The 121,896-nt window shown below is 42.6% G+C and overlaps 1 protein-coding gene and 1 long non-coding RNA gene across 2 annotated transcripts; one reads left to right on the top strand and one right to left on the bottom strand.

The window, feature by feature from the left end:
• Positions 1–5,083: 5,083 nt before the first annotated feature.
• On the bottom strand, positions 5,084–121,236 carry LOC130707604 (potassium channel subfamily K member 13). Its single transcript, XM_057543063.1, has 2 exons — positions 120,897–121,236; positions 5,084–5,976 (listed from the first exon to the last, which is right to left on the bottom strand). The coding sequence occupies exons 1-2, from the start codon at positions 121,234–121,236 to the stop codon at positions 5,084–5,086; spliced, it is 1,233 nt and encodes a 410-aa protein (XP_057399046.1).
• Positions 70,715–71,667, top strand: LOC130707606 (uncharacterized). Its single transcript, XR_009007522.1, has 2 exons — positions 70,715–70,904; positions 71,130–71,667. It is a non-coding gene; the product is annotated as an uncharacterized LOC130707606 (long non-coding RNA).
• Positions 121,237–121,896: the final 660 nt, after the last annotated feature.

Raw genomic sequence — 121,896 nt, forward strand, 5'->3', positions numbered from 1 at the left:
AAAGTCTTATAGTTTTCAGTGTACAGATCTTTCAACTTCTTGGTTAAATTTATTCCTAAATATTTTATTGTTTTTGATGTTAATATAAATGGGATTCTTTTACTTCTTTTTCAGATATTTCATTGTTAGTGTATAGAAATACAACTGATTTTGTATCCTGCAACTTTACTGAATTCATTGATTAATTCTAACAACATTTTTTGTGGAGTCTTTTGGATTTTCCATATGTAAGATCATACCATCTGCAGAGAGAATTTTTACTTCTTCCTTTCTGATTTAGATACCTTTTATTTTTTTTCTTGCCTAATTTCTCTGGCTAGGATTTCCAGTACTATGTTCAATAGGAATGATGAGAGTGGGCATCCTTGTCTTGTTCCTGACCTTAAAAGATTTCAGCCTTTCACTGTTGAGTATGATGTTAGCTGTGGGCTTGTCATCTATGGCCTTTATTATGCTGTGGTACATTCCTTCTATACCCAATTTGTTGAGAGTTTTTTTTTTATCATGAAAGGATGCTGTATTTTGTCAAATGCTTTTTCTACATCTATTGAGATGACTCTATGATTTTTATCTTCAGCCTATTGGTGGTGTATCACATTTATTGCTTTGTGAATGTTAAACCATCCTTGCATCCTAGGGATAAATCTCACTTGGTCATAAAAGAATGTATTACATTATGTCATATAAGAAGGAGGAAACTTCCTTTCTTTCCAAATCTTGGAATAAAATGGGCTCTTCTAGAAGCTGGTCTTGTTTTTCCTTTGGCTTCTGAAATGCTGTGACTTATCATCCTTCACTTCCAAGGGCTTAGGGACCATAGTCCTGATGATGAGAGCCTAGACCCAGATCACTTCATTTACCTGGTGCAGTGATGCTGCAATGCAGATACAACTGTTCCCACATTAACAATGAGGAAACCAGGCTTTAAAACATTAAGTAATTTTCCCATGTTCATATAGCCAGAAGGTGACAAAGCCAAACTTCAAACCCAGTCTGTATAATTTTAACTTACTTATTCTCTAACTTACTTCAATCTGAACCCCAGTTAATTTTTATGTGAAGTGTGATTATTTCTCTCTCTTATTTCAGAAAAGATTAAAGGCAGTTTGAAGATAAGTACCCTACCTACTTCGCAATGTGGTTATGAAAGTCAAAATATTACAACTGTGAATGGATAAGCCTTAAAAGCTATAAAATTCTAGCAATATCCAAGATATTACAGCTTTCCCAGAACATTCTACTGTGCCAAATCATTCAATTGGCTCAGCTAATACTAAAATAAAAGGACTCAGTGGAACAGAAACAAAGGCATTGGGGTCTTTTGGTTTAGTATATAACCATCACCAAGAGTGACACCATTTAATAAATGAGAACAGTTAATGAAGCGCAGTGTGGCAAGTGCTGGGTGGCAGGTGCAAGAAGAGAACAAAATCTTTCCCTGTTGGATATAACGTCCCCCCACCCCCGTAGCACGTGGACCACCAGCGCCCACTGCATTTGCAGCTCCTCAGAGGCCACAAAGCCCTGCCCTGAGCATCTCCTCATTTGATCTGGTGTTGCTACTGTTTCCACATCACAGGTACAGAGGGAATGGGACACAGTGAGGTTGAGAGACCTGCCCACTGTCTCTCACATTAGAACTACTGGGCCTGGTGTTCAAATCCAAGAACTGTTCTTTACCACGTGGTGGGCATGACCTCAGAAACTGTGCTGTATTTTGTTACTTTTATGTAGCCCCCCCCCAATGTGGGATGTGCACCAATGATTTGGGTGGAACATGAGATGATTTTCGGGGCCCGCAGGCTTGGAATGAATTAACACTGAATCGTACGGTGAGAAAGTTACTCCCTTCCCAATTCTCTTCCAGTCCTTTCATTACATCATGAAGAGAGTCTCTGTTTGGTGCTAATGAGTCTTTATAACAACTCCCCCCCACATTTGCCAATCTCCGTTTTTAACCGAGAGAGAAAAGATCTCGGGATTAAAGCCTTTACTAGGATACGGGATCTTGTTAGAATTTTATAACATAGTTTTATCTTCATTTTATTGGTGTTTGCAATGACTCTATTTTCTGTTTATGGCAAGTGACGAGTCTTCTGTTTAGGTAGTGAGAAAAGGTTTCTTTTTAAAACAAAACTAATTAAAACTGAGCTGATTAAAATATCAAGAAGATACTATTTCAGGTAGGATGGAGATATAACAAAACTTGTGCAAGTGCGTGGGATGATGGTCACTTGAGAAACTTGATGGTCACTTGGGTCTTAGCTTTGAGGTCCCTGCATTCAAGGCCAGTTCACATTTATAGCGTCACAGAGAGCTCAAGATGGCCAGCTGTGAGCCCAGCCATAGATGAAGCCTGACCACCTCATGATGCTGAGTCAAAAGGTCCTTTATCACTCCGGGGAGTCTCTGGGTTCCTAAACAGAAGAACCTGGGCCAACCAAAAGGTCACACAGTGACAGTTCAGAGAGAACAGAATAGAGAGAACTGGTCAGGAGGGCTAGAGACATGCTGAGTGGGGACAAAGGTAACAAGAGAAAATAGCAGTAAACGTTCTTACTCTAGTGAAGATGTGAGGACCCCTTTGGAAACATGATGAAAACCATGAAGCTCGTTACCTAGGAAATTGCACATGTGTGTTTCTGCTCACGTTCATGTACGCATACATAACAATATTAGGGGATTTGTGGGCTCCAGGTTTTGAACTCCAGCTTTGATATTACTATCTAGAAATTCTCTTATTGACCAACTCACGCCTAAGGGTAAGTATAAAGAGGTTTATCTAAACAAAGTTTCCTAGTTTTGTAATTTTTTTGGCATGTTACTCCCATCCATCTATCCATCCATCTTAAATGCACTGCACTTTTCTCTCCTTACACTGGTTCTCAAGTGTTTCCACCAGGGAACCCCCAACCTAGAGGAGAACAAACTCATCCTCTGAGACTCTGAGAAGACTTAGAAAGCTCATCATAAGATCACAAATGTTTTTCATGTTTAGCTTAAAAGTTTATGCCAATTTTGGGACCTACTTAAATAGATGTGTTTTGACATAACATCTCTCTGCAAAAATCATTTAGTAAAACTGACCCTCCAGAAAGATGAGGCTTGCTTATACTGATGCTTCTTGGCCTCTTGGTACACCTGCGAGATCTCTAGGGACCCAGGTTAGAGAAGCAAGGCCTTGCTTCGTGCCAGTCCCTGTACCAGGAATGTGGAGATCAAGAAATCCCCTAGGGACAGGGACCCAGATGCTCTCCCCATCCCCACAGTGCCTCGTGCAGGGCAGAGCCCCCAGGGAGCTCAGTTTATGATCAGAAGTTCCTAACAAGGGTTTTGCAGTAGCTCCAGGCTGCTGCCCTGTAAGCGTGATACAAGGTAATGGTTGAAGATCTCTGACTTTGGAGCTTCACAGCCCTAAGTTCAAAGCCCAGCACTGCTGCTTATCACACTTTGGCTCTAGGGCACTCCTGGTACCGTAAAGAAAATATCTGGGTTTGCCAGCTGGAAGAAAAGTCAACTCAGCCTGGAGAGGGAGCTGTTGGGGGTGTTCTGAGGCTGGGTAGAGCATGGGTGAAGAGCCCAGACTTCATCAGAGACCTGGGCGCTTCTCCTAGCTGTGCCCCATCAGCCCTGAGCATTCAGACAAGGAGCAATCCCTGCGTGCCTCTGTTTCCTTGTGTCAAAAACAAGGGGGTTGGATGGGATGGTTCCTAAGGGTCCTCCCAGCCTGATGCTTTCTGCTCAACAATTCAGTTTCACTGGGCAGAGCTTTTCTGCTTTATCTTCTTTATGGCGCCCATCTTTCTTCCTCATTTCTGAAAGTGCCTTTTGGACACCATTCTCATCTTATAAAAACTGCAGCTATCTCTTATGAACTCTGCTCTCATCCCCCCAAATCTTCTCTCCTGCGTAGATGAAGAAGATCAACAGCTCTTGTTCCTAGCATGGACTGCTTTAACAACATGGGAGGTTATGTAATTAGACTTGTTACAATACCACAAGGCAGAAATGAAATGGATTAGACAAGAGAAGCCAAGTTTCATTATGTGGTCTAGAATGTTTCTCCAGCCAAGAATCCAAGATGATGTTCACATTCTTAAAATTAACTTCCTATTTCCTTTTTCTCTGAGTGCAGTAAGTGCCTGTTTAATTAGGCACCCTCCCCCCAATGTCCTTAATGAGCAATCATGTAATCTTCGTTAATAAAATGAGGATTTATTAAACTTTCGATTCTAATAAATAGTCAGCCATTATCTTTGCAATGGGCCCCAAGCCCTGGTAAAAATGAAGTGGTCTCTGGGACCATTCAAAGGGTCCATTCAGTAGAGCTTAACGTGTTAAGAACAGAGCATAACGTGTTAAGAACAGAGCTTAACGTGTTAAGAATAGAGCTTAGTGACAAGAGTGAGTCTTCCCACCACCACGCCTCAGTTTAAAGGCCTGAAGCTGAATTTTGTTTTCTTACCACACTGAGGTCCCACAGACACCTTAGTCAAGCGTTAAGAGCTTAAAAATAAAAGAAAGGAAAAACAAAAATAGAGAGGCAGGTATAAAGAGGAACAGATGCTTTCCCTAGCCATGGCCCCATGGATGAATCTGCCCAGAAGGAAGCCCAGCAAAAAGAAAGCCCAGTCACATTCTCAAACAGTTCCCACCCTCCCTTTGTTGAAGGGACTAAGAGAGGCAGTTAATTCAGCTGTTCAGAGTTCCAGGGGAAAATCAGGATCTTCAGGATTTTTATTTCCAAATGAAAAATAGAGCAGCAGGATATCAAGGCTTAAGGAAGCCCTCCCTCTCTTAGGCAGTTAAAACCCTGCAGCAAGGTGGGTAAAGAAGACAACGTGATGTCTTAGACTGCTTTTGTGGTTCATTTTTAAAAGACTGAATTTAGACTTAAAGAATAAAGATAAGGAGAAAGGCATGGAGGCTGCAGGTTCCCGCAGCCCTGGGAAGTGGCTGTTTGCTGGAGACAAGAAGATATTTCTCAAGCTGGGCTCCAGGCTAGAAGGAGCAGAATGAACCCAGCCAGGGCACAGAGCTGAGCTGGGTGACAGTATCCTCGTTGTCCATTCTCTCCTTGCCCCTACCTGTCCCCGCTGGTCTCTGCCAGCCTGTTGTTCATTATTGCAAAGGCTCCTACCCCCCCTGAGAATTCATCGTCCAGTGACAGAGTGCTGGTCTGGTGGGGGCAGCCATTGGCCATTTCGGACAGCTGCTTCTGGAGGATGGCTAGTGAGACCTTGTTGGCCGCCAAGAAGTCCTTCATGGAGATCATCTCACCCGAGAGACGCCGCCCATCCGTGTCACTCTCTCTGACTCCATCCGTTTCTATGGAGATGTTGCACCGGTTCTGGACAGTGCCTGGCATCACCACGTTCCTCCGGGACTGCAAGAGTCGTCTTTGGCATTGTTGGCAGCACCCGCCATCCATCTTCCTCAGGATCCAGTTCATGGACTGTTTAATGAGGATGGAGATGACATTGAACAAGGAGTAGATGCAGCAGACGCCCATGAGGATGAAGACGAAGTTGGCGAAGCGGTAGAGGCCCTGGCTGGCATACCGGGCGTTCTGGCTGCTGACGAGGTCCCCAAAGCCAATGGTGCTGAAAGCCACAAAGCAGAAGTAGAGTGCGTCGAAGTAGCTCCATCCTTCCACGGAGGTGTACATGGCGGACGCGCAGCAGGAGATGAGGAGGGAGGCCATGCACAGGATCAGCATGACATAGTACACGGAGGGCTTCCAGCCAGCCGAGCGGTCCACCTCACCTTTCCCCGGGTTATTCAGGCTCTGCTGGGGCAAGGCCCCCCGCCTCCGGAGCTGCCGCTGGTGGCACGATTTCATGATGCAGGCGATGACGGTGATCAGGCGCTCCAGGAAGAGGTTGAAGAACAGGATGGTGCTGGAGCACCCGAGGAGGCCATAGAAGATCAGAAAGATTTTTCCTTCTACTGTGGCTGGAGTCGTCATCCCAAACCCTGCAGGAGACACAAATCAGAGGAGAGTGAGGGAGATCTTTGCCGTGAATGGGGTCAGTCTTGGCTTTGATGGCTGGCAAAGGACCTGAAGAAACAGTTTGGTAAAAGCACTCTGTCCTAGCCTTTCTAGGAACGAGAGGGAGAATTCTGACTTGCTGTTGAAGACACTAAGCGTTGTTCAGAGCTGGGCTGCTCAAAGCGCACATGGTGCCACAGTGCAAATCAGAGAAAGGTACCTCTTCCTCTGAGTGGATACCACCAGTGACAGTGGCTTGGTGATGAGAACGTGGGCTGGACTTCAGCCTCCCCTCCCGATTCTGCTAGATGTCCTCATACAGTAGATGACCTGAACAACCATACTTAACAGACGTTGTTCAGAGAGATAAACAAAGGCTCATACAAAGAAAAGTCTTACAGAGTTCATTTATTCTATAAACACTTATTGGCTGCCATTCCAGGAATGGGGACTAGAACTGTGGAAAAAGATAGATCTGGCCCCTGCCTTCATGGAGCTCTAATGGAGTGAAGTGATTACTATATTTTGTGATAAGTGTTGTGATAAGCGTGGTGCTGGAGAATGTTCAGGGTCTTATGGGAGCTATTAAGAGGGAAACCCATCTCAGACTTGGGGTCTAGGAAGACTAAACAGGGAGAACCTAAAGCTAAAGAGGAGTTAGGCAAGGCAAGGAGGGTGCATGTGTGTGTGTGCGTGTGTATATGTGTGTGTGTGTGTGCGTGTGTATTTGTGTGTGTGTGTGTGCGTGCGTGGTGGTGGTGATGTTTCAGGCAGAGAAACAGTACATGCCAGCATATATGGAAATGAACAATTTGCTCAAGATTTTCCGATCTTTAAACAAAACTCTCATGCTTTGGGAGTGGTAACTGAGGTGTTAGTTGTTATAGTTTGATAACATATAAAAAGTCTCTCTTGCCTTTGTCTCTTACTGTTCACAGTTTTGACTTCCTTGACCTTTCTACCCCTACACACAGATATGTTAGTAAGAATACCAACTGTAGGACAGTGGACATCACTGAGAAAAAGGAGAAACGGAAGAAAAATACACTCAGTATTTCTCACTCAGGGGCACTAATCTTCAGCCCACTGTGAGGGACACGAATTTCTTCCAAGCAAATGATTCAGTAAACATGAGCAGTCTGATTTGTTTGAGGGGATGGGCATCAAAGTCCTTCTGAAAATAAACACCATCTGAAAAATAAGTACTCATCATGCCACCCTGGGTTCAGTTTTTTTATTCAAGTCAAACCTCCTTGTTTGTATTTTTTCTTTTTTCTTTTTTTTTTTTTTTTTAAGGATAACTTTAATTAATTTATTTATTTTTGGCTGTGTCGGGTCTTCGTTTCTGTGCCAGGGCTTTCTCTAGTTGCGGCAAGCGGGGCCCACTCTTCATCGCGGTGTGCGGGCCTCTCACTATCGCGGCCTCTCTTGTTGCGGAGCACAGGCTCCAGACGCGCAGGCTCAGTAGTTGTGGCTCACGGGCCCAGTAGCTCTGTGGCATGTGGGATCTTCCCAGAGCAGGGCTCGAACCCGTGTCCCCTGCATTAGCAGGCAGATTCTCAACCACTGCGCCACCAGGGAAGCCCTGTATTTTTTCTTTATTATCAAGCTCAGTTTCCTAACCGGGGCCACATCATTGGGATCTCTAGGATTCACCCATTATCCTCTTTCCTGATAACACCCTGCTATCATCTAGCCAACACTTTTCTTTGCTGCCACAGCTCAGCCCATGGCTGCCTCCCAGTGCATCCTGGGACGTGGTCAGATCGGACCTCGCGATTTGTGAGCTTCTGGGATTATGACCTCCTGCTCCCTCTTGTGGAGCCAACGGGCCACCTTTCCCAAACACCTAGGTGTGCATACTGTGTTACCATTTAGTTTTCCAAGTAAATTCAATTTTCCTTTCTCAGCATACAAGGGTCTATCTAGGGTAGGAAATTAACAATGTATAGCCAAGAGCCTGCAGGAAGATACTGATTGCTTTTTAGTGGGATGGCGTGGAGTGGAATGGGCGATCAGGTAAGGAAGGAGCAAGGGACAGGGAATAATTCCACTGGGAGTTACAGCCCTGGCCCTTAATGGTAGAGAGAAAGTCAGACCACCATCTCTTCTCTGGGAACTCTTGTTCTGAAAATTAAAGGCCTTTAGTGACTCTTGGCAGTGTAGGTTTCATTTATTAGATATCTTCATTATGATGTAAGGAAATTCTCTCTTTGCTGTCTTTTCTCTTGTTAGTAACTTTAATTCTTATCCCCAAGCTTGAGTTGCAAGGAGGCAGTTGAAGTAGTGGAGAATTAAGAAAAAACTTAGTGAGTTTAAGGACTGAGCTGAGAGCAGTGTCTTCTTCTACCCAGTCTAAAGAACATGGAGGCGTGACCAAGGTGTGGAGTGATTAGTTCCTGATTACTTAGGGCTGCGGGGGGAACCTCCTCTGGCTCAGTGAATTCCTGAAACCAGTAAAGCTTGTGAATGCTTCTGCACTAAGAAGATATAAAAATGAAAGCTGGAGCCCTTGCCCCAAAGCTGTAAGGCTAGCAGAGTATTGCAGCTCTCTTCATTGAAACAGAACTGAGGCAACACACAGGAAAAAGGAGAAACGTTTATCTGCAGCCATTTACTGACCCAACAACATTCCAAAAAAAGGATAAAGTTATTGAAAATAGGGAAGGCCCAAGATACCCTGAGAAAACCATAATTCAAAAAGACACATGCACCCCAATGTTCACTGCAGCACTATTTACAGTAGTCAGGACATGGAAGCAGCCTAAATGTCCATCAACAGAGGAATGGATAAAGAAGATGTGGTACATATATACAATGGAATATTATTCAGCCATAAAAAGGAATGAAATTGGGTCATTTGTAGAGACGTGGATGGACCTGGAGTCTGTCATACAGAGTGACATAAGTCAGAAAGAGAAAAACAAATATTGTATATTAACGCATATATGTGGAATCTAGGAAAATGGTACATATGAACCTATTTGCAGGACAGGAATAGACACAGACATAGAGAATGAACATGTGGACACGGTGGGGAAGAGGGGATGGAGATTGAGATTGACATATATACACTACCATGAGTGAAACAGGTAGCTAGTGGGAACCTGCTATATAGCACAGGGAGCTCAGCTGGGTGCTCTGCAGTGACCTAGTTGGGTGAGATGGGGGGTGGGGTGGGAGGGAGGTCCAAGAGGGAGGGGATATGTGTATACGTATAGCTGATTCACTTTGTTGTGCAGTGGAAACTAACACAACATTGTAAAGGAACTATACCCCAATAAAAAACAACAATAACAACAAAAAACAATTCAACAGGGCAGCTCATTTTTTGAGCTGTATTTGTTAAATTAAAAAAATATATTAAAAAAAGGGAAGGCCCAGAGGTAACAACAGGTGTATATGTGGAGGAGTGAGGGGAGGCATTTGCCAACAGAGAGCTTTCTTGTGTAACACAAGACTCAAGTGGGCAAATGTTTTCTTTTACAAAATGTTCCTCTGATCCCAGAAGGAACTTAATGATTTTCCTCTTGGACAGCAGAGAAGCAGGAGTAATGAGTAGCTCTCAGTCAAAGGTAAGAACAATTATTTATTGAGCATCTGTTAAGGTCAGGGGCAGCACTAGTTGTCTGGGCCACACAATGATGGCCTGGACAAAGTCCTTGGCCTCCAGGAGCCCATCATACAGGCTGGGACAGATAAACTGCTGTCTACAAAACAAGGCAGAGTGAGTCAAGGGCCAAAGTAAAGGCACAGTGGTGCTATCCTGGCTTCAGGGTCCCGAATGCAGCCTCACTTGGGATGAATGACTGAGATCCATATAGGTTTGTTGCTGAAGCCAGCTGACAAGCTTGATAAGCTGATTTTTTTCCAATGACTGAGACTTCTAGTGATTTTGCAACATGTTCCAGGGATTTAAAATCTCTATATTCTATCTTGTTTGTTTGGTTTTAAAACATTCAATTTTATGAAAGAAAGGATAACTTGTGACTTTTGATTACCTACACTATTTGCTTGATCACGACCATCTTTTCAATCAGCAAAAATGACAGATGGCACAAGTGGTGTTATTCATAGAAGCAACGGGAGACAGCTTCCTAATATTTGCAGTTAGAGGTGTTGCCATAGCTTTTACTACTCTCAGAGCTTAACAGTGTGTCAGCTAATAATGCAGGCTTTTTCATAGAAAGTCTCCCACTTTTTTGAGTCCCATAATACTGAGCATTACGGATCCCTTGGACTGGGAATAATAAGCCTCAGGGTCCTCCTTAGTGGAGGAAAAGGACACAGGCATTATCAAAGGCCTGCCCTCTGCCAGGTATCACTGACTCCTAATACCCAGGCCCGCTCCCGGGTGTACAGGTGTAAAGCCAGAGTTAGAACCGAGATTTATCTTGTCTCCCAGGCCTGTGATCTTTCCACCTGCCTAAGCTAAGTGAGTGAAACCACTGTCAGGTGTACACACTGTAAGTAGAACTGAGAGAGGGAAATTAACCAAGCGGCTAAGTTCCATGCTTTACCTAGACACCCAGACTGCAGTAGCTGCCAGATCTGGTACCCAAATCAGGGGATCGGCTGAATCAGAAGCTGAAACCCTACAGTCTTCACTTACATTTCTGAATGTACGTGTGCCTCTCCCGACCAGTGATGCCATTAAATCGGTTTTAAAAACCTGTTACATCCCATGCATTCGGTCTCTTTGTATTTCATAGGCACACAAATGAATCTGATTGTCACAGGTGGTGCTTTTCAATATACAGTTTCTTTCCTGTGCTTCAAGCCTGAAGTCATCCGATTTGTGTCCAGCCCCTGAGTCTGGGAGCAGATGAGCTAGCTGACTGGGGATCAAGGGCACATGAGTTTGGTTTGGAGGCCAAGGGAGCTCGCCTGGCAGTCTTCTTCGGCCGAGCTCCCTTGGCCATTTCAGATCGGGTTTTTTTGTTTTTGTTTTTTAAATGAAGGTTTGTGGCATCCCTGCATTGATCAAGTCTGTTTATTTATTTATTTATTTATTTATGGCTGTGTTGGGTCTTCGTTTCTGTGCGAGGGCTTTCTCTAGTTGTGGCAAGCAGGCGCCACTCTTCATCGCGGTGCGCAGGCCTCTCACTATCGCGGCCTCTCTTGTTGCGGAGCACAGGCTCCAGACGCGCAGGCTCAGTAATTGTGGCTCACGGGTCTAGTTGCTCCGCGGCATGTGGGATCTTCCCAGACCAGGGCTCGAACCCATATCCCCTGCATTGGCAGGCAGATTCTCAACCGCTGCGCCACCAGGGAAGCCCTCAGATCTGTTTTAATGTGCTCCTGGGACCAAACCAGGCTCCCTGGTGTCCTTGGGGCCAGGAATGAAGCAATTAGGCACTGCCAGCGTCCCGGTCAACCCCAAAAGAGCCCTTCACTTAGACCATGAAGAGAGGAGAATAGGTCTGCCGTCTCCCACCCTTTTATGCGTATAGTGTCAACTACATATTCTTTCAAAAAATTAGTCAAGGTGAAAAATCAAAAAGCTTTGCATTATATTTTTCAAATATACACAGAGGTAGAGAGACTACTATAATAAGCCCTCATTTCCCAGTTTCAGCAATTGTCAAAATCTTGCCAATCATGTTTCTCCTATCCCACCCTACCCCCTTTATTTGCTGGAATTTTTAAAAGTAAATCCCAGACAGCATGCCATTTCATCCATTAATAATGATGCATCTGTAACTGATAAGGACTTTTTTTTCCCAGTATAACCACTATGTCGTTATCACACCTAACGAAATTAACACTAACTCTTTAACATCAATACCCAGTCCACATTTCAGTCTCTCAAAAATATATTTTTACAGACCATCTGTATGAATCAGGATCCTAACGAGGTCCACGCAGTATATCTTTTAAGTCTCTTTCATTTGTTAACAGTCTCCCTTTCCATTTTTTTTTATGCCATTGACTTGTTGGGCAAATGTGTCCTGTAGACTTAAATCATAATTTTTTCCAGAAACATTTGGAGAAAAATGTATATTATGAGAGTGACTTCAGATGCAGCAGCAAATCTCAAACATTGCATGGGGACATACAAATTGGCATAAACTGTCTAGAAAGCAATTTGGGAATATGCATGAGACATCTTAAAAATATTTATATCTTTCTCTCTGTTTTTTTTTTTTGTTTTTAGGAATATATCCTCCAAAGTATTAGAAATGTGACTAATTATGTACAGTGATGTCACCCTGTCTTTACTTTTAATAATGAAAATCTTAGCAACCTAAGTGTCAGATAACAGGGCAAAGACTAAATAAAAGTAGCCATTAAAATTACACATACATAACAGAACTAAAACAAATAATCCTAAAATCTATATGGAAACATAAGAGGCCCAGAATTGCCAAAGCAATCCTGAGGAAAAAGAACAAAGCAGGAGGCAAAACCCTCCCAGACTTCAGACAATACTGCAAAGCTACAGTAATCAAACAGCATGGTACTGGCACAAAAACAGACATAGGGATCAATGGAACAGAATAGTGAGCCCAGAAATAAACTCACACACCTACAGTCAATTAATCTTTGGCAAAGGAGGCAAGAATATAAAGAAAAGACAGTCTGTTCAGCAAGTGGTGCTGGGAAAGTTGGAAACCCACATGTAAATCAATGAAGTTAGAACACACTCTCACACCCTACACAAAAATAAACTCAAAATGGCTTAAAGATTTAAATATAAGACATGACACCATAAAACTCTTAGAAGAGAACACAGGCAAAATATTCTCTGACATAAACCATACCAATGTTTTCTTAGGTCAGTCTCCCAAGGCAATAAAAATAAAAGCAAAAATAAACAAATGTGACCTAATCAAACTCATAAGCTTTTGCACAGCAATGGTAAACAAAATGAAAAGACAACTTGCGGACTGGGAGAAAATATTGCAAATGATGCGACCAATAAGGGCTTAATTTCCAAAATGTAGCAGCTCATACTCAGTAATAAAAAACCAAAAAACCCAGTCGAAAAAATGGGGAGAAGACCTAAATAGACATTTCTCCAAAGAAGATATACAGATCGCCAATAGACACATGAAAAGATGCTCATCGTTGCTAATTATTAGAGAAATGCAAATCAAAACTACAATGAGGTACCACCTCACACCAGTCAGAATGGCCATCATTAAAAGTCTACAAGTAATAAGTGCTGGAGAGGGTGTGAAGAAAAAGGAACCCTCCTGCACTGTTGGTGGTAATGTAAATTGGTGCAACCACTACAGAAAACAGTATGGAGGTTCCTCAGAAAACTAAAAATAGAGGTGCCATATGATCCAGCAATCCCACTCTTGGGCATATATCTGGACAAAACTGTAATTCGAAAAGATACCTGCATCCCTATGTTCATAGCAGCATTATTTACAATAGCCAAGACATGGAAACAACCTAAGTGTCCACTGACAGACGAATGGATAAAGAAGATGTGGTCCATATAAATAATGGAAAACTACTCAGCCATCAGAAAGAATGAAATAATGCCACTTGCAGCAACGTGGATGGACCTAGAGATTATCATACTAAGTGAAGTAAGTCAGAAAGAGAAAGACAAATACCATATGATATCACTTATATGTGAAACCTAAAATATGACACAAATGCATTTATCTACAAAACAGAAACAGACTCACAGATAATAGAGAACAGACTTGTGGTTGCCAAGGGGGAGGGGGATGTGGGAGGGATGTAGTGGGAGGTTGGGGTCAGCAGATGTAAGCTTTTATATATAAAATGGATAAACATCAATGACCTACTGTATAGCACAGGTAACTATATTCAATATCCTGTAATAAACCATAATGGAAAAGAATATGAAAAAGAATATATACATATACATATATATGTATAACTGAATCACCTTGCTGTACAGCAGAAATTAACACAACATTGTAAATCAACTATACTTCAATAAAATAAATTTTTAAAAATTCTGTATACATAAGATATATATATTATGTACAAAATAAGCTATAAGGACATATAAACAGGGAATATAGCTAATATTCTATAATAACTATAAATGGAGTAGAACCTTTAAAAATTGTGAATCACTATATTGTACACCTGTAGCTTATATAATATTGTACATCAACTATGCTTCAATTTAAAAATTACATATACAAATAATTTTTAATGACTAGAGAAAATGTTAAGTGGAAAAAAGCAGAGCCAAAGTGTGTCTGCAGAATGACTCAAGCCTGGGACATCCTCATTAAATATTTGTTGGATGAAAGAATAAACTTTACAAAATATATTTATACAGCTATATATATTGTAGCAGTTAGGGTGCTTTTGGATGCCAGTAACAGCAAATCATAAGTAGGGGTGGCTTAAACATGAAGGGGATATATTATCTCATAGAACATGAAATTTGGAGATAGGGCAGCTCCAGGAACGGTTAATCAGGTGGCTTTCGAACATCATCTATGAACCAAGATCATTTCACCTTTCTGGCTCTGGCTCCATCAACATGTCGGCTAGTTCCCCCTCCACGCCAAAAGCTTCAGGAGTTACCTCCTCACACATCAGTGTCCAGAGTCAGAACATGTTGTGTTCCTGCCTTGTTTATGTCTTTATTGGAGAAGAGAATCCTTTCCAGAAACCCCCTGGCAAAATTCCCATTGTATACCATTAAGCAGCACCAAGTCACACATCCACTTCTCAAACCAGTTATCTACAGGAGGAATGGATTTCCTCTTAGACTGGTCAGGGTTTACCAGCGCCCCTGAGGAAGAGACGGACCCCAAAACAGGCAATGTCTGCCACAAACATACACAGAAAAAAACAAAATAAAGGGAAAGACACAAAAGTCTTAATCGGTTATTTCAGGGTGGTGATAATATGGGTGATGTAATTCTTTCTTAATGATTTATATCGTTTATTACCTTTAAACTGAGAAAAATATGTTATACTATTCTGGAACGTTTCCTTAGATTGCAGGTAAACACCTGCCCAGAAGAAGCATTCCTCTTGATTCATCTCCTTAATACACCGAGAAATCAAACTTTGACTTGAATAAATGTTTTCATAATCTTTTTTTAAAATTTTTATTGGAGTAGAGTTGATTTACAATGTTGTGTTAGTTTCAGGTGTACAGCAAAGTGAATCAGTTATACATATACATATACCCACTCTGTTTTTTTTGGGGGGGGGTTGGTTTTTTTAAAAACTATTATTTATTTATTTATTTGGCTGCGTTGGGTCTCTTGCTGCACGTGGGCTTTCTCTAGTTGCAGCGAGCGGGGGCTACTCTTCGTTGTGGTGCGCGGGCTTCTCACTGCGATGGCTTCTTTTGTTGCGGAGCACGGGCTCTAGGAGCACGCGCTTCAGTAGTTGTGGCACACGGGCTCAGTAGTTGTGACTCACAGGCTCTAGAGCACAGGCTCAGTAGTTGTAGCACACGGGATTAGTTGCTCCGCAGCATGTGGGATCTTCTTGGACCAGGGCTCGAACCCGTGTCCCCTGCATTGGTAGGTGGATTCTTAACCACTGCGCCACCAGTAAAGTTCTTTTTTTTGGTGTTTGATTCAGAAATGTTAAGCCTCTTTGTGTGGGATGAAAGAGGTTTCATAGGGGTTTGTGGGTGTTTTTTTCAAAAGACCCTCCAATTTCAATTGGGAAGGAAAAAGGGGGCAAGAGCAGACCCCATGGATTATTCTTGGGGGGGAGGTTGGGGGGTGGGGAGTGGGTTCCAATGATGGAAGAGTCAAGGGTCTCACCAGGCACACTATCTCTACACAGCCTTCACGTCCAAGTTTTTGCGTTACAGGTGAGGAAACTGAGGCACCAGTAAGCCAGGTAACCTTCATGAGTGGTGCTTGGCCTGAACCCAGGTTCTCCATCCAGACTGCCCTCCTTTACTCTTGTTGCCTGTGGTCAACTATTTCCAGAGATGATTTTGAGCTAACTGCTCCCATCCCTGTAAGCACTTACTGGTCCTCCCATCAACAGGGGAAGCCTACTTCGCTTCCCCGTGAATCTTGGGTGACCTTGAGACTTGCTCTGATCACCAGAATGTGGTAGAAGTGAGGCTGTACCAGTTCCAGGCTTAAATGGTAAGAAGCCCAGCAGTTCTGTCTTTCTGTCTCTGGATCCATGAGTTGCCGTGTAAGAAGCGTGACCCCTCAGCTGGAGAAAGAGGCCCGGCTCTCCCCAGCCATTCCAGCCTCCCCAGATATTGAGTAAAGCTATCTTGGACATTCCAGCCCCAGTCGAACTCCAAGTTGAATGCAGTTGTATGAGTTATACCAGCTGATACCTGATGGAACCAAAGAACCACCAGCTGAGCCCAACAGATCCACAGAATTATGAGAAATGTCCATGGTTGTTGTTTAAGCCACTACTTTGGAGCAGTTTGCTACATAGCAAGCAATGGATAATGAAATGACTTTTCTCTGGGACTTGCAGTTTTTTCACCAGGCATCTTCTCTATTTCCCTGCCCCTCCAGCTCCTCCCTCCATTTTTTTTTTTTTTTTGGCCGCACTGTGCGGCCCGGTTCCTAATAGGCCATGGACCGGTACCCCTCCTCGGCCCGGGGGTTGGGGACCCCAGCCCTATGGCATAGATTTTCATAACAATATTCATAGTGCTAAACAGCCACCTCTTTTTAAAATTTTAATTAATTAATTAATTAATTAATTGATCTATTTTTTGGCCACATAGCATCTTAGTTGCAGCACGCAGGGTCTTCGTTGAGGCATATGGGATCTTTCGTTGCAGCGTGGGCTCTTCGTTGTAGCGCACGGGCTTCTCCCTGGTTATGGTGCATGGGCTTTTCTCTAGTTGTGGCCTGTACGGGTTCTCTCTCTCTAGTTGTGGCGTGCAGGCTCCAGGGTGCGTCGGCTCTGTAGTTTGCGGCACGTGGCGTGCGAGCTCAGTAGTTGTGGCGCTCAGGCTTAATTGCCCCGCAGCATGTGGGATCTAGTTCCCGGACCAGGGATTGAAGCCTCGCCCCCTGCATTGGCAGGTGGATTCTTTACCCCTGGACCACCAGGGAAGTCCCAACAGCCACGTCTTGAGAATGGATTCCAGAAGAGATGCTTCCATTGATGGCTAACTGCTGCTAGGGTATAAACTGAAGTTAACGTACACAACACACACTTACCTGTTTATAGTGAAGTGTTTAATGGTAAATGACCACTCAAACAACACAATAACACCAGAAACTGCTTGTGTTAACACCCTGTCAGGATTTTTATATGATAAGCCAGGGTTTGAACCCTCTAATGGAAAGCTGTGGTTGTGTACCAAATGTTGACACGCCCTGCAGGAGAGAAACAACTTTCGTTCACCTCACACTTGAGGCACCCCTGTACTAAGGCAAAGGAACAAGAGGATGACTCATCCTTTTTGAAGACCTTCTAAAACTTTTAAAAAGTCACTCCTTTCCCATCCTAAACACTTTGTTGAGTTCTGTAAGAAAGAATTCTGCCAATAAACAGAACATCCCTTTGGCTCTTTGGCTTGATGGGATTTCACATGGCACCATGTTTGTGGTCACCCTAATCTTCCTTATACAAACTAAAAAGACAGTCCCTATTAATTAGTAAAATCAAGCTAAGAATGTCTCTCCTTTGACACGGTTCTTTCTTCACAACCAAACACTGGAAAATTACCAAGAAGGAACGATGGGGTGCGAAACTGGCTTTCTCTGGCCTCTTTCAGTTTTCCTTCCTGGTCCAGCATTGTGCCCTGTGGCTCCCATGTGCATAATAAATCAGGGCTGCTCAGCAGAGCCTCGGTCCTGCAGGGGAAGAGCCGCCCCAGGAGGGATGGCGCAGGCCCTTCAATTCCACCCAGGTCCTGGCGTCCAAGCCCTGTCTCTTCCCTCACATGTTTGGAAACGAGCTGGAGGGATGGGTGACAAGTTTAAGTAAGTGAACTGCTATTTACTGAATAGTTAGATGGGTAAAACCTTGTCTTAGCTACTTATATTAAATGTTTAGAAGATCGGACCCTGTCCCTTCAGAGAAAGAAAGTAGAGTGTGTTAGTAATTTAAAAAAAAAAGCACTCTGGAGTGCCAGAATGGTGATGAGGGTCCCTTAAAAGAAACTTGGGATAATGAGAAACTGGGAGGATACCTTAGGACGCTAGTACAGGAGGTGAGCGGGGAGAGGCGTGCAGGTACATGAAGGGGTGGAGAGGTCACCCGTGCTTCCCAGGCTCTTGAAAGTGTGGATAGGGCTTCCCTGGTGGCACAGTGGTTGAGAATCCACCTGCCGATGCAGGCGACACGGGTTCAATCCCTGGTCCGGGAAGATCTCACATGCCGTGGAGCAACTAAGCCCACGTGTCACAACTACTGAAGCCCATAAGCCTGGAGCTCGTGCTCCGCAACAAGAGAAGCCACAGCAATGAGAAGCCTGTGCACCGCAACGAAGAGTAGCCCCCAGTCGCCGCAATTAGAGAAAGCCCGTGCACAGCAACGAAGACCCAATGCAGCCAAAAATAAATAATTTTTTTAAAAAAGTGTGGATAAAGTTTTACGTATCTTCTAAAGAGCATGCTTAAAGACAGAGGTTTAAAACATGAGGGTCAAATGTTCACAGTCAAAAGTTACTTCCTCTTGGATAGGTTCTAGATGTTGAGGAGAGAGCCACTGCAAGGTCAGTGTTGATGTGACAGTCAAGTGAGGCAACATTTCAGTATTTGTTAGGTTCCAAACACTGTGCTAAGAGCAGGGGCAGGGTGGGGGGTAATTAGAGGATAGAACATCAAACCTGGTCCAGGAGATCAAGTACTAGAAACAACACACAAGAAGGAAACCTGTACCAGGTTGTGTATCAAGTAGACTCCTTTACCGAGTCACCTGCAGACGACATAAAACCTGGATGGAAAACTTCTGTCAAGCTTCAGGAAGGATGGAAGGTCTGATCACACCTTTATTTACAGTCTGAAAAATAACCGAGAAGTGAATAAGGTAGAAGGAAACTACGGTCACTTAGGACAGAAGTCTTGAACTTAAGTACACATGAAAATTCCCTGAGGAACTGGTTAAAAACTGGGGATTTCCAGGCCTCACCCCCAGAGATTCTGATTCAGGAGGTTGAATGGGGCCAGAAAACCTACGTTTAAACCAGCACCCATAGTGATTCTGATAAAAGGGCTGCAGACCCCACTCAGGAAAACACCACCAGCTGGGTTCAGAGCACAGGGGGCAGGAGGGTTGGAAACAAAAGTCATGTCTGCCTGGGAAGATTCTAAAGTAGGGCCCCCCATTTTCCCTGCCAAAACCCAGTAAAGGACTGATACCTCTGGGGTCCTAAAGGCAAAAGCAACCCATTTTCTTTTGTATATTAATATACAATGCAGAAAACACTGCAGATGGTGCATTATATCAAAATGAGCTGTCTTCAGAAGTTCTGGATTAGCTGTGGGACCATGGCAGCTGCAGACATGATGGCAGCTGCTCCCCTTCCTTTGGATTGAAATGACTTCCAAAGTAATCCAGGATATTTTTAGAATGTGCTATTTTTTAGGATTATGACACACCTCTCTCATTTTGTTAACAGTAGAGCATCCTTGACAAAAGATTATGATATCATATGTAGTAAAGATTAAACTATTTTCCAGGTAACTCTGAACTAAGGGATGTTTCTAAACTCTTTAGCAATAAGTAGTTTATAAGTCAAAAATAAGTGACTGGGCTTCCCTGGTGGCGCAGTGGTTAAGAATCCGCCTGCCAATGCAGGGGACACGGGTTCGAGCCCTGGTCCGGGAAGATCCCACATGCCGCAGAGCAACTAAGCTCGTGCGCCACAGCTACTGAGCCTGCGCTCTAGAGCCTGTGAGCCACAACTACTGAGCCCAAGTGCCACAACTACTGAAGCCCATGCGCCTAGAGCCCGTGCTCCACAACAAGAGAAGCCACTGCAATGAGAAGCCTGCGCACCGCAATGAAGAGTAGCCCCTGCTCGCCGCAACTAGAGAAAGCCCGCACACAGCAACGAAGACCCAACACAACCAAAAATAAATAAATAAAATAAATAAATTTATAAAAAAAAAAATAAATAAATAAATAAATAAATAAATAAATAAATGACTGATGTCCTAACTATAAAAGCAGAAAACGGGGGTGTGACCAAAAAAGGATTCTTTAAATCATTTGCATTACTTTAAGTCACAGTAAGTTTTGTACTCAGAAGGTAACAAAATTGGCCTCGTGGGAATCAGACTACGTCAGCTCCCGAAGAGGAATTTTACAAATTTCATTTCCCTGAGAGATCCACGGAGTCATGGGGGCGTCAGCTCTGTGTTTAGTGCTGTCTCAAGCTCTCTGCCTCCTCACAAACATTTAGCTAGTGTGACAGCTGGAATAAATGCTATCATTATTTCTGACTTTACCCTCATTTTCAAGGGGGAAAATCATTTGATTTACTTATCTCAAGTGGGTGTCCCAATTCCAGGGCTTCTTAATTTTTAAGTAGTGAAACTACTCCTTAAAAACAAGCACCTAGGGCTTCCCTGGTGGCGCAGTGGTTGAGAATCTGCCTGCTAATGCAGGGGACACGGGTTCGAGCCCTGGTCTGGGAAGATCCCACATGCCACGGAGCAGCTGGGCCCGTGAGCCACAATTGCTGAGCCTGCGCGTCTGGAGCCTGTGCCCCGCAACGGGAGGGGCCGCGATAGAGAAAGGCCCGCGCACCGCGATGAAGAGCGGTCCCCGCACCGCGATGAAGAGTGGCCCCCGCTTGCCGCAACTGGAGAAAGCCCTCGCACGAACCGAAGACCCAACACAGCCAAAAATAAATAAATAAATAAAAATAAATAAATAAAAAAAAAAAAAAAAAAAAAAAACAAGCACCTAGGGGCTTCCCTGGTGGCGCAGTGGTTGAGAGTCTGCCTGCCAATGCAGGGGACACGGGTTCGAGCCCTGGTCTGGGAAGATCCCACATGCCACGGAGCAACTAGGCCCGTGAGCCACAACTACTGAGCCTGCGCGTCTGGAGCCTGTGCTCCGCAACAAGAGAGACCAAGATAATGAGAGGCCCGCGTACTGCAATGAAGAGTGGCCCCCGCTTGCCACAACTAGAGAAAGCCCTCACACAGAAACGAAGTCCCAACACAGCCAAAAATAAAAATAAAACAAAAAAAACAAAAAAAACCCCCAAGCACCTAGGGACTTACCTGCTGGCGCAGTGGTTAAGAATCTGCATGCCAATGCAGGAGACACCGGTTCGAGCCCTGGTCGGGGAAGATCCCACATGCTGCAGATCAACTAAGCCTGTGTGCCACAACTACTGAGCCTGCACTCTAGAGCCCGTGAGCCACAACTACTGAGCCCGCGAGCCACAACTACTGAAGCCTGTGCACCTAGAGCCCGTGCTCTGCAACAAGAGAAGCCACTGCACTGAGAAGCACGCGCACTGCAACGAAGAGTAGCCCCCGCTCGCCGCAGCTAGAGAAAGCCCGTGCGTGGCAACAAAGACCCAATGCAGCCAAAAATAAATAAATAAATAAATAAATTTATTTAAAAAAAAAAACAAGCACCTGTAATTATGTTCTCTGTTGAACAAAATTGCCCTCCCCAAGACTACAAAGAAATGGTTCAATTAAGTAGTATGTTAGCACAACACAGGTGGCAACTGATGAAAGGTGCCTTTTCTTCAACATGAGTGAGAGGATCTGGCTGCAAGACATTATGAAAATGATACCTTTATTTTAATGGATATCCAGATAAAGCACAAGCAAATCCACCTGCCTTTTTGAATTTCTTGCTGCTGCGGAGAGGGATGTAAGATTCTCCTGGAGTGGTGGTAGCTGGTGTACACAACAGTGATGCCCACCTGTTCTGCTTGACCTGGGATGACTCCCAGCCCACCTTCTCCACACCTCGCTCCTCCCACAGCAGCAGCCTTTTAGCTCCTTTGTGGGATCCTAGTGCTTCTAGAAATCTGGTGTGAAAGTCAAAGACCTACAGAATATTGATGTTTCTCTCGCTTTTAGGGTTTTACTTAGATGTATGATGTAACAAGGATGAAAGAAGCATGGCCCAGGCAAGCTAAATGACAGAATCATATAAGACTGAAGAAATCAATGTGTTATTTATACTATCATAATATATGTTCCTCCCCAGTCTGTACCGCTTCCCTAGAGACTCATGAAATTTCCTACATGTTACGGACTGAATGTTTGTGTCCTCTGCAAATTTATATGTTGAAACCCTACCCCCTCAACGGGATGCATTAGGAGGTGGAACCTTTGGGAAGTAAACAGGATTAGATGAGGTCATGAGGGTGGAGCCCTCATGATGGATTACTGCCCTTATAAGATTCACCAGAGAGAGCTAGTTTCTTCTTCTCTGCTTTACCACGTGAGGATACAAGGTGAAGACAGCAGTCTGAAACACCTAAGGGGGCTGTCACACCCAAGAACCCAACCAAGCTGGCACCCTGATCTTGTAATTCCAGCCTCCAGAACTGAGAGAAAGAAATCTCTGTGGTTTATTAGTCACCCAGTCTATGGTATTCATTATAGCAGCCTGAGCTAAGACAGTATGTTACTACTGTACCCATACCTACCCTGCATTACCTACAATTTCCTAGAAACATTTGGCAAACATCCTCATGTTTGCAAAGAAAAGTAGCTCTAGGGAATCAAAGCTCCCTACAGCAAATCAAGTGTTTTTTTCCTTTTTTTCCCTTCCTTCCTTTGCTTCTAGTCTCCTACCTTCCATTTCTTTGAAAAAGTCTTTAGAGACTCAAACCTCATTCTTTGTAGAGGCACCTTCTGGGCTGTACCTAAATGAGTCACTGCTCTGTAATAAACTGTGCTTTGAGGGGCTCTGTTGGGGCCTTTTCTTAAAAACATTTAATTTTGATATTATTAGTTCCAGAAAGCAATTATAACTTTCTTTTGCCCAAAGCCAGTCGAGAACCCATTTCAGAAAGCACCATGACACTTGTGGCACAAATGGAATTGGTATAATAACTGCCAGTGGAGCTGTTTGAAAATAGTATAACAAAATGGTATTTTAGCTAGTCATGGGGAAAGAAAGGGCTAATTCATTAAGACTGATTTTTCCACTGAGGGAAAAAACACTGAAGACAATCACTTCCTGTGAACTCAGGCTATTAACCCAAATGCGAGGGTCTCTGGTAAGTTACTTCAGAAAATGGAAATGTGAACTTAAAACTTGGAGAACAAGTCTGAGGTGCCCAGTGCAAACCAGAATTCAGGTGCACCCTGAATCTGATGTGCATCTCGTCAATCACACTGTTTATGCTGAGCGGCGTCAGATATGATGGCAAAATCATAGGGCTGGAAAAGGGCAAAGGCACTGGTTACCCACTGGGGGATGGGAAGAGGAGTGAGCAGCTGCACATTCAGACAATAGGCCTTGAAGAGAATGATTTAAACCCTAAACTTGATTTCAGGGACTCTCCTATCTGAGTGTACTTTCACTGGAGGCTTTCTGGAGTTGACACAAAGAGATTTTCTTCTGATGACATCATTTCTGGTTTAACTGGCAAAACAGGCTCTACGATCAAAGTCCACCTAATTTGCCCATTTCTCCCTTAAAATTATGCTACACTTCTACCTTTCTCTTCTCTCCCATGTGCATGTGAAGTATTCCTTCTCCTTGACAGGTCACCTGGGTTCTTCTCTTTGCTTACTCATCCATGCAACAAACATTTACTGAGTGTGTACTATGTGCCAGATACTGAGCTAATTGGTATCAGTAAATAAGATATCACCTCTCAGCTTCCTTCAACTATATTTCTTCCAGAATTTATACTTTCTTTCTCTACCAATTTCTGCTTCATTGCCTACATTTTTCATGTTCATTGGCCTTTTGTTTCTCTTCTTTTGTGAATTCCTATTCATGCCTAGTCCATTTTCCAATTAGGGTATCTATTGTTTTTCTTATTGATTTGTGAGAGCACTTCATAGATTTTTAAGAAATTAACTTGTCATCTTTTACATATGTTGAAATAGTTTTCCCAATTTATGTCTGTCGTTTATTTTTACATGTTTTGTTGCTATGCCAAACTTTAACTTTTATGTAGGAAGATCTATCAGTTTCCATCAATCTTCTTTTGTGGCATTTGGCTTTAGGAGTCCTGGAGAGAGAAGTCCTTCCTTACCCCAAGAATATACTGGTATTCACTTACAGTTTGAATTTTAAAACTTGATAATCATTCCTCTTTATCTGTAGGGATCTAACATTTAAAAAATACTAGTTCGTTTTTCTCAGTACTATTTTTAGTTAAAATTTTTATTGAGATATTGCAAACTGATAAGCAATCATAAGAAATAATAGTGTGTTTATACTTTACCCAGTTTTTTGCTAACACTTTGCAAAACTACAGTGTAATATCATGACCAGGATATTAACATTGCTATAACCTACCATCTTATATTTACATGTTGCCTTTTTTACTTGTACTCGTGTGTGTGTGTGTATGTGTACTTAGTTCTAACACAACTTTGTCACATGTGTAGGCTCTTCAGCATCATTTTTAAATAGTCCATTCTTTTTCCACTCTCTTGAAATTTCATTTTTATCAGAGGCACCTTTCTTAAATTTGTTTCTGGATTATGTATTTTGTTCCATTGATCTGTCTATGCTGGGACTGGTACCCCAAACCCAAACAGTTCTCCTTTTTTAATATCCGTGAAGACTCTTCCCTCCTCCTTGTCCCCTCTTCTCTTCCTCCTTTCTCCTTTTTCTTTTCAAAAATGCCCAGCTTATTTCATGTCCAATTTCCCTGATGAGCTTTAGAATTATTTGGTTAAGTTCCAGAAAAGATATTTGGATTTTTGATTAGAGTTGCCTTATGTTTAGAGATTCATTTGTAGAGAAATGACATCCTTACTAAATTGAGTTTTCCCACCAGGAAAACTATCCGTTCATAGAAATCTTTAAAAAATAAGCCTTAGTAGAATTTTGTAATTTCCTCATATAAATCCATCACAAATATTGTCGCACTGAATTCTGTTTCTTAGCTTTTGTAGGTGATGTGAATGGAGTCTTTCCCTCTACCATATATATTTTTTTGGTTGTCTGTTTTCTTATTGACTGTTTTTATTGACGCATAGTTGATTTACAATATTATATTAGTTTCAGGTATACAACTTCCTGATTCAATACTTATTATAAAAATTATACTCCATTTAAAGTTATTATAAAATATTGGCTGTATTCCCTGTGTTGTACAATATATCCGTGTAGCTTATTTATTTTATACATATTAGTTTGTACCTCTTAATCCCCTACTCCTATCTTCCCCCTCTCCCCCGCCCTTCCAACTGGTAACCACTAGTCTGCTCTCTATATCTGTGAGCCTTTATTTTTGCTATATTCACTAGTTTGCTTTATTTTTTAGATTCCACATATAAGTGCTATTATACAGTATTTGTCTTTCTCTGTCTGACTTATGTCACTAACCATAAGACCCTCCAAGTCCATCCATGTTGCTGCATATGGCAAAATTTCATTCTTTTTTAAGGCTGAGTACTATTCCATTGTGTATATATACCATATCTTCTTTATCCATTCATCTGTTGATGGACACTTTGGTTGCTTCCATATCTTGGCTACTGTAAATAGTGCTGCTATGAACAGGGGGATGCATGCATCTTTTCAAATTAGCATTTTCATTTCTTTGGATATGTACCCAGGAGTGGAATTGCTGGATCATATGGTAGTTCTATTTCTAGATTTTTTTATGAGCCTCCCCCTCCCCTCCACAAGAAAAACCCCCAAACAAAACCAAAACATATGTCCTCATCCTTCAAGGCCCTTGCCAACTGCCTTTCCTGCTTCTCTCAGGCCCTGACCTCACCGTGTTAGTTATTGATGAACTCTTGCCCATTCCTAGTCTGTGAGCTCAGCACAGACCAGATACTCTAAGCTTTAAAGTTTAACTTTTAATTAAAAAACCAGCTCTCTCTTTGTGCTTTTGAATCTTCTGGATGAGTTTCTCTGCAAAGGCAAAAGAGAATGGTTGGTGTAGGTTCAACAGAGAGATTTCTTCAACCTGGCTGAAGTGACTTGAGGCCCAAAAGGCAGCAGAATTTATCTAAAGGGGCAATTTGTCCCATCAACGTCCAGATTTTTGTGGTTGCCTGATAGCTCCCTTGGAATATACTTCTCTTCTGCTCTCCACACAAACAATTTCTCTCTTTCTTCTTCTTTTTTTTTTTTCTTTTTTCTTTTGGCTGCACTGCGCAGCTTGTGGGATCTTAGTTCCCTGCCCAGGGATCAAACCCAGGCCTTGGCAATGAAAGCACCGAGCCCTAACCACTGGACGTCCAGGGAACTCCCACAATTTCTCTTGCTAATCTGGGTGTTCTTATTTTGCTGTGGCCTGAAGGCCTGGATTGAGTTCCTGATCAGCACTTCTTTGTATTCTGTTAGACTTTAAGCTCCTTAAAAGCAGAGTCTTGTCCTTCAGCCTTCCCCCTCCGGGGACCACCCCGCCACACACACACAATGGCTAAGAACTCGAAGCCTGAAGTCAGTCTGTCTGGGCTCAGATCTGAGCCCCATCACTTCCCCAAGGACACTCAGCTAGAAAGGGATGCAGAGAGGGTTTGATCATTATCTTAACCTTGAGCAAATTATTTAAACTATGCCTTGGTTCCTTCATCTGCAAAAGCAGGTAGTAACAACACCTTCCTCATAGGGTTTTTGTGGGGATTAAATGACCTAATACAGGCAAAATGCTCGAGTGGTGCCCTCAAGTTTGAAGAGTTAGTCCTCTAGAGGGGCCGCTGTTACTGACATATGGGGCCAAGCATCGTGCCTTGCACAGTGTTTGCTAAGTGATGCTTTCTGTAAACTTCAGTGTTCATCGTGCGCCTTGGGAAAACTCCTTACATAATCCCAATGGCCTAATCCCACGGTACACTTGACACCCACCATCCTGCCCTCACCATGGCACCTGGAATAGCATTTCCACTCATATTTGACTGGAGCCAGCCACCAGTAACAGACAGCGTACAGTGGCCGCACTGCCCGCTGACTGGCCGTGCACATGGCCCTGAGAGCGGCGGGCACCTGGAAGGAGAGGAGGGCCAGATGCTGAGTCTGTGGGCCCCATTTCTGATTTCTAACCTGCGCAGAAAGGCTGTGGCTGTGCCGGTTGAGGGGTCCAGGAGTTCTCACAGGTGCACTCCTCCAACCCGGGCCCCAAAGACTCCCTCAAGCCCAGCTGGAACGGCTCCAGTGTCAAGTGCTCAGAGAGGCCTTCCTTGGATGGCCTGTGCCCTCTGTGGTTATCTTGCATGTTAGGCTCTTTACACATCTCCCCCAGTAAAACGTAAGCTTTGTGAGGGCTGGGACCTTGTCTGTCATGTTCCCTTACCCATTCTCAGCACCAAGCAGGCATGAGGTAGATGTTTGCCCAATACTTGGAAAGAAGGCAGGTAGATCACAACCTCCCTCCTCCCCCCCGACCCACTCACCCACTCCTGCCTCAAACACTGTGCTCCAAGACGCCTTCCCTAAACTATTATATGTAAGATGGATAAACAACAAGGTCCTACTGTAGAGCACAGGGAACTATATTCAATATCCTGGGATAAACCACAATGGAAAATAATATATAAAAAAAGAATGTCTATATGTACATAACTGACTACTTTGCTGTACAGCAGAGATTGGTACAACATTGTAAATCAACTATACTTCAATAAAACAAAACAAAACAAAACAACAACAACAACAAAAGAAGCCTTCCCTGATTCTCCAGCTCCCAGAGCGGCACTACCACTGCACACAGCTCGGTCTGCTGCCATATCCCTACAGAGCAAATAGCCTGAGCTTCTCCATGGACGGAGCCTTTCCTTACCGTGGTCGGTCTTACTCATTTTTCTCTAGTTGTTGGGAGCCAAGAAAAACAGACGTGAAAGCAAGAGTGTGAACTATTCAAAATTGGGCCTGTGCCCATCTTTATGTCACACCCTTGTCCCTCTGGCCCCCAGGGGCTGGCCCAGCACTGGCCACATGCACGGGTCAAGGCGTTACGTCAAATTGTGAATGCTTTCTTTTAGGAACTTTGACTTAGCCCACCTTCCCCCTTCTATCAGGGATAGAAAATAAACAGTCTTCGCTCTCCCACCTCTTTCCCTGATGGACACAGGCTGGGAGGGCACGTTAGTGGGGACAGACAGAACACGGCCAGCCTCGCTCTGGTATCTTCCCACAGCTTTTCATTGGAGGTCCCTGGTGCTCTGGGCACCCTTCTCTCTGGGCCAATGACAGGTCTGCTCTGGCTGTGGTCACCTCCCTTCCGATTCAAAGGCTTGTTCAGCTCAGTCAAGGGCATGGGACCCAACCTCATCAGAACGATTTCCCAGGGATGGGGGGTATCTATCGCCATTGCCATCTGATCCATAGCAAAATAAATAAGGTATTTTTTCTTGGTTACAGTATGCCTGACTACTAAAACAGGACAACTTTAATGGGATAGAAGCACAAGTAAAGGAGACTGTTTATCCAGAATGAGTCTTGGTTCAATCAATATTTTGGTTAACTGAGGGTTACAATAGATAGCAGACACACGTGCAATTATCAAAGTTCATCAAAATGTGTTTATCACACAAATTCTGCCAGATTATATTTAAAACTATCTTCGATGGCTCAGATGGCATTTCAGATTCTTGCAGTAAATCAGAATCGTCAAAACGATCATAAATTCTTTTGAAACAGCACTGATGGGAGTGTCTGATTATATGAGATTTCTTGTTGCTCGATATCCAGTAAATGCATTTCCTACATTTATTTGTAGGTAGAATAAAATCTAGTTTATCCAGAATCCAAATATACACATTTATGCAACATGAAAAGGCACAACCACTGGACTGGGGCCAAATACAGTCAACTGGAAAGATGCCCTTGAGAGACAGTCAGGACTGAAAGGATCCCACATGGGAAGAGGAGAGGGGAAACCTCCCGCACTGGGAGGCAGTGGAGAGCCATGGTGAAGAGCATGGACTCGCCTTCTGCTTCTGCCACTAATGCTCGGGGTGACCTTGGACATGGCATTTAACCTCTCTGTGCCTCAGTCTCTTCATCTGTAAAATGGGATGATAATAATAATACCCCACAGGACTGTTGGTCAGTGTAAGCGAAATGAATATATAATGCACCCACCTCTCCCCTTGTTGTAGATCCTCATGTGCCTCCCCCATATTCCTTGAATATTTTAGTCCCTGGCTTATAGTTGTCAACCTTTTCAGTACTACTCCTGTCACAATTATAGATGGTTTCAGTATACCTATGGAAGAGATGAACACCCTGGCACGGCCTCTCACTTCTAGGACCTCCTTCTTTGGCGTACTGAATCACTCCCTTCATTTGCCTTCCATGACAAAAGGCTCTTCTGGTTTTCTTCCTAACTCATTGGCTTCTCCTTTTCAATCTCCTTTGCTAGCTCTCCTTTATCTGTCTGTCTTTTAAGTGTCAGGGAGCCCCAGCCCTTGGTCCTTGGGCTTCTTCCCTACTCTATATTGATTCCCTTGATGATTTCATCCAGTGTCATTGATTTTGAATGCCATCTAAATGCTAATGTCTCCTAGATTTCGCCTCTAGTTTGAACCTGTTCCCTGAACTCCAGACTTATATATCCAGCTGCCTATTTTCCTTTTCCACTTGGACATGTAACAGTGATGTCCCCAGTGAGGTCCCAAATCGAATTTCCGACCGTGCCTTCCAACCTGATCCACCCACAGTCTTTCCTCTTTCAATAAATAGTAACTCTATCCTTCCAGTTACTCGGGCCCAAAACAGTCATCCTGGATCCCCCTCTTTCTCTGACACTTCACAGGCAATCTGTCAAGAAATCCTGTTGACTCTGTTTCCAAAATATAGTCAGAACCCAATTCCTTACTAACACCTTCCCTGCCACCATGCTGGCCCAAGATTTTCTTATGTCTTCTCTGGATACTTACAGTAGCCTCTTGACTGGTCTCCCTGCTGCTGTCCTTGAAACATCCTACAGCAGCCAGAGGTACCCTTCTGAAATATGTGAGCTCACACACTCCTTGGTCCCAAACCCTCCAGTGACCCCCATTCACCAAAGTCCTTACAAGAACCTACAAAGTGGACCCAATCTGCCCCCTCCTTAATTCACCTCCGACTTCTCCAGCCCCTCTACTCTTCCAGCCCCAATGGCCTCCTTGCTTCTTCTACATCCCAGGCCCACTCATGCACCTTTTACTCTCTCTGCTTTTCCCCTGGATAGCTGCAAGATTCACCCCTTCACCTCTTTTCAGGGCTTTATTCAAATGGGTAGGGGAGCAGGCACTGTGGGTAGGAGAACACAGCACTGTGGTAGGAAAGCCCATTGCAGGCTTGGTAGAGATCACTCAGGATTGTTGGCAAGGGCAGAAAATTCCAGTGGTTTCAGGTCAAACCAAAGAGAACATGAGCTACCTAATTATAGCCAGGTAGAAGCAAAGTACAAGAATCCGGACAGAGGTCAAGGCACAGGGACACATCAGAGATGAGGGACCAGGTAGAGGTCAGAATCCAAATGGAACTAACCACATGAGGTGGCAGGTCCATGCCAGGACCCGCTCACCATCACCTGGAGCCCCCAGGACAGAGGCTGTTTGCCCTTGCTCTAAGCACCTTTCTTGGTGGGTACATAAAGCCTGCCAGGTGTCACTGCTCTTGGGAGAAAGGCTGGGAGCACAGGCCATGTGGCTGCAGCTGCCACACCTGAAGAGGGCTCCCTGCCTCTGAATCTTCTTCACGGCTAGGAGGCCTGCAGGTTGCAGCCCGTGTTTCCTCCCACAGTTCCCCTTCCAGTTCTCATGACATCAGATGGAGGACCTTGAGCAAACAGGAAATCTATTCGTACCACAATATTCACGGACTACCCACTGCATGCCAGGCTATGGGCTGTGCACTGAGATCATGAAGAAATAGTAAACCCAGTTCCCACCTGCAAGTGCAGTGGTGAAGACAGAAACATACCAAGTATAAGTGAATGATAATAATAATAATAGCAACAGTTTACTGGGTGCCAGGCTCTGTGCTCTGAGCTTTACATGGATTATTTTATTTTAGGAGTCCATGAGGTAGGTACTACTGGTATTATTATTCCCATTTTACACATGAGACTTATGGGGGGTAAAATAAATTGCCCAGAGTCACATAACCGATAAGACGCAGAAGCAGTAAGAGAAATACAGTCTTTTGGACTCCAAAGCTGTTTCCTAATCAGTAAACCCTGCTGACTTTTGGGGTGCTAGGTGGTACTGCGGGGAGACCCCTAACTCTGACTGGGTTTAGGGAAAGGCCAGGGGAGGAGTGTCGGGGACATCAGAGAAGGCTTCCCCTGGGAGGCGGATGCAGGATGCCTGAGCTGAGCGGTCTAGGTGAAGAATGATGGGAGCAATGTTCCAGGCCAGGGAACTTCCAGTGCCTAGGAAGGGGCTCAGAAAGAGCATGGTGTGCCCAGGAAAGTGCCAGCAGGATGGGGATGGAGACAGAATGTCAAGGTCCAGATCAGGCCCTTACGATGATGTAGTCCAGCAAGGCCATGAGCTACAGATTTCTCAAGCCTCAGAAATCTCCAGAATGAAGCCCCCTGAACAGGAGTCCCTGTGTCAGTTAAAATGGGTTACCTGTGGGCTCTGTTAGCCATAGGCTTCCTTAAAGAAGTTTCCTTAGCATGTACACTTGAAAGTGGAAATCTGCTTCCTTGTACATGAGACAGACCTTCCCTGATGTAGCTAGCTCCAAATATTTTTCTGGACTTTGCGGGTTGGAGTGTCTCGTTCATGAAGGCTTTTGAGGGTTGAATTGGGGATCCCACCTTTAACAGGAGATCAGAGTAGTTAAGTGCATGGACTCTACGGCCAGACTCCCTGGGTTCAAAACCTGGCTCTGCAACGTGTTAGCTGTGGAAACTTGGGCAAGCTACTTAACCTCTGTTCCTCAACGTTCCCATGGAAGAGCCACAAAAGTTCCATCTATCAACCTGCCTACTGTACCCAGAGCAGCCGGTGAGGAGAGCAGACTAGCCCCTGACAAGCCCCGCCCCCAACAAGCCGTGTCCCTGACAAGCTCCGCCTCCAGCCCGAGCTCCAAATCACACTAGATGAACATCTGCTCCACAGAGCCACGCCACCCGCAGGGAGAGAATGGCAGGACCACAGGGGAAAAACAACCTTACCCTGAACTGCCCTTAGATGAATTTCTTTTACCTCTTTCCATTTACCACTCAATCTTTTTAAAGTTTAGGAGTTGTCTACACTTGCTGTCTCCAGATGACTTTCCTAATAGTTCTGTCAGTTTGACTTGTGCCTCATTGTTCTTGGATTTGCCTAATCCAGCAGTTCATTTTAGTTCTCAATTGTTCTGCTATGTTGACCTGCTTCCTCCTTATTGAAACTCTCCCCTTGGCTTTAGGGAACTGCTTGGTTCTTCCCGTTTCTCTGGTCATCCCTTCATTGGTTCCTCCTTCTCCATCCACCCCATAGAATTGATGCTCCCCAAGGAATGCCAACACTTCACTCTTTTCTTTGTCTTCTCGTCTTTGTGTGAATTCAACTAACCAGCCACCTCCCAGAGAAAATAGAAGCCATTAGCACAGAACTTCTCAAGAAACCTACACACATCCCTGCTTCCACACCCTTCTAGCTTTCTCTTCTGCACCACGGATGAGGTGGCCCTCCCCCAACTAAGGTTAATCCTGCCATGTGTGCCTGTCTCCCACCTGTCTCCCAAGGGGTCCTGCTCCATTACTTACCTCCTCTTTATCCTATATCTTTCATTGTCCTTCTCTAGACCCATCCTATCAGCATTTACACTTTTCAGGTCTCTCCTATTTCCTCCTATGATCACTACCTCTCTTCCTTCTCCTCTACTTCCCTGCCAAATGTCTTCAAACAGCTGAGAGAATCAGTTGTTTCCATTCCGTATCTCCAGTTCACTCCTCTGGAACCTTTGGAATATGGGCTTAATTTCCCACCTCCAGAAAACTGTTCTCAGACAAGTCACTGAAACTTCTTGTTGGGAAGGCCAATGGATATGCTTTAGTCCTCATCTTCCGTGGTCTCTCTGCAGCATTTGACACAACTGACCCCTCTTTTGTTGGAACTCGCTGTAGCTTTAGTTTCCATGACACCACACTCCTTTGCTTTTCCACAGGCCTCTGGTAGGTCCTTCTTGTTCTCCTGAATGGTCTCTTGTTGTACTCCCCTTCAATGTCCGTTTTCCTCACGACTCCCTGTGTTCTGTCCTTTTCCCATTTTCAACACACTCTGACAGCGCTAACACATTCTCTGAGCTTTCACTACTATCTATATCCTGATGTCATTAAAGTTATATCTCAACCCAGATTTCTCCAGTAAGCTAGACATCTGCATTTACATGTCCCATAAACACTTCAAACTCAACCTGCTCCAAACTGAAGTCATCATCCTTAAGCCCCAAATCTTTCCCTCCCTTTTGGGTGAAGAGTATCACCATTACCCCAACGCAGAACACTTGGGGTTAGCTTGACTGCCCTACATCTTTTATCTGGTTAAACTTCATGTCCCATTGATTCCAGCACTGGAATAGTTATCTGATCCATCACTGCCATATCCCTGGTCCAGGCCATCATCTCTCTTGCCTGGGTACCACCAGACTTGTCCCACTCCTACCCATTCTTCATTTTGCAACTAGAACTTCAGTTAAAATGCAAAATTGACATTCCTGCTTCAAACCCTATAGTACTCCTTGGAATAAAGTACAAATTCCTCAGATAAGCTGGCCTCTCTCTGCTTCTCCAATATCATCTCTTGCTATACCCCTCTCATACTACACCCCTGCCACGTTCTCCCCAACTTCTGGACCTAAGCCTAGAACTCTCTTTTATTATCCACTCACCTCTTTGGCTGGATAATTTCTACAGTGTATCTCAAGTTTTGGATTAGACATCATGAGTTCACCAAATCTTTGAGGACTGACCAGGTTGTGTGTCCCTTCTGTGAACTCCTATGTACATTCCTGTGAGCAACATTACATATCCCTATGGTAGGCCTAACTTAGTGCTGTAATTGTTGGTTTGCTTGTCTGTTTCACCTTCTAGGTTCCAAGCAGTTGGAGGGCTGGGAATTACTTGATTGCTGATATGTCACCAGTGCCTAGCACAAAGCCTGGCACACAGTAGCTGCTCTGTGTGCATTTGTGAATACAGTTAGAAACCTCAGTCATCCTTTGTCCTCTTCCATCTCCCTGAATCCAAAGTGTACCTAAGTTCTTTCTCAGAAATGCCTCCTGAATTCTTTCCATCACCATGGTCCTCATGACCTTAGTTTAGGCCTTCCTCTAGTCTTACCAGGCCTGTTCTGATCTCCTTATTGCTCTTCTTCCTGCTGAGCAATAAACCCTGCAAAACCTTTCCTGGGGCTTCCCTGGTGGCGCAGTGGTTAAGAATCCGCCTGCCAATGCAGGGGACACAGGTTCGAGCCCTGGTCCCGGAAGATCCCACATGCCGCGGAGCAGCTGGGCCCGTGAGCCACAATTACTGAGCCTGCTCGTCTGGAGCCTGTGCTCCGCAACAAGAGAGGCCGCGATACTGAGAGGCCCACGCACTGTGATGAAGAGTGGCCCCCACTTGCCACAACTGGAGAAAGCCCTCGCACAGAAATGAAGACCCAAACACAGCCATAAATAAATTAATTAATTAAAAACAAACAAACAAAAAAACCTTTCCTGACCTCGTCTCTCAGTGGGGCACAGCTGTAACACATCGCTATTAGTTTTTACAGTGTATTCACAATTAAATGCAAAGTGTGGTCTTCTCCCAGAGAGCAAGGACTGTCTGTTGTTACTTGTTCATTCGTGCATCGCCAGCATCTTTCGCTGAGTGATGGCTACAAAAGCAAGTATGATTTATGGATTGCTCCCTTTTGAAAAAACCTCTATGAGCTTCCTGTTGCTCATAGGAGAAAATATAAATTCCTTAGCAGGACCCCAGAATCTGGCCTCCTGAAGCTTTTCCCACCACGTCCTGTCCTCCCCGGCACATGGCAGAGCTTGGGTGCTCTCCAAAGGCACCATGCCACTCTGCACCTCTGGAGTGCTACCTGTATGTGTCCTTGGCCTGCTGTGCCCCTTTTCTTGCCATTCAAGACCTAGTTCAAAGGCCACCTTCTTTGTGGGTTTGCTCAGCTTCCCTGACAGAGTTTCTTTTCCTTTCTTGCCTCTGGCAGCATTTGTTATCTGTGTGAAATGATCTGTTTTACAGGTTATTCCTCCATCCCTGGACATGATGGGTCTTAAGGCCCTGGGATGAAGGGAGAGGATCTCATTCACGGCCTCACGGCTTGAGTAGTACCTATGATGGATCAGGTGTCCTAGACTTATTTGTGTTTTATGGATTAGTAGCATGGTACTAGGGCAGGGATGGGTAGGCACACTAAACAGCCAACAGATGATGAACCAGGAGACAGCCAATAACATGATGTTGGTGAAGAGTTTTTCATTATTTAAGAAAATGTCCGGGCTTCCCTGGTGGCGCAGTGGTTGAGAATCTGCCTGCTAATGCAGGGGACACGGGTTCGAGCCCTGGTCTGGGAAGATCCCACATGCCACGGAGCAGCTGGGCCCGTGAGCCACAATTGCTGAGCCTGCGCGTCTGGAGCCTGTGCCCCGTGACGGGAGGGGCCGCGATAGAGAAAGGCCCGCGCACCGCGATGAAGAGCGGTCCCCGCACCGCGATGAAGAGTGGCCCCCGCTTGCCGCAACTGGAGAAAGCCCTCGCACGAACCGAAGACCCAACACAGCCAAAAATAAATAAATAAATAAATAAATAAATAAGAAAAAATCCTTAAAAAAAAAAAAAAAAAAAGAAAATGTCCTTCTTCCCCTTAAATTATAAGACTATATATAGGTTCAATTGTGTGAGAATGTAAAAAAAAAAAGGTAAGGGAAATACGGTAAAATATTAATAGGGGTTATTTCTAGGTGATAATCTTATGGGCAATATTTTCTTTTTAGTACTGCCTAACATTTTCTAAAATTTTTGTAATGAACAGAGATGAAAAACTTTTACTTAAAAATTAAAAAGATGTGGCTAAAAAACTCAGGATTTCTCTTCTGAATATCATGGAATAACAAGAGCTAAATCTACCCTCTTGCCTTAAATGACTAAAAATATTGGACAAAATACATGAAATAACAGTTTTCAGACACTGAACAGCAGGCAGCACATATGTTGAAGTAAAATGTATGACAACAATAGAACAAAGGCCGGGAGGGGAGAAATAGAAATACACTATTTTAAGGTACTTATACTATATGTGAAGAGGCATAATAATGCTCGAATATAGACTGGGTTAAATACGGATATTATAAACCTTTAGCAACCATTAAAATAACACATCAGAGAGTTTTAGCTAATGAGGCAGCAGGGAAGATAAAATGGAATAATAAAAAATACTCAGTTACTCCAAAAGAAGGCAGAAAATGAAAAAAAAAAAGAGAACAAAAATAGATGGAACAAACAGAAAAAATAGTAAAATAGTAGATTTAAACCCAATCATACTAATCATCAAATCACATTAACTGTAAATGTTTAAACACCTAATTAGCCAGCACTGATTTTCAGACTGGGGGAAGAAAAAGCAAGATCCAACTATATGCTGTCTACAAGAGACCCACTTTAAATATAAAGGCACAGAGAGGTTAGAAGTAAAAGGATGGAAAATATATTCCACATTAACACTAAGCAAAAGAAGGGTGGAGTGTTTATATTCATTAAAGATAAAGCATAGGTTAGAGCAAGGAACACTGCTGGAGGATAGAGGATCATTTCTAAGGGGATCTTCTACCATGGATAAAGGGACCAATTCATCCAGAGGACAAAAAACCCCTAAATGTTTAAGCAACTAATAACAGAGCTTTGAAATATATGAAGCAAAAACTGCTAGAACGGTAAGTAGAAATAAACAAAACCATGATTACCACTGAAGATTTCAACACGTCTCACAATAAATGACAGAACGAGCAGATAGAAAATCAGTAAGGATATGGAAGACTCGAACAAAAGTGTTGACCAACCAAACCTCATTAAACTTGTAGAAAACTCCACCCACCAAGAGCAGAACACACATTCTTCTCAAGTGCAATGGAACCTTTACCAAGATAGATAATATTCTCGGCCATAAGACAAAACTCAATAAATCTAAAAGCATTCAAATAATAAGTACGTGGAGGACCACAATGGGCCTAAGTTAGAAAATAATAAGAAAAAGATTGGCACAAAATCCCCAATTACTTGAAAATTAAACAACACACTTAAATAACTCATGAGTCAAAGAAGAAATAAATAGAAATTGGAAAGTACTTTGAAAGGAATGAAAATCAAAATATGAAAGATTAAAGGTTATGGATGCATTTAAAACAGTTCTTAGAAGGAAAGAAAGAAGTCTTCATTTACAGGAGACATGATTGTCTATATAAAAAATCCAACTGAATCTCACAAAAAATTAAGAACTAACATATGTTTAGCAAAATTGCAGGATACAAATACAATTGTATTTCTACATATGAGCAGTATATACGACAATAAAAATTGAACTAAAATATCATTTACAATAGCATCAAAACTGTAAAATACTTGGGAGAAAATATTTGCAAACGAAGCAACTGACAAAGGATTAATCTCCAAAATAGACAAGCAGCTCATGCAGCTCAATATCAAAAAAACAAACAACCCCATCGAGAAATGGGCAGAAGACCTAAATAGACATTTCTCCAAAGAAGATATACAGATTGCCAACAAACACATGAAAGGATGCTCAACATCACTAATCATTAGAGAAATGCAAATCAAAACTACAATGAGGTATCACCTCACACCAGTCAGAATGGCCATCATCAAAAAAATCTACAAACAATAAATGCTGGAGAGGATGTGGAGAAAAGGGAAACCTCCTGCACTGTTGGTGGGAATGTAAATTGATACAGCCACTATGGAGAACAGTATGGAGGTTCCTTAAAAAACTAAAAATAGAACTACCATACGACCCAGCAGTCCCACTACTGGGCATATACCCTGAGAAAACCATAATTCAAAAAGAGTCATGTACCACAATGTTCATTGCAGCTCTATTTACAATAGACAGGACATGGAAGCAACCTAAGTGTCCATCGACAGATGAATGGATAAAGAAGATGTGGCATATATATACAATGGAAGATTACACAGCCATAAAAAGAAACGAAATTGAGTTATTTGTAGTGAGGTGGATGGACCTAGAATCTGTCATACAGAGTGAAGTAAGTCAGAAAGAGAAAAACAAATACCGTATGCTAACACGTATATATGGAATAAAAAAAAAATAAAAGGTTCTGAAGAACCTAGGGGTAGGACAGGAATAAAGATGCAGATGTAGCGAATGGACCTAAGGACATGGAGAGGGGGAAGGGTAAGCTGGGACGAAGTGAGAGAGTGGTATGGACATATATACACTACCAAATGTAAAATAGATAGCTAGTAGGAAGAAGCCACATAGCACAGGGAAATCAGCTCGGTGCTTTGTGACCATGTAGAGGGGTGGGATAGGGAGGGTGGGAGGGAGACGCAAGAGGGAGATATGGGGATATATGTATACGTATAGCTGATTCACTTTGTTATACAGCAGAAACTAACACACCATTGTAAAGCAATTATACTCCAATAAAGGTGTTTAAAAAAAAAAAAAAAAAGTAGAGAATATTTAAGGAATATTTGACAAAAGACATGCAAGACCTGTACACTGAAAACTATAAAACATTACTGAGAAAAATTAAAGACCTAAGTAAATGGAGAGAGATGCCATGCTTATGGATCAGAAGACTTCATATCGGTTTTTTTGTTTGTTTGTTTTTAATTAATTTTTATTGGAGTATAGTTGCTTTACAATGTTGTTGGTTTCTACTGTACAGCAAAATGAATAGAAGACTTCATATTGTTAAGATGTCAATTCTCCCCAAATTGGTCTATACACTCAAGGTGATCCTAATCAAAATCCCAGCAGCATTTTTTTTGGTAGCAAACGACAAGTTAATTTTAAAATTTATATAGAAGTGCAAAGGACCTGAAATAGCCAAAGCAACTTAAAAAAGCACAATGCTAGAGACTTATACTACCTGATTTCAAGGCTATTATATAGTTAAAACAATCTAGACAATGAGGTATTAGTGTAAAGATAGACACACAGATGAATGAAACTCAATAGAGAGTCTAGAAATAGACCCACATCACACACACACAGTCAATTGATATTTTACAAAGGTGCCTAGGCAATTCAACTGAGAATTGAAAATGTTTTTAACATCAAAACAAATGATGCTAGAAATAATGGACAGCCAATAATAAGGAACGAATTATTGATACATGCAACAAGATGAATAAATCTCAGAGTGATTATGCTAAGTGAAAGAAGCCAGTTTAAAAACTGTATAATCCCAATTACATACAAATTCTAGAAAATGCAAACTAATTCATAGTGACAGAGTAGCAGTGGTTACCTGGGGATGGGGAAGGGAGGGATGGATTACAACAGGGCACAGGAAACTTCTGGAAATGATGGGTGTGTCCATTATCTTAATTTTTTAGCTGGCTTCCTGGATGCATACGTATGTCAAAACTCATCAAACTGCACACCTTAAATAGGCACAGATTATTGTATGTCAATTATATTTCAATAAAGTTGTAAAAGACAAAATCTATGGTTTAAAGCAAATAGCTCTCTGGTTATGCTACTAAGCCTTGAAGCGATGCCACATCCTTGTTTGTGTTTGCACTGGGGAAAATGCTCCTTGAAATGTGGTCAATTTTAGAGTCTCTTCCTGGAGAAGAGCCAAGAACTGGGAAGGAGGGTCCCAGCTGGGTTGCCAGCAGGGGCCAGCTCTCTTGGTTTTGACCTGGAGAAGCTAAGACGTGCAGGAGGACCCCCATCTCTGGGGGAGGGGATGGTGGGTGGTGGAGAGAAGTCTTTCCTCTCATTCACTCTTTTTTTTTTTTTTTTAATTTTTTTTTTTATAGCTACTTTATTTATTTATTTATTTTTTTTTTTGGCTGTGTTGGGTCTTCGGTTCGTGCGAGGGCTTTCTCCAGCTGCGGCGAGCGGGGGCCACTCTTCATCGCGGTGCGGGGACCGCTCTTCATCGCGGTGCGCAGGCCTCTCACTATCGCGGCCCCTCCCGTTGCGGGGCACAGGCTCCAGACGCGCAGGCTCAGCAGTTGTGGCTCACGGGCCCAGCCGCTCCGCGGCATGTGGGATCTTCCCAGACCAGGGCTCGAACCCGTGTCCCCTGCATTAGCAGGCAGACTCTCAACCACTGCGCCACCAGGGAAGCCCTCATTCACTCTTGGTAAGAGCGTAAATTGGTCTGACGAGAAAAGTATGACTTCCCCTAACGGAGGAGGTAGGTGGCTGAGGCTCAAGCCCCCTCCACCACATGCTGCTTTTAAGTTACTTGCTTATTCCCCAGGATATGTGAGAGCTCTGCCAGAAGTGGCTGGAGGAATGATCATAATAAATTCACTGCCCCGGGGAGAGAATGAACCTTTGCTGATTTATTTCTCACCACGGAACCTAAAACCTACAAAAGTCACTGGCACATTTATCTTCAGCTCCTTTCTACTACCCTTAACCCTCAAACTCTACTGGACATAATTCATCTTCCTCAGATAATTCAGAGGGTACATCGGGATCTTACAGGGGATCCTGTGGGATTTTCAAAGCAGCAACATTAACATGAAATGGGTTTCAAATTATTTCTGTGCTTTTCCAGCTTTAGTACCAGATTTATTTCTTTGGAGAGAGGGGGCTGGGATGGAAGGGGCGATGACTCATGATCTCAGCCCTGCATCAATGTTTAACAATTAATAGCACCATTCCTTGTCTCCATTTCCCCAGATCTAATTGACTGCTTTGTCGTATGGTATGTTTAAAATGTTTAAGTTCATTGCTTCTTAATGGGCCTTCAAGAACCAGAATGTTCTTAATGAGGGGGAGGTCTTCAAGAACCAGAAGAAACGAACACATTTCTCAAGTCTTTTATCCTGTAGTTGAGACCAGGCACTGGGAGAATCTAACCTTTATTTAGGAGCCTACATGATGGCTCAGAGGCTCTGGGGTGTGGTTTCCTACTGGTTATTATAACCACCCTCTAACCTCACACCCCAGTCAGGGGGCCTGTCTCAACCTTTACTATCCTAGTGGCTCTCATGATAGCCATCCTGGCTCCCCTGAGACCGTGGTTCCTGTATCCCTGACATCACGAATCTGACCACTCCCCATCTGCATGGCCACCCACAGTCGAAGACCTCACTGCTCGCCTGGACCACTGCAGATGCTCCTAAAGGACGTTTCCGCTTCTGTTCCTGCTCACCTACAACACCGGCTCCTCCCAGCACGCAGAGTTAATCATTAAGTTAATTTTTCATTCTGAGAACGATTGTTTGAAAATATAACTCTGATCTTGACACTCGTGCTTAAAACCCTTCAGTGGCCTCCCACTGCAGGGAAGTACACAGCGCCCGTTTCTCCCCGTGGCTTCCAGGGCCCCGCATGCTCTACATCTCACCTCGTCTCCCATCTCATTTAGTTATTTTGTCCCCCTAGCTCACCGTGCTTTGGCCATGCTGGCCTGCCACAGGGCCTTGGTACCTGCTATGCTCTCTGCCTGGGATGCTCTTCTCCAGCTCTTCATTCACACTGCTGACTGCAGACCTCAGATTCAGTATCCCCAGGCCCTTGGCCACCTCTGCCCAGCTGCATGCTATAATCTCAGTCTGCTTTATTTTTTTTACGGCACTTGCCCCTATCTCAAATCACCTCCGTATGTACTTATTATAACAGAATGAAAGCTCCATGAGACGGTGGACCTCATCCTCTTACTCTGCTGTCTCTCCAGGGCCAAGCAGATGCCTGGACCACACTGGCTCCCATGTGGTTTTCTCCTTCCAGAGTCCCCTGAGCCACACTCTGTGTGATTAACAGAACCAATCCTTTATACCTTGTTGGGCCTTGTCTGGAGCCCCACTATTGCCTTCTAAGCACCACGTGCGTGGATGTGCAGGGTAGGCCCTCCCTACCTCCTTCCCCTGCTTCTGGGGCGTGTCTGGAATCCAGGAGCCCTGGTCCTCCAAGTGTCACACCAGCTGCCTGTGCAAGTCCACCTTGCAGATGTTGCCCGGTGCACTCTGGGAGGCCTGCTGGAGTCAGCAGCAGCCCATTTAGGGGAGCTCAATATTCCAGACCAACTTCTTCAGGGTGATGCTGTGCTAGGTCTTAGGGTGTAACAGAAAATTACCCGATAAGAAGCAACCTCTTACTAGTAGTCAAAGGGGTGCCACTTAGCTGGTGTGGGAATTTGTGTGAAAATCAGAAAGAGGCTCCCCTCTGGGCAGGTGTAGCCCCCTCGGTGCAGAGCGTGGAGTGCATGCAGGCTGGGTTTGAGCTCTCCGCTCGACTCCTCTTGTGCAGTGCACACATCACCCAGCTGTACACAGCACCTCTGAGTGGTCACCTCAGAGATACCAGGTCAAGCCCCATAGGCTAGATTTTTCGCTTCCTCACGGTAAGCCTCAGTTTTCTGGTATTTTATATGAACTCTCAATTATCCATGATAAATAGAGAATGAAGATCTGAAAGCCAAAGGCAACCCCCAAACCTTACTTTAGTAAATCTCACTACTTACCAAGTCCTAACTATGTGCCAGGTGCTGGGCTAGACACTTGAAGCACATTGTCACATTTCATCAACCACATGACATTAGCACTTTGTAAAACGAAAAAATAAGTTACAGAATTCAGTAGATACATGATCGCATTAGAAAATCAAAATGAATTATGTAAGTATGGATAGACAGGACCGTAGATAGTAGTAGTTATTTGGGGGAGTAGGATTTGCAATGGGACTTTATAGTTGATACATTTCTGAATGGTCTAATTTTTTTAAATGAGCTTATCATTACTTTTATAAACAGAAAATAATAATATTGCTGTTTTGGAAAAAACAGCATGAACTAAAAAACTGTAAGTAAAAAGTAAAATTAATTGCTTTGAATTTTAGTTTCTTTCATAAATAAAAAAGTAAATATAAATAAAATTTAAAAATTTTTAAAAAGATACATGCACCCCAATGTTCACAGCAGCACTATTTACAATTGTCGAGACATGCAAACAACCCAAGTGAATATCAACAGATTATTGGCTTAAGAATATGTGGTATATATACACAAAGGAAAATTAGTCATAAAAAAGAGTGAAATATGGCCATTTGCAGCAACATGGATGAACCTAGAGAATATCACACTTAATGAAGTAAGTCAGACAGAGAAAGACAAATATTATATATCACTCATATGTGGAATCTAAAAAATAATAATCTATATACAAAACAGAAACAGACTCACAGACATAGAAAACAAACTTATGGTTACCAAAGGGGAGAGGAAGGGCAGAAAGGATAAGTTAGGAGTATGGGATTAACAGATACACGCTATTATACATAAAGCAGATAAGCAACAAGGATTTACTGTATAGCAAAGGGAACTATATTCAGTATCTTATAATAACCTATAATGGAAAATAATATGAAAAAAATATATATGTGTATAACTATCACTTTACTGTACACCTGAAACTAACACAATATTGTAAATCAACTACACTTTAATTTAAAATTTTTTTATTTTACTTCCTGTTATGGGTGCTGGTAAGCAGGGAAATGACCCCAAATGACTCGGGTCAGAGGAGGAGATTCTGCCCAAGGGCTGAATAATCAGGCAGGGGACATCACCCCACTCCACACGATGACAGCAACTCAGAGGCGGAACAATCCTGCCTTCACGCTAACAGTTAAACCGCTTGCCAGGCTAACAGTGAAATCAATCTCTAATTATAAGAAACTACAGGCTTTTAAAACACACAATCGTGTGTGTAAGCCGCTCATTACCATTGTGTCAAGCCACTGGGTGGGAAAATGAATTCTGGCACTTGCAATTCTAATACGGTAAACACTCAGCTGAGAGTCAGTTACATGGTTCACATTTTTACAGCTCATTTCTTTCCTCCATTTTTAGGAATAACTTCACAATTAATAGCCTTCTTTCATTTGTTCCTGATGTGTCCTTTTAAAACAAGAATAGGGGGCTTCCCTGGTGGTGCAGTGGTTGAGAGTCTGCCTGCCAATGCAGGGGACACGGGTTCGAGCCCTGGTCTGGGAAGATCCCACATGCCGCGGAGCAACTGGGCCCGTGAGCCACAACTACTGAGCCTGCGCGTCTGGAGCCTGTGCTCCGCAACAGGAGAGGCCGCGATAGTGAGAGGCCCACGCACCGCGATGAAGAGTGGCCCCCGCTCGCCGCAACTAGAGAAAGCCCTCGCACAGAAACGAAGACCCAACGCAGCCATAAATAAATAAATTTAAAAAAAAAAAAAAGTGTTGCATTAAAAACTGACACCCAGTAGGGACCAACTTCATCTGATTAAAAAAAAAAAAAAAAAAAAAAACAAGAATAGGATCACTGGCCACAAAGCAGCAAAGTGGGGGGGAAAAGGTCACACCGTTGAGTGTATACCTTATTACTGGCAGGAAAATGCAAGTGGAATTAAGTAGCCAGCGACCCCAGTGCAGCAAGGAGAAAGAAAACCAAAGGTCAAGAAGTCAGAAGAAAGTTGGCCACGTTTTTGTGTGTTTACTTTGGCTCTTTTTATTTATTTTTTTAATGTGCACTCCCATGTTTATTGCAGCATTATTCATAGTAGTCAAGATATGGAAACAACCTAAGTGTCCATGAATAGATGAATGGATAAAGAAGGTATGGTATAAATGTATACACACACACACAATGGAATATTATTCAGTCACGAGAAAGACAAAATCCTGCCATTGTGACAACCTGGATGGAATTTGAGAGTATTATGCTAAATGAGAGAAGTTAGACAAGAGAAAGACAAATACTGTATGATATCACTTATATGTGGAATCTGAAAAAGCTGAACTCGGAGAAACAGAGCATTGAATGGTGGTTACCAGGGGCTTGGTGTGAGGGAATTGGGAAGATGTTGTTCAAGGGGTACAAAGGTGAAAAAATTCTGGAAATCTAATGCATAGTATTGTGATTACAGCTAACCATACTGTATTATGTACTTCAAAGTTGCTAAGAGATTAGATCTTAAATGTTCTCACCATAAAAAAGGAATGATAACTATGTGACATGATAGAGGTGTTAGCTAACACTGTGATGGTGATCATATTGTAATATAAATGTATCAAATCAACATGTTGTATACCTTAAACTCACACAATGTTATATGTCAGTTATATGTCAATTTAAAAATAAGATATACTTTTGGGTGATGCTGAAAGATGCTGAAGGAAGATGATAAATTTCACTCATGTGGATTAATCTTAGCAGTCTAAAAACAACATGTCCACAATGAATTTTCTGGGCATGCCTCACAAAAGCTGATTCTACTCAAGAAGATAACAATAGCATCAAAGGACATAAGCTCATGAGAAGGGAAATGTTTAACAGCTTGTGCTGGTTATTCTTCGTAATAATGATAACACATGGCGTTGGAACAGAGCTTTACACTTCTCAAACTGCTAGCACAGCCACTGACCCATTTGATCCTCACAACAGCCAAATGAGAGTGGTCAGGGAAGTGACATTATCACCTCCCTAAAAATGAGGAAACTGAGGCTCTAAAGATTTAAGAGATTTCCCCAAGTTCACAGCAGTATCTTCCTGGGAACTCCAAGTTCAGTGTTCTTCCTACTACTCCATACTTGCGTACTTCCTCTGAACCTGAAAGGGAATGGAACTACTTATGCTGAATTGTACAGACTAATTAACTTAAAAAAATGATGTAGAGGATGTACAGTGGCAGGAAATATCAGAACTGATTTCTGTGCTTGTTTAGATGAGCCTACTTTGTAGTACATAGGTTTAGCAAGCTCATGTGTAAACAAGTGTTTTAACCAACAGAATGCAGTCCAATAGTTAATAACTTGTCTGCATTCCCACACAGGGGATTTTGGTTGGAGAGGAGAGTGAGGTGAGAGAGGGTGGAAATTGTATAGTTTGTTTTTTTTTTAACATCTTTATTGGAGTATAATTGCTTTACATTGTTGTGTTAGTTTCTGCTGTATAACAAGGTGAATCAGCTATACGTATACTTATATCCCCATATCCCCTCCCTCTCGCATCTTACTCCCACCCTCCCTATCCCACTGCTCTTGGTGGTCACAAAGCACCGAGCTGATCTCCCTGTGCTATGCAGCTGCTTCCCACTAGCTATCTATTTTACATTTGGTAGTGTATATATGTCCATGTCACTCTCTCACTTCGTCCCAGCTTACCCTTCTCCCTCTCCGTGTCCTTAGGTCCATTCTCTACATCTGCATCTTTATTCCTGTCCTGCCCCTCTGTTCTTCAGAACCTTTTTTTTTTTTTTTGATTCCATATATACATGTTAGCATACGGTATTTGTTTTTCTCTTTCTGACTTACTTCACTCTGTATGACAGATTCTAGGTCCATCCACCTCACTACCAATAACTCAATTTCATTTCTTTTTATGGCTGAGTAATATTCCATTGTATATATGTGCCACATCTTCTTTATCCATTCATCTGTCAATGGACACTTAGGTTGCTTCCATGTCCTGGCTATTGTAAATAGTGTTGCAATGAACATTGTGGTACATGACTCTTTCTGAGTTATGGTTTCCTCAGGGTACATGCTCAGTAGTGGGACTGCTGGGTCGTATGGTAGTTCTATTTTTAGTTTTTTAAGGAACCTCCATACTGTTCTCCATAGTGGCTGTATCAATTTACATTCCCAGCAACAGTGTAGGAGGGTTCCCTTTTCTCCACACCCTCTCCAGCATTTATTGTTTGTAGATTTTTTGATGATGGCCATTCTGACCAGTGTGAGGTGATACCTCATTGTAGTTTTGATTTGCATTTCTCTAATGATTAATGATGTTGAGCATCCTTTCATGTGTTTGTTGGCAATCTGTATATCTTCTTTGGAGAAATGTCTATTTAGGTCTTCTGCCCATTTTTGGATTGGGTTGTTTTTTTTTTTTGATATTGAGCTGCATGAGTTGCTTATCTATTTTGGAGATTAGCCCTTTGTCACTTGCTTCATTTGCAAATATTTTCTCCCACTCTGAGGGTTGTCTTTTCGTCTTGTTTATGGTTTCCTTTGCTGTGCAAAAGCTTTTACGTTTCATTAGGTGCCGTTTGTTTATTTTTGGTTTTATTTCCATTTCTCTAGTAGGTGGGTCAAAAAGGATCTTGCTGTGATTTATGTCATAGAGTGTTCTGCCTATATTTTCCTCTAAAAATTTGATAGTGTCTGGCCTTACATTTAGGTCTTTAATCCATTTTGAGTTTATTTTTGTGTATGGTGTTAGGGAGTGTTCTAATTTCATTCTTTTACATGTAGCTCTCCAGTTTTCCCAGCACCACTTATTGAAGAGGTTGTCTTTTCTCCATTGTATATTCTTGCCTCCTTTATCAAAGATAAGGTGACCATATGTGCATGGTTTTATCTCCGGCCTTTCTATTCTGTTCCATTGATCTATATTTCTGTTTTTGTGCCAGTACTATACTGTCTTGATTACTGTAGCTTTGTAGTATAGTCTGAAGTCAGGGTGCCTGATTCCTCCAGCTCCATTGTTCTTTCTCAAGATTGCTTTGGTTATTTGGGGTCTTTTGTGTTTCCACACAAATTTTTCGTTCTCGTTCTGTGAAAAATGCCATTGGTAGTTTGATTGGGATTGCATTGAATCTGTAGATTGCTTTGGGTAGTATAGTCATTTTCACAATGTTGATTCTTCCAATCCAAGAACATGGTATATCTCTCCATCTGTTTGTATCATCTTTAATTTCTTTCATCAGTGTCTTATAGTTTGCTGCATACAGGTCTGTTGTCTTCTTAGGTAGGTTTATTCCTAGATATTTTATTCTTTTTGTTGCAATGGTAAATGGGAGTGTTTCCTTAATTTCTCTTTCAGATTTTTCATCATTAGTGTATAGGAATGCAAGACATTTCTGTGCATTAATTTTGTATCCTGCTACTTTACCAAATTCATTGATTAGCTCTAGTAGTTTTCTGGTAGCATCTTTAGGATTCTCTATGTATAGTATCATGTCATCTGCAAACAGTGACAGTTCTACTTCTTCTTTTCTGATTTGGATTCCTTTGATTTCTTTTTCTTCTCTGATTGCTGTGGCTAAAACTTCCAAAACTATGTTGAATAACAGTGGTGAGAGTTGGCAACCTTGTCTTCTTCCTGATCTTAGTGGAAATGGTTTCAGTTTTTCACCATTGAGAATGATGTTGGCTGTGGGTTTGTCATATATGGCCTTTATTATGTTGAGGTAAGTTCCCTCTATGCCTACTTTCTGGAGGGTTTTTATCATAAATGGGTGTTGAATTTTGTTGAAAGCTGTTTCTGCATCTATTGAGATGATCATATGGTTTTTATCCTTCAATTTGTTAATATGGTGTATCACACTGATTGATTTCCATATATTGAAGAATCCTTGCATTCCTTGGATAAACCCCACTTGATCATCGTGTATGATCCTTTTAATGTGTTGTTGGATTCTGTTTGCTAGTATTTTGTTGAGGATTTTTGCATCTATGTTCATCAGTGATACTGGCCTGTAGTTTTCTTTTTTTGTGACATCTTTGTCTGGTTTTGGTATCAGGGTGATGGTGGCCTCGTAGAATGAGTTTGGGAGTGTTCCTCCCTTTGCTATATTTTGGGAGAGTTTGAGAAGGATAGGTGTTAGCTCTTCTGTAAATGTTTGATAGAATTCTTTGGCTCTTTTTAAATGAGCACAAACAAAAAAGGAAGAAATACGAATCAGAAAAACTCACTGAGCTGCCCCGTGACCTGTGGGTAATTAATTGGTCCTAGAAACTACTTTCCCTGCCTGGTGACTATTTTGTGACTCTTTCTTTGTTCTTCTTTTCAATTCTCTTTCATTGTCTGTTTTAGCCAGAGTAATACATGTAGAGCTACTCATGAAAGTAGGCTTGTAATTTAAAAAATCTACCTGGTGGTAGACTTTCACCACTCCAAGTGGTATGTAAAAGCTGACTGGGTCTGTAGTCACCCTCGGTTCAGCCTGGAATGAGGGGAGGGGAGACTGGAGGACCTTCCCTCTCTCTCCAGTCTCTCCCCCCAGTCCATCCTGGAGCCTTCATTCAACATCTATTTTGGCTAGACTCTGAGGATGGAGGTGAAAGACTCCCACCCTCAAGGAGCTCAAAAAACTTAACTGGAGAGACGGAGAGTGAGGGGCCATTTCATTACAGGATGCTATGTACTGTTTTTATTATAATGATGACCATTAGTATCAACTATTTTACTTTCAGTAAAACCTTAGATAATTCAGGTGTTACTATAATTAAAAACAAACAAACCCTATAATCAGTTAGTTAGCTTGTGTCCCTGCACTAAGGGAGAGGCTTATGTTATGCTTTCTGTGGGGGCCTTGTTAAAGAATACCCCCTTCTGGGTTCAGGACTTACTTGGTAAGGAGTCTCCAGATTCCTTGTCCCCAGATTCCCCACTTCAATCAGCAGCTACCTATGCCCAGCTTCCTGTTCCCTCTTAGAAGTGACTGTTGCATGGGAACCACAAGAACAGAAGCAAAGCTCTGTGATGGGCAAACAGGAGGCCTGCAAAATAGATCAGGGACCATCAGTCCATCTACTCTGTTTTGCAGGAAAGGAGGAGCCATTCAGACCAGAGATAGAGAGAGTACACACCCAGCGGGCACTGACTTCCTTGACCTTCAGCCGTCTGCCCCGTCCCATCTCATCAGCTCTCACTCACGTTCTGGTCACTGTTCATGACCCTCAGACCAGCCTCCCTCTTCAGTAACATGTTTCAATTTCCCGATACCATTTGGCCTGTCAGTCCATACCACCGCTGCCCTGGCCATGGCTTACTCAGGCCAGGTGTGTGTATCCTGCAGGTGGCGTGGGTGGCAGTGGCGGGCCTGCAGCACCTGGGGAATGGTTCCCTTCAGGTCAGGTGAGTGATGACAGCTGGAGGCCTCTCCTTATTTCTCCTGGGGGAAGAAAGTGGCTTATCCGCATCCCCCGCTGCCCCAGTGAATGTGGACCCTTCCTTCTGATAAGTCCTTTCAGGCAATTTGGGAAACTTCTTAAAACTCTGTGAGCAGCTCATGCCCCTAAACTCAATTATAAGTAAAGACCTCAACACTTGGCCACGAGGACAGGCGGTATCTTAGTTCCCCCACCAGGGATAGAACCAACGCCCCCTGCAGTGGAAGCACGGAGTCTGAACCACTAGACCGCCAGGGAAGTCCCAAAGCTTCCTTTTCTTGAAGAGGCCATCTGCACGATCTAGAGCTGAAAGGCAAGCCAAGTGCCCTCCCACCTTCCCCACCAGGCCAGATGCTTCTCACGCCCACCCGTGACGTGGAAGCCACATCAGCCAGAAATCACCCCCGAACGGCGATGAAGGCAGGAAAGGTCTTCACAGACTTGACACACGGCACTGGTCACCAAACAGAAAACAATGGAACCTCAACATCGTTATGTTTTGACAATCTGAAAAATCACGTATCAGCCTGGAAACAGTGCGAGCCATCGGTGAACCTCAGCACCTCCCTTCCCTTGGCTCTCGGTGAGATAAACGTTGACCACACGCTGTGGCAGGCGAGACAGGCCCGGGGCGGCCGAGGAGATGCTGGCCAGCAGCACACTTCCCGTCCGCCTTTGCCAAGAAGTCATCAAGCGCATGGTCGGTTTTCTTTCATGAAACCCACTTCATCCTTATCTTTGTTTTCTTTTTGAATGAGTCCCAGTTGACGGATTACGCACAGATGTGTGTGTTTTTCTTAGAAGACCTGGGTCACCGGCAGCGTGGAGGTGAAAGTCCCGCAGATGAGCCTCTGAGCACAATTCCTCTGCGATTTCACATGTGAAATGTCAGGCATTCACACGTGACTTTACAAGTAAGCTGGCATGCTTTAGTAAGCCTTGCAGCCAGGACAGAAACTCTCGAATCAGTCCTGTGCATGATTAATAGGCCATCTTGATCCCCACCAGCCCCACGGCGGGGCAGCCCATCATCTGGGAAAGCATTTTCTCCTCAGCGGTTGCTGCATTCTTTGGTTTGTTTTTAACAACATTTTGTTTACAAAAACATTTCATATGTGTTATTCCTAATGACACATGTTCGTTGTAGAACATTCAGAACATGCAGAACAGCAGAGAAAAGCAATTAAAAACCCCTCACAATCCTGCCGTCCGGAAAAAGGGGGTTAACACAGCTCTCTGCAGTTCAGATTTCCCAACGGCCAAACAGGGACAAATAATAGTTCAAGAGTAGTAGGATTTAAGTAAGTTTATAGTGTAAAGAACTCAGCACAACACAAGAGATAATTAATGTGAGCTGCTTTACTGATAACATCTTAATGAACTTCCTTGCAGTCTGTGTGTGTGTGTGTGTGTGTGTGTGTGTGTTTGTATGTACAAACATCAACATTTCACACACCTTGGATCTTACGGAGGAATTTAATTTTTCTTAAAATCCCTTTCCATTTCAGCTGGGTTCTGACTAATCTTCCAAGGCTATGTTCTAAAAGCTCTTATAGGAGGAAAGATGGAGGGTCAAAAACTAAGAAGTGTCAGCTCTGTGTATAAGTAATAGGGTTCATTCCCACCACTTGGACATGAACTTGCAAATATTTTTCCAGAGGCAATATTGTATTTTTCCCCAATGATACACAGTCATTTCTAGTATCCTATCTTATCAATTGGACGGGCTTTACAAGAAGGCTGTCTGGGGTGAGGGTCCAAATTGCAATCACAGAAAAGAAAGCAATGCTCAGTGACCTGCACGGAAATTAGACTGGCCGCTTGGGCCTCATCAGTGTGAAGAAGGCATCAGTCAAGCTCATCATGCCCAACTCGGTCCATACACGTATCTCACATGGGGTCGTTTCGCTCAGGAGTCTTCTTTGATGCTGGTGCCGCAGGACACTTTGTGGAAGGGACTGGCCCTTGCCCCATGATTTCAGCCACAGTGCCAGGACTGAACACATGTAATTGGTGCCAGACACTAGCTAGGCCCTGGATTTATATGCTTTCTAGAAGCATACATGGTTATACTGAAGAAGCAAACAAGCAGCCCACCTTACAGGACACTGTGGAAAGCGCTCTACAGAGGAGGTTTTCTTAGGACAATGAGGGCCCCGGAGAGGGAGCACGGAGGCTGCCTGAAAGTGCAGAAAACCTTTCGGAAGAGGAAGAATCGAGCTGAATCTTGAAGGGCCAGCTGGAGCTTGTCAGGCAGACAAATGGGGAGAGACGAACCCAGAAGCCTCAAGTGTGCACTCTGAACTCAATCTGCCTGCTACTTGCTAGCGCTTATAATCTTGGTCAAGTTCCCAAACTGCTCTGAGCCTGTTTTGTTTTTGTTTTAAATAAGACTTTAAAAAAATCAGTTTTACTGAGATATAACTCACACACCATAAAACTCCCCCATTTAAAGAGTACAATTCATTGACAATGTAGGATATTCACAGAGTTGTGCAACTACCTGCACGTCAATTTTGGAACACTTTCATCGTCCTAAAGAAACGCCATATACCCACTAACAGCCATTCCCCATTTCCCTCCAATCCCCTTAGCTCCTGGCAACCACTGACCTACTCTCTGCCTCGATAGATCTGCCTTTTCTGGACATTTCAGATAAATCAAATCACACAATATGTGGTCTTCTGTGACTGGCTTCTTTCACTTAGCAAAATATTTTTGAGGTCTGTGGCTATTTAGTCATGTATCAAATGAAAGTAATAATTGAATCTACCTCAGATGTAGATGTTTTATGAGGTTTAGATGAGAAGGCTGCCAAACGTCTGGTGCAGAGGAAGTACTCAGAGTTAGGTCTCCTCATGCTGATGTTTCTTTGCAGAGCCAAGGAGGGGATCAGGTTAGACACCTGTCCAGTCCGTAATGATCTCGTCATCCGTACGCTCAGATGAGAGGGAGGAACCATGGCGCATGCACACCGCTGTTCAAAGTTCAAAACGGTGCGCGGAGAGCAAGGTGTGACATTAATTACAGAGGTGACTGCCTCAGGTGAGGCAGGTGAGGTGAATGAGCACGTAATGAGGATGATGGAAATGGCATCCTCTTGGGCGCTATGAGAATTAGATATGGGAAAGGGCTTTGCAAACAGTGAACTAATGTAAAAATGGCAATACTTACTATTCTTATAAACCTGTTCCAAAGGAAAAGAAGACATGGAATGCTTACTGGGTGCCCTACCATGTGCCAGGCGCTGTGTGTGTTATTTCATGTAAACCTCTGCAACACGGGACTGATTCCAATTCATAGAAGAGGAAACTGAGGCTCAGGACAGAGCAAGCAACTGGGACCAGTTCTCACACCAGAGCTTGGCTAGAGGAGCTAAAACTCAAGCTCATGCCTGGCAGATGAAAGCTGATACTCTTTCTACCATGTTCTGTTTTGCCACCTTGTGGGCAAGTTAATCCTTCCATGTCCTGCACAGGGCAATCTCCTCTCTCCTCTTATTTATTTTAAATACCCATCTCTTATCTTCTTCCAGTTCTGGCATGTGATACATCAGTCCTAGATCATCTTATCTGTCACAATATCAAAAAATTTCAAACACATCCCTCCTGAGTCTTCATCTTCTCAAAAAGAAGTGCCTTTTGATTAAACAGCATTGTACTCTGATGGGAGAACAGATAAAAATGTCTGTAATCATTTCAGCTAGTGTGTGAGGACCATCTCCAGTTTTGTTATTGCTACTTGGAAAGAACCTAAATGACTAAATCATCCAGCTCCCCCTGACACTGGTAAATGACGTCCTGTTAAAGTTATATGAATTGTTCACTATTTACTTCCCTTGGCAAACCTGTTAAGAGTCCATTCTTTTGCTTGTTAAGCCCAAAGAAACACACTCAAATAGTGTAAAGATCTCTGTCTTCTTTTTAAAAAGTGTAAAACGCAGTAGCCAAGACATGAAAGCAACCTAAGTGTCCATCAAAAGTTGAATGGATAAAGAAGATGTGGTATATATACACAATGGAATATTACTCAGCCATAAAAAAGAATGGAATAATGCCATTTGCAGCAACATGGGTGGACCTAGAGAACATCAGACTTAGTGCAGTAAATCAGACAGAGAAAGACAAATATTTTATGATATCACTCACATGTGGAATCTAAAAAATAATACAAATTAATTTATTTACAAAACAGAAACAGACTCACAGATGTAGAAAACAAACTTATGGTTACCAAAGAAGAAAAGGGAGGGGGAAGGGATAAATTAGGAGTATGGGATTAAGAGATACAGACTACTATGCATAAAATAGATAAGCAACAAAGAACACAGGGAACAATATTCAATATCTTGTAATAACCTATAATGGAAAATAATCTGAAAAAATATAAATATATAACTGAATCACTTTGCTATACACCTGAAACTAACACAATATTGTAAGTCAGTTATATTTCAATTTTAAAAAGTGTAAAACATACTTGTCTCAGTATTTAAATCCTTTCCCTTCCTACAGTGTCAGTCACATTGAATGTAGAGAAAGAACACAAATAAAACCAAGAATTTGCGAAAACATGGCTCAATGGAACTCTTCTATACTGTCATGAGAAAATAAAATGATACAACAACTGGAAAACAACTGGGTATTACCTTATAACAGGTACATTCCCTGCAACCCAGCCATCCAACTCCGAGGTGTTTCCTCTAGGACAGCGGTCCCCAAAGTGCGGTCCCAGACCAGCAGCAAAAGCAGCATCACCTGCAAACTTATTAGAAATGCAAAATCTCTGGGACCCACTGAATCAGAAACTCTGGGCATGGGGCCCAGCAATCTGTGTTTCAACAAGTCCTCTGGAGAATTCTGATGCATGCTCATGTCTGAGAACTACTACACTAATGAATGCTCATATGAAAATGCACCAGGAGACATCCACCAAGAATGTTCCCTGGGCCCTCAATCATAATGGCACAAAACCTGGAAAAAGCTCAAATGCCCCAAGTCAGGAGAATGGAGAAGTAAACTGGAATATTCATATTACAGCATACTATATAGACCCCAAAATAAATGAACTACAGTTAAGAGTTCCACATAATATACATGAATCTTAGGAACATAATTTTGAGGCCGAGGAGAACATTGCAGTTGACTACATTCAGTATGGTGCATCTTTTGTAAACCTCAAGCCAAAAATGAAACAGTATATTCCTTAGGGCTATATACTTATGTAATGAAAGTATAAATTTTTAAAAACTCGGGAAATGATAACCACATAGTTTGGGGTAATGGTCTCTTCTGGGGGTGGGGAGGTGGGAACAGGTGGGGAGATGCAGCGGTGTAGGTAACGCTCCCAGTTCTTAGAGCAGGTGGTGGGTTCACCTTATTAGGAAGATTTGTAAGTTACATTTGTGTTACACACATTCTTCTGTGTGTATCAAATATTAAGTTAAAAAAGGGGGTGAAGGGGGCTTCCCTGGTGGCGCAGTGGTTGAGAGTCTGCCTGCTAATGCAGGGAACACGGGTTCCAGCCCTGGTCTGGGAAGATCCCACATGCCGCGGAGCAGCTGGGCCCGTGAGCCACAACTACTGAGCCTGCGCGTCTGGAGCCTGTGCTCCGCAACAAGAGAGGCCGCGATAGTGAGAGGCCCGCGCACCGCGGTGAAGAGTGGCCCCCACTTGCCGCAACTAGAGAAAGCCCTCGCACAGAAACGAAGACCCAACACAGCCATAAATAATAAATAAATAAATAAATAAATTTTTTTTAAAAGGGGGGTAAGGGGATGAATTCTGACAAGTACCACACTATTCTTGCTTGATTAGGAGAACCATGCTCAGGAAAAGTACTCTGTAAGAGAAAGGATGAGAAAAGTCTCCAAAGGGGAACCAGACTGGAAGGACTGCCGCCCTCAGAGGATCCTGCAGAGGAAGAAGGAAGTAGACACACACAGAGAAGCCCTCTCCCTCCTCCTCGTCAACCTCCATCTCTAGGACAGTAACAGTGCTGTGTGTTGGCTCTTTTTCTGCCACCCGCCTTGTCTGGGTTATTCATTCACTGAACACTTTAGCGGCCAATGTGCCAAGCAGTGAGAAGTCAGTGGCAAGGGATGAGCTGAAAGGCAGTGAGGAGAGGAATCATGAGGAACAGCTGGCCTAGGAGGCCCAGGCCTCCTGAAATGTCAACAACTAAATACATACAGGCACTCTTACTACACACACACACACACACACACACACACACACACACACACATATATTTTTCCTACCACTGGTTGAATCTTTTCTGGGACTGGAAATAAATTGCTGCTTGGAAAATTGTCAATCTTTTCCTGATTGAATAAATTCGTTTCATTTGAAGACAGAGAACTTAACCACCTCTCAAAGTACTTAAATGTTTGTGCCATCAAGTCCAAGTTTAAGATGAGATACACGATTCCTATGCTCCCTCTGACGGACTACAGGGTAATGCACCCACTTTTATTTCCATGTGCAGATGGATTTACAATTGCATCTCTATCCTAATGTGGAAAGCTCTCCTATGTGGCACGGGCTAGAGCTGGGCTCCCAGAGGCCCAGGGTCAAACGAGGTTTGCCTTCAACTCAGGCAAGTACCAAAGCTCCATCTGTTTTCCATGATGCATATTTTCTCCTTATTTCCCAAAAGTATACTCAAAATGGTCACAGAATATACTTTGTTAAATGAAACATACTCTTGGAACATCAAATAGCTTTAATGTAGTATGATGAGTGAGTCATATGTGAGACAGAGAAAGTAGTGTACAAAAAAATAATAAAGTATGGTGAGTGCTTTTACTTTTAAACTACTTGAAAAATAAATGCCCCCTCCTCTTAACTGCTCTGGGGGCCGTGCCCAAATCCACACACTCAGTGATCCTTTTCCCCTTCAGAAAATACAGAAAGATTATTCTTACTCTACAGAACATATGTGGCCCGTGGAAGAAACATTTGTAAGGTGCATATGCTTTTCTTTTTTACTTAAAAAATTACGTTTTATTTTAGAATAGTTTTAGAGTCACAGAAAAACTGTCAAGATAGTACAGAGAGTTCCCATATACCCTACACCCAGTTTCCCCTATAGTAACAGCTTTTAAGACTATGGTATGTTTGTTACCATTAATGAACCAATATTGATGCATTATTATTAAAGTCCATTCTTTATTCAGATTTCCTTTGTTTTATCTAATGTCTTTTTACTGTTGCAGGATTCCATCCAGGAGACCATGTTACATTTAGTCATCATGTCTCTGTACATGGCACTAGTCTGTGACACTTTCTCAGACTTTCCATGTTTTGGGTGACCTTGAGAGTTTTGAGGAGTACTGGTTAGGTATTTTGTAGACTGTCCCTCAACTGGGACTTGTCTGATGCTTTCTCATGATTAGACTGGGTGATATGTCTAATATCACATCCTTGGGGAGGAAGACCACAGAGGGGAAGTGCTCTTCTCATCACACCATGTCAAGGAAACTTACTATCCACATGCCTTATCACAGATGATGCTAAAACCTTGATCACCTGGCTAAGGGAGAGTTTGACAGGTTTCTCCACTATAAAGTTATCTGTGTCCCCACCTAGCCTTCTCCACCCCATGCTCTTGGAGGAGGTCACTGTGCACACACACCTAAGGGGTGGGGAGCTGTGCTCCATTCACCTCCTTGAGGGTGGAGCATCTACATAAATTATTTGGAATTCTTCTTCACGGGAGGTTTGTTTCTGCTTCCCCACTTATTTATTGAATCATTTACTTATATTAGCATGGACTCATGGATATTTACTTTATATTTTGGTTATTATCCAATACTACTTTATTTTATTCCTCAAATTGTTCCAGCTTTGGCCACTTGGAGCTCCTTCAGTTGGCCCCTATGTCCGTTTGACATAGCCCCATCATTGTGGGATTTTCTTCTTCTTCTTTTTTAAATTTTGAGCATTTCCTTACTAGATGCGTATGCTTTTTACCATAAGCTTTCATACTAAAATTAAGAAGATTTGGGGGCTGAGGGTAGGAGAGGATAGGTATTCCTCTGAAGTCTGAGGAGCTATTATTACGTAATTTTCTTTATATAAAGTCTACCCTTTCTATATGATCAGTCCTTCCTATATTTAGCTACAAAAATTTCCCTTTTCCATCAGTCTGTAGTAACAGGGTCCTCATTCTCCTTTTACCAGAAACTTCCAACAAAAGCACAGAATTTGGGAGAGTGCCCAAGATGGCAGAGTAGGAAGACCCTGAGCTCACCTCCTCCCATGGGCACACCAAAATTACAACTATTTACACAGCAACTGTCAATGAGGATGACACAAAGACTAGAAGAAAAGATCTTCTAAAACTACAGATATAAAGAAGGAACCACAATGAGACAGGTAGGAGGGGTGGAGACACAGTATAGTCAAGACCCATACCCCTGGGTGGGTGACCCACAGACAGGAGGATAATTATAATTGCAGATGTTCTCCCCAACGAGCAAGGGGTACAAGCCCTACATCGGGTTCCCCAGCCTGGAGGTCCTGTCCCAGGAAGATGAGCCCCCAGCACGTTTGGCTTTGAAGGCCAGTGCAGCTTAGTCCTGGGAGAGGCAGAGGGCTGTAGGAAATAGAGACTCCACACAAAATCTTACACACTGTGAGACTCAGGCCAGAAGCAGTAATTTGAAGAAGCCTGAGTCAGACTCTCTTGCTGATCTTGGAGAGCCTTCTGGACAGGCAGAAGGCAACTGGGATTCATCCTAGGGACACTGATGATGGTGGCAGCCGTTTTTAGGAGCTCATTATACCACGAGGACACTAGTGCTGGCAGGTGCCATTTTGTAATCCTCCCTCTAGCTTATTAGTGCTGGGACCTGCCCCACCCACCAGCCACTTGGGACCAGTCCTGGGATGCCCCAGGCCAAGCAGCTAGCTGGGTAGGGACACAGCCTCACTCACTAGCAGGCTCACTGCCATAGGACCCTGAGCCCCTAGCTACCCCAGGATTCGGCCCCACCCAACAGATGGCCCAGAACATAGTCACACTCACCAGTGGGCTGACACTGGCCCCAGGACCCCCTGGGCCTGAGCTCTACACACCAGCAGGCCAACACTAGTACTCCAGGACCCGCAGTCCTGCAGCCAGCCACCCCAGGACTCAGCTCCTCCCATCAGTGGGCCAACACTAGCCCTGTGACCCACCCCAGGACTCCATAGCCAGTCACATCATAATCCAACCCCACCCACCAGTGAGCCAGCATCAGGACTGAAACTTCCCAGGCCTTGCAACCAGCTGTGACAGGACCCAGCCCCACCTACCAGCATCCAACAGCATCTGCAATAGGCAGGGCCTGGCAACTAACCAGACCAGGGGCCAGCCACACCTACTAGATGACCACAGTAGTCAGCAAACCACAATAGAAGGGCCCATGCAGTCCACATAGTGTGCATGCTAAAGCATATAGCTCTGGTGAACAGAAGGGAGTATGCTGGTGGGCCCCATAGGACGTCTCCTACATGAGGCCACTTCTCCAAGATTAGTAACTATAATCAACCTATCAAATACATGGAAATAAAAACAGAGAATAGGCAAAATGAGGCAACAGAGGAATATGTTCCAAAGGAAAGAACAAGACAAAATCCCAGAAGAACTAAGTAAAGGAGACATAAGCAACCTACCCAATAAATAGTTCAAGGTAATAATCATAAAGATGCTCAAAGAACTTGGGAGAAGAATGATGAACACAGTAAGAAGCTGGAAATTTCTAACAAAGAGTTAGAAAATATAAAGAAGAACCAAACAGAGCTGAAGAATACAACAACTGAAATAAAAAAATACACTCAGAAGAATCAATAGTAGATTAGATGATATAGAGGAATGGATCAGTGAACTAGAAGACAGAGAAGTGGAAATCACTCAAGCTGAACAGAAAAAAAGAAAAAAGAATTTAAAAAAATTAGCACAGTTTAAGCGACATCTGGGACAACATCAAGCACAATAACATTCACATTATAGGGGTTCCAGAAGGATATTAGAGAGAGAAAGGGGCAGAGAACATATTTGAAAACATAATAGCTAAAAACTTCCCCAACCTGGGAAGGGAAACAGACATCCAGATCCAGGAAGCACAGAGAGTTCCAAACAGGACCAACCGAAAGAAGATCACACCAAGACACACTGTAATTAACATGGCAAAAATTAAAGATAAAGAGAGAGTATTAAAAGCAGCAAGGGAAAAGCAACAAGTTACATAAGGCTATCAGCTGACTTTTCACCAGAAACTCTGCAGGCCAGAAGGGAGTGGCACAATATATTCAAAGTTCAAAGTGATGAAAGGGAAAAACCTGCAACCAAGAATACTCTACCCAAAAAGGCTATCATTCAAATTTCAAGAAGAGATAAAGATTTTTACAGACAAGCAAAAGCTAAGAGTTAAGCACCATGAAACCAGCTTTACCAAAAATGCTAAAGGGAATTCTCTAAGTGGAAGAGGAAAGGCAACAACTGGAAGCATTAAAATTACAAAGGGAAAAATCTCATTGGTAAAGACAAATATACAGTAAAGGCACTAGCTCAACCACTTATAAAGCTAGGAGAAAAGTTAAACAATAAAAGTAGTAAAAATCATCTAAATCCACAATGAGTAGTTAAGGGATACACAAAGCAAAAATGTTATATATGACTTAAAAAACGTTAAATGATGGGGGGCAGAGAGTAAAAATGCAGGGTTGTTAAAATGTGTTTAAACAGATACACACACACAAAAAAGAAATGAATCCAAACATAAGACTAAAGACAGTCAACAAATCACAAGGGAAGAGAACAAAAGAAGAAGGAACAGAAAAGAACTACAAAAACAATCCTAAAACAATTAACAAAATGGCAATTAAGTACATAGCTATCAATAATTACTTTAAATGTAAATGGACTAAATGTTCCAATCAAAACACACAGAGTGGCTGAATGGATAAAAAAAAATACCCATGTATATGATGCCAATAAGAGACTTGCTTCAGATCTAAAGACACACAAGACCGAAAGTGAGGGGATGGGAAAAGGTATTTCATGCCAATGGAAATCAAAAGAAAACTGGGGTAGGAATACTTATATTAGGCAAAATAGACTTTAAAGCAAAGACTGTAACAAGAGACAAAGAAGCACATTATGTAATGGTAAAGGGATCAATCCAAGAAGAAGACGTAACAATTGTAAATACATATGCATGTAACATAGGAGCACCCAAATACTTAAAACAAATATTAACAGATGTAAAGGGAGAAACTGACAGTAACACAATAAGAATAGGGGACTTTAACACCCCATCTACATCAATAAACAGATCATCCAAATGGAAAATCAATAAGAAAACACTGGCCTTAAATGACACATTAGACCCAATGGACTTAATATGTATAGAACATTTCATCTGAAAGCAGAATACACATTCTTCTCAAGCTCATATGGAACATTCTCCAGGATAGATCATATACTAGGTCACAAAACAAGTCTCAGTAAATTTAAGAAGACTGAAATCATATCAAGCATCTATTCCTACCACAACACTATGAGGCTAGAAATCAATTACAAGAAAAGAAATTTCAAAAACACAAACACATGGAGGCTAAACAACATGCTACTATACAACCAATGTGTCACTGAAGAAATCAAAGAGGAAATCAAAAAATACCTGGAGACAAATGAAAATGAAAACACAATGATCCAAAATGTATGGGATGCAGCAAAAGCAGTTCTAAGAGGGAAGTTTATAGCGATACAAGCTTACCTCAGGAAACAAGAAAAATCTCAAATAAACAACCTAACCTTACACCCAAAGTGACTAGAGAAAGAAGAACAAACAAACCCAAAGATAGTAGAAGGAAAGAAATCATAAAGATAAGAGCAGAAATAAATGAAATAGAGACTAAAGAAGCAATAGAAAAATCAATGAAACTAAGAGCTTGTTTTTTGAAAAGATAAACAAAATTGATAAACATTTAGCCAGGCTCATCAAGAAAAAAACAGAGGGCCCAAATCAATAAAATCAGAAATGAAAAAGAAGTTACAACTGACACTACAGAAATACAAAGGATCACAGATTACTACAAACAATTATATGCCAATAAAATGAAAAACCTAGAAGAAATGGACAAATTCCTGGAAATGTACAATCTCCCAAGACTGGACCAGACCAATTACCAGTAATGAAATTGAATCAGTAATTAAAAGAAAAAAACTCTAAGCAAACAAACAGAAGTCCAGGACCAGACAGCTTCCCAGTGAATTCTACCAAATATTTAAAGAGTTAAAAATCTATTCTTTTCATGGTACTGATGAACCTAGTTGCAGGACAGGAATAAAGAGATAGACATAGAAAATGGACTTGAGGACATGGGGTGGGAGGGTGAAGCTGGGGTAAAGTGAGAGTAGCATCGACATACATACACTACCGAATGTAAAATAGTTGGCTGGTGGGAAGCAGCAGCATAGCACAGGGAGATCGGCTCGGTGCTTTGCGATGACCTAGAGGGGTGGGATAGGAAGGATGGGAGGGAGGCTCAAGTGGGAGGGGATATAGGGACATGTGTATACATATGGCTGATTCGCTTTGTTGTGCAACCGAAACTAACAGAGTATTGTGAAGTAATTATACTCCAATAAAGATCTATTAAAAGTTTTTTTTTAAATCTATTCTTTTCAAACTATTCCAAAAATTCAGAGGAAGGTATATTTTCAAAACTCATTCTACAAGGCAAGCATTACCCTGATCCCAAAACCAGACAAAGACATCACACACAAAAAAGAAAATTACAGCCTGATATCACTGATGGACATGGTTGCAAAAACCCTCAACAAAATATTAGCAAACCAAATTCAATAATATATTAAAAGATCATACAACATGATCAAGTGGGACTTATCCCAGGGATGCAAGGATGATTCAACATATACAAATCAATCAATGTGGTACACCACATCAACAAATTGAAGAATAAAAATCATATGATCATCTTAATAGATACAGAAAAAGCTTTTGACAAAATTCAACATCCACTTATGATAAAAAACTCTCTACAAAGTAGGTATAGAGGGAGCATACCTCAACATAATAAAGGCCATCTATGACAAACCCACAGCTAACATCATACTCAATGGTGAAAAAAACTGAAAAATTTCCTCTAAAATCACGAACAAGCAAGGATGCCCGCTCTTGCCACTTTTATTCAACACAGTATTGGAAGTCCTAGCCACAACAATCAGACAAGAAAAAGAAATAAAAGGCATTCTAATTGGAAGAGAAGAAGTAAAACTGTCACTCTTTGCAGATGACATGATGCTATATATAGAAGACCCTAAAGTCTCCACCAAAAACCTATGAGAACTAATAAATGAATTCAGTAAAGTTGTAAGATACAAGATTAATGTCCAGAAATCTGTTGCTTTTCTATACACTAAAAATGAACTATCAGAAAGAGAAGGCAAGAAAACAATCCTGTTTACACTCACATCAAAAAGAGGAAAATACCTAGGAATAAAATTAACCAAGGAGGTGAAAGATCTATACTCTGAAAACAAAATATTGATGAAGGAAATTGAAAATGATACAAAAAAATGGAAAGACATATTGTGCTCATGGATTAGAAGAATTAGTATTGTAAAAATGAACATACTATCTACAAGTATCTAAGGCAATCTACGGATTCAATGCAATCCCTATTAAAATACCAATGGCTTTTTTCACAGAACTAGAAAAAATAATTCTAAAATTTGTATGGAAACACAAAAGATCCTGAACAGCCAAAAGAATCTTGAGAAACAGCACAATTGGAAGTATCACACTCCCTGATTTCAAACTACACTACAAAGCTACAGTAATCAAAACAGCATCGTCCTTGTACAAAAACCAGACACATACATCAATGGAACAGAATAGAAAGCCCAGAAACGAACCCACACTTATACAGTCAACTAATCTATGACAAAGGGGGTAAGAATATACAACATTCTGAAAAAACAGCCTCATCAATAAATGGTGTTGGGAAAACTGGCAGCTAGATGAAAAGAATCAAACTGGACTACTTTCTCACACTGCACACTAAAATCAACTCAAAATGGATTAAAAATTTAAATGTAAGACCTGAACCCATAAAACTTCTAGAAGAAAACACAGGCAGTATGCTCTTTGACATTAGTCTTAGCAATATATATATATATTGTTTTGTTATGTCTCCTCAGGCAAGGGAAACCAAAGCAAAAATAAACTAATGGGACAACATCAAACTAAAAAGCTTTTGCACAGTGAAGGAAACTATCAACAAAATGAAAAGGCCACCTACTGAATGAGAGAAGATATTTGCAAACAATATGTCTGATAAGGGGTTAATATCCAAATAGACAAAGAATTCCTACAACTCGATACCAAAAAAACCAAACAACTGATTAAAAAATAGGCAGAGGACCTACTGAAATGAATAGACATTTTTCCATAGAATAAATACAGATGGTCAATAGGCACATGAAAATATGCTCAACATCCGTAATCATCAGGGAAATGCAAATCAAAAACATAATAAGATATCACCTCACACCTGTGAGAATGGCTATTATCAAAAAGACAAGAGATGACAAGTGCTGGCGAGGATGTGGAGAAAAGCGAACCCTTGTGCACGGTTGGTGGGAATACATATTGGTGTAGCCACTATGGAAAACAGTATGGAGGTTCCTCAAAAACCTAAAAATAGAACTACCATATGATCCAGCAATTCCTCTCCTGGGTATATATGCAAAGAAAATCAAAACACTAATTTGAAAAAATGTATGCACCCCTATGTTCACCACAGCATTATTTACAATGGCCAAGATGTGGAAGCAACCCAAGTGTCCACTGATGGATGAATGGATAAATAAAATGTATATGTATGTATATATATGGTTTCCCAGTGCATATAAAAGTTACATTTACACTTTTAAAAAGTGCATAATTTGGGCCTCACACACCACCTAACACCCAGGGCCCTTGAATTCAAAAACTTCTTGAGCCTAAGACTTGAGTTGAAACTTGATTTGTTTCTCCTTTCATAAATTTTGCAAATTTAAGTTGCTAAGCTCCATGACAGCAGGGAGAATGTGTTATTATTTTATTTTTCACTTTTAAGCTGTATTAGTTTCCTATTGCTGCTGTAACAAGTTACCACAAATTTATTGGCTTAGAACAACACAAATTTATAATCTCACAGTTTCAGAGGTCAGAAGTCTGACTTGGGTCTCACCACGCTAAAACCAAGCATCTGCAGGGCTGCACTCCTTACGTCCATTTCTGGAGCTGCTAGGGGAGAATGCTTCCCTTGCTCGTTCAGGTTGTTGACAGAATTCAGTGACTTGAGGTTATAGGACTGAGGGCCCACTTCCTTGCTGGTTGAGAGCTGAAGGCCGTTCCCAGCTGCCCAGTTTCCTAGGTTACTGAGGCTGCCTGCCACTGTCCCCCGTTTTCCATCTTCAAAGGCAGCAGTGGTGGATGGAGTCCCTCTCATGCTTCAAAACTCTCCTGCTCTTCTTAGGTCGTATTTCTCTGACGTTTGCTAGGAAAGGTTCTCTGTTTTTAAGAGAAGTATGATTAAACTGAGCCCATGCAGATAATCCAGAATAATCCCCCTATTCAAGGTTCCAAGGATTAGGGCATGAACATCTGTGGGGGTCATTATTCAGCTTCTCACATCAGCATAGTGTCAGGTGTATCACAGGCCTTCAACGAACGACTATCTCCTTTAATGACTGAGAGAGAAAGCTGAGTGTGCATGAAGTGGAGACTCAAAACTGAGCAGCTGCTCTGATATTTTGCTGACGCTAAGGTATTCTATGCATACAGCTAAGTGTTGGCCGGACAGAAAGCAGGACAGTTTCAGACAACAAAACCAGCTCAGGTGTCTCTTTGGTATTTCAATTCAACAAGGCTCCCAGTCCTGGGTGTGCATTCGAATCACCAAGGAGCTTTTAAAAAACACCTTTGTCAGGTGCTCCACAGACCAGTCAAGTGAGACTCTGTGGGTCCACAGCTATTTGTTAAAAGAACTCCCTAGGTGATTCTAAAGTGCAGCTGAGGCTGAGAGACACTGGCCTAGAATTAGCCTAATTTCATAACTGAGGACTCACAACGTTTTGGACACTATGACCTTTTGTTATGGGCGTAATTGTGTCCCCCAAATCCATATGTTGAAGTCCTAACCCCCAGGATCTCAGAAGGTGATTATATTTGGAGACAGGGTCTTTACTAAGTTACCTTATTAATTACTTAAGCTAAAGTGAGGTCATTAGGATGGGGCCCTAATCTAGTATGACTGGTATCCTTCTAAGAAGAGATCAGGACACAGACAGGCACAGAGAGATGACCATGTAAGGACACAGGGGGAACACAGCCATCTTAAAGCCAGGAAAAGAGGTCCCAGAAGAAACCAACCCTGCCAACACCTTGATCTTGGACTTAAAGCTTCCAGAACTATAAGAAAATAAAGTTCTGTTGTTTAAGCCTCCAGGTCTGTGGTACTTTGTTATGGCAGCCCAAGCAGACAAATATATCTTTTTAAGCATATCTGATCTCCCTCAATAAGTGCAAGCTCTTAGGTTGGGCCTGGCCTTCTCACCTGTTTCTCATGATGCTTATCATGCTGTTTTGAATATAGCGGTAGCTCAATAAATCCAATCAAAGCAGCCACAAGCCTGGGTTTATGTCCCATCTCCACCACTAGGTTGGCTATGTGGTCTTGGCTAAGTCATTAAGCTTCATATCTTCATCTGTAAAATGCCACTACCTCACGTGACTGCTGAGATAACGCGTGATGGAAAAATCTGTGTGACGGGAAATCTACTAGGATCCTTCCTCAGCCTGTGTGATTTTGATTTTGATGGGAGGGCTTACTGGGTGCGTATTGAAAGAATGAATGAATAGAGTGTCATAAAGCAAATCCATGCAAACTTTTTCCTCTATCAGCTCAGCTGCAATTTAAAAAATTAGTTCTAATGTTGATCTCACCCAGTTGCAGCTTCTCCTTTATTTTGCTGTTTACTGAATGCCTTGGGCCAGTTGATAAATATCACATTCTAAATAAGACCCAACATTTTCACATAGGATCCTTAAAATATAAATAGATACAGCCCTTTGCAAAAGTAATGTCAAATTATGAGTGAAAAGCCGTTAAAATATTCATATTCTATTATCCAGAAATTTCACTTCTGTTATTTCTGAGGAACAGAGGCTAAATACAGAAATAACTGTTAGTATTGACAGCATTATAGGCAACAGTGAAAAATCAGCGACAATCTAAATGCCCAAATAAAATATAAAATAGTACATGCTCAACACAGACTATTGTAAAACTATCGAAATTATGAAAAATACTTATATTATGGTGTTTACTTAAGAAAAAGACGCAGAATACGTAAGTTAAAAATGCATAGAGATAGGGCTTCCCTGGTGGCGCAGTGGTTGAGAATCTGCCTGCCAATGCAGGGGACACGGGTTCGAGCCCTGGTCTGGGAGGATCCCACATGCCGCGGAGCAACTAGGCCCGTGAGCCACAACTACTGAGCCTGCGCGTCTGGAGCCTGTGCTCCACAACAAGAGAGGCCGCGACAGTGAGAGGCCCGCGCACCGCGATGAAGAGTGGCCCCCACTTGCCGCAACTAGAGAAAGCCCTCGCACAGAAACGAAGACCCAACACAGCCATAAATAAATAAATAATAAATTTATTTAAAAAAATGCACAGAGATAAGGTTGAAAGGAAATCCAACAAGGTGCTAATAAAGGGGGGACCTCAGCTGGTGGGATTATGTATCATCTTCCTCCTTCCTTCTACTTCTCTGAAGTTTCTCACTTTTTTTTTTTTGTATAGATATATGCTTTATTTTCTATTGTGAAAATATCTAGAAGTGGAATACTAGATCATATGGTAGGTGTATATTTCACTATTTTTTCTTTAATGCCAAACTACTTCAAAGTGGCTGTATTATTTGAAATTTCCATCAAAAATGTGTGAGAATGCCAGTTTCTCTACATCCTCACCAATGCTTAGGATCATCAGTCCTGTTTAATTTTAGCTACTCTACTAAAAGTGTATTACTATTTCATTATGGTTTTTTAAAATTAATTTTTATTGGAGTATAGTTGCTTTACAATGTTGTGCTAGCTTCTACTGCACAGCAAAATGACTCAGCCATACATACACATATATCCCCTCCCTCTTGGATTTCCCTCCCGTTTAGGACACTGCAGTGCATTAAGTAGAGTTCCCTGTGCTGTACAGTACATGCCCCTCAGTTGTCCATTTTACACATAGTATCAATAGTGTATATGCGTCAATCCCCGTCTCCCAATTCCTCCCACCCCACCCCTTTCCCCCTTGGTATCCATACATTTGTTCTCTACCTCTGACTTTTTTCTAAAAGGAGAGTAGACTACATTTATCATAAGGGAAAATAAAAATAGAGTTAATATAAGACAGCCAACAACAATCAACAGAAAACAGGACCCAGGGGATCCATTTTGTCGGGGATTCAGCTGTCTCATTACAATGCATACAAATGATCGAACGCCATTTAGCTAATGACACGGCTCTGGCGTGGCGAGGTCCCCACCAGAACATTTTCCTGGTGTGGGTGTAAAACGTATCCTAAGGAAGTCACAGTGCTTAAAGAGAGGCGAGGGCAGGAAGTTGCCAAGTGCTGCTTCAGCAACTTCTCTTCTATCCCTTTAACAAAACATTCTCCTTAATTAAGTTAACAGAAACCTGGCGATGAGAGTCAATATTTACACAAACCTGCAGTTGTGATAAGGCACGTATATTACTCCTACGCTTTGTAGCAGACTCTACACAGCGGTCCCAACCTCCGCGCGCGACACAGCCAGCCACTCAGTTAAGCCAGAAATCCAGGCACCGAGTCACTGCCTCCCCACCTCTCTCACTGCACCGACCCTTCAGGTCCTGTTGCTGAAGGACTCCAAATCCCTCATCTTCCGCTTCTCCATATGGCTAATGCCACCACCGTCTCTCCCTCAACAACTCTAAGCCAGACACTACTTTCCTTCTAAATTCATCCTCCCGTTCCTCTATAGTAATAGAACCTCCTAAAAGAGCTGGCACATGGCCACTTAGGAAAAAACTACAGTTCTGGGCTTCCCTGGTGGCGCAGTGGTTGAGAATCTGCCTGCCAATGCAGGGGACACGGGTTCGAGCCCTGGTCTGGGAGGATCCCACATGCCGCGGAGCAACTAGGCCCGTGAGCCACAACTACTGAGCCTGCGCGTCTGGAGCCTGTGCTCCGCAACAAGAGAGGCCGCGATACTGACAGACCCGCGCACCGCGATGAAGAGTGGCCCCCGCTTGCCTCAACTAGAGAAAGCTCTAGCACAGAAACGAAGACCCAACATAGCAATCAATCAATCAATAAATAAATAAATAAAATAAATAAATCTTAAAAAACAAACAAACAAACGTTGCCTCTTGAAAAACAAAATCATGTCCCTTCTTGGTTCCAGAAAAATACTTTAAAAAAAAAAAACAAAACTACAGTTCTCTGTTTCCTTTAATTAGGTGAGATCATGCGACTGATGGGGCAACTTCTGGATTATGTGCATCGTCCTCTTCCCCTGCCGCTTCCCATGGGCTGGAATGAAGACGCGGTGGTCATGGCTTCCAATTCTTTACTTACTAGGGGGATGTAACGGAACTGTCGGTTGATAACGTATTAGATCCCTTCAGCTGCTATTACAACTCAGCACAAACTTAGTGACTTAAAACAACACAGATTTATTCTCTTATGGTTCTGGAGGTCAGAAGTCTGAAAACGGTTTCACGGAGCTAACGTGAAGGTATGGGCAGGGCTGGTTCCTTCTGAAGGATCTGGAGGATCTGAGGGGAGAAAACTTTTCCTTGCATTTTTCGGCCTCTAGTGCTGCATTCCTTACATTCCCTGGCTCACGGCCCCTTCCTTCAGAGGCAGCAGCACAGCATCTTTGAAACTCTTTCTCCTTCTGTCTTCATATCACCACCTTCTCCGCACAGAACTCTGCCTGTGTCCCTCTTTTCTGGATGTTTGTGATTACATCAGCCCCACGTGGATAATCCAGGCTTATTCTCCCATTTCAAGATCCTTAACTTGATCATGTCTGCACAGCCTCGTTTGCCATACGAAGTAATATTCCTAGGGTCCAGAGATTAGGATGTGGAGATATTGGCAGGGCGGGGGTGGGGGGGGAGCGGGGCATCATTTAGCTTACCACAGTCATTAAATATAATTTTTGATGAAAATGCATGTGTGATTTTGGGCATGAAACTCAGAAGACATTCAGAAAATGAGTGGCATTGCTAAACAAAATTTCCTTCCATTCTTATTTGCCTGTTTATATAAACAAGGCTGCTTGCATGCTTACATTCAATTGAAAGATCGGAATAGAATTCCTAATTCTAAGCCGAATTCTTTCTAGCAATAAGTAACATTCATTCAATGATAAGTTAATTGGAAAAAATTATAAAGCTCCATTCATCTCATTTAGAAATGTATTTTCAGTAAAATTTCACTTTTTATGTTTCTTGTTTATCCAAATTTGTTACATATTCATGTGGTTTTGAGCATAATATACTTCTAATAAGTGAAGGATAACTCAATCAGGAAGAAATTAAAAAAAATTTAAGCCTTATGATCACAGGAAATTCAAAAACTTAAACTTAAACTTATATGTATATATTTTTGTTGTAGGAGAAAGGTGATCAAAGAAAGATTTATGTATAAAATGCATTAGTATAAATTTCTGTGGGGGAAGTGGAATGGATACACAGGTTCCAAAAGAAAATGAAACAATACGAAATTTCTGACAGGTAAAGAAAATCTTGTTTTTATGTTTTTTAAGTGGGTGGTGGTTGGTGGGTATCAAATTGCTATGGTATTTAGATTCCATTGGGTACATTTAGAAGAAAGATATGATAGTTTTGTTTTAAATATCAATATTTACAATGTATCTAAAAAGCCATCTTTACTATCTGCATTTATGATGAAATTCTAGATGCTGACTTAAAAATGTATGTTTTCCAAAATTCTTTTAGGAAGCGTATGAACAAAAAGTTTGAAGACAACTACTGATGGGCCTGCTTGTCAGGAGAGCAGCACCCCGTCCAGCCCCTGGCAAGGGGGTTTTGCTTGAACCACAGTGATGAGAAGTTTCCTTGGGCTCTTGGACTAATAAAGTATCTCAATGGCTAGTCCCAGTTCCGTCAAAATAACAACAAGGAAAAATACCCAGACTCCTCTATTCACCAGCTCACTCATTCCCTTCCTACACTGCCCAGCCAGAGATACTTGTCTGCAGTTCATCAGGCCGGAGAACCTCACACTCTGGTTGCCAATACAGAGTGCTTGGTGGTAAGAAGAGGCCTCTTAATGGATCCAAATGTTAAGTTCTGACCAGAAGTTGCCACCAGGCTAGATACAGATATTGCCAACTCCCCCATCAGAAAAACAAAAGCAAGACTCTAGGCACCCATATTCAGAGCTTGTTATGAGACTACTCTTATGAGCGTATATATATATGGTGATTATTTTGGGTAAACGGGAGTAGATAAATAAAATTCAAAGTAAACTCTTGGAGGGGATTCGTTGGCTGTCTTCACTGGAATGGCGTGAGCACACACACAGCACACACACAGCATAGCGCGACACAACACACTTCCACTTGAAGAGTGAGCAGAATGGAAACCAAGGATCAAAGTGTCCCCAGCAAGCGGCTCTGAGCACACAGTGGTAACACAATGAATACTTGGTGGACTCAGAAAACATATACCAACACTTAATTAAAGAAAACCAGAAGGAATAAAATGGAATAAAGCAAGAAGATGGGACACTGCCAGGCAAAGGTAGACTTCATCACTTGTTTGGGCAGCTGTAAAAAGGGCGTGGGCACTAAGCCATTCTGTTTAGGCCTATATCTCAGCTCTATCATTTATGAGCTCTGTGACCTTGGACATGAAAACCTAATATCCTCATGCCTCAGTTTCTCCAAATGTAAAATAGGAACGGCATTGCATAAGGCTATTGTGAGGACTGAATGAACTAGTACTTAGGTCAGTGTTAATGGTTATTATTAGCTCTTCTTAAAGATGAACATTTATTGAGCACTGCGCTCTCATCAATGTCTAGGCCTTGGGATATAGAAACAAAGGACTGTGCCACTTCCTAGTTCAAGGTTGACCACCCAGCCCAGATGGGCACGTTCCAAAGGGCTTTCCTGGGGAATCCTCAGATATCCCAGCCATAGAAGCACAGCCAGGGGTAGGGCCCCACTGCAGAGGGACACAGAAAACACTCATTAAGGGGTGTCTTGTGGTGACCAAACCCACCTGGCCAGGGCAGAAGGGCATCTGGGGTAGGCAGTTCAGATGTCCTGTAAAGCATCTTGCCCAAAGACGGGAGTTCAAGTCTGGCACTGAGCTGGCAAGGGGAGTTTGTTGAGGGGTTATTTTTGCTGCCTCTCTGACATCAGTTATGAGTCAGTTTGCTGTTACTGATTTTATGAAAACTTGGGAGAACAGAAGACCACCACTGTACACCACCACATTGCTCAGGACTCAATCACTTGTAAGAAATGAACTCCCAGTTTATGCTAGTTTAAGCTGAAAAGGAAGACTGGCTCATATGACCAGATTAAGAGAAAGCAGTCTTTCACTCTGGGACAGCTGGCTGCAGCCCCTAAACTGGTATGAAGATTCTTTTTTCAGCTCTGTCTCTCATCTCAGCCTTTGCATGTTGGCCTATTGGGAGATAATTCTAGTGTTTCTGCATATATTCTGAGCAAAGCTGAGTATTAGCAGCTATGTTCAAGGATGTTTCCAAAACCGCTCTGAGGCATGGAGCAGACTTTAAAAAAAAAAAATTTATGTATGTATGTATGTATGTATGTATTTATTTTTGGGTGCATCGGGTCTCAGTTGCAGTGCATGGGCTCTTTGTTGCGGCATGCAGGCTTCTCTCTAGTTATGACGTGGGGGCTCCAGACTGCATGGGCTCAGTAGTTGCAGCACGTGGGTTTAGTTGCCCTGCAGCATGTGGGATCTGCATGTTCCCTGACCAGGGATTGAACCCGTGTGCCCTGCATTGGAAGGTGGATTCTTAACCACTGGACCACCAGGGAAGTCCCCGCATGGAGCAGATTTGCTTACATTCTAGGATCTGGCAATGGTGTCTTAGGTATGACACAAAAATCGTAAGAAAAAAATAGGTATATTGAACTCCATCAGAATTTGAAACTTTGGTGCGTCAGAGGACATTATCAAAGGACAATCTGCAAAGTGGGAGAAAATATTTGCAAATCATATATCTGATAGGGGTCTAGTGATAAGGGTCTTGTATCCAGAATACATGAAGAACCCTACAAGTCAATAACAAAAAGACAAACAACACAATTTTAAAAATGCATAAAAGACCTGAATAGATATTTCTACAAAGAAGATATACAAGTGGCCAATAACACATGAAAAGACATGCAACCTCATTAGTTATTAGGGAAACGCAAACTAAAACTGCAGTGAGATACCCACTAGGATGGCAATAATAAAATGGAAAATGACAAGTGTTGGTGAGGATATGGAGAAACTAGAACCCAGGTACTTTCCTGGTGGGATATAAAATGTTACAGCTGCTGTGGAAAACAGCATGGAGGTTCTTCAAAAAGTTAAACATAGAATTATCACATGACCCAGCAATTCCACTCCTCAATTTATACCTAAAAAATTGAAAACAAGTACTCAAATACTTATATATGAAAGTTTATAGCAGCACTATGTATAATAGCCAAAAGGTAGAAACAACCCAAACGTCCATCAACTATGAAACACTGATATATACCACAATACAGATGAACCTCAAAAACATTATGTTTAATGAAAGCAGCCATACCCCAAAGGTCACAATATTGTATGACAGCCTTTACATGAACTGTCCTAAATACATTCATCCACAGAGGCAGCAAGCGGGTTGGTGGTTGCCAGGGGCTGAGGGGAGGGGCTGACTGGGGGTGACAGTGGGATGGAGTTGTTTTTTAGGGTGATGAAAATGTTTCAGGACTAGATACAGGTGGTGGTGGCACAACGTTGTGAATGTATTAAAGGCCACTGAACTGTACGTTTGAAAAAGGCAAATTTTATGCTATGTGAATTTCATCGCAATTAAAAAAAAAATAAAGCTAATGTCTCCCTGTGGGAAAGACGTTGAGCACATTTGTTTGCAGTCCCTTATAAGACTAGGGATTTCCTGCGTTCAGGTTCCTCAGTTGGAACACAGGCCCACAGGGGGGGCAGCGTTCACCTGGGCCTGCTGTACACGGCTTCCCTGGGATGTGAGGGGCAAGGGGACCACGTGAACATGAAGCTCAAGCTGCCTGCTGTGCTGAAATGAGCTGTCTACTCGGGCTTGTTGTTACCTCCCCAGCAGAATCCATGCAAGTGTGGTGAGCTCACCTAGCCCAGGCCTGCTTGAAAGCCCTCCCTGTTCCCTGATGATCATGGGCCAATGGGGCCTGCAGAGCTTGCCTTCCAAGGGTGCCGTGTGCCACAGAAACGAAATGTACAGTGGAAAATGCCAGGCACACCCTATGCTTGCTTTCACCCCTGTAATGCCAAGAAGATCTGTGGGCAAAGCAAGCGCCAAATACCCGTGACTTAGTGACACCTATTCCGAGAGAACAAAGATTTCAAAGCAGGCTTCAAAAAAACATCAGGAGGGTACTGACTGGGAAGGGGAACAGGGTTTCTCTGAGTGTCTTATACTTTGATGTGAGTGGTGGTTACATGGCTATAATATATGTGAAGAAGGATACAATCAATAAATGTTTTTACATTCATCAAGCTGTACACTGAAGATTTGCACACTTGACTGCATATATGTCATATCTCGTTAAAAAACTGTGGTCCAGGGAGAGACAAGCAGAGAACAGTATGCCTGGAATACATCCATTTAAATAAATTTTAAAAATCAAGCAAACAAACATACAAAGAGAGAAAAAATCTTCTGCAGCAGACTAAACATCGTGTCAGAGCAAGACTTTTAGAATGATGTGTGCAATCATAGTATATTACAGCGGTGGGTCTTAATCCCGGCTGATTGAAAACTCACCCGAAGAGGTTTTCATAAATACCCACGCCTGGGCACCCCCAATGGAGAATCTGATTTAATTGGCCCTGGGGTACAAGATGATTTTGTAGCTCCCCAGGTGGTTCTATCAGGGGTGGACAAGCTATGACCCGAGAGCTGCATCAGCCTGCTGACTGTTTTTACAAATAAAGTGTTACTAAAACACAGTCCTGCACATGCGCATTCGTTTACATAACGTACCTGGCTGCTTCCACACCACAATGGCCAAGTTGAGCAGTTGTACCAGAGACCATGTAGACTAAAACATTTATTCACTGGCCCTTTACAGAAAACGTCTGCTGATCCCGGCATCAGATCAGGACTGCGCATTCGAATCACCCGGGGAGTTTACAAACCACTCAGATGTTCACCACTACCTGCAACCTTCCCTAGCCAACTCTTCAGGGATAGGGCTTGGGCCTGATGTCTTTGTAAATTCCAGGAGATTTTCACGAGGAGCCCTGAGTTCCGAACCAGTCCCTTGATGCTTTGGGTTGATGCAGTTCCCAGGGGAGCCCAAAACCAGCAGCCGTGGGCTGGCTCCCCAGCATCATCTGAGGAACTTAGGAAGACTCGGAGTCCCAGCTGTCACCCTTCAGGTTCTGAATTCCGAATCAGAAGGTCTAGGGTAGAGTCCATCAACTGCTGCTATTAAAAAATCAAGAAGCAAACAAAAAAATCCCCCAACTCCTCTCTGTGTTTGGGAATACTGACATTCAGGGGCTGAAACGAGACCAGATCCCAGCCCAGATCCAATATTTCAAAGGCATAATTCCACCTGGACACTGGAATTGATACTGACCAGGGTTCTTGGCCGTCCGCAATCAATAGAAATTAACTAGAGGCCAGACAAGAAATTCAGGCAAGGCTTTATTGGGGCCCCTGTGGCCGCAGGAGGGAGCGAAACAAGTAACATGTTCCCTTGCTCTCTCCCTGTGAGGGGGCTGCCGGGTTCCTTACATGGGGTGAGGGTAGGGGTGTGTCCAGGGGCTGGGCTGGAGCGGTGGCTTAGGTGTTTTGCCCACCCCTCTGGCGGTGTTGAGTGCAGGGGGCATGTGCACTACCCAGCTTTTGCTCTGGACACCCTGTTTTTGCTCCCAGTTCTTCAGAAGAGGCAGTTGGGTTTTTCTTTTTTGGTCTTTTTGTATCTTTTGTCCAGAATTTGCCCCGACAAATTATTTTTAGTCCCTTATAGCTTCTCTGTAATTTGTAGCTCGAGGAGATGTTTGTCCAGGTGCAAGCATTGCAGCACTGCAGCAAAGGGTCCCAGGTCCCAACCTCTCTCAGAGTGTGCAGTGAATTAGTGGGAGTCAAGTGATTTTGACCTGACTTTGGCTTTAAGTGCAAACAAGAGAGTAGGTTCTGCCCAGGCCACGCTCGGAGGACACCCGAGAGTCTCTGCTCTGCAAAGGAAGTGATCAGAGAAGGACCAGCAACTGCATCAGGGATAAGGGCCACCCGCAGAAGAGGAAACAGTCACTGCGGGCTGCTACACGGTGAGGCCGGTGCTTACCTAACAATGAAGTCCCTCAGGACAGTCAAGGCCATCTGCTTCCAGAAGAGAAACCAGCAATTTATTCCTCACTCTCAGGATGACTCACAAGAACATCCTGAGAATCAGGAGCACGAACCTCCTGGTGGTAGAGATGCAAAGAAATACGCAACAAAACTGCCCACAGGGTGCTAATTAACATATATGAAAGCAGAGTGGGCGCAATGTACATATGCAGTCATCTATGTTGGAAGGAGCATGTTAACCTCCATGGTCCAGAGGACAAGGAAGGGCTGCTGTAATTAAGTCAGGGCTTCACTAGGCTTTTCAAGGACTAATAGGATTTGGTGAGGTGACGCCAAGGGTTCTCAAACTTGGCTGCAATTAGAATCACCTGGGGAGGTCTTTTTTTTTTTAATAAATTTATTTTTATTTTTATTTGTTTTGGGCTGCATTGGGTCTTTGTTGCTGCGCACGGGCTTTCTCCAGTTGCGGCGAGCTGGGGCTACTCTTCATTGCGGTGCGCGGGCTTCTCATTGCAGTGGCTTCTCTTGTTGCAGAGCATGGGCTCTAGGCGCGTGGGCTTTAGGCGCACGGGCTTCAGTAGTTGTGGCATGCTGGCTCAGTAGTTGTGGTTCGCGGGCTCTAGAGCACAGACTCAGTAGTTGTGGCGCACGGGCTTTGTTGCTCTGCGGCATGTGGGATCTTCCTGGACCAGGGCTTGAACCCGTGTCCCCTGCATTGGCAGGTGGATTCTTAACTACTGTGCCACCAGGGAAGCCCCTGGGGAGGTTTTTAAAATCCAGAGGCCCAGGCCATGCCCCAGACCACTTAAATCAGAATCTCTGGGGGTGGCAGCCAGGACCAGAAATTGTTAAAGCTTCTCAGATGATTGCAATATTTGGCCAAGTTGGAGTGCTAGGTCTACACACTGGGAGGTCCAAGGGAGCTGGTTCCAGGATGAGCAGTAGAAGGCTGTCTGGAAGGAGGAGGAGAGCATTGTGCGGAGAGGCCAGAGGCTGGCCATGAGCTCACGGGTGCTGAGGGCAGGCGTGGCATTACGTACAAGTCCCTAGAAAGAAATCAATGCAGCACAACCACAGGGCTCCACCGGGAAGTGAGCCGCAAGGCTCATGGGAGAGCTGCAATGGGAAGTTTGGGTTGTTTTTTCCTCTGGTCCAGGCCATTTTGAGCCCACCATATTTGGGGAGCAATTTTAGACTTACAGAAAAGTTGCAGAGATAATACAGAAAGTTCCTGTATGCTCTTCACCTCGTTTTTCCTAATATAAATATCTGATATTACTATGATACATTTGCCAAACCTGAAAAACCAACAATGGTACATTACTATTCACTGAACTCCAGACTTCATTTGGATTTCACCAATTTTTCCACCACCATCCTTTTTTTTTTTCTGTCCCAGGATCCAATCTAAAATGGCATTTAGTCATCTAGTCATCAGGTCTCATTTGTCCCCACCCACCATTTTTGAAGACTCTATTTGACCCAGTTGGTGCTTTGTCCTTATAAACATTTTTTTGTTCTGTCTTTAAGAATATGTAGATTTTAATCTGAATTTTACCAAACCTGAAGAAATTTCATTGAGAAACTATATTTTCCTCAGTGAATTCCATCATAAACCATTTTAATCCCTCAACAATTTTTCCATTCTGTGCTGTTAAACTATTACCATGTTTTTCCCATTTAAAATATTCTTTTCAACAGGAGTTTTTCCTGCTAAAATATTACCAAAAATACATGGTTCTTCAATTACTTTTGTCTGTATGAACGCTGTCCATCATGGCTTCTGACAATCTGAGTTTGCTTTGATGACCGCATTTCAATCAACAGCACTTTCCTGGGTCAAAATCTGCATATCCAGATTGTGCCAAGGTTGATTCCTCTGACTAAAAAAGTCAATTTTTATTTTTTGAATTGAGGTATAATTGACATACATTGTATTACTTTCAGGTGTACAACATAATGGTTCAGTATTTGTATAATATTATATATAATCTTTCTCAAGATTGCTTTGGCTATTCAGGGTCTTTGGTAGTTCCATATAGATTTTAGGATTGTTTGTTCTATTTCTGTGAAAAATGCCACTGAGGGGAAAAAAAATCAATTTTAAATGTGCATGCATGTTTCCTTCCGTTGGTTTTATTTTGTGTAGGTGTTTCCTATTATACCTATTTTTTCCCAGTTCAATTGTTTTGTACTTTTCAAACTTACCAACAAATAAATGAGTTTCTCATTTGTAACATTTTATTATGTTCAGTGTTAACTGTTGCCAGTTTCATTTTGCATTGGATATTTCTACTAATAACATTTACTGATAACTTGGATAAAAACAGATAATTCATATTCTTTTGGGTAAGCCACGGAAGAATTGAGCAGCTCTTCTCAGATATTCCAGGAATGCCCCACTGTCCAGAAGTAATCTATTGTATTGCCCATCCAGTTCTTCTGGATGCTTGAGCTCACTTCACATGCATGGTCTGGCAGAGCAAGAACAAATGGGGTCAAATGGGTCAAATGACCTGCCTCATTAAAAAAAAAAACGGCAGGGGGCTTTGATTTTTTGACGCCTGTACCCCAGCAGCACTGCCTTGCCCACAGGGCACAGTGTAAATGGCACTCTTGGAATTGCATGGGATGGCAGTCGGCTGTGCAGCCAGCCGTAGAAGATCAACAAAAGACAAGGCACAAGAGCAAAGCAGAACAAGCAGAATAGGATTTGGGGCAGAGACACGGGCACCAGAAATGGGCCAAGGCAGAGGCGTGGCCAGCCCCAAGCTGCTGAACTTCTGGCCTCCCCCCTTTAGACCCCTACAGGAGTGGAGTCTATTGCAGCACCTGTAACACGACACAGCGACCCACCTACGAGGGCTGCACCAACGGGCTGCAGCCAGGAAATCACCAGAGAGGGTAATTCATCTGAGGAGATCAGAGGCCTTATTTAGGTAAAAATGTTCTCAGAAGGTTTAGCTGTAATACTCTCGTGGTAACCACCTGCCAGTACAGAGGGAAAGTGGCTTTATCGTGGCTGAGCCACCAGGGCAGAGATGCTGCATCGAGGGAGAGGAGGGAGAGGAGTCTTTCTCTATATCCAGAAAGAGAAAGACTCGACCCCTTCTCCAGATGCCCCCGATGGCCTTTTCCAAAGTAGAGCAGGTCAACAGCTCTCTGCTTGGTCTCAGGACAAAAGGAAACATTTCACTGTGCCTCCCACGCTGCCCTCTCCCACCAGCAGCTTAGAATAAGTGAAACCAACAGAAAAGGGGCACAGCTGGGAAATAAAAGATAACTAGGCTTGAATAGTAAATAACAATTCCCTTCCTGCTTTCCCTGGGCTAAGCGACCACATCTATGAAAGCCACCGAGGAGAGGTCTTACCGGTATGTGAAATGTGGCATACATTCAGAAAAAAGTGAGTAAGTGCGCAAAAGGCTTGAGCATCTGTGTAACCAGCACCCAGTCAAGAAATAGAAGATTTCTAGAACTTCAGATGAGTGGTTGACTTTCCAACTGCTATCTGATGAACCAGGACAGTTGTTTTTTTTTTTAATTTTTATTTCATATTGGAGTATAGTTGATTTACAATGTTGTGTTAGTTTCAGGTGTACAGCAAAGTGATTGAGTTATACATATATCTATTCTTTTTCAGATTCCTTTTCCATATAGGTTATTACAGAGTATTGAGAAGAGTTCCCTGTGCTATACAGTAGGTCCTTGTTGATTATCCATTTTATACATAGTAGTGTAGTAGTATATGTTAATCCCAACCTCCTAATTAATCCCCCCCCCAACCATGTTTCCCCTTTGGTAACCATAAGTTTGTTTTCTAAGCCTGTGAGTCTGTTTCTGTTTTGTAAATAAGTTCAGCTGTATCATTTTTTAGATTCTGCATATAAGATGATATCATATGATATTTTAGGACAGTTTTTTGATTCGCGCCACATCTGAGATTTTGTTGGAGAAACAGGGCTTTGTTCCACAAAGATCCTCAAGATCCAGAGATGTCAAGATATGTACCTGGGGGTTTTCAACGTTAGCGATTTTAAGGCCACACTCAGGGAATTAATTATTAAGATGCAGAAACAGGGAGTTCCTGATTCAAGACGTCCAGGTGAGGCTCTGGGACGTACATTTTTGAAAACACCCCAGGAGATTTGATAGCAGATGGTTCTCAAAGACACCCCACTTTGGAGAGCCACGCCCTGAATCTACAGAAGCTTAGTGCAAGAAGCTTAGTGCCATGGGAATCCTGTAGGTCCTTGTTACTCAAAGTGTGGTCCCAGCCCAGCAGCAGCAGTGGCACCTGGAAGCCTGATGGGAATGCAGAATCCTGGGCCCAACCCAGAACATATGAATCATATGTATTAAATGAGATCCTCCAGGTAACATGTGCACATCCAAGTTTTAGCAGCATATCCTGGGTTCATGGAAGACAGAGTCTCAACAGGGTAGTGTTGCCCTGACAGAGCATTTAGGAAATAGGTGGTTTGGCTGTGAACAGAAATGCTTGATATCCTGCAATGTACAGGACAGTCAACACATTAAAGAAGCATCCTGCCTCCTGCAGACTTTCAGACATCCCGCTGGATATTCATGGGTACAGAAAACCTGTCCGGATTTATCTGAACTTAGAACCTAATTCTTGTTTACCCTTTTGAGGGGCACCATTTTTACATACACTGAAATTTCCAGGAATGCAACTGCTGTATAAATTGAGGGAAGAGTCAACACTGATTTTAAGTATTACTATGAGTTGTTCACCGTAAGTGATGGTTCATTTTATGTGCCAACTTGACTAGGTGAAGGGATGCCCAGAGAGCTGGTAAAACAGTATTTTTCAGTGTGTTTATGAACATGTGTCTGGAAGAGATTAGCACTTGAAGCAGTAGACTGAGTAAAGATCACCCTCACCAAAGCAATGGGCATCATCTAATCAGTTGAGGGCCTGAACAGAACAAAAAGGCTGACAAAGGAGAATCTGTTCCCTCTGCTGGAGCTGCGACATCCATTTTCTCCTGCCCTTGGACATCAGGGCTCCTGGTTCTCAGGCTTTGGACCAAGATCGGGACTTACCCCATCAGTCCTCCCAGTTCTCAAGTCTTTGGACTCCAACTGAGTTAAACCACCAGCTTTCCTGGTTCTCCAGCTTGCAGACAGCAGAATGTGGGACTTCGTGGTCTCATAACCACATGAGCCGATTCCTATAATAAATCTCCTCTTATTTCTGTCTCTCTCCCCCATTGGTTTCGTTTCCCTGGAGAACTCTAACACGCCATCTCAGATTATCCCACTGCGGAGGGTAGTGCAGTTGTGTGTAGTACAGCATACCTGTCGGTCTACCTGGAGGTGTAGCACCAGACTATTTCATCAGAATCAGACCCTAGAATGGATTTATTAACGTACATATCATTTTACTATATTTTCCTTTGTTTTCTTCTTTATGTTAAAATTAAGTCAATATACTGTCTTTTTTGAAATTATGTGTACAGACAGCTTATTTTGTTTACACAATCTCATTTCAGGATAGTAAAGGAATATCTTATTTGTTAAAGTTTCATTTTAGTACCATAAGAAAACTTTTGAAATAAAAAGGAAGTTATTGGGTATGACAGAGCTAAGAAAAAATGCCCTGATTGAACTGCCTCATTTTTTAGATAAAGGATTGAAACCCAGGGAGGTAGAGTGTCCAAGGTCATGGGGTAACTTGCATCAGTAGGACCAGATACCCAAGAATCCAGCCCCTACCAGGACTGGCTTTCTGCCCCCCAGCACCGCCCACGCAGCCTGCCCAGCCATCTGGAGATCTCGCTCCACTGAAAACCTCCTTCTCTGCCCCTGCTCTTACCAAGGCCCTGGGGAATAATTTGTAACATCATGTAGCTTCACAAGGAAGCACAAAACCTTTGCTGGACTCCCAATTATGATTTTTTTTTTAACCCAGGATCTTTTCCTTGGAGACAAAGAAATTACAAATTACAAAATAAATGGAGCCCTTGTTCCTGGCTCTCTCAGGACACAAATTGCTGCCTGTCCTTGTCTGTTTGCAATTAGATTCAAGGGACTTCAAGAAAATTGACAAGAAGAAAAAAACAATAACTTCCTTGATTCTGGAAGGCAATGGATTTTGTACCTAAAGATCCAGTGCCTGAGATGCTAAGCCCATTAATACACTATCACCCTCAACGACAACGACCACAGGGTGGGTGGCACCTAATCTGTCCCCACAGTGTGTCCCCACAAAAGTATAGGGACTTGTGTTGCTCAAATGTTGGTTGTTCTGCCACTTGCTTTACCCTGCATGTGAAAATCAAGTGACAGCTTTGCCTCTAACATCTATCATTTCAGGTAAGGGCTAGAGAGGAGGTAAATGAGGGGAGGGCTACTTCCCAGAGCGGGTAATAGAAGCTAGCATGTCCTCAGGTGAGGCTGAAGGACGCTCACCCAGTTTCATACAGAGCTGAGAGAAGGAAAGGTGAGTCCAAAGGGGCCGGAAGCAGGAAGGAGCGTGGAAGATTGGAAAACCAGAAAGGAGACCAGTGTGGGTAAGGAACAGTATTACTGAAGGTCGTAGGAGTACGGCTGAACGCAACCCCACCACCCTACTATTTGTTAATAGCAAGATGGAGTTGGAAAGTAGTCAATCCCCAAGTTTAAGATGACAACGCCTCATAAAGGGAGGGATTCCCCGGGACTCTCCCACCTTCCTTGCCAAACTTGAGTAGCGCAGAGTCTTCTCTTGGCCTTAACCCATGGGTCATCCCATGAGGACACACTGCCTGGGAGAGAAACAGAGAATGGATATCACCCTCATGAGACAATTCTGGCAGAATTCGTCAGATGATCACACAAAGGCTTCAAAGAAATTTTTTAAAAGATAAAATTATCAAGCAAGTCACAGAGTCCCCAAACATGGGCACACATGTTGCAACGAGGGCAGTGTGACTTGTTGCCGGCTGGGTGCTTCTGCTGTGTCAGGAGAGAGAACAGGCTTCTGACAATCTGTGTTTTCAGAAACTCATCAAAGAAAGGCCTGTAGAATAATAGATTTGAGATAGTCTCTATAGAAAATAATTTTACTGCTTTCAGGGAGGAAAGGGTCCAGAGAGAAAGTCCCAAAATGACTCAGTTCCTGACACCCATAGAGAAGGCAGGGAGGGGGCCAAACAGCATGAAAAGGAGAAGGCGCGGGGGGTTGAGCAAAGCTCTCATTCCTCCGGTCCTAGAGGAGAAGCAAGATTAGGAGGTTCTGCCAAGAAGAGGAAAACTGATGTTGAAGGAAAACTAGGCACAGGAGCAAAGTAAGGGGGTTGTCAGAAGAAAGGGGAAAGATCAGCAGAGAAAGAATGGAGGATGGCAAGTGGACAAAAGGGCTGACCCCTGGCTGCCAGAAACGTGCAGAGATAAAGACGGGGCAGCTTTCAAGGAAGCTGAGAGGCTGATCTCAAGCATCTGGACAAGATCCATGCTTCACTTAGCCTAGGGAGAACGGAAGAAGAAAAGAGAAGTCTTCGGAGGGACACGATGCACTTACAGGTCTCTCTGGCCCAAGGGAGGGAAAAAGACACCTATTTCTCCTTGGTGTGGAGAGGGTGCTCTAACTTCCCATGTATTTTTCAATCTCCAAAAATACCTGCATTATTTTTCATGGGAAAAGCTCCTGGATAAAATCACCCAAGTTGCCATTAAAATTCCCGAAGTGTTAACGAACACAAAATTCCTCAAACTCTAATGTTCTAACACGGTAGATTAAAGCTTTCCAATTCGACTAGAAATCCGGAAAACAGAAACCAGCAGAGAGATGGAAACTTAGTGTGAACATCTGAGAAAACACACCATACTGATTTAGAAGCTCCAAGAAAGGCTCCAGTTCCCAAGGGCTATATATAGATAAGGGAAGGAATTTCACAGGGGTTGGGGGAGGGACCCAGGAGAGAAGATACTGTTTATGTAATTGATTCCGATAACCAGGATCGGGGCAGGAGAGAAGACAGCGTTCTGAGGCTGGCTGTGTGCAGTCAGGGTTGAGATTATATGACTCCTGGAATCCCATCATCCAGGATGGAGCCCTGCCTTTGTCACGAGGCATTTGAGCACATGCAGGATGTTTACTTAACCCCTCGAAGCCTCAGTTTTCTCTCATCCACAGGTGAAGATATTCCAGTAAGCGGAAGAGCTATGTGCTGAGTCTGGCATCCAATGAGCTTCCTCTGCGATGGTGGCTACAGTCACCTGTACCCCACCACAGGTGTACGTCTCCACCTTCAACCAGAATTAATGGAGCACCCCCGTATTCGCAGAGGAGTTCACTCCAATGGGCCATTCCTGAAGATGAGACCCCCCCCTCCCTTGTCTCAGTACTGGTTTTACCATGCAAAGGACAAGACACCCTCACTGGGATCACTGATCCAGGACAAGCTATCAGAGTAGAGACAGGCTGGGACTTATGATGAAGATCTCAGAAAAAGAGTCCCGTGCCCATTTTGTACTGGGAGTGACTTCAGTGAAAAAGCATGGTTCTAAACGCCTTGCCTATGTCATTCCTTCGTTCCGCAGCACAACTCCGTGAGCTGTGATTATTATCACCCCGTTACTGATGGAGAAACTAAGATACAGAGGAGTGAAGCATCTTGCGAGGGGTAAATCCACAGATAAGCTGCAGCCCACTTAGTTGTAACGCATGCAGGGCATCTGTAGGAGTCAAATAGCTACCCTAAGATGCAAATACAATTTTATAAGTAGCAGATCTTCAGAATATTTTTCAAAATCATTCCACTGTTTCACGTGTACAAATCAAAGCTACAAAAATAACCACTACTAATTGGATAAAATTATTGTTTTCCTTTGTTCAATCCACCGCTTCACACTTAAGATGCCTGCCTAATAACCTTGAGGCTGATTAGGCCTTGTCTTCTACGAAGTAGGCAGTTTTCTCTCCAGGAAACAGAAAAGCCTTATGTCTTGGAGATCACAGGTACTAGCTAGAAAGCAGTTTATTTATTTATTTTTAATTTTTGGCCACGCTGCATGGCTTGCGGTGCCCTAGTTCCCCGACCAGCGATTGAACCCGGACCCTCGGCAGTGAAAGCGCGGAGTCCTAACCACTGGACCACAAGGTAATTCCCTAGAAAGCGGTTTATTAAGTGTCATTTCATTATGCAGTATCTACTTCGAGTTCAGACTCCATTAGGGTCAAACATCACTGAGCTTTGAGAATGCGCCAATGACAAAAAATTAAGCCACAGAAATGCACCCATGGCAACTATTCTGGAGTTTTAAGAAAGTAAAGTGAACTCACTTCCTTGCATCAGGGTTCCTAAATAAAGCTCTTTTTAGTTTTGTTCTTTTTTGACTGTGGCCAGTCCCTATTTATCCAGGTGTAGATTATCTACACTATTTACACCAAAGTGGGATTAATGCCAAAGAAACTTTATCTAAGCCCTTAGGTACTTCCTAACATAGAAAAAGCAAATTAATTTTAATATTGAGTTGCAAAGGGAAAGGCAGGAGAAAACTAAGCCCTAGGTAATGTGCTAATAGAACAGCAGCTCAAAAAAATTCCAGAGCTGCATAATTAGTCAGGTGTATATATATCTATCAGAGAAGGAAATTTGCTGGGGTGGGGGAAGAAACCATTCGGTATGTCAAAGCCAAATACACACAATTTGGGGACTGTTTGCACTGCTTGCCTCCCCTGGAAGGAAAAATTAAGTTTGTTTGGTAGAAGAAAGAATGTGGTTCTGGGACTTTCTCCCTTAAGCAGATGTTCCAAACCCTTCTGAATAATTCTGTGAACATCATGCCCACTCGGATTTCCACTTTTCTGCTGTATGGTCAGGTTCTCACAGATGTTGACTTGCTGCTCTGATCACACAGGGCTTCACTTTGCTCTGTGATAGCAATGCCTTTCATCTAGAGCCCTCAAAACTTGCCTAAACAATCAGCACTTTTTCCCCACATGCCTCAAACAGAAAACTTGATGATACATTCAAAGACAATTGTTGAGTCAGAAACAATCTAGTAACTCATAGAGATAAATCAATGATCAATTTCCTGAAACCCAGCTAATGGACATTCTATTTTTCTTGGGATTTCTCTTATACATAACTTTCAGGAAAAGGAGGCCATTAACAAGAAACAAGGTGTATCAGAGATTTATTGAGGACATTTACAAAGTCACCAAGGGGGTGACTTGAATAAGGGTGGAGAGAGGTCCATTTTTGATACTTCCTGTACTTGCAGTTGTTCATAACAGTATTGGAGGCCATGCAGAATCCCAAACAAAAACTCTACCTACTGAGACAACAGAGTGGGTTAACATATTTTAGAAATATTTCATCTCAACTCTGTGAAAACCATACACACAGTGTTCGGAAAGAAACACACAAAAGTGGAAGCCTTAACTCTGGTTAGTAAGATAATAGGTGATTTTCATTCTTTAGTTTCAAAGATGGATACAAAATTATTTTTTTAAAGATTCGGAATAGGATCCTAGTATTTCTTGATGACAAGAGAAGCCCATTAATGTGATGAGTTCCGTTCCCAAGGAAATCTGGGTGACGCTTTTAGGGTCTCCAGAAGCTCTCTCCATGATGTGGCCATATCGACATTTAGCTTGAGTGGTCATGGACCTAATACTGTTATATAAATTGCAGCACTTGGAAACTCTAACTAAACTTCCTCCTAAACAAGGAGAGCAAGAATCACAGAGGGTTTTGTGTGTGCGTGTGTGTGCGTGTGCGTGTGTGTGTGTGCGTCATTTAAATAAATAAAAATTGGAGTAAATAAATGTCAATTAAATATCCATTTAAAAATACAGTGTTTTCCATGTACCACCTAAAATGATATGTAGCCCCAGTGGTACTTAAAGAATCCTGCAGTAGGAATGTCTAGTTCCTCTGAATTCATATTTTAGAGCCTATGAAGAGTCCCCAGGTTAGGGCCTGGGATAGAGAGAAGTAGAGAGAGAAACGTGACGCAGCTATAGGAGGCCCAGAGAGAGACTGAGAGTCATCCCCCCAAGTCTGCCCTGAGATTTTGAGAGTGAGCTGGATCCTTGTGATGGATTCTCTCTGTTTGCTTAAGTTAGTGTGTGTGGGTTTTGATACCTGTGTTTGAAAGAGCCGGGTTCACTTTTCTCTCTCTGGCCCTCAGGATGCTGTATACGCTCTACACCAATGGGTGACAACTGGACATGATGCCATGGGGGTTCCTATCCCACATTCCTTTTTCTAAAGGGGAATTTGTGTTGTAGGTGATGTAACCTGATTGCTTAGTCCACAAATGGCAGCTGGTAGGTGGTCATACCTGGGAACCAGGAGCCTCTCTCCACTGCAGCTCACAGGACTCTGAATATTCTCCCATCAGGGATGCGGAACACAATTTGTGGCTGTTGATAACATGGCTGGTTATACTGGGCCATGTCTCAAGGTGTACAGGAAGGGGAGTTTATGTTAAGAGATAAAATAAGATAAAATAAAGGAGGTTTGGGGTTTCCCTCCACCTATTTCCTCCCTGGGGATTTTGCTTTGGCAGTCAAGTTTATCCTGCCTGATCCAACCCCCCAAGATTCAACTGATTGGACAAGGGATAAACACCTGACTTACATATGGCCAATCAGATTCTCTAAGGAATGTAGAGGCGGGACTAAGAAACAGCAGGCAGTCATTGCAGGTTGTTTCAACTCAGGAGATAAAAACTCAGGGGCTGAGAGGTGGCCATCAGCCTCCAAGAGTGGGGGGAGGCAGGAAGCAGAAGTCAAAAACAAGAGATTGAGAAAATGACTGCCGTTTCCTGCTGGTTTTCTACCTCATGGTTTAGGGCTCTTGTGAGGGCGGCTGTGCTTCCTGCCCCACAGGTCCAGAAACTACCCCTCTATTCTTATAATACATTCTGCATTTTGCCTTGAGCTAATCCAAGTGAGTTCTAATACTTGTAAGAAAATGAGGCAGTATAGAAAACATGGTCATACTTACTGCTAATAAAATTGTCCCTAGTATTTATAAGAGAATTAAATGTCACAATGTTTCATTGTAGTTTGCAAGGAGGACTAAGATGATGAGGTATCTCATCATCCGAACAAGTCCGAGAAAGATTGCTCTAATGTGCTGGCAGAAGGAAGAAGCCTTTCTTGGATCCTCACACAAATAACCTGAGAAAAATAAGGCAGCTGATATCAGCAGCAGAAGACATGTTGACTGTAACACTGGCTCTCAAAGAAGATAAAAAGGAAGCTCTGGAGTTTGTTTTACATGGAGCTTCCAAGGCCCTACCTCAGACCTACTGAATCAAAAACTCCAGTCAAGCGGTCAAGGCAGTTACACATTTTCTTAAAAGTTTCCTAGGAGATCTTGATGTGCACTCCTATTAGGAAGAGCCACTTGATCCCAGGACAAAGGGACATCTGAGCAAAGGCAGGTTCTAGCGGTCACAGGTTAACGTAAAGACAAATAATGCTAACCGCAATGGTTCCTTGATGGCATTGGTAGAATTCCTTCCTAGCTCAGAAACACGGTGATTTTCTTGCCCATGATGATAAGCTTCAAACATCCAAAGTGGCTTAAATTATGTTCAATATATACTTCTTGAGGAGGTAGGATCACATGTAATCCATTTTTTTAAAAAAAACGGGTTGAGTTTGCAATGTGCATAAAATTTTGAAGTAACTTCTTCATTGTAGAAATTGGAAAATAAAGATAAGCATTAGGAAAACAAATTACATCCTAGAATCATGTCACCCACTGTTTTGTGATTTATATCACACTGTTGGGTTTCTATCTCTCTCTTTATGTTATCAGGTTATGTATATATTTTTTCCTTATATAAATTGGATATTGTTTTATGACATATTTTCTATTTTATATATTATGATCATGTTCTGTGTAAAAAATATACTTCTTATAGCTTCATTGCATTCCAGTTATGGATGAATTTGTGAGGGTTGGATGAGACAACCATGTGAGGTGCATAGTAGGTACTCAATAAATGGTAGTAGTTACTATTGTTACTATAATGCGCTTAATCATTTCCCTACTGATGGAATATTAGGTTGTTCCCAGGGGTGCGGGTATTCATGTTTTCTTTATTGTATATATAATAGACATTAACTCTTTTCATTAGCTAGAAACATTTTTTGTAGTTGATTGTTTTATCTTTTGTTTTAGGTGTTAAGTACACAGAAGTTTTGTGTTTTCACCCAAATCTCTCAGACTTATCCTTTGTGATTTCTAGGCTTAGAAAGCTAAATTCTCACTATGATATTGGGTTGGCTAAAAAGTTCGGCTTTTTCCATACGATGTTACGGGAAAACCCGAAAGAACTTTTGGGCCAACCCAATACTATAATAAATCTTGATACATGATAAATATCAGTATACAAACATTTAATTCATTAAAATGCTTCTACCAAAATGATTAATTTAGAAACAAATTTAGGACAAATGCATTTCTAGAGAAAACTTTAATTCTAGAGAAAAATCCTTGATAATGTAGCACGTCATCCCGTAGGTGCCCGATAAAGATGCTGTGGTGCACGTGCAATGGGGCCGAGTCCTCCTCCTTCTAGGTGACCTGGGATAGGACTTGACCTCATTAAGACAGAGGAAAAGGAAGCAACTAAAGCAAGAACTCCACACTCCAGTATTTCCTCTCACAGAATCAGTTTTTCTTTTATCGTGTTAACTTTTTTTTTAGGCATTTTATTTTAAATATAGCAGCGTGTACATGTCAACCCCAAACGCCCAATCTATCCCCCCACCCACCCTTCCCCTCTGGTAACCATAAGTTCATTCTCTAAGTCTGTGAGTCTGTTTCTGTTTTGCTTTATTAAACATTAAGATAAGTCACGGGCTTCCCTGGTGGCGCAGTGGTTGAGAATCTGCCTGCCAATGCAGGGGACACGGGTTCGAGCCCTGGTCTGGGAAGATCCCACATGCCGCGGAGCAACTGGGCCCATGAGCCACAACTACTGAGCCTGCGTGTCTGGAGCCTGTGCTCCGCAACAACAGAGGCCACGATAGTGAGAGGCCCGCGCACCGCGATGAAGAGTGGCACCCACTTGCCGCAACTAGAGAAAGCCCTCGCACAGAAACGAAGACCCAACACAGCAAAAATAAATAAATAAATAAATTTATTAAAAAAAAGATAAGTCACTTTGCATTTGTCTCACCTCTGATAACTCATTTGAGCAACCCCTGTTCGGGGCTTTGAGCTGGATCACTGTCCTCTCTGGGTATCAGAAGAAACAGTCACTTTGGAAGATCGTATGAATGCCGCGTTCTCATCCAGTGGCGACAAAGGAAGGGCACAAGGACATCACAGTCAAAAATGCACGGAAAGTAGTTCCATTTATTCATCCACTCAACAAACATTTACTGAGGGCCTGTGGTGTGCTAGGCATTGTGTGCTAGGTGCAGACACACAGAAGTAAATGAGATAGACAGGGGATTCATGGTTCCATGTGGACGGCAAGACCTAAGAGGTACCTGGGAGACTCCCCACCCTTCCCCATGGAGTGAATGCTGAAGCAGAAGTGATGACATACAATGTAATGAGACAAAGGAGCCAGAGCGGGAAAGTGGCACCCACCAGGGACTTCCCTGGTGGCACAGTGGTTAAGAATCTGCCTGCCAATGCAGGGGACATGGGTTCGATCCCTGGTCCGGGAAGATCCCACATGCCACGGAGCAACTAAGTCCGTGCACCACAACTACTGACCTTGCACTTAGAGCCCATAAGCCCCAACTACTGAGCCTGCGTGCCACTACTACCAAAGCCTGTGCGCCTAGAGCCTGTGCTCTGCAACAAGAGAAGCCACTGCAACGCAATGAAGAGTAGCCTCCGCTTGCTGCAACTAGAGAAAGCCCGCACATGGCAGCGAAGACCCAATGCAGCCAAAATAAATAAAAAGAAAAGAAAAGAAAGGAAAAGGAAAGAAGAGAGGGAAGGAGAGAGGGAGGGAGGGAGGCAAGGAGGGAGGAAGGGAGGGAGGAAGAGGCACCCACCAAACCCCATTAAACAAATCCCAATACAGCCAAGCCAATTATGTGATAAATCAGCATTTCCAAATGCCAGGCACTAATTCAGCTACAGAATAAGACCATTTAAGTTATCGAGAAAGATTTAGGACTGTATTCCAGAGCTCCATTAATGAGGATTTGATTTAAGTTTCCACCCACGCAAGGTCAAGGAGACCTTCGTGTCTTCTGGGAGAGAGACACCCTAGAGAACTGAGACAGCTCATAATGTTCTCTGCAAGTGAATGGGAGAGAGGAATCCTCAGACAAGCCCAGTACTCCCTGCTCTCCTTGGGTCCTTTAACCCTTTAACAATATTCACACCACATCTAATTTAGGCTGGGCACACCTGCAGGATTACGATTCCTTGGAATACAGCATCAGAAAGCATCCACCATTATCCCTGACTCACTCTGGATTTGTTGAAAATGCAGAGGTGGCAAAGAGTAATCAGGGCAATGGTAATAGCTTTTATTAAAAAAAAAAAAACTATCAAGGAAGAATAAAATCAAGTGGAAGTGGAGCTGACTCCATCTTTGCTGATATTATTTTGAATTAATTTTTTTCGTCAGTACTAGGAGAACAACAGCAATTCTACATCATGTTTCTGGGGAGCATTATGCTCAACTAATTAATCAGTTCACAGTACAATCTGATGCTTGTGAAGGTGACACAGCAGTCTGGAAAAAGTGTGGGCTTTGAAGCCAGATGGACCTGCTCCTTCTTCTGCCGGCTGTGGGATGAGAAGCAAGTTTCCTAAATCTCAGTTTGCTCATCTCTGAAATGGGGACGTCATCACCTACCTCGGAGTGTTGTTCTGAGGATCAAACAGGATGATTATTATATAAATCATCGCTTAGTACAGTGCCTGGCACACCGAAGGGCTCAACAAATTTAATTATTATAATCTGGGCACCTACCGGGAGTGTCTGCCCAGTGCCCAGAGATTTAGCATCTGGTGCAAAATGGGTACCAGTGGTGGCTGTTTGGTCTCCCTGCCCTTTCAGAGCATCATGATGCTTCTTTAAAGACAAAGAAATGAAGATGCTGATGTCTGAAAAGCTTGTTTTCTGTATCTTGCAACCTACCCATCTTCTTTCCTCACTGGCAAGTTTTCCTTCTAACTCAAAATGCTCCCTTTGACATCTACCTTCCATGTTTCCTTACTTTCTGCCTGCAAACTGCAGTATTTTTCTTTGTTTTTAACTGTGGTTTTACTGCATCTGTGTTTAATAAACTCAGTCCATCAGTTAAAAACCCTTTCCTCTCTTCATTTTATACAAATTGTTGGAAAGAAGAACCTGAAGGGACGGATGAGTTAGCACTGGGTCCTATCTCCTCTCAAACAAACATGAGATCATGAGAATGTAGAGGGTTTTTACAGAGGAGTCATGAAAAACGTCTCACTGGGTTAAGGTTCAAAAAAAAGTGTCTTTAAAAATGGAGCTCCGAGGGCTTCCCTGGTGGCGCAGTGGTTGAGAATCTGCCTGCTAATGCAGGGGACATGGGTTCGAGCCCTGGTCTGGGAAGATCCCACATGCCACGGAGCAGCTGGGCCCGTGAGCCACAATTGCTGAGCCTGCACGTCTGGAGCCTGTGCCCCGCGACGGGAGGGGCCGCGATAGAGAAAGGCCCGCGCACCGCGATGAAGAGCGGTCCCCGCACCGCGATGAAGAGTGGCCCCCGCTTGCCGCAACTGGAGAAAGCCCTCGCACGAACCGAAGACCCAACACAGCCAAAAATAAATAAATAAATAAATAAATAAATAAGAAAATCCTTTAAAAAAAAAAAAAAAAAAAATGGAGCTCCGAGAGGAACCAAGATGGTGGAGTAGAAGGACGTGCTCTCACTCCCTCTTGCAAGAACACCAGAATCACAACTAGCTGCTGGACAATCATCGACAGGAAGACACTGGAACTCACCAAAAAAGATACCCCACATGCAAAGACAAAGGAGAAGGCACAATGAGATGGTAGGAGGGGCGCAATCACAGTAAAATCAAATCCCATAACTGCTGGGAGGGTGACTCACAGACTGGAGAACACTTATACCACAGAAGTCCACCCACTGGAGTGAAGGTTCTGAGCCCCACGTCAGGCTTCCCAACCTGGGGGTCCGGCAACGGGAGGAGGAATTCCTAGAGAATCAGACTTTGAAGCCTAGTGGGAATTGATTGCAGGACTTTGACAGGACTGGGGGAAACAGAGACTCCACTCTTGGAGGGCACACACAAAGTAGTGTGTGCATCGGGACCCAGGGGAAGGAGCAGTGACCCCAGGGGAGACTGAACCAGACCTACCTGCTTGTGTTGGAGGGTCTCCTGCAGAGGTGGGGGGTGGGTTGTGGATCACCATGGGGACAAGGACGCTGACAGCAGAAGTTCTGGGAAGTACTTCTTGGCGTGAGCCCTCCCAGAGTCTGTCATTAGCTCCACCAAAGAGCCCAGGTAGGCTCCAGCGTTGGGTTGCCTCAGGCAAAACAACCAACAGGGAGAGAACCCAGCCCCACCCATCAACAGTCAAGTGGATTAAAGTTTTACTGAGCTCTGCCCACCAGAGCAACAGTCAGCTCTACCCAGCACCAGTCCCTCCCATCAAACCTCTTAGACAGCCTCATCCACCAGAGGGCAGAGAGCAGAAGCAAGAAGAACTACAATCCTGCAGCCTGTGGAACAAAAACCACATTCACAGAAAGACAGACAAGATGAAAAGGCAGGGGGCTATGTACCAGATGAAGGAACAAGATAGAACCCCAGAAAAACAACTAAATGAAGTGGAGATAGGCAACATTCCAGAAAAAGAATTCAGAAAAATGATAGTGAAAATGATCCAGGACCTCGGAAAAACAATGGAGGCAAACAAAGATCGAGAAGATGCAAGAAATGTTTAACAAAGACCTAGAAGAATTAAAGAACAAACAGAGATGAACAATACAATAACTGAAATGAAAACTATTAGAAGGGATCAATAGCAGAATAACTGAGGCAGAAGAACGGATAAGTGACCTGGAAGACAGAATGGTGGAATTCACTGCTGCAGAACAGAATAAAGAAAAAAGAATGAAAAGAAATGAAGACAACCTAAGAGACCTCTGGGACCACATTAAACGCAACAACATTCACATTATAGGGGTCCTAGAAGGAGAAGAGACACAGAAAGGACCAGAGAAAATATTTGAAGAGATTATAGTCGAAAACTTCCCTAACATGGGAAAAGAAATAGCCACCCAAGTCCAGAAAGCGCAGCGAGTCCCATACAGGATAAACCCAAGGAGAAACACGCTGAGACACATAGTAATCAAATTGACAAAAATTAAAGACAAAGAAAAATTACTGAAAGCACCAAGGGAAAAACGACAAATAACATACAAGGGAACTCCCATAAGGTTAACAGCTGATTTCTCAGCAGAAACTCTACAAGCCAGAAGGGAGTGGCATGATATACTTAAAGTGATGAAAGGGAAGAATCTACAACCAAGGTTACTCTACCTGGCAAGGATCTCATTCAGATTTGATGGAGAAATCAAAAGCTTTACAGACAAGCAAAGGCTAAGAGAATTCAGCACCACCAAAACAGCTCTACAACAAATGCTAAAGGAACTTCTCTAAGTGGGAAACACAAGAGAAGAAAAGGATCTACAAAAATTAACCCAAAACAATTAAGAAACTGGTCATAGGAACATACATATTGATAATTACCTTAAACGTGAATGGATTAAATGCTCCAACCAAAAGACACAGGCTTGCTGAATGGATACAAAAACAAGACCCATATATATGCTGTCTACAAGAGACCCACTTCAGACCTAGGGACACATACAAACTGAAAGTGAGGGGATGGAAAAAGATATTCCATGCAAATGGAAATCAAAAGAAAGCTGGAGGGCTTCCCTGGTGGCGCAGTGGTTAAGAATCTGCCTGCCAATGCAGGGGACACGGGTTTGAGCCCTGGTCTGGGAAGATCCCACGTGTCGCAGAGCAACTAAGCCCGTGAGCCTCAACTACTGACCCATGTGCCACAACTACTGAAGCCCGTGCGCCTAGAGCCCCTGCTCCACAACAGGAGAAGCCACCGCAATGAGAAGTCCGCACACCACAATGAAGAGTAGCCCCGCTCACTGCAACTAGAGAAAGCCCGCCGACAGCAACAAAGACCCAACACAGACAAAAATAAATAGATAAAATAAATAAATTTATAAAAAAAAAAAAAGAAAGAAAGCTGGAGAAAAAAAAAAAAGAAAGCTGGAGTAGCTCTACTCATATCAGATAAAATAGACTTTAAAATGAAGAATGTTACAAGAGACAAGGAAGGACGCTACATAATGATCAAGGGATCAATCCAAGAAAAAGATATAACAATTATAAATATATATGCACCCAACATAGGAGCACCTCAATACATAAGGCAACTGCTAACAGCTATAAAAGAGGAAATCCACAGTAACACAATAATAGTGGGGGACTTTAACACCTCACTTACACGAATGGACAGATCATCCAAAATGAAAATAAATAAGGAAACAGAAGCTTTAAATGCCACAATAGACCAAAAGGATTTAATTGATATTTATAGGACATTCCATCCAAAAACAGCAGATTACACTTTCTTCTCAAGTGTGCATGGAACATTCTCCAGGATAGATCACATCATGGGTCACAAATCAAGCCTCAGTAAATTTAAGAAAATTGAAATCATATCAAGCATCTTTTCTGACCACAATGCTGTGAGATTAGAAATGAATTACAGGGAAAAAAACGTAAAAAACACAAACACATGGAGGTTAAACAATACATTACTAAATAACCAAGAGATCACTGAAGAAATCAAGGAGGAAATCAAAAAATACCTAGAGACAAATGACAATGAAAACACGACGATCCAAAACCTATGGGATGCAGCAAAAGCAGTTTTAAGAGGGAAGTTTATAGCTATACAAGCTTACCTCAACAAGAAAAATCTCAAGTAAACAATCTAATCTTACACATAAAGGAACTAGAGAAAGAAGAACAAACAAAATGCAAAGTTAGCAGAAGGAAAGACATCATAAAGATCAGAGCAGAAGTAAATGAAATAGAAACAAAGAAAACAATAGCAAAGATCAATAAAACTAAAAGCTGGTTCTTTGAGAAGATAAACAAAATTGATAAACCATTAGCCAGACTCATCAAGAAAAAGAAGGAGAGGACTCAAATCAATAAAATTAGAAATGAAAAAGGAGAAGTTACAACAGACACCGCAGAAATACAAAGCATCCTAAGAGACTACTACAAGCAACTCTATGCCAATAAAATGGACAACCTGGAAGAAGTGGACAAATTCTTAGAAAGGTATAACCTTCTAAGACTGAATCAGGAAGAAACAGAAAACAGAAACAGACCAATCACAAGTAATGAAATTGAAACTGTGATTAAAAATCTTCCAACAAACAAAAGTCCAGGACCAGATGGCTTCACAGGTGAATGCTATCAAACATTTAGAGAAGAGCTAACACCCATCCTCCTCAAACTCTTCCAAAAAATTGCAGAGGAAGGAACACTCCCAAACTCACTCTATGAGGCCACCATCACGCCTTTTGATACCAAAACCGGACAAAGATACTACAAAAAAAGAAAATTACAGACCAAATATCACTGATGAATATAGATGCAAAAATCCTCAACAAAATACTAGCAAACTGAATCCAACAACACATTAAAAGGATCATACACCATGATCAAGTGGGATTTATCCCAAGGATGCAAGGATTCTTCAATATATGCAAATCAATCAATGTGATACACCATATTAAGAAACTGAAGAAGAAAAACCATATAATCATCTCAATAGATGCAGAAAAAGCTTTTGACAAAATTCAACACCCATTTATGATAAAAACTCTCCAGAAAGTGGGCATAGAGGGAACCTACCTCAACATAATAAAGGCCATATATGACAAACCCAGAGCAAACATCATTCTCAATGGTGAAAAACTGAAAGCATTTCCTCTAAGATCAGGAACAAGACAAGGATGTCCACTCTCACCAATATTATTCAACATAGTTTTGGAAGTCTTAGCCACGGCAATCAGAGAAGAAAAAGAAATAAAAGGAATACAAATTGGAAAAGAAGAATTAAAACTGTCACTGTTTGCAGATGACATGATACTATACATAGAGAATCCTAAAGATGCTACCAGAAAACTACTAGAGCTAATCAATGAATTTGGTAAAGTTGCAGGATACAAAATTATTGCACAGAAATCTCTTGCATTCCTATACACTAATGATGAAAAATCTGAAAGAGAAATTATGGAAACACTCCCATTTACCATTGCATCAAAAAAATAAAATACCTAGGAATAAACCTACCTAGGGAAACAAAAGACCTGTATGCAGAAAACTATAAGACACTGATGAAAGAAATTAAAGATGATACCAACAGATGGAGAGATATACCATGTTCTTGGATTGGAAGAATCAATATTGTGAAAATGACTATACTACCCAAATCAATCTACAGATTCAATGCAATCGCAATCAAACTACCAATGGCATTTTTTACGGAACTAGAACAAATCATCTCAAAATCTGTATGGAGACACAAAAGACCCCGAATAGCCAAAGCAGTCTTGAGGGAAAAAAACGGAGCTGGAGGAATCAGACTCCCTGACTTCAGACTATACTACAAAGCTACAGTAATCAAGACAATATGGTACTGGCACAAAAACAGAAACAGAGATCAATGGAACAAGATAGAAAGCCCAGAGATAAACCCACGCACCTATGGTCAACTAATCTATGACAAAGGAGGCAAAGATATACAATGGAGAAAAGACAGTCTCTTCAATAAATGGTGCTGGGAAAACTGGACAGCTACATGTAAAAGAATGAAATTAGAACACTCCCTAACACCATACACAAAAATAAACTCAAAATGGATTAGAGACCTAAATGTAAGACCGGACTCTTCAATAAATGGTGCTGGGAAAACTGGACAGCTACATGTAAAAGAATGAAATTATAACACTCCCTAACACCATACACAAAAATAAACTCAAAATGGATTAGAGACCTAACTGTAAGACCGGACACTCTAAAACTCTTAGAGGAAAACATAGGAAGAACATATATATTGACATAAATTATTATTATAATTATTGACATAAATTATTATTGACATAAATCACAGAAAGATCTTTTTTGATCCACCTCCTAGAGTTATGGAAATAAAAAAAAAAATAAACAAATGGGACCTAATGAAACTTCAAAGCTTTTGCACAGCAAAGGAAACCATAAACAAGACGAAAAGACAACCCTCAGAATGGGAGAAAATATTTGCAAATGAATCAACGGACAAAGGATTAATCTCCAAAATATATAAAAACAGCTCATGCAGCTCAATATTAAAGAAGCAAACAACCCAATCCAAAAATGGGCAGAAGACCTAAATAGACATTTCTCCAAAAAAGACATACAGATGGCCAAGAAGCACATGAAAAGCTGCTCAACATCACTAATTATTAGAGAAATGCAAATCAAAACTACAATGAGGTATCACCTCACACCAGTTAGAATGGGCATCATCAGAAAATCTACAAACAACAAATGCTGGAGAGGGTGTGGAGAAAAGGGAACCCTCTTGCACTGTTGGTGGGAATGTAAATTGATACAGCCACTTTGGAGAACAGTATGGATGTTCCTTATAAAACTAAAAATAGTATTACCATATGATCCAGCAATCCCAGTACTGGGCATATACCCAGAGAAAACCATAATTCAAGAAGACACTTGCACCCCAATGTTCACTGCAGCACTATTTACAGTAGCCAGGTCATGGAAGCAATCTAAATGCCCATCGACAGACGAATGGATAAAGAAGATGTGGTACATATATACAACAGAATATTACTCAGCCATAAAAAGGAACGAAATTGAGTTATTTGTTGAGACGTTGGTGGATCTAGAGACTGTCATACAAAGTGAAGTAAGTCAGAAAGAGAAAAACAAATATCGTATATTAACGCATGTATGTGGAACCTAGAAAAATGGTACAGATGAACCGGTTTGCAGGGCAGAAGTTGAGACACAGATGTAGAGAACAAACGTATGGACACCAAGGGGGGAAAACCGCGGTGGGGTGGGGATGGTGGTGTGCTGAGTTGGGCGATTGGGACTGACATGTATACACTGATGTGTATAAAATTGATGACTAATAAGAACCTGCAGTATAAAAAAACAAACAAACAAAAAACAACTAATACTAAATTTTCTTTGGGTTATCGGTATGGAAATATTTTAATATAAATGTTTCAGACATTACATGAACTTTCTAAAAATCTTATATGTTCTGGTATAATGTTATAAGTCATAATTCTAGTTATTACTTTAAAATGTGTATCTCAGAAATAACTAAATTCCCTTGTCAATTGGGTTATTATGAACTTTCATCAAATCTTTAACCGTGGTCATTTTTAAGTCTTTTGTCATTTACAGACAGTTCTGGGTGTACTCTGATGCTTTCGCAAAAATGTTCCTATAAAAGGGTTTCATCTTCAAGGAATTCATGGAAAAGACTCTGACAAGTACAGATTTCTGGTAACTGACTATACTGCTGAACTGAATGAATAAGCATTTTCAGAGCTCTAATGGAAAACTGATGAATTCATAAAAGTGGTAACAAAAGATCAAGATGAAAAAAAAATTAATTACATGGGACTGAGTGAACTGATGAGGATGATTATAATTTTTGTGACTTTCTGTTTGAATAAAAAAAAATGGAGCTCCCTTTCCCACAATGAAATTGATTTTATTCTTAAATAACACTCTTGCCAATGTTTAAGTAAGTGCATACATAATGCAATTCCTAACACCACTGCTTTTCTGACCCAGTTTCCCTCATCCCTCAGCATTGGAAACTCCAAGACTCTCCCTTAGCCCTTTTCTAAACCTCGAATTCCTAAATCATCTGCAGAAGCACTCCACCTCACCCAAGAACAGGGTATTAAAGTGTCTAATACCCTTTCTGGGTCCCTTAATACCCATAAATAATGAGGTATTTACGGTACAATCACTCTGGCGGGGTTGGCGTCCCAGGTTTAAGAATGATCTTTCCCCCAGACACTTGGGCATTATCCAAAATCAACATGGCCAGTATCCAGCGAGACCTCAGAGACGCTCTTTTCCTTTTACTGTGCTGTGTCTATTGCCTACTCCACAGGGCTTGATACATTTTTAATTACTCCACTGAGTTTCCTTTGAACTTGTTACTTTTTGCCATTTCCAGTTAGTGGGTCTTAATTTCCCATAGGAAAACCTTTAGCCTGTCATAAAGTTCAGGCTTTTCTGGTTCAACCTCATTTATTACATAGCTTAAGAAGAAAAGCTCTTTTGCCTACTGATATGGGATGATCAGAGAGAAATCAACAAGAGTGGAATAAAATCTCCATGCATCCCATCAGGAGAAAATTGACTGCCCCATGATCAAACTGGAAGCAATTTCTAAAAAGTATTTCCATACAGGACACAACTCTGCAACTCTTTCTTGATTTTCTGATAAAGAGCCAGGTGACGAGATCACTTGGTTCTTATATCTCAAAGAGGTAGGATGAACCTCAGTGCTTCAGCCAGAGGACAGGAAAGAAGTCAAACACACTGATGAATAGCAGGTTACACTCAGCCTAGATGGGGTGAGACCAGGGAACCAGTGGGCTCCCCAAAGGGAGCACGCATAGCTCTTCTTCATCCAGTGGTTGGCATGCAGTAATGTGGGCCCAGCATAGCCAGGTTTCCCATTTTCCAAGAGAAATCAGAAATCTAGACTTTGACTGGAAATCTCTCATTTTTAAAAGTTGACAGCTGATTTGAATTTTCTCCAACACCCTGCAGCCCACAGTCATGTCCTGGAGCTGGCTGCTATAGGCTCACAAGAGGATACTTTCTCTACTCTTGCCTTCAGTGACTTCATGTTCATAGCTTGAAATCAGCCATTTGGGGAATATTTACATCACAGAAACAGGCAAATGCTACAAATTGGGTTGTTTGTTTTTTAAGCCGATTGTCAAACATTTACCAGCATCTGTGGGTCAAATAAAGCATGTCGCCTTTGGCCAAAGTTGCATCTTCTAATTTAAATACTAAACTAGAAGTAATGTTAAATAACCATGAAGAAGCAGTATATATTCCCAAACCTGTATTTACAACAAAGAGTACATGTGACAATGTAACCACAGGAGAGGCTGTGGGCTAAGAGTCAGAGGGATACCATCATCAGTTGAACACAAAGGCAAGGACACAGCGAGGCAGCTCTGAACCGAGCCTGTGACCCTAGAAAAAGTACACCCTATAAATATGACATTTCTAAACACTTACTGCTTCCCCACTGCTCTGAGGGAGTGTGGTATTTTATGCTCCAAACATGACCCTCAAGACACTGCAACAGGGGCTTCCTGGTGGCGCAGTGGTTAAGAATCCGCCTGCCAATGCAGGGGACATGGGTTCAAGCCCTGGTCCAGGAAGATCCCACATGCCGCGGAGCAACTAAGCCCGTGCGCCACAACTACTGAGCCTGTGCTCTAGAGCCCACGAGCCACAACTACTGAGCCCACGTGCTGCAACTACTGAAGCCTGCGCACCTAGAGCCGGTGCCCCACATCAAGAGAAGCCACCGCAGTGAGAAGCCCATACACCGGGACGAAGAGCAGCCTCCGCTCTACGCAACTAGAGAAAGCCTACGTGCAGCAATGAAGACCCAACACAGCCAAAAATCAATAAATAAATAAATAAAATTAATTTTTAAAAAAGACCTTGCAACATCCTGAAATGTCTTCTGAATCATCAGGAAAAGATGAGATTATGCACAGTGATTGAGCAATAAGTCTTTCAAGTCAGTTTTCAAACAACTGCAAGTGGATTAAAGCTCTTTGCCAGTCATGCAAGGAGCAGGGATAACAACAGTTACAATTTCCACTTCTGTCTTCATTCAAAATCAGCCTAACCTCAGTCTGGTTCTCAATTCCTGTTTTCTGTGACATAGAGCCTTTGGCAATCTGGGGAAGCCTGCGGGTTCCATCTCTGAATGTTTTTTTTAAATGAATGAAATAAAATGCATAGAATTACAAAAGCAACTATATTAAAACAAAATTATTAAACTAGGAAACAAATGTGTGATATAGTATATGAGCAACTTTATTATATCATTAAATAACAAGAACAGGTCTAACAACTACCATAATTTTGAAGTATGTTGAGGGGGGATGAACATGGTGGGATCTGCCACATTCTTAAATGAGAGGAACACATCTGTGATTTCTACTGGTGACAAAGCTACAGGTGCCACTCATTCTGCCTCTGAGTTGTTGCCTATACTCTCTATTGAAGGAAATGCTAGAGGCTGCTTAGTTCGAGGTTAGTAAACATAAAGATGGAATTCTTTTCCCATCCAAATTTATAGCCTTCCTGAATGCTATGCATGGACCCAGGTTATCAGGCTGGACACATAGTAGGGATTCAATAAATTCTGACTGAACCAAACTAAATTTTCTGCTTAATATAAGATGGGTGCTGAGTGTGGTTCTAAGACAATAAGAAGGGAGAAAAGACTGTTCAAACCCAGTGAGGGACATCTAGATGTCTTCCTTATTATATAAGCCTGGGAGCCCAGGTTCTTCAAAACGATAACTTGCAAATAATATTCATCACTAACATCAAATCCATTGATGGCAAAAATAAACATAGAACTAGAGTCATAGGTTTTATTTCAGTTTTCACTAGAATACTATCTCAGAGACTTAACTTCCTCTCCAAAATTTAAATCATGGCTGAACAAAGTTTGAACTAAAGTTCCAACACTTACAACTTGTATGACTTTGGGAAAGCTATTTATCCCTCTGTGCTTCAGTTTTCTCACCAACAGAATGAGGAAAACAATAATCCTACATCAGAGGATGAAAAATTGTGTATCTAGAGCATTTAGCATAATACCAAGGAAGAAGAAGAATACAATATACTTTAGCTGTGAGAATAACAAAATTCTTGCAAATTGGTTAAGAAAATTTTAAATTTTAAAATTCTCAAAAATTTAGAAGTACCTACAAATATTTACAATTAAAAGTTTAAATATTAAAATTTAAAATATGCTTTATAGAGCTGTTGTACTAGCAAATAATTAGAAACAAACTACATGTCCCACAACAGAAGGAACAAATTATTGAACATTCATACCATAGTTGTATATCCTGGGCAACCTCAGAAAGTTATATAAGAACCATAGGTGAATACTTCCCAACTTATTCTATAGGCCAGTATTATGCTGACACCAAAGCAAGACAGAGATATCACAAGAAAGGAAAAAAAATAGACAAATATATCTTTTGAATATAGATGTGAAAATCCTCAACAAAATACTAGCAAACCAAATGCAGCAATATATGAAAAGGATTATAAACCATGACCAAGTGGAATTTATCCCAGGAATCCATGGTTGGTTTAATATCTAAAATTAATTAATGCAGTACCCTAGCATCAATAGCAGAAAGGATGAAACCACATGATCATCTCAGATGCAGAAAAATAATTTGACAAAAATCCAACACCTCTTTGTGATAAAAACACCCAACAAAGTAGGAATAGAAGGGAACTTTCTCAACCCAATAAAGGTCATCTACCAAAACAAACCAGAACTAATATCACACTTCATGGTGAAAGACCGAAACTTCCCCCCCCCACCAAGATCAGGAATAAAGCAAGAATGTCCACTCCCACCACTTCTATTCAACACTGTACTGCAGGCATGAAATAAAAGAAACAAAAGGCATCCAGATTGGAAGGAAAGAATGAAAACTATCTCTATTCATAGATGATATAATCACATAATCTTTTATATAGAAAATCCTAAGGAATCCACTAAAGAACTATTAGAACTAATATATGAGTGCAGCAAGATCACAGGATACAAGATCTATATATAAAAATCAATTGTACTTCCTACACTTGCAATAAACAATTCAAAATAAAATTAAGAAGACAATTTCATTCACAATAGCACTAAAAAGAATAATATATTTAGGAATAAATTTAAGAAAAGAAGTGCCAAACTTATATTCAACTTTGAAAACTAAAAAGCTTTGTTGAAAGAAATTAAAGGATCCAAATAAATGAAAAGACATCCCATGTTCATGGATTATAACATTTAATATTTTTAAGATCACAATATTCCCCAAGATGATCTACAGATTCAACAGAAATCTTCTTTGCAGAAACTGACAAGCTGATTTTAAAATTCACATGGAAGTTCAAGGGACCCATAATAGCCAAAACAATCTTGATAAAGAAGAACAGTGTTGGAAGATTCACACTTCCTGATTTCACAATCTACTACAAAGCTACAGTAATCAAGGCAGTGTGGTACTAGCATAAGGATACACATATACATCAGTGGAATAGAGTTGAGAGTTCAGAAATCAACCCTCACATTTATGGTCAACTGATTTTTGACAAGGGTGTCAAAACTATTCAATGGGGGAAAGAATAGTCTTTTCAACGAATGGTGCTGGAACCACATGGAAAAATATTAAGCTGCACCCACGTCTCATACCATATACAAAAATTGCCTCAAAATGGATCAACAGCCTAAATGTAAGAGCAAAACTATAAAACTCTCAGAAGAAAACATAGGTACAAATCTTTGTGACTTTGGATTAGGCAATGGTTTCTTAGATATGGTACTGAAAACATAAGCAACAACAATGACAAAATAGGTAAATTAGACTTCATCAAAATTTAAAATGTTTGTGCTTCAAAGGACACCATGAAGAAAGTGAAATGACAACCCACAGAAGGGGAGAAAATATTTGCAAATTATATATCTGATAAGGGACTTGAATCTAAAATATATAAAGAACATTTATAACTCAATTACTAAAAAAAAATTTAAAAATGGGCAAAGGATTTGAATAGACATTTCTTTCAAGAGGGTATATAAATGACTAAAAAAAAAAACACGTGAGATTACGCTCAACATCATTTATCATTAGAGAAATGCAAATCAAAACCACAATAAGATACCACTTCACATCCACAGGATGGATGTAACCAAAGAGACAGGTTATTGAAAGTCTTGGCAAGGACGTGAAGAAATAGGAACCCTCCCACACTGTTGGTGGGAATATAAAATGATACGCCTATACTTGGAAAGAGTCTGACAGTTCTTCCAAAGGTTGAGAATAGAGTTTCTATATGACCTGGCAATTCCAAATCTACCCAAGATAAATAAAAACATATGCCTACACAAAAACCTGTACACTTATTCATCATTGTACATCATTATTCATAATAGCTAAAAAGTGAAAACAACCCAAATGTCCATCAACTGATTAACTGATAAAATATGGTACATCCATATAATAGAATATTATTCAGTAATAAAATGGAGTGAAGTATTGATATGTATTACAAGATGGATGACTTGAAAACATTATGCTAAGTCAAAGAAGCCAGGCACAAAAGGCCGTGTACTATGTGATTCCATTTATATGAAATGTCCAGAATAAGCAAATCTACAGAAACAGACAGATTAGTGGTTACCTACGGCTGGAGGGGATGGGAGGTGATTGCTAAAGGGGATGGGGTTTCTTTGGGAGATGATGAAAGGTCATCATATTGATTGTGTTGATGGTTGCAAAACCCTGTGAATACACTAAAAACCACTGAATTGGGGCTTCCCTGGTGGCGCAGTGGTTGAGAATCTGCCTGCCAATGCAGGGGACACGGGTTCGAGCCCTGGTCTGGGAAGATCCCACATGCCACGGAGCAACTGGGCCCGTGAGCCACAATTGCTGAGCCTGTGTGTCTGGAGCCTGTGCTCCGCAACGAGAGGCCTCGATAGTGAGGGACCCGCACACGGCGATGAAGAGTGGTCCCCGCTTGCCACAACTAGAGAAAGCCCTCGCACAGAAATGAAGACCCAACACAGCCATAAATAAATAAAATAAAATAAATAATAATAATAATAAAAAATTAAAAAAAAAAGATATCCTTTAAAACCACTGAATTGTACACTTCAAATATGTGAAATTTACGGTATATGAATTATAGCTCAATAAAGCTAATACCAAAAAGAGAAAAGAGAACCCCACTATGTGTAAAAAAACAATGGTTACCTCTGGGGAGTAGGATGGGAAAGTAAAGGGAGACTTTGATTTTTCACTTTAAACACTTTGGAATGATTTGAAAATCTATTCCAACGTGCATATATTAGTTTTGGATTTTTTTTAATGGAAAAAATATTTTTAAAAAGAAAAGAACAGAGGGCTTCCCTGGTGGCGCAGTGGTTGAGAATCTGCCTGCCAATGCAGGGGACACGGGTTCCAGCCCTGGTCTGGGAAGATCCCACATGCCGTGGAGCAACTGGGCCCGTGAGCCACAACTATTGAGCCTGCGTGTCTGGAGCCTGTGCTCCGCAACAAGAGAGGCTGCGACAGTGAGAGGCCCACGCACCGTGATGAAGAGTGGCCCCCGCTTGCCACAACTAGAGAAAGCCCTCGCACAGAAACGAAGAACCAACACACCCAAAAATAAATAAATAAATAAATAAATAAATAAATAAATTTTTTAAAAAAAGAAAAGAACAAAGCCACTTTACAGTTAACAATTCAAGTTAAAGGTGAGGCGTCGGGGTGTGGGTGAGGCATGGACAGAGGCAAACACTCCAAACCCTGTGTTTCAAAATTTTCTCTTTGGTCCAGGGACGCTGCTAGACATCCTACAATGCACAGGACAACCCCACAACAAAGGATTACCCCACCCTTTTTAATGTGATTTTTCCCCCCAGAAACAGCAAAGTGCCTCGCTCTTCCCACCCCAGCCAGAGCCAGTGAGTGACTGGTGTGGGTGTCTAAAAGCCCAGTTCCTCTGCCTCAAGATGGGACGAACCCCAAGGTGTAATTTATGCTCCAGAGCTCCATAAGATAACCTCCTACTTGGCTTCTTCCCTTTTCCCATCCTCACACTCCTCACTCTCCTACTAGTCTCTTCCGGAGTACTTCCTTGATAAATCACTTCCACCCAAACCTTTAGCCCAGAGTCTGCTTCTTAGAGGAAATGACCTCACACCTTGAAAGACTCTCCCTTTCCTACTACTGCTACTTATGGTGTGGATAGGATGGCCAGAGCTCCAGCAACCACACTGAGCCCTGAGGACCAGGGCAACATCCTAGGGACAGCAGAGCTGAAGACACCTGACCCCCTGTTGACATTATGCAGTCACCACACTTGCCCTGATCTGTCTATATGCAGTGCAGACCTCTTTTCTGGAATAGAGTAAAACTTTGCCTGCTTCAACCACTACTTTTTGGGTCTGGTAACTTGATGCTGATATACTCCCTTAACAGCTGTGTGTACTTGGGAAATTTACTGACTCTCTTTGAGCCTTACTTTCCCGAACTCAAAGAATTGTTGAAAGAATAAGCAGGTCATCAACTCTTCCCAAACAGCCCCTAGACTCCATATCCTCCAGGAAATTTGTCTTAATTAACTGAAGAGGGAGTGATAGTTGTTGTTTCAAGTTATAAACTCCCAGATGGATGGTCTTCATCCATCATTCCATGAAATGGAACACCAGTAAATCCCTGTGTGGTCAAAGCATGCCTTCTACACATTTGTTTTTACAGATGTTGGTATTAAGTCACAGGCTGTTAAATAAAAGAAACTAAGTCTAAAAATACAGTGGGTCAAGAAATAGTATATATAGCATGCCTCCACACCAAATACCAAAAATATAACATCTGAAGCAGAAAACATCAACAGCCAGAATTAATTTAAAAAGCCCTTAGTGGGGAAAATGCTAACTGTAGCATAAATTCAGTTTTCAAATTTTAAGTCCCAAAGAAAGATCTCAAGATTCTGGTGGGAATGGAAGTGGCTTATAGGAAATAGCAGGAAAGTAAGAAAGGAGGAACTCCACAGATGAGCAAGATTGAATGAACATCTACTTTAAGAGAGAAAAGAGAGATAGAAACTACAAACCACCAAAAGCAAAGGCAACAAAAGCAAAAATAAACAAGAAGGACTACACCAAACCGAAAACCTTCTGCACAGCAAAGGAAACCATCAACAAAATGAAAAGGCAACCTACTGAAAGGGAGAAAATATTTGCAGATCATATTTATCTGATAAGGGGTTAATATCCAAATTACATAGGGACTTCCCTGGTGGTCCAGTGGCTAAGACTCCACGCTCCCAATGCAGGGGGCCCAGGTTCAATCCCTGGTCAGGGAACTAGATCCCACATGCCGCAACTAAGAGTTTGAATGTCACAGCTAAAAGATCCTGCATGCCACAACGAAGATCGAAGATCCCGAGTGCCGCAACTAAGACTCGGCGCAGCCAAATAAATAAATAAATACTATATATATATATATATATCAGACAACTCAATAGCAAAAAACCCCCGAACAATCCAATTTAAAAATGGGCAGAGCAATTATACTCCAATAAAGATGTTAAAAAAAAATGGACAGAGGATTTGAATAGACATTTTTCCAAAGCAGACATACAGATGCTCAACATCACTAATCATCAAAGAAATGCAAATCAAAACCACAATGAGATATCACCTCACACCTGTTAAAATGGCTGTGATCAAAGAGGTAACAAGTGTTGGTGAGGATGTGGAGAAAACAGCACCCTTGGGCACTGTTGGTGGGAATGTAAACTGGTGCAGCCGCTGTGCAAAACAGTATGAAGTTCCCTCAAAGAATTAAAAATAGAACTAATATGATCCAGCAATTCCACTTCTGGGTATTTATCCAAAGGAAATGAAAACACTAACTTGAAAAGATATCTGCAATCCCATGTTCATTGTAGCATTATTTACAGTAGCCAAGACTTGGAAATAACCTAAGTGTCCATCAATGGATGAATGGATAAAGAAGTCATGGTAGGGACTTCCCTGGTGGCACAGTGGTTAAGAATCCATCTGCCAATGCAGGGGACACGGGTTCGAGCCCTGGTCTGGGAAGATCCCACATGCCACGGAGCAACTGAGCCCGTGTGCCACAACTACTGAGCCTGTGCTCTAGAGTCCGCGAGCCGCAACTACTGAGCCCGTGTGCTACAACTACTGAAGCCTGCACACCTAGAGCCCGTGCTCCACGACAAGAGAAGCCACCGCAACGAGAAGCCTGCGCACCGCAACGAAGAGTAGCCCCCGCTCGCCGCAACTAGAGAAAGCCTGTGCGCAGCAACGAAGACCCAATGCAGCCAAAAATAAATAAATAAAATTTTAAAAACCCGGAAATTAAAAAAATTAAGTGGTTTACTTTAAAAATTAAAACTAGAGAGAGGATCCAAAAGTCAGCAAGTCTCTGCTAATATAATGCAGGAATTTAATCAAATGTAAGTTTAAAAATAGTTGTTAGCATATAAAGCATAAAGAAGTAAACAAAAGTATTATTAATAAAATTTAAAGTTACACAAGTGATGAAATCAATAACACTGAATTTATATGTCCCCAAACACACAAATGTTATTTTGGGTGTGTTTACTAGGCTTGGAGTGTGGTTGGGGATTATGTTCCCTCCTGCTCCAAAATTCTGTAAGGTAAGAAAAAATCCAACTGAAATATATACAGATACCAGGATGTACAGAAACACTCAAATAAAAAAGAGAACTCTGGAAAATGCACATTCTCAAACCATTATGTGATAACTTTAGAAATAAATCAAAGCATAATTATATAGCCAGCCATAAAAAAGCATTTATAAAACAGTCCTTTTGAATAACTTTGAGTTGAGTTAGAACTAAACAGAGAATGGATAAGAATATTTATCTCAACCACAGAGAGGACCTAAATTTATGAAAAAATATAGAAAAAAAATGCCAGTGAAAATGAGTGTATTTGGGTATATAAAAATCTTTTCTACATTCCAAACAATAGTCAATAAAAAGGTAGCAGAATAGGATAATTATTTGGGACATATATAAATAAATACATACAACAAAGATAAGAACTTGATGTGTCCCCCCTTGGCTCTCAAGACAGCACTTATATACCACAAAGAATCCCAGGGGTCCTTGGAGCATAGTTTGAAAACCACTTGCCTGGTTGGTCTCTAAGATCGATGTTGGTCTCTAAGATTGGTCTCTAAGATCAATCTGATCTTCATCAGATGCTTAATACTAAGGAAGACCCAAGACACAGCTTTGGTGCCAGTATTCCAAGAGTTCATGGGCAGAGTCAGGAAGTGACTTCTGGGATCAAATATGTCCAAACTGGAGAGTAAAATTCTGGGGGCAGGCACATTAGTTGTCATGGTGATGGGAGGACACTTGTAACTTTGAGAGGACATCAAATATTCCAATGGGAGGTACAGGCTCTAATTATGTGGACTCCTGGGAGGTAGGCAGAACACCACCCAAACCTTTTACCATCCTGACATTCTGCTAACCAGGCCATCTCTGTCTTCTTCTATTACCCCAGGTTGCCTAAGGACCATCACCACTGAAAAAAAGGGGTTGTGATCTCTTTAACCGGCAATTCTCCCCACAAGGACCCCAAAGGAAGAAATGGCAAAGACGTGGTGGTTCACAGCATAAGCTCTAAAGGGATGCCCCGCACTACTTCCACTGGGTAACTTCAGACACTGCCTGGAAGCTCTCTGGGCCTCGGATCCTGGTCTGTAATGTGAGAATATTAACAGTACCTACCCTTATGGGGTTGTTATAAGAATTAAACATGTGTAAAGATTGTACTGGGTTTAACCTATGGTAAAGCACTCAATAAATTTCATAATTTTTAATTAAACACAAGAGTAAAAAAAATCGCATGTAACCCCCAAATCCAATAATTTAAGGATGGTTAAATAAACTATTCTACATTAATTGAACACATGGAATTCTTGAGAAAGTGTATAGGAAATAACATAAAAGGAAAGGAAAAAAACCAGAATAGTAGGTACTTATGGATTACAATACAATATGTTTAGTCATGAGTATCAGAAGAGTTAAGAGAATATATTGATAACTACCCCCAGCTCCTTTTAGAGATTAGTGGGTGCACAATGTGATAGCGAATATGTTAGATTTACACTCTGTGATGATCAAGTGTCCTGCACAAACAGGTACTTAAGTGAAGTGCAAAAATCAAGATGCTGCTACTGATGAAGAAGAGTTCAGAGCTTCTTATCCTTCTCCCTCTCAAAGGGAAAGCAGCCTGGAGCTCACAGATGATCAAAGCTTTAACTGAGGGACTCACACTCTGGAGTCGAGCTGTCCTCAGACCTGTCTGGCCAGGACAATGTTGTTCTGTAATTAGAATCTGAATGCCTGAATGCTGCTCTTTCCAGGGCACATGCCCCACTGCTCCCTAATGTCCCACACCTCTAAGTCACACTCAGTTGCATTCCTGGTCTGACCCCTGGGCTCACTGACCACAGGATTTCCCTTCCAAGAAGGGGTGATCAATAGCAGAGATGCTGGGGGGTTGATCAGAGAATGGGAACAATAAATCCTGAACATTTCATGACGCTTCTATGATGGCTCTCCGGCCAAAGGAAGATGCGGTGGGTGTGCTAAAGGTGCAGTCTTTCAGAAAAGTGGTATAATGTCTAGCAATTCAGATAAACTGAAAAGAAGGAGGCAGAAGGTTGGAGGGTGAAGGGAGAGCAGCATGATGATGATGGAGATGTTTCCTGATGAGGTGTGTTTCCCCACTGTCCTCAGCAGGACCGTGGGCTTCTGGGTCCAAACACAGTAATGTGTTCCTCTACAGGGTGAGAGTGTCCCCGCGTATAAAGTCACTGATGGGCTGGTGATAGTAATCATCCCCTGTCCTTCTCTCTTTCCTCCTCAGGTGAAAGGACTGTTGCTTGCTGGGTCAGCTCCTGGGGCTGTGCTTTACTATGAAGACTAGGCTGAATGAGGGGAAGCTAAAAGAAGTTGGAGAGGTCAAGTCAATCACGATAATACAGAGCAGAGAGAGATGGGGGAGAAGAGACCAGGAAGGACAGAAAGACTGAGAGGGCTGCCAGCTGGGGAGGATTTGGGGAGGGGTTTCGGGATAAAAGGCTCCAGAACTCCTTTGAGGAATGAGAGACTGGGAGATGGGGAGAGAGGAAGCTTTCCTTTGTGTTACAAATTGGAGACTAAGATTCTTTAGAGATACACAAGGAAAAATTGAATTAATTTTTCCATTACTTTGGGCTAATGGAACATGCTTTTTTGTATGGAACACTAATACCCTAAGAACCCTAAGGAGCCCAAGAATTATTTGGGTTACATTCATACCAAACCCATCTCTCCTTCACAGAGAAAGGTATGAAGGGGAAGAGAGAACAGGAGGGAATTTAGGATAAAAGAAGAGGAAATCGCTGTTTTATAACATAAATGAGAATTTCTAATGAAACAAGCTGAAATTAACATGTATGTGTATGAGAATGCTGGGCAGTGGAGAGTAAGAGCTATGGCCTGCAAAGTCTCTAATTTCAAGATAGGTACTGAAGTTTCCTAAGTAGGAAACAAATAATTAAACAAATCCAGGGTTCTCAGAATGGACAGTCTGAGAGTTTCCCCATGAAAATTTGGTAGTAGATCCCAAGAGAGACGACCCTACCTTGAATGAATGCATGCAAATTCCTACCAGCCACTCTTTCTGCTCCCTCATTCCCCATGACCAGCACTGCTCCTTGGCTACAGTCTTAAAATGTACCCATCATCGTTCACATGAAACAATAGGTTAAAGTGTTTTAACAACCATTGCTATGACTAAAAGTGTAGAGCAGTTGAAAAACTACTGAACAAAAACTGGCATCCTGGCTATTATCAAAAAGGCAAGAAATAACAAGTGTTGGCAAGGATGTGGAGAAAAGAGAACCCTCCTACACTGTTGGTGGGAATGTAAATTGGTGCAGCCACTATGGAAAACAGTATGGAGGTTCCTCAAAAAGTTAAGAATAGAACTACCATATGACCCGGCTATTCCACTTCTGGGTATTTACCCAAAGAATATGAGAACATCAATTTGAAAAGATATATGTACCCCAATGTTCACTGCAGTATTATTTACAATAGCCAAGATATGGAAACAACCTAAGTCAACAGATGCATGAAGAAAATGTGATACACACACATATATATACATGCAATGGAACACTACTCAGCCATAAAAAGATGAAATCTTACCATTTGTGACAACATGGATGGACCTTGAGGGTATTATGCTAAGTGAGATAAATCAGACTGAGAAAGACAACTACCATATGATTTCATTCATATGTGGAATATAAAAAACAAAAAATAAATGAACAAACTAAATCAAACAAAAACAAACATGTAAATACAGAGAACAGAGTAGTGGTTCTCAGAAGGGAAGAGGCAGGGTGAGGGTAAGATGGGTAAAGGGGATCAACTGTATGGCTACAAATGGAAACTAAATTTCTGGTGGCGAGCGCATTGTAGTGTATACAGAAGTAGAAATATAATGCTGTACACATGAAACTTATATAATATTGTAAACTAATGTCACCTCAATTAAAAAAAAACCAATAAGCATTCTTACAGACGGGAAAAGATTTTCTACACAAAAACAATGGAAGAAATCAGAAGGAAAAACTAAAATATGAAATGGCACATAAATTAAAAATGTTTCTATATCTAAATAAACATTAAACAGGAAACGACAATGGATGGAAAGTAAGATACAAACATGGCAAATGGCCAAGTGTCCCACAGTTGTAGGGACCATACAATTGGAAGCTGGACACCGCCCTGCATGACCTTGGACTTGGGCAGAGGGGCCTTTACGGAACTGCACCTTGTACTGAGGGATGCTATGCCGTGCAAGAGCATAGGGTTCTCTTTCACAGCTGAGATGCAGTGGAGAAGACTACTCATCACATTATCTTGTCCCTTTCATGACAATCTATAGGAGAAATTTTTATTCACATCTAAAAAAGCTGGGTGTCTTCCAAGCAGCCAGCCTGGATAAAAGGAACCATTTAATGGTTGCCCTTGCCTCTTTCTTTCAACAACTGGAAAACTCACAGCCAAATCTGGCAATTACGTGGGTCCTTTTGACATATATCTCTGTGTGTATTAACAATTTGTGGCTTAACTGTCCTATCCTACTCATGTTTTCTCATCTCCCCAATGTCTTAAATCCGTTAGTATCCATTTCTAGCGCACTGTACATATATGTGCTGTAGGCATCTGTGCTGTTCACCAAGATCAAGTCTTATCCACTTCTGGACTTAAGGGAGGAGTGTGGTTCTTTACATCCTTGAAGTTGGGTGTAGCCATGGGACTTGATTTGGCCAATGAAACGCGTGTGGAGGTGACTTGTTGTCACCTCCAGGTAGTGTCCGTTTAATTGCAGGTGCTCCACACTTCAACCCTTTCTGTCCCTTCCTGGGCAGTGCTGGAGGCATGAGCTGATAAACAGCAGCCACAAGATAAAAGAATCCTGGAACACTGGGCCAACCCAGGAGATAACTGTCCTGGTAAAGCACCTCGCCCGCAATGGGCTTTGGGTGAGTAAGAAGTAAACTCTTGTTGTGTTAAGCTACTGAGATGATGGGATAGCCCAAGGCTTAAGGCTACTCTGACCATATCAATATGCAAATGATCTCATATCCTTTGTGGACAGAAGCTGAGTTATAAATACACAGGCAAACACAAAAACAAAAGCCTAACAAATGCCTATTTGAGAGAAAAAGATATTTACAGAAGATCACTCACAGAGTATGACGTCAATCTACTTCTCTGAGTACTTCAAATTCATTCTTGTTTCAAGTCTGATCACCAGCCTCTTTCAGAATCAACTCCCTGAGTTGTGTTTTAATATTCTGCTCTTTCTATGCTGTGGTAAAATATACATAATATTTGTCATGTTAACCATTCATAAGTGTACTATTCAATGGCATTAAATACATTCACACTGTTGTATAACCATCACCACTATCTATATCCAAAACCTTTTTATCATCCCCAACAAAAATGCCATTAAATAAGCCTTCCCTTCTTCCCTCAGTCCCTGGTACCCTCTATTCTACTTTCCATCCCTATGAAATCTGCCTATCCTAAATACCTCATCTAAGTCGAATTGTATTTGTCCTTCTGTGTCTGGCTTATTTCACCAAGTATAATATTTTCAAGGTCCATCTGCGTTGTCCATACATTCCATTGTATGCATGCACATTTTGTTTATCCATTCATCTGCTGATAGACACTTGGGTTGTTTCCACCTTTTGGCTCCTGTGAATAATGCTGCAATGAACACTGGTGTACAAATACAGGCATACCTCTTTTTATCGTGCTTTGCTTTATTGTGCTTCACGGCTATTGTGTTTTTTACAAACTGAAGGTTTGTGGCAACCCTGTGACAAGCAAGTCTATTGATGCCATTTTTCCAACAGCATTTGCTCACTTCGTGTCTCTGTGTTACATTTTGGTAATTCTTGCAATATTTCAAACTTTTTCATTATTGTTATATTTGTTACGGTGGGCTGTGATCAGTGATCTTTGATGTTACTGTTGCAAAAAGATTACGACTCACTGAAGGCTCAGATGGTGGTTAGCGTTTTTTAGCAATAAAGTATTTTTAAACTAAGGTATATACATTTTTTAGACATAATGCTATTGCACACTTAACAGACTACAGTACAGTGAAAACATAATTTTCATATGCACTGGGAAACCAAAAAAAATTCATGTGACTCGCTTTATTGTGATATTCGCTTTATTGCGGTGGTCTGGAACCGGATTCGCAGCATCTCTGAGGTGTTCCTATATCTGTTTGAGTCTCTGCTTTCAATTCTTTTGGATATATATTCCCTAGGAGTGGAATTTCTGGGTCACATGTAGTTCTATGTTTAAACTTGTGAGAAACTGGCCACAATGTTTTTTTACTCTGCTCTGACTTTTAAATTAAACAACAGTTGCATGAACTCCTCAGTTGCATTTTCCAGGAAATTGTTGTTTGTGAGCATCACCCACTGTCCTATGCAATGTTTCCCATATAAAATCCCAAGAGGGAAATATTTTTGAGGATTGCATATTGGGAAAAGGTGTACGCTTCCTTTTGTCTACTAAGAATTCCAGTGTGGGGACGTCCCTGGTGGTGCAGTGGTTAAGAATCCGCCTGCCAATGCAGGGGACACGGGTTCAAGCCCTGGTCCGGGAAGATCCCACATGCCACGGAACAACTAAGCCCATGTGCCACAACTACTGAGCCTGCGCTCTAGAGCCCGCGCGCCACAACTACTGAGCCTGCGCACCACAACTACTCAAGCCCGCATTTCCTAGAGCCCGCGTGCCACAACTGCTGAAGCCCGCACGCCCTAGAGTCCACGTGCTGCCAACTACTGAGCCCGCACGTCACAGCTACTGAAGCCGGTGCTCTAGGGCCTGTGTGCCGCAACTACTGAGCCCATGTGCTGCAACTACTGAAGCCCGCATGCCTAGAGCCCGTGCTCCGCCACAAGAGAAGCCACAGTAATGAGAAGCCTGCGCACCACAACGAAGGGTAGCCCCCGCTCGTCGCAACTAGAGAAAGCCCGCGTGCAGCAATGAAGACTCAACATAGGCAAAAAAAAAGAATTCCAGTGTGGGTCATGACTCCGCCATGGAGCCTGCAGCCAAATCTGAAGCTTGAATAGTCACTGGTGATACTCAGTCCTCACCCCCTGGGATCTCCTTTACCATTTCTGGACACACTGGTCTGACTTCAAATGGCCAGTGCCTATATCTTATCAGAAGGCTACTCTTGGGCCGTCCATGAAAAATCAGGACAGAAGTACCTGGAAATTATATTTTTGTGCTTCCCCCACCCTCCAAGCAGCTTTTAACCAATTTCTGACTAGTGTGGGTGTATAAATACCCCAGCTCCCTTGCCTGGGGTAAGTCTGGTTCATGAGCTTTGCACTGTTCTCAAGCTTCCACTTGAGATTAAGGATCAGTTGCCCACTATGCTTTCTGCCTAATACCATACCCTATATTGACTGACTTCCCTTTCTTGTATCACTTCCTCCTTCACCTCCCTGTATCCCTTGAATCTGCCAATAAACTGCTTGCACTCAAATTCTTGGCTCAGAAGCTGCTTCTGAGGGAACTTCAGCTAAGACAAAGCTCCTCTCTACCAATTTCCTAGATCCAATTGCTTTCCATATTTCTGTTCTTCTTTTTTTCCTAGTTCTGAGATTTTATTTACATTTTATGATTATTCTACTGTATGCTTTCTTGTTATCTGTTACCTCAACATCTTTGCAGAATAAAGCATAGTGGAACTAATTTTTAGAAGAAAAAACCATCATGTAATACTACGATTAAAATACAAGATGTAAAGGGTTTATAGAATATGATCCAAATTTAGAAAAATACATATGTACATATGTGTGTCCATAGGGAAAAAAGAATAGAAAGAAATGCACCAACCAACAAGGACCTATTGTATATATAGCACAGGGAACTATACTCAATATTTTGTAATAACTTATAAGGGGGAAGAATCTGAAAAAAATAGATATATATGTATGTATAACTGAATCACTTTGCTGTACGCCTGAAACTAACACAACATTGTAAATCAACTATACTTCAATTTTTAAAAAATGACCAAAATGTCAACCATGGTCAACTTTAGGTGATGTCATTACAGATGGGTTTTTTTTTTCTTCTTTATTTTACAAAGAACATGAAGCTTCAGTTTCCTCATCTATAAAACAGGGATAATCACACTTCACACATATGAATCACATATCACATATATGAATTGTGTTGATTGAAATTGTGGTTAATCTATGCAATTAGCTGCATCACATATTCACATAATAATCACAGTATGTGCCTAATTATGTACCCCAATAAAGGGTTGCAAGTGCTGTTATTACATCAGCGATTAATGAAACAATTTAAGGACATGTGAGAAATGAGAAAGTAAAAATAAACCCATACTTACATAGTGCTTTGTTCTGTTTAAAGAACATTCACTTATATGAACTCATTATCCCTAGCAAGAACCCTGCGAGAGGGGCAGGGCCTAGGGGCAGGGTGTGGGAAGGAGACAGGACTAATATTTACTCAACAGCTACAATGTGCCAGATACCAAGGCGGGCACTTGTAGGTATCTCAGAAGAGAAGGATAGGGTTCAGAATGTTAAGGAACCGGCCCAACTTACAGGCAGGGTCAGTAGCTCCAACTCCAGACTCTCGGTGCAGGTTTCCTTCTATTCCATCAGGCTTCATTATTCTATTTGTGCCCCCGATGACTGTGTGCTAACATGCCCACCCATCCATGACAACCGCGGTTCCTCTGGCATTGGTGTTCACCAGTCTTTACACACACTCTGCTCCTTCCTACGTCCATGGCCTTTGGAAGTACAAACGGGGGGCCTGTGAAGGGGGTGGGGAGGACCTAGCTCCCCAATCTCCCACCAAAACCACCCCCAAATGAATAATCTAAATCAAAACCCTGTACCAGCTACACAGACATAGCAGATTCAAGGAAAGTTCCACAGCAACCCTTCCCAATCAGTTTGTTCACCCAAAGTCCTCCCTACATAGAAATTCTGGAACTGTCTTTTGAGAAATGAGAGGAATTAGGCAATTACTGCTAAGAGAGTCCAGTGGAGAACGTGGGCTGGGGGAGAGAACCGTGGAGGGTATTACTCTGTCTCCATCCCCGTCAGGGCCCGTGTTCTGGTCATCGTGGAGAATGCTATGAAAGTCTTTCTTAGCAGATACCCAGTTACCGTGGTGTCATAATGGCCCACGGATGGGCAGGGCCGCCTGAAATGAGAGAGGGTTGCGGTAGTGAGCTGGGCAGTTCAGCACAAAGCACTTCAGACGCAGCCCGTGTATCGGGAATCATGCCAGTCCTCTCCACCTTGCCTCCTACTCACCAGCTGAAGCCCTGGGCTTCTGGACTAACCCTGGGAAGTCTTTCTTGACTAATCAGGCCTGAGGCTGATCCCTGTTGTACCTTGCACTCCTTCTCCTGGAAGAACGTCTACCAAAGACAACCTTGCGTGGGAGCTTCAAAGAAGTTCGCCTTGGCACCGCCTCACTGACGAGCTCTCCCGGCAGCACAGGGGCTACAGCAGCCGAGCCCCTGCACGGCCCCCTGCCGGCCCTGCGGCAGCTCCGGTGCTCCGGCAGCCAGCCGGGAGCCGCTCCCTGACTGCGCAGCCTTCCAAAGCCCCCTCCTCCGCTCCAGCTCTCTACTTTCTTCAGAATTTCTACAGCATCTTTCCCAACCCCCTTATCACTCAAGTATGCTTTAAGTGTGAACAATCCTTAGGAGTGTGGTGCAAAGACTCCCAAACTTTTCCCTTCTGCTGGTAATAAAGCCATGAGACACTCTTGCTCAAAAACTCTCAGTAGCTTCCGATTGCCTCTAGATAAGCTCTAGCTCCTGAGTCTGTCAGTAAAGTTCCCCCCTCCATCCCCCTAGCTTTCCTTCCACTACTCCCTACAGATCAGGGAGCTCACTGGACCCTGAACGCAATTCTCTCCTCCTCCGGAGTGTAAAGCACTTTTAGTTTCCAGACCCCAATCAGGCCAACACTATTTGGTTCAGCCCACAGGTCCCTTCTCCCCACCCCCACCTGCTTCCTTCTGGCAGAAAACAGTTTGCATCCTCATTAGCACTTTGGCCTCCTTACTTCCAATACTCGTTTTCGATCTATTTTTCTCTCTATTAAGTTTTAAGTCATGGACAGTCTTTTTAAAATTTGTTTCTCCCTCTCAGACCAGTGCCTCATGCATGGTACTAACTCAATTAATGTTTATTGGTTTCCTGTCCCGATCGGTAAGCTTTCTTCCTAATGTTCCATGAATTCAAGCTCAGTCTCCTTAACTAGGAACACTCCCAGAGCAGAACGTCTCCAATTTAAGGATCACTCAAATTCCCTGGAGATTTTAATACGCAGATTCGGACTCAAGTGGTCTGGGGAGGGGCTGAGGCTGCATTTATAACAAGCTCCCAAGTGATGTTGACGCAGCTGGTCCGTGGACCTCACTTAAAGAAGCAGGGAGGCAATACCACCTGGGGATCAGGCAACAGCTCACACCGGTGCCACCTGGCCGAGCGCGGAGGTGGATGAATGCAGGGCTGGGAAGCGCGGTCCCGCCCTTCGAAGCGCCGGGCCAGAAAAACGCGTGCAAGGCTGGCCGCCCCTCCGCCCTCCCGCAGGGCCCACTTACCTATGGTGGACACGACGGTGCCCACGAAGTAGAAGGCGCCGGTGAAGTCCCAGCGCTGGCGAACATTGTCCACGCGGATGCCGGCCTCAGTGGCCTCCTCGTAGTGGCGAAGGAAGCCGCGCAGCTCGTCGCGGCTCAGGTTGTGGCGGCGGCTGAAGTTGGCCAGGCGCTCCTCCCAGCGCTGCTTGGCCTGGCGTTCGTGCGCCAGCTCCAGCGCCGAGAAGACGGCGGCGCCGCCCAGCAGGTAGAGCACGATGAGCGCGGCGAGCAGCAGGAAGCGCGCGTTGTCCTCGTTCAGGTGGCCCGGACCGCAGCTGCAGCTGCAACCCCGGCCGGCCATGGCCGGACCCCCGGGGGCAGCCCCAAGCCGGGCGGCAGTGGCCGCCGACTGACTGTCGCCCGGGCGCCCCGGGAGGTGGGGTCTCGGCCCGGCGCTCAGTCGGCCCCCGGCCGCCCGACAGCCAGCTCGCCCATGACCGCCGGACGCTCCTCCAGGCCACGCGGCTCCCGGGGCCGCCGCGTCGACCGCTCCTGCAGCGCCAGCCCCCCACGTCCGCCTCGACTCCCGGTTTCAAATCCGCATTTTCGCCGCCGTCCCCGCCCCCCTAGGAGTTCTCCTAAAAGCTGAAGAGCTGAGTGACCCGGCACAAGAGTCCGCTTCTGCTTGGCACGAGGATGCGGCCGCTGCTTCCCCCTGGTGTCCTGCCCGGCTCAGACTGGGGAGGGGGCGTGGCGCATCTTCAGGGCAAACTCGGGTGGGTTTGACCTTCCCCCAGAGCAAAGGTCTGGGGGCCTCGGAGGCTGACGGGTGAGCGGAGCCCCGCGGTCTCCGTCTCCTTGACCGTCGCTTCTCAAGCCGCCGACGGCTAGGACGCGGGGTCTCAGTCCGCTGGTGCTGGAAGTGCCTCCCCAGATGGAGCCGCAGTGCTGTGTCCCAGGCTCGGCGTCGCGCGGAGCCTCGGGCCTCGGGTCACCGGCCCGGCTGCCGGCGCTTAGAGGC

This window comes from Balaenoptera acutorostrata, chromosome 3 (assembly GCF_949987535.1).
Source record: "Balaenoptera acutorostrata chromosome 3, mBalAcu1.1, whole genome shotgun sequence".
NCBI lineage: Eukaryota > Metazoa > Chordata > Mammalia > Artiodactyla > Balaenopteridae > Balaenoptera > Balaenoptera acutorostrata.

Coding starts and splice junctions, on each gene's coding strand:
- LOC130707604 (XM_057543063.1), bottom strand. CDS start 121,236: ATGGCCGGCCGGGGTTGCAGCTGCAGCTGCGGTCCGGGCCACCTGAAC. Junction 5,977..120,896: donor CACCGTCGTGTCCACCATAG/GTAAGTGGGCCC, acceptor TGTCTCCTGCAG/GGTTTGGGATGACGACTCCA.